At 37.6% G+C, this 144,179-nt stretch overlaps 1 pseudogene; it reads left to right on the top strand.

Moving 5' to 3' along the window:
- The first annotated feature begins 119,830 nt into the window (after positions 1 to 119,830).
- Positions 119,831 to 120,384, top strand: LOC111183307 (low molecular weight phosphotyrosine protein phosphatase pseudogene; annotated as a pseudogene).
- The last annotated feature ends 23,795 nt before the right edge of the window (positions 120,385 to 144,179 follow it).

The raw sequence follows: 144,179 nt of genomic DNA, 5'->3' as shown, positions 1-144,179 counted from the left end.
GTGACCAGACTTCTGACCTACACAACTGTGAGACAATAAATAGATGTTGTTTTAAGCCACTAAATTTGTCATACCCTGTTCTACAGAAATAGAAAATCCTTACAAATCGATAGCTGTGCTTGATGGATCAGTTATGACTAATCTGAGAAAAAGTCTTCTTACACAGTGGATGTAAGTCATCTAAGAGTCTTCCAACTCTGAGATTCTGTTTTTTTAATAACAACCTTCTCTGATAATGTATGATGTTAGCCTCTTGTTTAAAAATAACCCCTTGAATTGAACAGATGTCATACTTCTTTTGTATTTGTGAGATGTTTCTCCATAGAAACTGTTTAAAATAAAATCCAGAAAAGATATTTCAGAATTTTTTTGTTTTAGTAAACAGTTTTTTGTATTATTACACCATAGGGGGTTTGTATTAAATTCTAGCAAATTTACAGCATTTTATGGGAAATATTTTTACTTTGGTAATCCAAACCTATGTGAAAATTGTAAGTAGTTCAAATCACACATGCATTTAATGTCACCTTGAAGTGTTTTACAACATGAGAATTTGATCCAATGTTCATAATTTTAAAGGATATAAATCTGGTAACCATAAAATGGTAAGCCAACAGGTCCAAGTACGGAAGCCACAGGCAGTGAAGCAGGTATGTTTCCATTTGGTCTCTGTATTCTTTATTCTGGAGAAACTCTATTCCTCCCCCAAGCAAACCTTGTTTTACTTAACATCTGTTCCTTTTTCTTTTTTAACTTTCATCTGTTTTAAATAGCTAGTATGTACAGTAAACTACCACATATGGTAACAAAAACCCTGTCATTTAAGAGCACATTTAATACTGATATTACAATATGTTTAATTGAAACAAATGAGTCACAAATGACAAATTAAACAACAGCTCTTCTGGGGGAAGAGTCTCTCTCTCAAATATTTAAAAGAAGCTCTTCATGCAAAACTGTACTAGGCAGGGGAAAAGAGTATTCTATCTTTCTCTATGGAATAAGCCTACATGGTACTCTTTAAAAAAACTTGAACAGTAACAGCTTTTAGTCATAGTTTGCATTGCGGTTTACATCACAATAAGTTCAGCATTTATTATTATTATAATTGACTATCATCACCATCATCATTTTTTAACTGTACTTTCCTATTGGACATCACTTGACTTTGGACATCATTTGACCTTTGTTATCTACCACAGTGGTTCCGGGTGCACTTTCAAATACTAGGAGTTTATGGTAATAGAATTGAAGGGATTAAAAGATTCTGAGTAATTCCAAGACAAATCAGAAATAACCACAGTGCAATTATTGTCTAGAAAAGTATTCAAGGTGTTGTCTATTTACTTGTCACCATTTATTGCCATATTTGCTCAGATCTGTTCATTTCTGATGGATGAGGTCACACTTAGTACACTCCAGTGTGTGTGCAACCTCTCATTGGCAGTTTTTTTTGTTTCTTTGTTTTTTTGCGGTACACGGGCCTCTCACTGTTGTGGCCTCTCCCGTTGCGGAGCACAGGCTCCGGACGCGCAGGCTCAGCGGCCATGGCTCACGGCCCCAGCTGCTCCATGTCATGTAGAGATCTTCCCACACCGGGGCACGAACCCGTGTCCCCTGCATTGGAGGGTGGACTCTCAACCACTGCGCCACCGCGAAAGTCCCTCTCATTGGCAGTTAATCAACGTTATACTAGTCCTCTTCCCTCTTTCTCATAGCCAGCCTGCCCCTCAGTATCACTTTGCATGAGCCTCTTAATTTACCATTTCATCCCACAGACTTCACGGGATGATTACTCAGTGGGAATAGAGATACATTGTTCCCATTTATCATCATTTGATGAACACATGGGAAGGCATCCAGCATGCCACAAGACATTGATTTTAAAATATTGTGTTCAACAAGCTCTTGTGCAGCCAATTTATTGAATGGACTGAGCACTATAAGTAGGAAACATATTTTTTCACATAGCTGTCTTCAAACCTATTCTGTCATATTTTCCTTCCCTACCCTTTGGTCATATCTCAGGCAGATTCCACAGCGTTCTGATTACTTTCAGACATTAGAACAGTCTCTTTTTCCATCTCCTTGTCTCCTTTCCAGTTTAATATAACTCAACACATCCATTTTCACCCAAGTTTTAAACTTCTCCTCTCCTCCTTCACTGAAACCTGATTTGTGATTTCATGGCAGCTGGAAGCAAGGGCATGGCTAGATCTTTCATTATGTCCCCACATTGCTGTTCCATCATCATCCATGATGCACTATGCTGCTTCTGGCTTGGCCAAACTGGAGATGGGAAGGGGGGTGAACATTAAAAGGGAAAGATCTATTTTAAATTAGTAGGTGCCCTGTGTGATTGGCTATGTGGTATCGGTTATTAGAAACCCTCTATCATGGAAGATGCCCAAGTGTTGGCTTCCTCACACAAGGGATGATTTGGGGGGTCTCCCGTTAGAAACCTTCAGCATTACACTGTTTGAAAATGTGGGCAATATTCTTTCTGGATAACTTCACATTCCTGATGGCACCCCCTACACCCTCCACTGTGGTTCACCTCCACTACCCCCCACTAGACATTGTCTCTACAGAGCTCTGTGTTTGCTTCCTTCCACAGTGCTCTCTCTGCCTCGAGAAAACACACTCCTGTCCTCCCACTGGTGGAGTTGGCTGCTCTGACTATAGTTTTCTCCTCACTGGATTTTCAGCAGTAAGCCCATTTTCTAGATGAAAATCAGACACATGCCTGCTGCCTACTGAAACCAGGGTAAACGGATCAACATCACCAAAGAACTTGCTAATCCACTCCATTCTAGTGGCTGACTCATTTCTGAAGGTCAGACGGCAACCAGCCAGGGGTAAGGGGTCAGTTTCCCCTCAACCCAAGTTTCCCCTCAGCCTCAAAGAAGGCACCCACCCCAGTTAGCTTGAGTCAGAGAAAAACACTCCCTCCTGGCTAGAACAACCATCATTTTCAAAGCACCTTCCTCCTCCATGAGATCCCTCTGCTCTACTTTTATCATCTCATGTAACATGGGCTAAGGGTCATACGATCATTTTTAATTTTCCTTTTAGCAAGTCCTATAGGAATGTCAGTACTGGTCTTCAGAACAAGAGACCACTTAAAATCCATTGTTGCCAGCTTTGAAGCCTCTCCTGTAACTCTGTGCCAACAGGAAGGTCATATGAGGCTCCAGAATGAAAGAAGAATAGCCATATAATTTCTGTGGGTTCACTTCCCCTAAAAATTAGTTTAGACTTTATTAAGAATAGACCTATAGCAATCAGATACAGAGCAGTCACTCCCAAAGTCAAGAGAAGATATTTCCCAGGTAATAGGAGAAATAAAGAAACTTCTCAAAATAAAGTTGGATCCTTATTGGCTCTGTTATATTGGATGATTTCTTCAACACCCTCTTCCTGTCTTTTCCATTTGTGTGGTGGTTTTAAAATATGTCCACAAATTCCTTTATACTCCTCTCTTCAAGAGCTGGTGCTTAATTCACCTCTCTCAACATATAGGCTAAATTTAGTGATTAATGTCTAAAGAAATAGAATATGGCAGAACTGATGAACTACAACTAGGTTGTAAAAGTCAATGAGGGTCCTCCTTGTTCTTCCTCTTGGACCAGTCACTCTGAAGGAAGCCAGCTATCATGTTTTAAGGATTCTCAAGGATCCCATGTGGCAAGGAACTAAGGCCTCCTACAAAAAGCCACATGAGTGAGACATCTTAGAAGTGGATCCTCCAGCAACCGTCAAACCTTCAGATGATGCAGCCCCAGCTGACAGCTGGGTTTCAGACTCATGACAAATGCTGCACCTCAGCTAAGCTACTCTCAAACCCCTGACTCACAGAAACTGATTTAATAAGTGTTTGTTGTTCTAAGTCACTAAATTTCAGGGTACTTTTTTATGGAGGAATTGATAGCTAATACAATATGGTATTTAAAAACATTCAAGTAAATAAAAAAACCCATATATTCTTTCCTGATATATACATACCATGTATTTCCAAAAGATACTAATAATCAAAAGCATACCTTAATCATTTCACAATATATGTGTATCAAATTTTCACATTTTTCACCTTAAGTTTACACAATGTTATATATCAATTATATCTCAATAAAGCTAGAAAAAATAATCCTTGACCCCAAGTCAGATGCTGTGATAAGTTCTTCTGATATTAGTCTCCTTAGTCACCTGAGCATGATTACTAATACACAGATGGATCAGCTGACAACTGCCCCTACTCTTAGTAAACTGAATTGTTTCAACAGGAGTTACTTAAAAGGATATACACAAATTAAAATAATGCGAACCTTTTTATTAGAAAATCACATCAATGTCAATAGCCACATGGGCCACTTGTAAGTAATAAAGAGAAGACTCCTCTGTTATTGATAAAATTATTCCTCTGTTATTGATACTTGAAATTTAAATATTACAACTTATTCCTATTTGTTTGAAATTAGCTAACTGTTAAAATTCAATTCACTGCAGTAGGGGTAGTCCTTTGTCTTGTTTGAGGAATACTATTCTTTTTAGTAGGGATGAAAGGTGTGAGATTAGGGTATGGGCCACCAAAGTGGAAAGAGAAGGAAACGATTCAAAAGCTGAGAGCGCTAAGGAAAATTTCACTGTCTTTCCAGACATTCTGAGGGTGGTCCTATACCCTTTCAAGCTCTGTGAATTAGACGGCATTAGTTCCCAAAAAGCAGAGACCAAATTGTCTGTCTGTTATGAATACCACAATAATATCTAGTCAGTGGGAAACAAAATCACAACAAAACATCAGGCACCAAATTAAGTCAGACATCTAATAAGCAGCTGTTAAACTTGGAACTGTCAACAATATCATGCAAAACTTCCTGGACATTTTCATTAGGGTCATCTAGAAACCACATCAACAACAAATAGCAAGAAAAAACATTTATCCAAGGAATAAAACCAGACTCGTGGAGTGTTGCTGGTGCTGAAATAAAGCTTGCAGTCACTCAGCTGAACTGTGTTGTATGTGATCAAGAGATGGTAGCTGAACGCCACAGCTATTTCGGATGGTCAACCAAAGTTAACCATGAACAAGACAACCAGAAGAAACAGGACCACAGTGAAGAGCTGAATCAAAAGGCATCCATTTTCAGAGGACTTTCAAGATGGTGGAGGAACAAGACAAGGAGATCACCTTCCTCCCCACAAATACATCAAAAATACATCTACATGTGGAACAGCTCCTATAGAACAGCTACTGAATGCTGGCAGAAGACCTCAGACTTCCCAAAAGGCAAGAAACTTCCCACGTACCTGGGTAGGGCAAAAGAAAAAAGAAAAACAGAGACAAAAGAATAGGGACGGGACCTGCACCTCTGGGAGGGAGCTGTGAAGGAAGAAAAGTTTCCACACATTAGGGAGCCCCTTTACTGGTGGAGACGGGGAGTGGGTGGGGGGAATCTTTGGAGCCATGGAGGAGAGCACAGCAACAGGGGTGCAGAGGGCAAAGCAGAGAGATTCCCGCACAGAGGATCAGTGCCAACCAGCACTCACCAGCCTTAGAGGTTGTCTGCTCACCTGCCAGGATGGGTGGGAGATGGGAGCTGAGGCTTGGGCTTCAGAGGTCAGATCCCAAGGAAAGGACTGGGGTTGGCTGAGTGAACACAGCCTGAAGGGGGCTAGTGCACCACAGCTAAATGGGAGGGAGTCTGGGAGAAAATCTGGAACTGCCTAAGAGGCAAGGGAACATTGTTTCGTGGTGCACGAGGAGAGGGGACTCCTTCCCTGTGTGGCCACAGAAGGCAGAACACTGCCTAAGTGAGCTCCAGAGATGGGCGCAAACCATGGCTATCAGCACGGACACCAGATATGAGCATGAAACTCTAAGTCTGCTGCTGCAGCCACCAAGAAGCCTGTGTGCAAGCACAGGTCACTGTCCACACCTCCCCTCCCAGGAGCCTGTGCAGCCCGCCACTGCCAGTGTTCCACGATGCAGGAACAACTTCCCCGGAAGAACACACGGCATGCTTCAGGCTGTTGCAATGTCATGCTGGCCTCTGCCACCACAGGCTTGCCCTGCATTCCATACTGCTCCCTCCCCACAGCCTGAGTAAGCCAGAGCCCCCTAATAAACCATGCCTTTAACCCCATCATGTCTGAGGGGAAGAACAGATGCCCTCAGGCAACCTACATGGAGAGTCAGGGCCAAATCCAAAGCTGAACCCCAGGAGCTGTGCAAACAAAGAAGAGAAAGGGAAATTTCTCCATGCAGCCTCAGAAGCAGAGGATTAGATCTCCACAATCAACCTGATGTACCTGCATCTGTGGAATACCTGAATAGACAACGATTCATCCCAGAATTAAGGCAGTAGACTTTGGGAGCAACTGTAGACATGGGGTTTGCTTTCTGCATCTAATTTGTTTCTGGTTTTATGTTTATCTTAGTTTAGTATTTAGAGTTTATTATCATTGGTAGATTTGTTTATTGATTTGGTTGCTCTCTTTTGTTTTATATGTATGTATTTTTTCCTTTTTCTCTTTTTGTGAGTGTGTACGTATACACTTCTTTGTGTGATTTTGTCTGTATAGGTTTACTTTTACCATTTCTCCTAGGGTTCAGTCTGTCTGCTTTTTTTTAGTATAGTTTTTAAAGCTTGTTATCATTGGTGGATTTGTTTATTGGTTTGGTTGCTCTCTTCATTTTTTAAAAATTATTTTTATATCTTTTATTTTAATAATTTTTAAATTTTTTTATTTTAATAACTTAATTTTATTATTTCTTTCTTTCTTTCTTACTTTTCTCCCTTTTCTCCTGAGCCGTGTGGCTGACAGGGTCTTGGTGCTCCAGCAGGGTGCCAGGCCTGATCTTCTGAGGTGGGAGAGCCAAGTTCAGGACATTGGTCCACCAGAGACATCCTGGTCCCATGTAATATCAATCAGCAGGAGCTCTCACAGAGATCTCCATCTCAATGCTAAGACCCAGCTCCACTCAACGACAAGGAACCTCCAGTGCTGGACACCCCAAGCCAAACAACTAGCAAGACAGGAATACAACCACACCCATGAGCAAAGAGGCTGCCTAAAATCATATTAAGTTCACAGACACCCCAAAACACACCACCGGAAGCAGTCCTGCCCACAAGAAAGACAAGATCCAGCCTCATCCACCAGAAAACAGGCACCAGTCCCCTCCACCAGGAAGCCTACACAACCCACTGAACCAAACTTACCGACTGGGGGCAGACACCAAAAACAACAGGAGCCTGTAAAAAGGAGACCCCAAACACAGTAAGTTAAGCAAAATGAGAAGACAGAGAAATATGGAGCAGAAGAACTAGCAAGGTAAAACCCTACCAGACCAAACAAAGGAAGAGGAAATAGGCAGTCTACCTGAGAAAGAATTCAGAATAATGATAGTAAAGATGATCCAAAATCTTGGAAATAGAATAGACAAAAATACAAGAAACATTTAACAAGGACTTAGAAGAACTAAAAAGCAAAGAAACAATGATGAACAACACAATAAATGAAATTAATAATTGTCTAGAAGGAATCAATAGCAGAATAACAGAGGCAGAAAAACGGATAAGTAACATGGAAGAAAAAAGAGTGGAAATAACTACTGCAGAGCAGAATAAAGAAAAAAAAATGAAAAGAATTGAGGACAGTTTCACAGACTTTTGGGATAACATTAAATGCACCAGCATTTGAATTATAGTGGTTCCAGAAAAATAGACATAAAGAAAGGGACTGGGCTTCCCTGGTGGCACAGTGGTTGAGAGTCTGCCTGCCGATGCAGGGGACACGGGTTCATGCCCCGGTCCAGGAAGATCCCACATGCTGCAGAGCGCCTGGGCCCGTGAGCCATGGCCACTGAGCCTGTGCGTCTGGAGCCTGTGCTCCGCAACAGGAGAGGCCACAACAGTGAGAGGCCAGCGTACCGCAAAAAAAAAGAAAAAAAAGAAAGGGACTGAGAAAATATTTGTAGAGATTATAGTTGAAAACTTCCCTAATATGGGAAAAGAAATAGTCAATCCAGTCCAGGAAGTGCCGAGAGTGCCATACAGGATAAGTCCAAGGAGAAACACAGCAAGACACATATTAATCAAATTATCAAAATATAAATACAATGAAAAAATATTAAAAGCAGCAAGGGAAAAGCAACCATTAACATACAAGGGAATTCCCATAAGGTTAACAGCAGAAACTCTGCAAGCCAGAAGGGTGTGGCAGGACATATTTAAAGTGATGAAAGGGAAAAACCCTACACAAAAAATTAATCTACCCAGCAAGGATCTCATTCAGATTCTATGGAGAAATTAAAACCTTTACAGACAAGCAAAAGCTAAGAAAATTCAGCACCACCAAACCACCTTTACAACAAATGCTAAAGGAACTTCTCTACGCAGGAAACACAAGACAAGGAAAAGACCTACAAAGCAAACCCCACAAAATTAAGAAAATGGTACAGGAAAATACATATTGATAATTACCTTAAATGTAAATGGATTAAATGCTCCAACCAAAAGACATAGACTGGCTGAATGGATACAAAAACAAGACTCATATATGTGCTGTCTAAAAGAGAACCACTTCAGACCTATGGAAACATACAGATTGAAAGTGAGGGGATGGAAAAAGATACTACATGCAAATGGAAATCAAAAGAAAGCTGGAGTAGCAATCCTCATATCACAAAAAAATAGACTTTAAAATAAACACTATTACAAGAGACAAAGAAGGACACTAAATAATGATCATGGGATCAATCCAAGAAGAAGATATAACAATTATAAATATTTATGCACCCAACATATGAGCACCTCAGTACATAAGGCAAATGCTAACAGCCATAACAGGGGAAATCGACAGTAACACAATCATAGTAGGGGTCTTTAATACCCCACTTTCACCAATGGACAGATCATCCAAAATGAAAATAAATAAGGAAACACAAGCTTTAAATGACACATTAAACAAGATGGACTTAACTGATATTTATAGTACATTCCATCCAAAAACAAGAGAATACACTTTCTTCTCAAGTGCTTATGGAACATTCTCCAGGATAGATCATATCTTGGGTCACAAATCAAGCATTGGTATATTAAAGAAAATTGAAATTATATCAAGTATCTTTTCCAACCACAAAGCTATGAGACTAGATACCACTTACAGGAAAAAAAATTGTAAAAAATACAAACACATGGAGGCTAAACAACACACTACTAAATAAACAAGAGATCACTGAAGAAATCAAAGAGGAAAACAAAAAATACCTAGAAACAAATGACAATGAAAACACAACGACCCAAAGCCTATGGGATGCAGCAAAAGTAGTTCTAAGAGGGAAGTTTACAGCAATACAATCCTACCTCAAGAAACAAGAAACATCTCAAATAAAAAACCTAACCTTACAACAAAAGCAATTAGAGAAAGATGAACAAAAAACCCCCAAAGTTCACAGAAGGAAAGAGATCATAAAGGTCACATCAGACATAAATGAAAAAGAAATGAAGGAAGCAATAGCAAAGATCAATAAAACTAAAAGCTGGTTCTTTGGGAAGTAAACAAACTGATAAACCATTAGCCAGACTCATCAAGGAAAAAAGGGAGAAGACTCATATCAACAGAATTAGAAATGAAAAAAGAGAAGTAACAACTGACACTACAGAAATACAAAAGATCATGAGAGATTACTACAAGCAGTTATCTGCCAATAAAATGGACAACCTGGAAGAAATGGACCAATTCTTAGAAAAGAACAACATTACAAAACTGAACCAGGATGAAATAGAAAATATAAATAGACCAATCACAAGAACTGAAATTGAAACTGTGATTTAAAAATCTTCCAACAAACAAAAGCCCAAGGCCAGATGGCTTCACAGGTCACTTCTATCAAACACTTAGAGAAGAGCTGACACCTATCCTTCTCCAACTCTTCTAAAATATAGCAGAGGGAGGAACACTCCCAAACTCATTCTATGAGGCCACCATCACCCTGATACCAAAACCTGACAAGATGTCACAATAAAAGAAAACTACAGGCCAGTATCACTGATGAACATAGATGCAAAAATCGTCAACAAAATACTAGCAAACAGAATCCAACAGCACATTATAAGGATCATTCACCATGATCAAGTGGGGTTTATCCCAGGAATGCAAGGATTCTTCAATATACGGAAATTAATCAACGTGATAAACCATATTAACAAACTGAAGGAGAAAAAACTTATGATCATCTCAATAGATGCAGAAAAAGCTTTTGACAAAATTCAACACCTCATTTATGATAAAAAACCTTCCAGAAATAGGCATAGAGGGAACTTACCTCAACATAATAAAGGCCATTTATGACAAACCCACAGTCAGCATCATTCTCAATGATGAAAAACTGAAACCATTTCCACTAAGATCAGGAGCAAGACAAGGTTGCCCACTCTCACCACTCTTATTCAACATAGTTCTGGATGTTTTAGCCACAGCAATCAGAGAAGAAAAAGAAATAAAAGATATCCAAACCAGAACAGAAGAAGTAAAACTGTCACTGTTTGAAGATGACATGATTCTATACACAGAGAATCCTAAAGATGTTACCAGAAAACTACTAGAGCTAATCAAAAAATTTGGTAAATTATTTAGATACAAAATTAATGCACAGAAATCTCTTGCATTCCTATACACTTACAATGAAAAATCTGAAAGAGAAATTAAGGAAACACTCCCATTTACCATTGCAGCAAAAAATTAAATACCTAGGAATAAACCTACCTAAGGAGACAAAAGACCTGTATGCAGAAAACTATAAGACACTGATGAAAGAAATTAAAGATGATACAAAGAGATGGAGAGATATACCGTTTTCTTGGATTAGAAGAATCAACATTGTGAAAATGACTCTACTACCCAAAGCAATCTAAAGATTCAATGCAATCCCTATCAAACTACCAATGGCATTCTTCACAGAACTAGAACAACAATTTTCACAATTTGTATGGAAACACAAAAGACCCCGAATAACCAAAGGAATCTTGAGAAAGAAAAATGGAGCTGGAGGAATCAGGCTCCCTTACTTCAGACTATACTAGAAAGATACAGTAATCAAGATGGTATGGTACTGGCACAGAAACAGAAATATAGATCAATGGAATAGGATACAAAGCCCAGAGATAAACCCACACACATATGGTCACCTTATCTTTGATAAAGGAGGCAAGAATATACAATGGAGAAAAGACAGTCTCTTTAATAAGTGGTGCTGGAAAAACTGGACAGCTACATGTCAAAGAATGAAATTAGAACACCCCCTAACACCACACACAAAAATAAACTCAAAATGGATTAAAGACCTAGATGTAAGGCCAGACACTATAAAACTCTTAGAGGAAAACATGGGCAGAACACTCCATGGCATAAATCATAGCAAGATCCTTTTTGACCCACCTCCTAGAGAAATGCAAATAAAAGCAAAAATAAACAAATGGAACCTAATGAAACTTAAAAGCTTTTGCACAGCAAAGGAAACCATAAACAAGATGATAAGGCAACCCTCAAAATGGGAGAGAATATTTGCAAATGAAGCAACTGACAAAGCATTAATCTCCAAAATGTACAAGCAGCTCATGCAGCTTAATATCAAAAAACCAAACAACCAAATCCAAAAATGGGCAAATGACATAAATAGACATTTCTCCAAAGAAGATATAAAGATTGCCAACAAACACATGAAAGGATGCTCAACATCACTAATCTTAGAGAAATGCAAATCAAAACTACAATGAGGTACCACCACTCACCGGTCAGATGACCATCATTAAAAGTCTACAAACAATAAACGCTGTAGAGGGTGTGGAGAAAAGGGAACCCTCTTGCACTGTTGGTGGGAATGTAAATTAATACAGCCACTATGGAGAACAGTATGGACGTTCCTTAAAAAAGTAACAATAGAGCTATCATACCACTCAGCAATCCCACTCCTGGGCATATACCCTGAGAAAACCATAATTCAAAAAGAGTCATGTACCACAATGTTCATTGCAGCTCTATTTACAACAGCCAGGACATGGAAGCAACCTAAGTGTCCATTGACAGATGAATGGATAAAGAAGATGTGGCACATATATACAATGGAATATTACTCAGCCATAAAAAGAAATGAAATTGAGTTATTTGTAGTGAGATGGATGGACCTAGAGACTGTCATAAAGAGTGAAGTAAGTCAGAAAGAGAAAAACAAATACCATATGCTAACACATATATATGGAATCTAAAAAAAAAAAAAAAGGTTCTGAAGAACCTAGGGGATGACAGGAATAAAGACACAGATGTAGAGAATGGACTTGAGGACATGGGGAGGGGGAAGGGTAAGCTGGGACAAAGTGAGAGTGGCATGGACATATATACACTACCAAACGTAAAATAGACAGCTAGTGGGAAGCAGCCGCATAGCACAGGGAGATCAGCTCGGTGCTTTGTGACCACCTAGAGGGGTGGGATAGGGAGGGTGGGAGGGAGACGCAGGAGGAAAGAGATATGAGGATGTATGTATACATATAGCTTGTTCACTTTGTTATACAGCAGAAATTAACACACCATTGTAAAGGAATTATACTCCAATAAAGATGTTAAAAAAATAAAATTGAAAGCAAAAAAAAAAAAAAAAGGCAGCCATTTTCTATTGCAATCAATAGCGAAAGTAAAGAACAGGGTATGTTAGGGATCAGAAATCACAGATATCTCAGAGTACAGCTTTGGCAGTAAGCAGTAAAGAGACCGGATGCAATCTCCCTCAATTATAGAGAGGTCTACCAAAACATATAGTAAGCATCTTGTTATATACACACACACACATACATAGGGTTGTGCCTTACTCCTATCAACAACCAGCCCAGAATATACACATGGAAGCTACCCTCTGGCCTTTGTAACTTATTAATTCCTTTTCTTAATTATATGAATTCCTGCCCGCAATACCTCTAATGCCCAAAGTCAACCACCCAATATACTCTTTAGCCACATCCATATGTCCATCACCCTCAGTCCACCTCCATGTAGCATCAGTATAAATATATGGTCAGAATAAGCATAGATATTTAAATTCTTCTTGGGCCCCAGGGAAATCAGAATCAGAAAACAGCAAGTCATGGTGAATGACTTATGGCCCAATATGAAAATACTGAGTAAGATATGAGTAAATGAGACAAGTCCAAATGTGATGGACCACTGGTAGGCCTTCAAATTCATTGGGTTTACCTATGATCGTTAGAATATAATGTATTTTTCCCAAGAGGAATCTTATTCTTCTTTCTTTCAAAATCGTCACAGCCAAATTAAAAAGGCTGAATATCTCACAACAACCAAGAAATTGATTTGTTGGACTTCTTCAAGATTATCTGTTTCAAATCCTATCTTTATAGATGAGGAAGCTCAGACTCAAATATTTGCCCAAGTAAACACCTGTTAGAAGTGTAGCTGAGACTGGCACCTGGGTTCCTAAGGCTTTTTACCAGTACACTTTCTTTATAAAAAAATCACTTTTTATTATTAAATATTCCACGCATAAACATATATGTATAACATAATATTAGAAAAAAATAAGCACCCATGCACCTCCACCACCATGCTTGAAATAGAATATTACCAGTATAGATCTGAAGTCTCCTATTCCTAATATGATGGGATCCCTCTCTCTCTATCATTGGTAAACTACTATCCCCAATTTTTATCTTTCTTTTGCTTTTAAAAAATTTTACCGCACATAGACACAGACATACCGATGTTGGCTATTGTTTAGTTTTACCCATTTTGTCATGTATATAAATGGAGTCATTTCATATGCATTCATCAGTCACATTTTTTGCTTAGCATTGCATGATTTTGAGAGTCAGACATGTTGATGTGTGTAGTTACAGTTAATTCATTTTCACTGTTGTAAACCATCCTGTTGTATGTATACACAACAATTTGTTTTTCACCTGTTCGATTGATGGACATTAAATTGTGTCTGGTTTTCACTCTTAGGAGCAATGCTAACCTGAAAGGTCTCATATATGACCTCTGGCAGAAACATACAATAACATCTCCAGGGAACATACTCCAGGAAAGGAATTTCTGGGCCATAGCATATGTACATTTTCAACTTTATAAGGTATTGCCACACCGGCTTCCAAAGGAGCTATACCAATTTGTCTAACTATTCTTTCTTGATAACATTACCAACTATCCAGGGTGCCCAATGTATTTACAAGGATCCTTATTAGAGAAAAGAGGGAGTTAGGAGGAGAGTCACAGTCAGAGAAGATGTGATGATGCATCTCCTTGGCCACAAGCCAAGGAATTATACAGCTGCTAGAAGCTGGAAAAGGCAAGGAAACAATTCTCCCCTAGAGCCTCCAAAAGGAACAGAGCCATGCTGCCCCATTTCAGACTTCTAACCTCCAGAACTATATGATAATAAATTTGTGTTGTTTTAATCCACCAAGTGTGGATTAAATGAATGCAAATGGGTGGAGGTTGTGGGAAATGAGAAGTTGTTCTTTCCACTTCCTAAAAAGATCCCAGTGCAACCACCAAAAATGTCTTGTTACAAAGACAGAAAACTCATGGTGCTTGGGGGAAACCACAGGAAGTTTAATATCCATGCTGAGTACTAGGTGAAAAAAAGAAAAACAAAAAAGAGACCGAAAGACACAGTTATAGAGACTCCTGCATGCTAAATGAGTAGATTTTATTTTATCTTGTGGGTTATGAAAAGCTTTTGATTGATTTCAAGCAACGCATTGACAGGATCTGATTTGCATTTTGTGTAGATGCTCTGATGTCCTAGTGGAGATGTACCTAAGAGAGCATAAACAGATCAGGGAGACAGACTATAGATGGAGGCTGTAAGTATCAGATCAGAGGTGAGGCAGTGGCAAAGAGAGACAAGGAGGAGGCAGATTTGAGAAATGACTAGAGATAGATCAGCAGGATTTGGAAAGGAACGGCATTTGATGGCTGAGAAAGAGTAAGGGTCTAGGATTAGCCTTACCTCCCTGGCTTGGACATTTGGATATTCGGTTGGGTCATAATTGAGATAGGAAATACAGAAGGGAGAGAGTTTCAGTTTCTGAGGAGGGGAATAAATGAGTTCCCTGTGGGACACACTAAGCACCAGGGAGGATGTCCGTTCAGTCTGTTAAAAGATAGAAAAAAAACAGGTTAAGAAGAGGTTTTGAACAGCTTACCTGCATGATTCTCTATATCCTGAAGTTGAGCATCCAGTGACAAATCAGCAACAAGGAAACCTGAGCATTGAAGCGCTATCAAGAAACTATATGTACATAGTTTATAAATAAATGAGTGTTAGGTAAATTGTGGAGTGGAGCAGCTATAAATCTTGCTCTCAGTGCAGAAATTTGTTCCAGAAGTTCGAGCTTCTAGTTGGTGGTGCTTGTGGTTTCTGGCTAAATATACTGCTATTGTCAAGTTGCTTGTCTGAATTCTTTTTGTTTATTAGAGTCCCAAGTGTGGTAAAGAATTGACCATGTAGCAACAAATATTTGAAGAGATAAAGCTTAATATGAACACAGTCCAAACCAAAAAAAAAAAATATGGCTGGGAGAGAATGCAGAAGCAAAAATGTGCTTTAATCTCAGGGACACAAAGCTGTTATATCCAGCACACATTGAGAATTGAGAAATTCTTCAGAAAGCAAACCAAAAGCAGTACAAATAAAATTCAAAATTTTAGAAATTTTAGAAAATCTAAAATTAGCAGTCTAAATAAATCTTTCAAAATACAGGGAAGCCATAATATAGAGCTCTGTTTCATATGTAGGAGATTAAACCACGACATACAAGCTTATAACTTCCTTTTCATGAGCATTAATCATAATTGATCTTTAGCCATTATGTCTTTAATGTATAACATTCTCTTCATAAGTAATTGATAAACTGAGGACTTTCCGAAGCCATAAAAATAAAGCAATACGAGACCTCAAAACTGTTCCAATCTCTATGTTTATTCTCTAAATAAAACTAGGCTAGATAAACCTGCAGTTACTTTCAAATAATTTTAGAGATGAACGTAACCCTGCTTCCATCAGTAGTCATTCCAGTATTTCATCACAGGAACATCTCCTTGGGTCTTCTGCAAAATACCTTTTTTCTAAATTATTTAAATTCCACTGTTTCAAATCAGTAGGACATGTGACCGTCCTGAGATAATTTTTATAATTTAATACTTAGTAAGCAGATGCTATTCCAAAGAGGGTGATATATCTAAACATCCCCTTGGAAGAGCTAGTTGGATCCTTAAATAAAGGATTCTTATGTTATATAGAGTGTAACATTATTAGAAAGACCTTAATTTATTTTTAATGTTTTTACCCTTAAATGTCTTTCAGAAAAAGAATGGATTTCTATGATTATGTAAAAAACTTACCCGCCCCCCCAAATTAAAAACATAAAATAACCTAGGGCCTCAGCAAGAGGACTTAAAAGGCTGGGCTCTGAAATGACATAGAGATTCATTTACTCATGTGTCTGACAGTGGATGTTGGCTGTCAGCTGGGAATTGCTCTGCAGCCACAGCCTGGAACAGCTGCATGTGGTCCCCTCTATGTTGCTGCCTCACAACATGGTAGTGAGGTCCCAAAGGAAACATCCTGAGAAAGAGAGAGCAAGGAAGAAGCCATAGCACATCTTATGCTCTAGTCTCAGAAGTCACACGGCATCATTTCTGCCACCTTCTATTGGTCCAGGCATTTAAAAAATCAACCCATATTCAAAGAAAGGGTGCATCGTCCCAAATTTAGGCTAGAGAGGGGCATGTCACATTGTAAGAAGATCACGGAATGGGCCATCTACATTGGTGTGGCACTCTTTAGAAAGTACAATCTGCCCTGGGCCGGATTCCAGTAAGAATGTGTCACACATCAAAGCACGTCATTGTTAGCAAAGAACACTAATATCCGTAGACTTAGAGTAAATAATGTGGCAAACATATAAAGAAGACAAACATCTTTCTTCTTATTTTAAATATTATTTATACAGCAAAAAAAAAATACACAGTTGTGCAGAATTTTACATAGATAGTGAGTGCATATAAATTTTGAAACACAAATAATTCCAATTTCAGGAGAACGTTCCCATATTCTACTATATACACAAGCAATTAAACAGCTGCTCCTGTACGGCCTTAACAGTAAACAGTGAAATCCCTAAGGGGACGTGGAAAGATAGAAGCTTCTGTTACCAGTTACGAAAGTGAGGGATGCATCTTCAAATGCCAGTGAGGTTTATTACAGTTCCTATGGGAAGGCAGTGCAGAATTTGTCAACATAAAAATTGAACTGCTATATTCAGAAGAACCACTTGGGTAGAAAAGATTCCAGTATTTTCTGTTTTCTGAAATTACCATAATGTATCATGTCATGGAAAGCTGATATCTCCTATTTTGCTCAAGATTATTAAGCCTGGGTACAAAAGATAAGCCACAAAAATTAAAGATAAAAAAAGGATGAGACAACTGCTCTTACCCCTAACTGTATAAAATACATAGCTCCTAGTGGGCAATTTGGCACACAATACAGTTTGCTCCTGTTACCAGGGCAGACTGTAACGGAGAGCTATTGACTTATGTTCCCAGAATGCCCCACTGCCAATGCCTCTGAGAGCTCCCTCCAGCAATCTCTCCATCTATATGGTTTTTCTGGGAACTGTTAAGTTCTTAAAAATTTTCAAAATTGATTGATATAGAAATGGAATCTGACCTAAGCCAAGACAAGGGAACCATTCTTCAGGATTTGTGGACCTGGTGGCCAGAGCTATAAGATTAAAGCTGGGAGCTAGGAGTTCATGTTTTCACCACAAAATCTACTCTGCTGCAAGTAAAGGAAGAAGCCAAAGTAGAAAGAAAAGCGGAAGTGGAGAGTCCTGGCTCCATTTGTGTCCTGGTTGTTCCTGAGAAGTGATTACATTACTGCCCTTGCTTCTCTGAGACACCCCACGTATTAGCCAGAAATCACCCACTCCGCTACAGGGAATAGAAAACTCAACCAGTAGTGGCTTCAATTTTTTTTTCAGACTGCAGGAAGTCCAGAGCTGAAGTAAGGATGACATCAAGTATCCACGTTCTCTGCAGCTTCCCAGCTCCTCCACTCTTGGAGCATTTATCACAATGGTACAAGAGGCTGCGGCACCTCTTAGGTTTGATGAGACTCTGCAAGGTGACGTATCTGAATTTCAGGCAAGATGAAGAGCAGGCACGAGACTTTATTTGAGAAAGAACTCTCCCAGGGACTCCCACCAGAACACAGGGTTACTCCTAGCTATAAAGGAGGTGGAGATTTCTAATTTCCTTAAGAAGTCAAGAGTCATAAATTATCAACATACAGGGAAAATGCTCAAAAATTTTGGTTGGTCACAAATGAAAATTATCTGCTAAACCCTAGTATACTTTGACCAACTTACCTGTCTTTAAACCAACTTGAGTTTCTGAAACCTAGAAGCAAAGGTACCAATGAAGTGGATCTCTTTCATTTATTTCTAAAGTGTATAATAACAACTACACTATATCTTGTTCCTCTCAATTATCTTGATACTTCAATTATCACACACACAAAAAGTAATGGCTCAAATGAACATCTTAAACACAAGAGCAAGTAATATCTTGAAGTAAATATCTTCTGAATCAATGGGGCTTAAATACAGGACCAAAATAGCACAAGATTTCTTGTAAGTCTACGTTTCAAGGTCTTTCTTCTCTATGAGATAGTAGCTTTCCCTATAAGAAGCCACGTATCATCTGATGCCTTTCCTACCACAAGTAAATAAATGCATGTAAGATGCTAAGCACAGCGTGTGGCACAAGGTGAGTCCAGCGCCCATCCCTCTTCCTTCCAAGCTCCAGGTGCGTCCTGCATCACGCTCCCTGGGCCCTGCGGTCCCGCCAACTACAAGGTGCTCATTTTCTCTCCACCAAAGATCACTTTCCGCTTTCCTTATCCGTTTCTGTGTGAAACCACAATAAACACAGCTGCCTAGGCTTGACATCCACTCTTCTCAGTCACTTTTCTCTTCCTCATGCCGTCTCGGTCAGCCATTGTAAGCCTCTGAAATCAAGTGTCGCTTCGTCTTTAGCACCCACCACCTCCTCAGAGGTTCTGCTTCACAGCAACTCTTTGTGTCTGAGGGGGAAAAAAAAGAAAAGAAAGAAAGAGAGAGAGAAAAAGAGAGAGAGAGAAAGAAAAGAAAGAAACAAAGAAAGAGAAAGAAACAAAGAAAGAAAGAGAAAGAAACAAAGAAAGAAAAGAAACAAAGAGAAAGAAAGAAAAGAAAAAAAAAGAAAAGAAAAGCTGCTGGATTATTAAATAAGACAAAATACTCTCAAACCCTCCCAAGTTATCTGTGGGAGGAGGCTCTTGAGTGGAGAGGGTGCTGGACTTTGTAGCGCAGACGCCCTAGTGGTTCCCTGGAGACCTCTCTCTAATTCCCATCCAGACAACTCTGCTCGCCTTTAGATGAACCGGCTCGAGGGGACCTACGACCCTTCCTTTAACACTCTATACATTATAGCCTTGGATAGAATGTTCTAAATAACATTTTGTTAAAGGTTTAGATAACAGGGAAAAATACACAGAAATAAAAGCATATTTTCAGTGACTTAGGCCTAATTTAAAAGCTACAGCTTACTCTTCAGCTTGAAGGCCCTCATTTGATGGACACTATTTGGGATTGTCCTCAAACAGAGCTATATTCCTTCATATTAGAGAGGGGGGGTGGGGGAGAAAGAGAAGGAAGGGAGGGAGAAGAGAAGGGTAAAAGGAGGGAGGGAGGGAAGAGGAGAAGAAAGGAGAAAGAAAGGCCTATAACAGTCATGTATCTATCACCTGTGAAATCCGTAAGAAACACGCATCATACTAACTCAGTTTCCAGGAATGGAGGTTTTTCAAAACTCCCCAGTGATGCTCAAGCTCCCACCTCCTGCCACGAGCCTGGCCAATCAGTCCTGAACATGTCCCTGGTGAGCTGGAGGCAGTGGGGCAAGCCAGTGACCGAGAGCAGAAGTGTCTTTGAAAGTTTCAGGGTTTACCTTAAACATCCGTGTGAATGTTTCTTCCAACTTCATAATTCAGCAGTATTTGTCTCAATGTAAAAATTTCCCTACATCTACACATACAATCAATGCTTCAGGAATGTGCATACGTTTTCCTGGCTTTGAGAATCAGAAGAACCTTTACCCCCTTTGAGAAGCACAGGATTGGAAAGAGAAGTGGCTCCTCCACTCCCTGCAGGAGGCCCATTCTAGGTCCTGCCTTGGATCAGTCTCTCCCACCACGACTAACCTGGAAACTTTCTTCCTGCCTTCCGGGCGTCCCTACCCTAAGGAGTCAACATCGCTGGGGCCTCTCAAGTCTACTACTTTTCTTCTTTGTCCACAGATTACCTGTCCTGGTGCTGGATTACAGGCTCCCCATTCTCCTCTGTCCTGATTTCTAGAATCCGTGCCTTCCTTCCTTCTGCCCACCACTGCCACTTTCTTCACCATTGTTTCATGCACACCTTGTCCTATTACATTACTCTGGCTTTCGACACTAAGCACAATGGTTCCAAACAGACCACCTGCCCCGAGTAACCCCCTGGGCCCAACCCAACTCTTCCTGCATTGCCTGTGCTGTGGGATTCCCAATGTATGACCCTGTGGGTTTTTACACTCTGGTCACCAGTCATGTCCTTTCTTCCTTCCTCGTGCTCCTGTGCATGGCCCCGTCATTAATTTCCATTGTTGAGCAGAAGGGTCAGCTACTTAATCCGTGGGACCCAGTGTAAAATGCAAATGTGGAGCCTCTTGATCAAAAATTATGAATTTCAAGGCAGCCATAGCAGAGCATTACATCAAGCATGAGGCCCCTCTAGACTGGGACCCTGTGTGGGACTCCACAGGACCCAGGTCTGGGAAGCTGGCTCTGGTTGCCACCCTATTCAAAGACTTTTTACTATATATTTTCTCTTACTGAAAGTAATTTCTAGCCGGCTTTTCTGACACCAGCTGTCTAGTTTTCCTGTAAACTGCTTCCATTTTAGTAATCCTATCATACCATACCCTTGCTCATTCAGCAATGATAAACATACCGTAAAACGACTGTGCCCTCCTGCTTTCTTATATGACACCATTTGCATGCATTTATCCTGTTCTCTTGACACAAATGGCTATGTTTGGCCTCTATCTCTACGTTCAGGCTATTCCCTCAAACTGGAATGCCTTTAACCCATTCTACCAATACATTCATTCCATAATCGCAGGCCTAGGTAAAAATTGCCCCAACTATTGGTCACTCCTCTTTGCCCCCAGATGAAATGATTTATCCTTCCTCTGAAGGCCCAGAACTTTTATTGTCTGTGTCAGGCAGATGCCTATTATCACCGTATTGCATGTAATTTTTTTTCTGTACGTAGTGATTTGCATCCCCTATCTTAAAACCAACCCCTGTCTTTATCTCCTGAATACCCTGGGCATGTAGTGTGCTCAGTACATACGCTGTTTGTCTAAGGGTTTTTGAGTCTATTTTGAACATACCATGCAAAGAAGTCCTTTAACCCCAGACATGTAAATGCCTCTCTTCTTCAGTAAAAGTCTGAAAGGGCACTTCTGCTCATTCTTTGCTTCAGGATGAGACCAGGATGTTTATCTATAGGATGGAGAAAGGGAGGGAGAGAAAAATAAAAGAGGGAATGGGAGATATTCCCAGTTCCTCCCAAACTGAGAGATGTCCAGACCTCTTGGTTTATTGGTAGTGTCTCTCCCAGGCTTTAGACGTATGAATCTGCCTGTAAACACAGAATGCATTCCAAAGTCAAATGGGTTGGGGATTTGATTGCATGTTAACGCGTGTACGGCTTATGTCCTCATCATTAGAGAAGATGACTAAAAGTAAACCGTGTAAAGTGAACGTGGGAGTGAGGGAATTAATGAACTCATAAAAGTCCTATTTTTGTGTGTGTTTCTTCTTCGAGATTTGGGTGATTTCTGAAATGTACCCTCAGCAACATTGGGAATTTTATTAGCTTATTGAACTAACTATGTGTTACTTACTGTTGTGCACTGAGGATTTAAAGGCTAATTAAATATGGTCTATGATTCTGAGAAATGCCTTCTAGAAAAGGTGGGTTCTGGTCTCTGAAATGGGAGCTGGGGCAGGAGTGGCAGCAATGGAAAGAAGTAGATGATATGATGATCAAGTAGAAAATAACAAGAGCCAAGGCCATTCAAAGACCCTCCCAGGTGTTGGGATCTGGACTTCCTCTGCCCCAGGAGAAACTCATGATGAGAAATAAGTGGGCAATGGCCAAAAGCTGCTAGGTGGGAGTCCGAGCGCGGAGCCAGAACATGTTTGGGAGTGTCATCTGTTTGGGAGCAGACATTGAAAGCTAGGAACAAGGACAGGCTGGCCAGAAGGATGCTAAATTTACTGCAACTGGGGAATCCAGGTATTAGTAAACAGAACCGCCCCGGGAGTGTTCTCAAATTAGTGTAATACTCTCTCAAGCCCTTCATTCATTTATTTTCTTTTAGAATGAAAAGCCATGTCATGGCCCTGGAAATTGTTATAAAACTAACTGATCCTCACGAAAGATCTCATGATCATACCAAAGAGTAAAAGGTACAAAATGGCTTCTATAGCAGAGCAGCTTTAATAGGAGAGTACTTGACTATAAAATGTCATTATGCCATCTCTTTTTCATTCTGCCTCCCTTCCTTCCTGAAGAAAAAAGATAGTGGACTGCAGGGGAAAGGGGAATCATCTCTGCATTTAGAAAGCAAAGGCAATGCATTGCATGTCCCAAAAAGGTCACTGGCAAAAGTGTCACATTCCCCCAAATCAGGTGAATGTCATCAGCCCCATTAGAATATTATCATGAATCATAAAATACTAGTTGTTTCGCACTTTAGAAAGTGTGGATGGAGAGGAAAAATTAGAGAGGATGATGAAATTCCCAGGAAAAATCAAAGACAACCAGATATCAACCTGGCACCCTGATAAAGTCTTGGTAGGCTAGGATGCACTGTACCAAGAAGAGGGAAGCACCCTTGGGAGGTACTTGAGAGAAGAGGGTGTCTTGCATACGGCAGTAGAAATGAAGCAGGCACCCTGAAACCAACATTGCATTCCCACTCCTTGAAGAAGAGATAATGAAATCATGCACACATAACAACCTTCTGGTGCTGAGCCCAGACTCCCCAGTGGACTTCTGCTTGGAGGGAAGGACATGAGGGGCTCAGGCTTATAGGAAGGTTTCAGGAGTATATTTTAACATGGCTTTCAGAATTGTTTGTGGTAGGGCAGGCGGTTTGTTTATTTTTTTAATTTTGTTTCATTTTACTTTTTGAGAACCACATAGTTTCAGCATCATATCTTAGTCTTTGACTCCGAATGGCTGTTTCAGTGTCTGTGTTAAAGTCGAATGGTCCTTAAAAAGAGTGGAAAGTGTTGCGTGACATTTATTGGGGCTTAAAAGGCTGGAGGGCACTTCTGCAGTACTCTGCAGGCAGCGGACCACAACTTTGCTACAACAATTGTAGAGGTGACAACAGGAAGGTATCTATTCTAAAACAAGGTCAATAATCAGTTTAGGGAGTTTCTAACGGGGGAGCCTAGCTGATCAAATTTCCTGAATTGCAGAGTTATACCACTGTCTGTCCTGACTCTGGAAGACAGAGTTCAGGAGAGGAGAGGAAGGGAAACGGCACGGATGATCTGACTAGTGCAGCTGCCCCATTCCACACCTGGTGTGGTCTCAGAGCTCACAGCAGACCACCCTCATTTCCAGCAAGTAAGTGGCAAAGCCACAGCTAGAAATAAAATCTCCTGATCCTAGAGCACATTGCTCTTGCACTACATCATCATAACTGATTTTGGTCTTGCTAAAATAGAAAACATTTCTAAAAGAGTGAATCAGCCTAAGAAAAGAGAAAAATAGATCAAATTCAGGTCAGTACAACTGGAATTAGTATCATTAATTCTGTCTAGCAAAATCCCAGCCACCATATCCTCAACCTCCAGCACCTGCTGGACAATTTGAATCCCTAAGATGAAAATATATATAAAATTTAGCACTACTTGCGCAACTTCCATTTGCCAAGCAAAAGTGTTACTTGCTTTATGTATTTGATCGTCACAGTCAGGCCGGTTGTAATCCCAGTTTTATAGCTAAGGACACTAAAGTTAAATGACTCCCATAACACCGAGTCTGGCTGTTTGAGTGTAACACACAGTACATCCTCACTGCTTTGTCTGCTCTCGCTCTCGGTAAGGTATTTCTGTCCTGAGTGTATGAATTGGTTATACCTCAGAACAAGCATAGGTCACAGGACAAGCGATATGAAAGGTAGGAACCGTTTAACACAGCATTTGGTTAAAACACATCTATTGTGCCCTAATCGATATAACTATATACATGTGATACAACCTAGACATATCCAACGGTCCATTCTTTTGCACGTCAAACCACCCAGTTGTCAAACTGGTACAATTTGTCCAGGATTAACATTATACAATGACTTTAACGTTTAACCATGACATATCTCAATGTAAAAAATGAGCTAAATAAATCACATGGATTTAGAAATTCAAACATTTCTGACAGCATTAATGGATATATAGTATAAACTTCCAAGGTTATCATCCCTGCCATTGCTGGTTTTAATGTCCTATAAGTTTTCCCAAATAAATGTTAATTTCCCTAAAACTACAAAGTGATTAGCTGACAAATGCTTAAAAGAAATATATTTGGGCACAAGGGAAAAAAGCAATCTAGTAATTTTCCATCAGATAATTTTTTCCAAAGCTTTATTTGCTCTTAGATAATATAGTATGTTTTGGATTTTAAATCTCAGACTTGGAATGCTTGTATCTCAATGAGAAACACATTCTTCTGCAGAAAAAAAAAAGCTTTGTTAGCAGAGTGAATAAAAATTATAACTTTAATGAAAGATTATGCTCTACTTCAGATAGAATCTGTGCCATATTTAGCCATACGCATGATGTAGTTTGATGCATAGCCCCCCCAAATAAAAACTTACAAATTACAGCAGAAAGCTCTTTGTCACTTTCTTGCCTCAGTGCCAAAACTGTCACTGTTCGTTACTGCTCGAGACTGGATAAAAGGCAGTTGTCAAACCATATGTTGCCTTTGAGGAAAACTGTAGCTGCCAATACTAATACCTTAGAGATGGCTATGCTATCATGTTATCTCATGCAGAAGTGAGACATAAAACATATGAATATTGATGGAAGTTTGGAAGCATAGAGAATCAATAAACAGAGTGAGTGAGGGCTATGAGGGATCTGGAGAAGCATTAAAGAAAGCTCCACCAATTAACTGCTAATTTTATTTTTGGTTGCATTTGTTCTTTTATATCTTGTCCTTAATACAACCTACTTTCAGTTATTAACACTTAATTAGATGCTAGAAAAAACCCACTCCTTGGAATAAGAGAAAGTAACAACAAGTAATAAAGAGAAAGAAAAAACTGGTTTCAATATTCAACTTCAAAAAGGTTTAAAATGCTAAAATATTAAAACAAAATGTAAGGTGGTTGGAGATTGGAAAGTTTCAGCAGATACCTTTCAGAAGGTACCTTTCACCAGCTGTTGATAAAACTCTGTAGGAGAAATACTGTAGCAGAAATGTTTGGCCTTTTTTGTTCTTGATAAAATTGTATGAAAGAAATTTAAGACTGTTAGAGAAATTTTTTAAAAGAACTCAAATAGATATCTCTCTCAAATTTTTAGTGAGGCTAATAAAATGTGTATTTGAGGACAAACTTTAAAATTGAAAAATGTAAGAAGTGGATAAATGTTGTTCCTGAACTTCACTTCCCACTATTGTAAATGAAGGGGTGAGGTTATCCACGGGTGAGTAATTCCAGGCACCAGAACCTATATCACTCCCCAAAGTCATAAAACACTTTTTCTCATTTTCCTGTAAGTTATATAGAGAATAGTTCTCTCCTGCAGCAAGTCGTAAAGAATGCAGATACTCAGCCAAACGTGTCACAAAGACGATGAAAAACCAAACTACTGGTTATCAGTATATGCTCTTTTAGTTCAGCTGACATCATGATGACTTTTGTAATGGTCACTTGGAAGTACTTATCCATCAAAGCACGTGAGCTCTATACCAGTGAAAGAACACTGAGTGGTGCCCCGATTCAAGCTGTACCAGATACTGCTACTTCATCACTGGCTTATTAGATTCTGAAAGCTTTTAGACAAATAAACCATTTGGGGGGTTGCTTTGTTTTGTTTTGTTTTCACTAAAACTAGGAAACCAGGAGTTCTGAACTTGCATTCTTAATACAGCCTAAAATCTGTAATGTAAATAGTAAAAACACATAATATAAACAGCACAAGGAAAACTACATTATTGCCTATAATGTTCTCATTTATTAATGAGCTCATTAGGAAAATAAATACTTCACTAGTTTGAGTGTTCACAGCAAGTAATCTGTATAAGATACAAATGACCTATGTACTATTTTCTGTGATGACATATATTTCCACCCACAGCTGTACAAAAGAAGAATGAGAAAAATTGCATTTCGGAGACTATCAAACTTGTCAAGAACTTTGAAATCATCTAATCCAGTTTTTCACAGTCTAAGACCTAGACACTGGTGGTACACTCAGAGAGCTTGAAATAACTTTGAATAACCATCTAAGGAAATGACTCCCTTTTCAGTTTTTTCCCTTCCAATTAAGTCAAGGAAGAGAATCTCAATTACTCATCTTTTTTAACAAAGAGAGAACCGGCCTCATGTAGAGCCTTAACTAGGCCATGGTACCCAGTGTTGTCCTGATACGCTGTGTTCATTTTTAGAGGTGGCTTCTATTCATAGCATTGTTATCCATTTTTCAGTTACAGTGCTGATATGGAGTTTCCTACGTAGATAAATTTACTTTTGTGAAATAAAAGTGTTTTTATACTGTGGATATGACTATTTATTTTAAAATGCATTAGTGTAAACAGCAGGATGTGTACTTTGAACAAGTTGTTTCTAATCTACACTCCAGGAACAGTTCATTATTTAACCAGGACTCAGTACCTAAAGAGAACTATACTTGAAACACACAACATGTCTCTAATCAAACTTATACCAAATGCTTTGTTAATTAGTATAAGGTGTGTTAGAAACCATCTTTGCTGGTTTAAGTGAATGTTATTCAAGAGAAGCAATGAGTTAGGAGGAGTGCTGCACTCTGGTTCCTGAGCTCTACTGATCCTGAATCTTCCTATTGCATGGAGGACCCTGTAGCCTGATCTTATTCCAAGGATGGCTTCAATAAGAATACCGCGATCAGAACGCTGTGGTGTCCCGTTTGGAGCAGACTTTCTTGTTAGAGCTAGTTTACTTAGGACAGAAGTGGGACTTCAAATGTTCTTTACATTTTTCTACAGTTTTCAAGTTTTCTACAATAAGCATATAAACTCAAGTCATTTTAATAAAAGAATTTTTCAACATCTTAAAACACATCAGCAGTTTAAGTAAATTATGGTATATATGCTTTCATGTTTGCTTAAAAATGTGTTTTTTTCTGCATTTAGGATTTTTCCTTGAAAATTCAGAATTATAAGCCCTTGGATATATTTTTCCCTGAATAAATCTAACACCAAAAAAGACTTCCAGCTCTGTTGCCAATTCAGAACTCATGCCAAGTTGCAGAAGCAGAAAAAAATGGTAGAAGAAAAGGCCCAGTTCTTTTTGGCCTCTCAGACAAGGTAAAGCAGTCAGAAAGGTCAGATGAATGATTTCTTTTTAAGTTTGGCTTCCTGAGCAGGTAGCTCAATTCACAGTTTTCATTTCTGTCTTACCACTTTGCACAGTCAGACATGGACTATATAAAGGCGTCATTATTAGGGAAAGTCTCTTTGCAGAATCTCCAAGTACAGTCATTTGGATGGTCAGGCCCTTTTTTCACCAGGCACAGCCTCTTGTGAAGTGGGTGTTGGGTGTCTAATGGCCCTGAAATGTGCCTCAGGGTTGACTAGTGACTGATGTCCCAATTATTCTACAGAACACAGCCTACATACTCTAAGAGATCAGCTCAGGGCCCAGGTAAACTCAAAGAAGAAAAAAACTTCTTAAAATGATGCTTATTTAGCCTGAAGAAACTTTTGGAATGTGAATCATTTACATTTCAACAATAAAAACAACTACAAGGCTTCTTTTTTTTTCTTCCATTTTTGAAGAGAAGAAAACACTGAGTCGTGACCCCATACAAAGAACTTGACATTTTGGTCCCTAACATGTGATTTATTCTTTTTAAATCAAGATTGTTTACTTTATTAACAGATCAGAAAGACTTATCTTGTCTTAAATGTTTCCAGAACGTGCTTCTTTCTGAGGAGCCCACTGCAGTAATATAAACTTGTACATATGTTCACACACAATTATAAGCTTAGAAGAGACCATAATTCCATGATTTCATCACAGTGGCTTGCAAGGCTGGAATAGTAATTACAGCTTGCTCACTGTATTCATTACAGCCTTCACCAAAAAATCCTTTGTATGAAATAATAAGCACCATCAAATTGTTTTTGAAATAAGGTAGTACATAAATAGAATAAACAAATATATTGGAATCTAAGTGATGATTCATTCTACAGTTCAGTATAATATTTTTAACAATGTATAACTTTCTTTAATTTAGCTTTCTTGAAGAAATAGTAACGTGTGTACAGATAGCTAGGTAAAAGCAACTCATGCAGTCAAGCATAGTCATGAAGAAAATCAGTAAAGCTAATTTTAAAATAAATTTTCAGTAAATAGGAAGGTAGACAAGAAAACTCCTCAAACTGCTTAATTATCGGCATTTGTATTATACGTTAGAAACTCCTCCTAAGATTCTGAATGGATTTACAATGTGTGAAAAGTGCTCCAACCTTGAGTACTGTCTCATATGAAAACTGCCAAGGTCAAGAAACAGTATAATTTAACCACCCAAAGATAAATGAAGCTTGCCTTGCAGGCTTCATATCACCCCCAATATCATTCCTTATGATTTAATAAATCATGATTATCATGATAGCTATAGCCGGTAGAAAAGAAAAAAGTTAACATACTAAATTCTAATGTTTAATAAATGAGAAAATGAATAGCATATCAATTAGAGGGGATACAGAAAGGAAAAAATGAGGAATTTTCATATAATGTTATTAACATATTCTCTTAAAAGTACATGTGGTATGCAGCTACTTCTCAAAGCCAAGAAACTATTCTGTTGTTTTATTTTTGTTTTTGTCATTTGACTTTCCTTGGGACTCTGTTCTGAGGAATATGCTTGGAAAATATCAAATTATCCGAAAAATTTATAGGCACCTAGGTACTCTAGTAGTCTGAAACAATATTCATGCAACAAAATTGAAGGCCTATTACATGCTCTTCGACAGTAGGATTAATTTAAAACTATAATACATAGGACTTTTCCTTAAGGAATTTCCCATAAAGTGGTCATTTTAGGTGTTTCAGCTATAAATTTCCAAAGGGGCACATGTAGCAAAATAAATGAGACCAATCACAATTTTCTGTGTTCCTCAGTTAAAATGTTAACATAATCCCTCTTCCATGATTCTTTGCTCTCTTCAGATAAGCAACTGTTACCACCCCAGACAGAGAAAACTGTTCTAGAGAATTCTCCAAGCATAGTGCTCATCAAGTTTAACCTGCTCTGGGCATTGAAATTGTGTATGTAAAAGAGACCTAATGGAAATATTTACCTATAAAGATACCTGGAGGCATTGTTAAACCTAACCTTATGAAGGTAAGAGTAAAATTTCTCAAGAATGACCATTTGCACGTTTTATAATGAGAACCCTATTCAGTTCATGATATGTATTTACATTTAATGGAGAGGGAAGACGACGTGTGTTTCCAAACTAGATATGAGTACTCCATCACCCCAAGGAGAGTAGAATCAGAGCAAAAATAAGACATAATATTCTCAGATTTTTAATTTTGAAAGTAGTCCAGCTGTATGACAGTAATATTTGAAAGAAGACGTGACCAGGCACAGGGGTTTTTATCACTGCCTCCTACCCCAAAACTAGCTGAAGAGCCTTAGACTGGAAGGTAGAGGAGATGGTCCACTTCTCTTCAGGCAGACCTCCAGGGAAGGACACATTCTGAGGGCTCCATTGTCAGGGCACGTGCTGTCTGCTTGTTGGGAACTCTGGGCAGCAGCCTGACTAAAGCTCCTTCTGCTTCCATAGGGCAGTAGGGGATGAGAAGCTGTGGGGCATACCGGACCTTGTGGGCTCACAGCCCAGGGAGTCTTTTGCAGTCCCATCTGCAAGTGGCAAAGCAAAACAGCAAAAAAACATGGAAGTTAGCTGAGAAATGAAATGACCTGGAGGTCTGCAGAGGCCATGTAGCCAGAATGAGCAGAACTCAGAGTGAGGCAAGCCCAGGCATCTCGACAGATGCCGGCATGGGTCGTGCAGTTCTCCCAGAGCCAGCTCGCGATGTGAGCCCCCAGCCCTTAGATGATTTCCTGAAGAGAAGTAAAACACTGCAAGATGTCTGAGCTCATCTGGAATTGACTAGATTAAGTTTCCTACCATCAAGCAGAATGAGGACGGAGAAGATAACATTAACTTGATTTGCAAGAAGTGTTACATTTTTCAACATTCTTCTCTGAAAATAGTACCCACAAAACAACGACCTATATGGTATAATCAGTAAATTCTGATACTAATCTCAAGTTCTTCCTCACTAGAAAACTAGTGATAACTCTGACCCAGAGTGACAAAGACAAAGACTCTGGTCTTATCAGAAATCTCTATGTCCCTCTTGTCCCCTGCTGTCAACACTGCTATGGCTGCTTCTGGGCTTTCATTCCTAAGAAATCATCTTTCCCTTGCACCTTTGCAAATTATAATTTTTAAGTATTGAATCATTATCAGCTGATTTCTATGAAGGCTGTGGCTTCCTTCCAATTTGCTTGACAAAATATCGGCTGTGAGGATGCAATGTTCCACCCTTATTGTCTAGCTCTTTAATCTAATCTGAACTATTTAAAATAATCTGTGTCTGTATTTCTGGGGACTGGGTTTTCTCTGCAACAGCAGAAACTGTAAATATGGCACAAGAGGAAGGACACTGTAAAAGGCTTACAGTGGGAAGAGTCAGTTATTGTTTGTCACAGAAGAACTCAGTAAGTGCTTGTGGGAATTAGGGGGATAAGAAGCCAGTAAATGAATCTGAGCTTCTGTTACATACTCATGTGAACACTATAATTCGTATGGAGCACGATTAAAAATGACTCCAGAGGCAGGAGCTGAGAAACATCTAATATGAAAAGATCACACCAACTTCTGCAAAACATTCACCTCTTTATACTGTACTCACTGATTTCCTTGTCTGCTTTCTAAATCAGATCATCAGCTCCTTGAAAGCAAGGACTATGTTTTGTTCATTGTTGTCATAACTAATCCCTATAACAATGCCTGGAGTATAATAGGTATTCAATAAATACTCATAAAAGGAAAAAATAATCTAATGCAAGAAACTGTTAATTACCACATTCACAGATCTCTCCAGCTGTGTGTAAAATATACATCAATCAGAACAACAAGTTAATTGTTCTTTCTCATATCCTGCTTTATGTTTAAATGGGATCATTCCAGCAAGAACTGGAACTTCCTCCAATCATTAAGAACAAACCACAACATCCATTTCAAGATATACAGGAAATTATGTCTAAAGCTGTTGCTTGGCTAGTGAAATGTTCCCATTGGAATGGAAATTCTCCCATGTATACACAGGTTGAACAATTTGAATTGAAACTTCTGATTCAATTCAGCCAGTGATGTCACTACCTCTTTACATTTTAAGTGTTTTGTATTTGTTTTTTGTGTATTAGCCCTAGGAAGGGGCCATTAAAGTTGAAAGTACCAGTCTGCTCCAGTAGGCTGACAAAGTCTCTGCATGTGCTTACTTATTTCAGTAGTCTTTTCGTTTGTATCTAATTTAATCCTCTCAAAATTCCTACAAACTAGATTCCCTCTTACCATTTAATGAGTAAAGTGAGGCTAACAGGCTTGCTCCAGGTCACATTTTTTAAATGGAAAATCAAGACCAAAGTCCACCTAGGTCTTCTAATTCTATAGCACTCTCCCCCCCACTCTACACCACCTTACTGTCTTTTTTATGGAAAATATGCCATTTTGGAATGTTTTGCCTAGAAACTTTTTTGTTTCATAGAGGTATACTTAACAGTCTTAATTATGATTGTGAGTCAGTAACAATAAAGAAGAAGAAAAACCAAGTGTAATTGCTATGTATCTGTTAAAATGTCTGGGGCATAAATATACATCTTCGGGTAACGTTTTCTCCTGAGAAGAGTTTGTGGATGCATTATCTCATTTCCTGTGGCAAAGTTTTCTCGTCCTGGCTCTGAGTGCAGACTGAGACAGAGAGCCAGCGTGTAACTCCGGATGGAATCCTGGCAGGGGAGTCCTGGCTTCACTACAGCTTGCTGTCACCCAGAAACGCTAAGGGAATATGCAAATGTTCAATGGATTTGCAAAAGTGGATTAAAGTGTGAATACTGGTTTTCTTTTTTTTAAGTCATTCACACTGACTTTTATTCTGTACATAAGCTTGACATCTTACTAAATGTGTGTAAATAATTTGACCATACATTCACAAGGGAAAGGAAGCAGTTATTGTTAGTCATTATTACCATTTAGTCTAATTCCTGGCATATATGTGGTAGGTGCTTCATAAGGACATGAATTTAGTGTAAGTGTATGTGTGAAATATTATTTGTTATTATGAAGAAAACCTCTCACTTCCCTACCTCCTCCACACCTTGCTTCTAAGAGGTAGATTGTGTGATGATCAGTGTGGTGGATGTGAGGATGCAAACACAACAAAGACAGACAAACTTATCTGCTTAAGAAAAAAATGTAAAGATGTAGAAATATCAGAGAAGAATTCCGGGAAGTGGAAAAAGATAAAGTGAGCTAGGGAAACTACAAGATGAGTTTTCATGAAGAAAGGAACCAAAGGTAGAAAAAGAAGTTGGAGAGGAGTAGAACAAGAATTTCTAATGGCTCTTTTAAGGCTTACTTTATGGTCTTTGAGACTACACACTCAATTGCCTACAAAATCTTTAGTGAAATCTGTTACTCTCTAACATGACAGTCGATTTGTTTCAAGGACATGCAAAGAAATTCTATGTACTTCAAGGTGGGAAAAGAGGTTGCTTAGATCTGTGTCTACTAGCTTAGTGTTTATAGTATCTTTTCATCATGTATGCAAATTCATAGACTTTCAGAATGAAAATGATCCTCAGAGAATCATTATCTAATCCTCTATGCATACAGAGAGGAAACCGAGACAGAGAAATTAATTGACTTTTACTGTATTTCGTTAGATCTAAGAGTCATAGTAAGATACACCATTTTTTTAAATACATCACCAAGGAAGAAAACAGACTGCCATTGATTAAATTATAACACAATAGTCTTCATAATTTAGAAGTTTATTTCATGCTTAATGAAAGAGCTATTTTAAAACATGTTAAAAGACATCATGAAGAGATAGTCAGCCAAATCCAAAATGTGAGAAATTCTATTGCAAAAACAAACCTGTTTATTTAACCACAGCAAAAATAGCATAAAGAGTGAACTATTATAGATTAAAAGAAAGTTGAAACATATTAACCAAATACAACGTGTAGCTCTTGTTTGAAACCTAATTCTAACAAACCAAATGTACAGATTAATTTTTCAGGTAAGCAGGAAAAACTGAATATGGACAGGATATTAACTTTTATTAAAGAATTATTATTACTACTAGTGAGTGAAATAATACTATGATGGTTATGTGTTTTTTGAATTCCTTATATGTTAGAGATACACAATGAAGAATTTAAGAATGATGTGATATCTGGCATTTGATTTTGAATACTCTGTTGCCCCCCCCCTAAAAAATAATAGGAGCAGGGAAAGATAAAACAAAATTTACAGGAAATTGGTAACTTTGGAAGCTAGATAGTAGATATACTTGGGTCCATTACATTATTGTCTTTATTGGATATGCTTTAAAGAGTCTATTAAACATGATTTTAGTATATAATGTATATTAAATATACAACATATATAAATAAAATGTGTTAAATTGTTTTTAAAACATCACATTCAAAGTCAAACACTTCTGAATCACTTTTTAGAAATAAACTGTTTTATAATAGTTTTAGACTTACTGAGAAGTTGCAGAGATAGTACAGAGTTTCAATATACCCCATACCCAGTTTCCCCTATTATTAACATCTTGTATTTGCATGATATATGTGTTGCCATGAATGAACTAATATTGATAAATTATTAACTAATTATTTTAACTAATTATTCAAATTTCTTTAGGTTTTGGAGGGGTTTTTTTTTTTTTGTTGTTGTTGTTGTTTGCGGTACACAGGCCTCTCACTGTTGTGGCCTCTCCCGTTGCGGAGCACAGGCTCCAGACGCACAGGCTCAGCGGCCATGGCTCACAGGCCTAGCCACTCCGCGGCATGTGGGACCCTCCCGGACCGGGGCATGAACCCGTGTCCCCTGCATCAGCAGGCGGACTCTCAACCACTGCACCACCAGGGAAGCTCCAAATTTCTTTAGTTTTTACCTAATGTCCTCTTTATGTTCCAGAATATCATCCATTACATAACATTACATTTAGTTGCCATTTCTCCTTAGTCTCCTCTTAAATGTGACGATCCCTCAAATTTTCCTTGTTTTTAATGACATTAACAATTTGGGGAAGTACTGGTCAGGTATTTTGTAGAATGTCCTCTATTAGGATTTGTCTTATGTTTCTCTCATGATTAGACTGGGGTCATGGGTTCTGTAGAAGAATACCATAATATATCAAGGGTACATATGATCAAGATGACATCATCATGGTTGATGTTGACCTTGAACACCTAGCTGAAGTCATGTTTGTTACGTTTTTCCACGGTAAAGTTCCATACTATACGCTTTGGAAGAAAGTTACTGTGACCAGCCCATAATTAATTTATGCTCCACCTCCTTGAGGGTGGGGTATCTATGTAAGTTATTTGAAATTCTTCTGCAGGGAGATTTGTCTCCTCTTCCCCATTTTTTTATTTATCTAATCATTTATTTAATGTCAGTATGTACTAACAGATACTTATTTTATACTTTGGGTTATAATCCAATTCTCTTCTTATTTTGTTTCTCAAATTGTTCCAGTTTAGACCATTGGGAGCTCTTCAGTTGGCTCCAGTGTTTCTTTAATACATCCTTATCATTGTGGCTTATTTTTTTCAGTACTTCTTTATTTACTGTCACTATAAGATTCTCCAGACTCATATATTTCTTAGCCCAGGAGAATCATTTTTAACTGAGTCATCAAAATCCATGTTTTTCCACTTACTTTGTCCTCTGCATTATCAAGAACATTAGTGAAGAAGTGTATCATATAAAAGTGTTCCAATGTTGTGTTACAGTTTACTTCCAAGATGCTGACACCCATTCTGAATAGGGCTTTTGGCAAAATATCAAAACATTAACAGAACTTTTTAAAAAAATCATTTATTTATTTATTTATTTATTTTTGGCTGTGTTGGGTCTTCATTGCTGCACGTGGGCTTCCTCTAGTTGCAGCAAGTGGGGCTACTCTTCATTGCGGTGCACGACCTTCTCATTGCAATGGCTTCTCTTGTTGCGGAGCTGGGCTCTAGGCATGTGGGTTTCAGTAGTTGTGGCTCACAGGCTCTAGAGTGCAGGCTCAATAGTTGTGGTGCACGGGCTTAGTTGTTCTGCGGCATGTGGGATCTTCCCAGAACAGGGCTTGAACCTGCGTCCCCTGCATTGGCAGGTGGATTCCTAACCACTGCACCACGAGGGAAGCCCCAGAACTTTTTGATATAGCTGTGAACACATTTTTTCATGCATTTCAGTTACAAATATTTCACATCTGCCACGTGGCAGATAGCAATTTTCAGACCCTTTAGTAAAGTTTTCCCAGTGACAAATTCTCTCCTTTTTATTTTATATAGAAACTTACTTATTTAGCTTTCACTTTGAAGGCATATTGTTGCTGGATATGGACTTCTAGGTTGGCAGCTATTTTCTTTCCCTCTACTATCTAGATCCATAGTCTAGATACAAGTGGGTGTCTTGGTCTCATGACTGAACTAAAATTATTGCTTGTGGGGAATTCCCTTTCTCCCCACCTGGCTCCAGTCATTCAGCGCTTTAAAGATTTTAAAATCTAGTGATTTCTTCCTTCCATAATTTCAATTAAGAAGTCAGCTGTGTATCTTAAAGTCAGTGTTTTTAATATTTATGTCTTCTTTCCTTTTAATTTTTTTCCCCTTTGGTTTTAATCGTTTTGCTATAATATATCTAGTTGATACCATGTGACAGATTTGGAAAATTCTCAATCACCATGTCATTGAATATTGATTACATCCCATTCTCTCCACTATGTCTGCTATTCAGTTTATGCCTGTGTTAGATATTTAAATCATACCTCACACTGTTCTCTTTGTTTTTCAGTCTTTCTAACCTTGAATCTGAGTATTTCCTTTGGACCCATCTTCCAGGCCATTTATTCTCTTTTCTAATTTGCAGGTAATTCATCCATTGAGGTTTTGTTTTTTTTCTTCTTACTATTCCATTTTCATCAGGTATCTTTTGGTTGTTTCCACTTTTCTGACAAATTCTCAAGCATGTTTTGAATTCTTTGAATATATTAATCATAATTATTTTAAAATCTGTCTCTGATAACACATAATTATTTGAATTCCCTCTGGGTCAGTTTCAACTTGTATTGTTTCTCTTTGGCTTGGGCTATTCTTTGTTTTTTTCATTTGTCTAGTTACTTTTTTATGGAATGTCAGACATTGTATTTGAATTTATTTATTTATTTATTTATTTATTTATTTATTTATTTATTTATTTATTTATTTTTGCGGTACGTGGGACTCTCACTGTTGTGGCCTCTCCCATTGCAGAGCACAGGCTCTGGATGCACAGGCTCAGCGGCCATGACTCATGGGCCTAGCCGCTCCATGGCATGTGGGATCTTCCCGGACCAGGGCATGAACCCATGTCCCCTTCATCAGCAGGCGGACTCTCAACCACTGCACCACCAGGGAAGCCCTGTATTTGAAATTTTATAGAGATAATTTTAGGCTCTGAATTATATCAAATATGTCTGACAGAATTTACTTTTATTTTTGGCAAGAAGCTAGACTAGGAAAAGTAGGAATTTTAGAGTATCTTAATAAAATTATGTACCGAGATAATCTGAAATTAAACTTAAAATCCTTGAGAGATGATATTTTGATGGATTACTCTTACTCCTAAAGGGTAGCTATTGGAACCCAACCAAAAGTTTGCTTAGGTTTTTTTTCCTCATACTGCTTATTATCCTCAGGTTCTGACTCCCAGTTTTGCCCCTTCAGCCTAAGAAATCTGTTGTAAGACTTGTTCATCTTTTTATAATCTCCACCGGCACTTTCAGATTCACAAGATTTCTCTGGATAGAAACAGCCTCCAATTCTGGCCTCATATTTCTATGGTTCTCTCCTTTCCTGGATATTGGCCCTGCAATTCCTTACTGCTTTGGTACTTTTATAATCCCTCAAAAAAAAATTTTTGCCCACCTTATCTCGTTATTTTAAGTGGGAATATTGGTCCAAACTATTTATCTTATGATGGCCAAGAGCAGAATATTTTACTTTTCACTCCTAATATCAAGTCATACTACTTGTATTCTCAGTGACTGATATTATAAATAAATGATAATATCAAAATTAATTAAAATCACTTATTATTATCAATTTATAGAATCAGTCTACAGATAAAACATATTGACTAAATATAAAAAGGGAAAATATAAATGCTCTAAACTTTAATTATAGGAAGTAAGTAAGTAGAAGCTAAGTGATAGGGCTCAATAAACAAGAAAAATCTCAAATAAAAAACCTAACTACCATCTAAATGAATTAGAAAAAAAGAACAGGCAAACCCCAAAGTCAGCAGAAGAAAGGCAATAATAAACATCAGAAAGGAAATAGATAAAATAGAGACCAAAAAAAAACAAAAAACAGAAAACATCAATATAACCAATAGCTAGTTTCTTGAAAAGATAAATAAAATTGATAAGCCATTAGCAAGTCTCATTAAGACAAAAAGAAAGAAGATCCAAACAAACAAAATAAGAAATGAAAGAGGAGAAATAACAAACAAAATCACAGAGATACAAAAAAATCACAAGAGAATACTATGAACAGTTATATGCCAAAAAATTGAACAACCTAGAAGAAATGGACAAATTTTTAGAAACATATAAACTTCCAAGAATGAATCAGGAAGAAATAGACAATCTGAACAAACTGTTCATTCATAGTGAAACTGAATTTGTAGTTTAAAAACTGCCAGCAAACAAAAGACCAGGACTGGATGGCTTCACGGGGGAATTCTATCAAACATATGAAGAAGAGCTAATACCTATCCTTCTAAAATTATTCCCAAAAAAATGAAGAGAACGAAACACTCCCAAATTTATTCTACGAGGCCACAATTACTCTGATATCAAAACCAAAGACACTCCAAAAAAGAAAAAAAGAAAATTACAGGCCAGTATCTCTGATGATTATAGATGCAAAAATCCTCAACAAAATACTAGCAAACTGAATTTAACAACACATAAAAAGGAACATACACCATGATCAAGCAGGGTTTAGTCCAGGGATGGAAGGAAGATTCAATATCCACAAATCAACCAATGCGATACACTGCATTAATATAAGGAAAGGTACAAATCCATGCTCATCTCAATAAATGCAGAAAAAGCATCTGATAAAATTCAACACGAGTTCCTGATAAAAACTCTCACCAAAGTTGGTATAGAGGGAACATATCTCAACACAACAAACATATCTCAACATATCATAACATTTATGATAATCCTGCAGCTAACATCATACTCAACAGTGAAAAGCTGAAATCTTTTCCTTTGAAATCAGGAACTAGACAAGGATACTCAGTTTTACCACTTCAATTTAACATAGTATTGGAAGTTCTACCCACAGCAACAAGAAAAGAAAACAAAAAAAAGTCATCCATATTGGAAGGGAAGAAGTAAAACTTTCACTATTTGCAGATGACATAATACTCTACATATAAAACCCTAAAGTCTCCATGAAAAACAAAATAAAAGCTATGAAAACTAATAAATGAATTCAGTAAAATTACAGGGTTAAAGTTCAATATAAAGAAATCTGTTGCTTTTCTATACACTAATAATAAACTACCAGAAATAGAAAGCAAAAAAAAAAAAAATCCATTTAAAATCACATCAAAAATAATAAAATATCTAGGAATACATTTAATCAAGGAGGTGAAAGACCTATACGCTGAAAGCTATAAAACATTATGAAGAAAATTAAAGATAATACAAACAAATGGAAGGATATCCCATGTTCAATGATTGGAAGAATTAGTATTGCTAAAATATCCATATTATCCAAAGCAATTTACATATTTAACGTAATCGCCACCAAAATACTATGATATTTTTCACAGAACTAGAACAAATAATCCTAAAATTTATATGGAACTACAAAAGACCCCAAATAGCCAAAATAAGCTTCAGAAAAAAGAACAAAGCTCGAAGCATCACACTCCCTGACTTCAGACTATACTACAAAGCTACAGTAATCAAAAGAGTATGGTTCTAGCACAAAAACAGACACATAGATCAATGAAACAGAATACAGAGTCCAGAAATGAACCCACACACCTATGATTAATTAATCTATGACATAGGAGGCAAGAATATACAATAGAGAAAAGACAGTCTCTTCAATAACATAAGTGGTTCAGGGAAAAATGGACGACTACATGTAAAAGAATGAAATTAGAACATTTTCTCACACCGTATACAAAAATAAACTCAAAATAGATTAAAATTCTAAAGGTAAGACCGGAAACCATAAAACTCTTAGAAGAGAACATAGGCAGAAAACTCTTTGACATAAATCATAGCAGTATGTTTTTGGATATGTCTCCTCAGGCAAAGGAAACAAAATCAAAAATAAACAAGTGAGTCCTAATTAAACTTAAAACCTTTCGCACAGCAAAGCAAGCCATTAATAAAACAAAAAGACAACCTACTGAATGGGAGAAAATATTTGCAAATGATATGACCCAATAAGAGGTTAATATCCAAAATATATCAACCGCTCATACAACTCAATATCATAAAAGCAAACAACCAAACTAAAAAATGGGCAGAGGGCTTCCCTGGTGGTGCAGTGGTTGAGAGTCTGCCTGCCGATGCAGGGGACATGGGTTCGTGCCCCAGACTGGGAAGATCCAACATGCCACGGAGCAGCTGGGCCCATGAGCCATGGCCACTGAGCCTGCGTGTCCAGAGCCTGTGCTCCGCAATGGGAGAGGCCACAACAGTGAGAGGCCCACGTATCGCAAAAAAAAAAAAAAAAAAGGCAGAAGACCTGAATAGACATTTTTTCCAAAGAATATATACAGATGCCCAATGGGCACATGAAAAAATTCTCAATATTGCTAATCATCAGAGAAATGCAAATCAAAACCACAATGAGATATAATCTCACACCTGTTAAAATGGCTGTCATCAAAAAGACAAGAAATAACAAGTGTTGGCGAGGATGTGAAGAAAAAGGAACCTTAGCACACTGTTGGTGGGATTGTAAATTGATGTAGCCACTGTGGAAAACAGTATGGAATTTCCCCCAAAACTAAAACTAGAACTACCATATGATCCACCAGTTCCACTGCTGGGTATATACCTGAAGAAAATGAAAACACTAATTTGAAAAGATACATGCATCACAGTGTTCACACTGGCATTATTTATAATGGCCAAGATATGGGAGGAACCTGTGTCCAAACACAAATGAATGGGAGATTCCCAGCTCAAAATAGTGGACTAGAAGGACATGAGCTCACCCCCTTCTTACGAAAACACCAAAATCACAATGAACTGCTAAACAACCATTGACAAAAAAACGCTGGAACCTACCAAAAAAAATACCCTACAACCAAAGACAAAGAATAAGCCACAACGAGATGGTAGAAGGGGTGCAATCATGATAAAATCAAATCCCATACCTGCCAGGTGGGCAAACCACAAACTGGAAGACAATTATACCACAGAAGTTATCCCACAGGAGTGAAAGTTCTGAGCCCCCATCAGGTTTACCAGCCTGGGGGTCTGGCAACAGGATGAGGAGTCCTCAAAGAATTTGGCTTTGAAAGGCAGTGGGGTTTGATCACAGGACTTCCACAGGACCGGGGAAAACAGAAACTCCACTCTTGGAGGGTGCACACAAAGTCTCATGTGCACCAGGACCCAAGGGAAAAAACCAGTGACCCCATAAGAGACTGGGCAAGACCTACCTGCCTAGTATTGGAAGATCTCCTATAAAGGCAGGGCACAGCTGTGGTTCAGTGCAAGGACAAAGACGCTGGTAGCAGCAGTTCTGGGAATACTCATTGGTGTGAGTCCTCCTGGAGGCTGTCATTTCCTCCCCAAGACCTGGCCCCACCCAACAGCCTGTAGGCTCCAGTGCTGGGGCATATCAGGCCAAACAACCAACAGGGTGGGAACACAGTGCCACCCATCAGCAGACAGGCTTCTTAAAGTCTTCCTGAGCATGGGCCTGCCCACCAGAGGGACAAGACCCAGCTCCACCCACCACTGGGCAGGAACCAGCCCCTCCCATCAGGAAGCCTGCATAAGCCTCTTAGACAGCCTCATCCACCAGAAGGCAGACATCAGAAGCAAGAACTACAGTCCTGCAGCCTGCAGAACAGAAAATGCAATCACAGAAATTTAGATAAAATGAGATGGCAGAGGAATGTGTCCCAGATGAAGGAATAAGATGAAACCTCAGAAGAACAACTAAGTGAAGTGGAGATAGCCAACTTACAGGAATAAGAATTCAGAATAATGATAGCGAAGATGATCCAAGATTTCGGGGGAAAAAGGAGACAAGGATCAAGAAGATGCAAGAAATGTTTAGCAAAGACCTAGAAGAACTAAAGAACAAACAAGATGAAAAATACAATAACTGAAATGAAAAATACACTAGAAGGAATCAATAGCAGAATAACTCAGGCAGAAGAATGGATAAGTGACCTGGAAGACAGAATGGTGGAACTTACTGCCATGGAACAGAATAAAGAAAAAAGAATGAAAACGAATTAAGACAGTCTAAGAGACCTCTGGAACAACAGGAACTGCACCAAATTCACATTATAAGGGTCCCAGAAAGAGAAGAGAGAGAGAAAGGAACTGAGAAAATATTTGAAGAGAAAATAGCTGAAAACTTCCTTAACATGGGAAAGAAAACAGTCACCCAAGCCCAGGAATGGCAGAGAGTCCCAGGCAGGATAAACCCAAGGAGGAATATGCCAAGACACATAGTAATCAAATTGAAAAAAATTGAAGACAAAGAAAAAATTTTCAAAGCAACAAGGGAAAAGCATACAAGAAATAACATACAAGAAAACTCCCATAAGGTTATCAGCTGATTTCTCAGCAGAAACTCTGCAGGCCAGAAGGGAGTGGCACAACATATTTAAAGTGATAAAAGGGAAAAACCTACAACCAAGAATACTCTACTCAGGAAGGCTCTCATTCATATTTGACAGAGAAATAAATGATTTACAGAGAAGTAAAAGCTAAAAGAATTCAGCACCACCAGACCAGCTTTGCAACAAATGCTAAAGGAACTTCTCTAAGTGGCCAAGAAAAGACCACAACTAGAAACAAGAAAATTACAAATGGAATATCTCACCTGTAAAGGCAAACGTACAGTAAAGGTAGGAAATCATTCACATACAAATATGATATCAAAACCAGCAATTGTGAGAATAGGAGAGCACAAATGGAGGATATTGGAAATTCATTTGAAATTAAGAGACCAGCAACTTAAAACAATATTGTTGATATATAGACTTCTATATCAAAACCTCATAGTAACTGCACACCAAAAATCTACAATAGATACACACATAAAAAGGAAAAAGGAATCCAAACACAACACTAAAGTTAGTCATCAAATCACAAGAGAAGAACACAAAAGAGGAAGGGAAGAAAACAAAACACCTACAAAAACAAATCCATAAAAAGTAACAAAATGGCAATAAGAATGTACATATTGATAATTACCTTAAACATAAACAAATTAAATGCTCCAGCCAAAAGACATAGAGTGGATGAATGGATACAAAAACAAGACCCATATATATGCTGACTACCAGAAACCCACTTCAGATCTAGGGACACATACAGACTGAAAGTGAGAGGATGGAAAAAGGTATTCCATGCAAATGGAAATCAAAAGAAAGATGGAGTGACAATACTCATACTAGACAAAGACAAACTTTAAATAAAGTTTGTTTAAATAAATAAATAAATAAAGTTTAAAGACAAACTTTAAAATAAAGACTGTTATGAGAGACAAGGAAGGACATTACATAATGATCATGAGATCAATCCAAGAAGAATACATAACAATTGTAAATATATATGCACCCAACATAGGAGCACCTCAATATATAACGCAAATGTTAACAACCATAAAAGGGGAAATCGACAGTAACACAATAATGGTGAGGGTCTTTAACACCCCACTTTCATCAATGGAGAGACAGTGCAGACAGAAAAACCATAAGGAAACACAGGCCTTAAATGACACATTACACCAGATGGACTTAATTGATATTTATAGAGCATTCCATCCAAAAGCAGCAGAATACACATTCTTCTCTTGCACACATGGAACATTGTCCAGGATTGACCACATGCTGGGCCACAAAGTGAGCCTCAGTAAATTAAAGAAAATTGAAATCATATCAAGCACCTTTTCCGACCACAATACTATGAGATTAGAAATAAATTACAAGAAAAAAAAACGTAAAAGCACAAAAAACGTGAAAGCTAAATAATATGCTACTAAACAACCAATGGATCACTGAAGAAATCAAAAAATACCTAGAAACAAATGAAAATGAAAGCACAATGACCCAAAAACCTATGGGATGCAGCAAAAGAAGTTCTAACAGGGAAGTTTTATAACAATACAACCTAACCTCAGGAAACAAGAAAAATATCAAATAAATAACCTAATGTTACACCTAAAGCAACTACAGAAAGAAGAACAAACAAAACCTAAAGTTAGTAGGAGAGAAATCATTAAAATTAGAGCAGAAATAAATGAAATAGAGGTGAAGAAAACAATAGTAAAGATCAATAAAACTAAAAGCTGGTTCTTTCAGAAGATAAAAAAAAAACTGATAAACCTTTAACCAGACTCATCAATAACAAAAAAGGAGAGGACTCAAATCAATAAAATTAGAAATAAAAAAGGAGAAGTTACAAATATCACCACAGAAATACAAAGGATCATAAGACTACTACAAGCAACTGTATGCCAATAAAATGGACAACCTGGAAGAAATGGACAAATTCTTAGAAAGGTACAATCTCCCAAGACTAAACCAGGAAGAAATAGAAAATATGAACAGACCAATCACAGTACTGAAATTGAAACTGTGATTAAAGACTCCCAACAAACAAAAGTCCAGGACCAGATGGCTTCAAAGGTGAATTCTATCAAAAATTTAGAGAAGAGATAATATCTATCCTTCTGAAATTGTTTACAAAAATTACAGAGGAAGGAAAACTCCCAAACTCATTTTATGAGGCCAACATCTCCCTAATACCAAAACCAGACAAAGGTATCACAAAAAAAGAAAATTACAGGCCAATATTATTGATGAACATATATGAAAAAAATCCTTACCAAGTAAACTAGCAACCAGAATCCAACAACACATTAAAAAAGATCATACACCATGATCAAGTGGGATTTATCTCAGGGATGAAATGATTTTTCAATATCCACAAATCAATTAGTGTGATACATCACATCAACAAATTAAATAAAAAAAACCATATGATCACCTCAATAGATGCAGAAAAAGCTTTTGACAAAATTCAACACCCATTTATGATTAAAGAAAAAAACTCTCCAGAAAGTGGGCACAGAGAGAACATACCTCAACATAATAAAGGCCATATACGACAAACCTACAGCTAGCATCATACTCAATGGTGAAAAGCTGAAAGCATTTCCTCTAAGTTCAGGAACAAGACAAGGATGTCCACTCTCACTGCTTTTATTCAACATAGTTTTGGAAGTCCTAGCTACAGCAATCAGAGAAGAAAAAGAAATAAAAGGAATACAAATTGGAAAAGAAGAAGTAAAACGGTCACTGTTTGCAGATGACATGATACTATACATAGAAAATCCTAAAGATGCTATGAGAAAACTACTAGAGCTCATCAAATGAATTTGGTAAAGTTCAAGTTACAAAATTAATACACAGAAATTTGTTGCATTTCTATACACTAACAAGGAAAGATCAGAAAGAGAAATTAAGGAAACAGTCCCATTTATCATCGTATCAAAAAGGATAAAATACCTAGGAATAAACCTACCTAAAGAGGCAAATGACCTGTGCTCCGAAAACTATAAGATGTTGATGAAAGAAATCAAAAATGACACAAACAGATGGAGAGATATACTATGTTCTTGGATAGGAGGAATCAATACTGTGAAAATGGCTATACTACCCAAAACAATCTACAGATTCAATGCAATCCCTATCAAATTACCAATGGCATTTCTCACAGATTTAGAACAAAAAATTGTACAATTTGTATGGAAACACAAAAGACCCTGAATAGTCAGAGCAATCTTGAGGAAAAAAACCCAAAAAACAGAGCTAGAGGAATCAGGCTCCCTGAGTTCAGACTATAATACAAAACTATAGTCATCAAAACAGTATGGTACTGGCTCAAAAACAGAAATATAGATCAATAGAAGTGAATAGAAAGCCCAGAAATAAACCCACACACCTCTGTGCAATTAATCTACAACAAAGGAGGCAAGAATATGCAATGGAAGAAAGACAGTCTCTTCAATAAATGGTCCTGGGAAGACTGGACAGCTACATGTAAAAAAATGAAATTAAAACACTCTTTAACACCATACACAAGAATAAATTCAAAATGGATTAAAGATGTAAATGTATGATCAGACATTATAAAACTCTTAGAGGAAAACATAGGCAGAACACTCTGATATAAATCACAGCAATATCTTTTTCGATTTGTCTCCCAGAGTAATGGAAAGAAAAACAAAAATAAACAAATGAGACCTAATTAAACTCAAAACGTTTTGAACTGCAAAGGAGAACATAAACAAAATGAAAAGACAGCCCACAGAATGGGAGAAAATATTTGCAAACGATGAGACTAACAAGGGATTAGTCTCTAAAATTTACAAACAGCTCATATAGCTTAATATGATAAAAATAAACAACCCAGTCAAACAATGGGCAGAAGACTTAAACAGACATTTCTCCAAAGAAGACATACAGATGGTCAAGAGGTACATGAAAAGATATTCAACATCACTAATTAGTGGAGAAATGCAAATCAAAATTACAATGAGATTTCATCTCACACCTGTCAGAATAGCCATCATCAAAAAATCTACAAACAATAAATGCTGGAGAGGTTGTGGAGAGAAAGGAACTCTCCTACACTGTTGGTGGGAATGTAAATTGGTGCAGCCACTGTGGAGAACAGTTTGGAGGTTCCTTAAAACACTAAAAATAGAGCTATTATATGATCCTGCAATCCCACTCCTGGGCATATGTCCGGAGAAAAACATGGTCCAAAAGGATACATGCACCCCAATGTTCATTGCAGCACTGTTTACAATACCCAAGACATGGAAATAATCTAAATGTTCATCGACAAATGAATGGATAAAGAAGATGTGATACATAAACACAATGGGATATTACTCAGCCATTAAAAAGAATGAAATAATGCCATTTGGAGCAACATGGATGGACCTAGAGTCTGTCATACTGAGTGAAGTAAGTCAGACAGAGAAAGACAAATATCGTATATCACTTATATGAAGAATTTGTTTTAAAAAATTATAAAAATGAACTTATTTATACAACAGAAACAGACTCACAGACTTAGAGAACAAACTTATGGTTACCGGGGGGAAGGGTGGAGGGGAGGGATAGTTAGGAATTTTAGAATTGACATGTACACACTGCTATGTTTAAAATGGCTAACCGGGACTTCCCTGGTGGTCCAGTGGTTGGGACTTCACCTTCCAATGCAGGGGTGCAGGTTCGATCCCTGGTCGGGGAGCTGGGATCCCACATGCCTCATGCCCAAAAAACCAAAAAAACATAAAAGAGAGGCAATGTTGTCACAAATTCAATGAAGACTTTAAAAATAGCCCACATCAAAAAATAAAAAATCTTAAAATGGATAACCGACAAGGACCTACCATGAACTCACACACACTGTGAACTCTGCTCAATATTATGTAACAACCTAAATGGGAAAAGAATTTGAAAAAGAATAGATACATGTATATGTATAAATGAATCACTTTGCTGTACACCTGAAACTAACACAACATTGTTCATCAACTATACTCTAATATAAAATAAAAAGTTTAAAAAAACACGAATGGATAAAGAAAAAGTGATATATATATATATATATATTAATGGAATGTTACTCAGACAAAAAAGAATGAAATTCTGACATATTTGCAACATGGGTGGACCTAGAAGGTATTATGCTAAGTGAAATAAGACAGAAAAAACAAATAGTGTATGTCATCATTTATACATGGAATCTAAAAAATAAAACAAACAAGTACTATAACAAAACAGAAACTGACTTACAGATATAGAAAACAAACTAGTAGTTACTAGTGGGGAGAGGGAAAAGGTGAGGAACACAATAGGGATAGGGGATTAAGAGATACTACTATGTATAAAATAAATAAGCTACAAGTATATATTGTACAGAACAGGGAAATATCACCATTATTTTATAATAACTGTAAGTGGAGTACAATCTATAAAAATATTGATTCACTATGTTGTACACCAAAAACTAATATAATATTGTAAATCAACTCTACTTCAATTTTTAAAAGTGGAGGGTGGGAGGGAAAAGTAAAGTTAATTATAGCACTAAAAACTTCATCTTATTACATTTTTTGGAGTCAGGAAAGTTGAGTGCAGAAATTTGGAGTTTTATGTATATTAGTTAATGTTTAAAAGTAATAATACAACATTTTAAAATAAAGAACTGAAAATAATTACAAATAAAACAGTGATAAAATGCAGCAAGAGTTATCAGTGTAAATGAGCAAAATGTTGCATCTTTTCTAACAGGAATCTATAAATATTGATTAAAATACATAAATTTAGAAACAAATGCATGAATTTTTATTTGAAGTTATGGAGATAACCACCATAAAGCTAAACATAAAAACAACTAAAAGAGTTTATATTTCAATAGTGGCAATTAGTGGTGAGATAGAGTATTTTTTATTTGATACCACTGCTTGATTTTGTTTATTGTTTTACAATAAATTTTTTAATGAAGGGATTATTAATTGATTATATTGTACATAGAGCATCAAACACAGTCCATCATAAAATGGGAGAAAAGTTTAAGATACACATATATTTTAAGAAAACATTTTTGATGAAAAGTACTCTTCTGTAATAGAGTTAATTCATTCACTGAGAAAACAAATTATATACTACCGAACTAAAAAGTCTAACTATAATGAAGTTGACCCTTACAGTGAGTAAACTAACTCTCTAAAGGAAATCAAATAGGTGAAGAAGACAATTAAAATCTGAAATTACTCAATATTAATTAATACAACTCACAAACTGTTTTTTTCCTAACTATGAACCATGTGGTAATTGTTTTTGAGGTTTACTGTTCACATGCTCCAGGAAAAATATAAATGAATACTTATTCAGACTACATGGAAGATTCCCCAGACAAGAAAAGTAGTAAATATGTTTTCAAAAGCAAAAATATTTTTTCTATGACTCCAAACTTTTGATTTCTTGAGCCTCCCTCCCTGGACATATATGTAATTTTCCAGGAGACTTAACTATGTGAACAGAGCAAGTGGAGAACTTCTTATCCTTCTGCAGTATATAGAACATGGCAGGTAAAGGACATTTTATACAACCTCCATGGAACAGAAGCTAATGTGAGACAGTACGTTTATATATTATGACCATGAGTTCATTTTTTAAATTTATTTTTATTATAACTTAGAGATCATTTTAAATAAATATTCTATCTGAATCTTATCTGAAATAGTTTCCAAATTTGTATTTTTCTTATTTGTTTTAAACATTGACTGACAATGATTAATAAAATCAATGACTGAGAAATACTTCTGGCATAGAGCTGTAGAAGGTTAAATAATGTCCATACCTAGCTGTTATTTTCAGCTGAATACTTAGTACAAGCATATGTCATTTATGTGTGTGCTTATACACGTGTGTTCTTTATGTATTTTATTACCCATTACCCTCACATGCTTTTCTTTTAGGAATTACTTTTTAAATGTTGTCAAACTCTTCCAAAAGCATTTGTGTTGTTGATAGGCTGTCAGGCATTATTAATGCTCAGAATAGCTCCAGAGACTTGAAAATATTTTAGCACTCTGTTGTATCTTTCCACTCTCAGAAGTTATGCCAAAAAGACTATGCCTGGCACAGGCATGGTATACCTGCATGGCTATCGCTGGGGGGTTTCACTATAGGCTCTACTGTTCAGAACAAGTTCTATATTTATAAAGATTCTGATTGGTTATAATACTGGGCTGGGGGCAAATGTCCAAACCCAAGAAAGGCAGTTAGTTTTCTGTGATCTATGTCTGTAACTAGCAGTCTCTAACCCTGGCCAACTTGTTGGTCATAAGTGGGGTCTTGGCAAGAGATGTGGCTGAATCGTTGTAAGTTTACTCCCACTGTCAGCAAAATCTCAGACCACATGCCCCACAGATGGTGCACAAGTGCCACTTTGATGTATAAAATGGAACATATTTAAAGTCATTTCTTTTGTTTACAAAGAGGTGGATCTATAGAGCACAGGATTCAGTTTTCATGTCACTCAATCAATTAGTGCCAGCCACCATCCCAGCACAGTAGGTAGCTGAGGGAACAGATTTCATGGATTTCCATAATGTCATTAAAAAATGGCTTGCAGAATTAAGTGAAAACTTTTAATATCTCAATCTTTGCCATATCATCCCCTTCATTTTTCTCTCTAGAAGTTTAATGATAATAAGACTGTTTATTCTAAAAATATTCTATTTTTTAAAGTGTCTAAATACCAAATTTGGGGAGCTGAAAAATTGATGAGCCATTATTACTAGCTTCTCTGGAATTTCCTATCCCTGAAAATACAATAATTTTCTTACTTAAATAATCAGGCCTGTACTTTTATGTATATTTTTCTTATGCTAAACTTAGCAGTTGCAGTGTCCTTTAAAATTAGCTTGAATTAGGATAAAAAGTTTTAGCACTTTAAATATTTAATATCCAAATTAATGGAAATTACTAACAATTCAATGAGTGAATTTTTAATCCCATAAGCTCAGAAAAAATTCTAATTTTCCAGAACTCTGCCACATTTGAACAAAATGTTTTATTTTCTATATGATTTTCAAAACAATTTACAATTTTCCCAATATGAATGTTAGCATATTATATAAAATATATTATAAAATTGTTATGTACAGATCAAAAAATAAGAGAAGAATGTATTTACTGCATATATGATGAACAAAAGTTGTTTATAGTTGGAGAACCTGTTAAAAGTTTCATTATTAAAATAATGAAAAATATATAAATTAAAAATAATGAAGTTTTTATTGAAATTAGACTAAAGGAGAGTATGAAAGAATAAACTAGACATTTATTTGCATAAACTCAGCTTCTAAGCATACATTAAACATACTTGCTGAACTTTGACAAAAGTCACACAGTAACTGATGTTTTTCCTCTTCTATCAATCAACATTAATTCAAACCATTCTATAGTCATTTTGTGGAAGCAGCTGAAGGAATTTAACAGCAAATCAGCACAGCTATATGATGGAATTTTAGAAGAGAAAACATATTAGCTTTCTGCATGAGAAAGTTATGAATAAGTCTATATAAATTTGTGAGAAAAAAAAAGAGTTCCATGACACACTGATAATCCAACACTAGTCTCTGACAAGACTAGTTTTGTTAGCAGTCAGTAGACACATTTTACGCTGGCATTATACTTCTCTAGATGTGTGTGGTTGCTGCTCACACAACACATGAATGTAAATTTAAAGTTCAAGAATTTCTGAGACCATAGTTCTTAGAAATATTACAAATAATAATAAAAGATTGCTTCACAAGCTATTCAGGAATAAGAGCCCAGGTGAATGAGAATTATTGAGGAGAAACTATTCAATAATAGGTGAAGAAATCTAGACTTTGACAGAACTTTGCCATAGGCCAGCTAATACATACCTGTAAAGTGACATTATAACATTATTTGTGTACTAGATGTAAATACCTAAAACAAAGGTAATTCCTTCTTGGAAACCGAAACTCCTTAAATCCATATGCCAAAATCTTAAGATGGTTGAAAATTTTTTTTTTCCTTTTCCTTCACAGAGACTTTTATTTTCCTCACTTGGTTCTTTTTCTTTAAATCATCTTTATTGGCATATAATTGCTTTACAATGGTGTGTTAGTTTCTGCTGTATAACAAAGTGAATCAGCTATACGTATACATATATCCCCATTTCTCCTCTCTCTTGTGTCTTCCTCCCACCCTCCCTATCCCACCCCTCTGGGTGGTCACAAAGCACTGAGCTGAACTCCCTGTGCCATGCAGCTTCTTCTAGCTATCTATTTTATATTTGGTACTGTATATATGGCCATGCCACTCTCTCACTTTGTGCCACCTTACCCTTCCCCCTCCCTGTGTCCTCAAGTCCAGTCACTACATCTGTGTCTTTATTCCTGTCATCCCCTAGGTTCTTCAGAACCATTTTGGGTTTGGTTTTTTTTTTGATTCCATATATATGTGTTAGCATATGGTATTTGTTTTTCTCTTTCTGACTTACTTCATTCTGTATGACAGACTCTAAGTCCATCCACCTCATTACAGATAACTCAATTTCATTTCTTTTTATGGCTGAGTAATATTCCATTGTATATATGTGCCACAATTTCTTTATCCATTCATCTGTTGATGGACACTTAGGTTGTTTCCATGTCTTGGCTATTGTAACTAGTGCTGCAATGAACATTGTGCTCCATGACTCTTTTTGAATTATGGTTTTCTCAGGGTATATGCACAGTAGTGGGATTCCTGGGTCATATGGTAGTTCTATTTTTAGTTTTTTAAGGAACCTCCGTACTGTTCTCTACAGCAGCTGTATCAATCTACATTCCCACCAACAGTGCAAGAGGGTTCCCTTTTCTCCACACCCTCTACAGCATTTATTGTTTGTAGATTTTTTGATGATGGCCATTCTGATTGGTGTGAGGTGATACCTCATGGTTGTTTTGATTTGCATTTCTCTAATGATTACTGATGTTAAGCATTCTTTCATGTGTTTGTTGGCAATTGGTATATCTTTGGAGAAATGCCTGTTTAGACCTGCCCAATTTTGGATTGGGTTGTTTCTTTTTTTGATATTGAGCTGCATGAGCTGCTTGTAAATTTTGGAGATTAGTCCTTTGTCAGTTGCTTTATTTGAAAATATTTTCTCCCATTCTGAAGGTTGTCTTTTCATCTTGTTTATGGTTTCCTTTGCTGTGCAAAAGCTTTTAAGTTTAATTAGGTCCAATTTGTTTATTTTTGTTTTTATCTCCATGTCTCTAGGAGGTGGGTCAAAAAAGATCTTGCTGTGATTTATGTCATAGAGTGTTCTGCCTATGTTTTCCTCTAAGAGTTTTATAGTGTCTGTTCTTACATTTAGGTCTTTAATCCATTTGGAGTTTATTTTTGTGTATGGTGTTCGGGAGTGTTCTAATTTCATTGTTTTACATGTAGCTGTCCAGTTTTCCCAGGACCACTTATTGAAGAGGCTGTCTTTTTTCCATTGTATATTCTTGTCTCCTTTATAAAAGATAAGGTGACTATATGTGCATAGGTTTATCTCTGAGCTTTCTATCCTGTTCCACTGATCTATATTTCTGTTTTTTTTGCACCAGTACCATAGTGTCTTGATTACTGTAGCTTTGTAGTATAGTCTGAAGTCAGGGAGCCTGATTCCTTCAGCTCCACTTTTCTTTCTCAAGATTGCTTTGGCTATTGAGGGTCCTTTGTGTTTCAAAAAAATTGTGAACATTTTTGTTCTAGTTCTGTGAAAAATGCCATTGGTAGTTTGATAGGGACTGCATTGAATCTGTAGATTGCTTTAGGTAGTATAGTCATTTTCACAATGTTGATTCTTCTAATCCAAGAACATGGTATATCTCTCCATCTCTTTGTATCATCTTTAATTTCTTTCATCAGTGTCTTATAGTTTTCTGCATACAGGTCTTTGGTCTCCTTAGGTAGGTTTATTCCTAGGTACTTTATTCTTTTTGTTGCAATGGTAAATGGGAGTGTTTCCTTAATTTCTCTTTCAAGGTTTTCATCATTAGTGTATAGGAATGCAACAGATTTCTGTGCACTAGTTTTGTATCCTGATACTTTACCAAATTCAGTGATTAGCTCTAGTAGTTTTCTGGTGGCATCTTAGGATTCTCTATGTATAGTATCATGTCATCTGCAAACAGTGACACTTTTACTTCTTCTTTTCCGATTTGGATTCCTTTTATTTCTTTTTCTTCTCTGACCTCTGTGGCTAAAACTTCCAAAACTATCTTGAATGATAGTGGTGAGAGTGGGCAACCTTGTCTTGTTCCTGATCTTAGTGGATGGTTTCAGTTTTTCACCATTGAGAATGATGCTGACTGTGGGTTTGTCATATATGGCCTTTATTATGTTGAGGTAAGTTCCCTCTGTGCCTATTTCTGGAAGGTTTTTATCATAAAGGGGTGTTATTGTGTCAAAAGCTTTTTCTGCATCTATTGAGATGATCATAAGTTTTTTCTCCTTCAGTTTGTTAATATGGTTTAACACATTGATTGATTTGCATATATTGAAGAATCCTTGCATTCCTGGGATAAACCCCACTTGATCATGGTGTATGATCCTTTTAATGTGCTGTTGGATTCTGTTTGCTAGTATTTTGTTGACAATTTTTGCATCTATGTTCATCAGTGATATTGGCCTGTAGTTTTCTTTTATTGTGACATCTTGTCAGGTTTTGGTATCAGGGTGATGGTGGCCTCATAGAATGAGTTTGGGAGTGTTCCTCCCTCTGCTATATTTTGGAAGAGCTTGAGAAGGATCGGTGTTAGCTCTTCTCTAAATGTTTGATAGAAGTGACCTGTGAAGCCATCTGGCCTTGGGTTTTTGTTTTTGGAAGATTTTTAATCCCAGTTTCAATTTCAGTACTTGTGATTGGTCTGTTTATATTTTCTATTTCTTCCTGGTTCAGTCTCTAAAGGTGTGCTTTTCTAAGAATTTGTCTGTTGCTTCCAGGTTGTCCATTTTATTGGCATAGAGTTGCTTGTAGTAATCTCTCATGATCCTTTGTATTTCTGCAGTGTCAGTTGTTACTTCTCCTTTTTCATTTCTACTTCTGTTGATTTGAGTCTTCTCCCATTTTTTCCTGATGAGTCTGGATAATGGTTTATCAATTTTTTTTATCTTCTCAAAGAACCAGCTTTTAGTATTATTGATCTTTGCTATCGTTTCATTCATTTCTTTTTCATTTATTTCTGCTCTGATCGATATGATTTCTTTCCTTCTGCAAACTTTGGGAATTTTTGTTCTTCTTTCTGTAATTACTTTAGGTGTAAGGTTAGGTTGCTTATTTGAAATTTTTCTTCTTTCTTGAGGTAGGATTGTATTGCTATAAACTTCCCTCTTAAACTGCTTTGGCTGCATCCCATAGGTGTTGGGTCATCGTGTTTTCATTGTCATTTGTTTCTAGGTATTTTTTGATTTTCTCTTTGATTTATTCAGTGATCTCTTGGTTATTTAGTAGTGTATTGTTTTCCTCCATGTGTTTGTATTTTTAACAGATTTTTCCCTGTAATTGATATCTAGTCTCATAGCGTTGTGGTCACAAAAGATACTTGATATGATTTCAATTTTCTTATATATACCAAGGCTTGATTTGTGACCCAAGATATGATCCTGGAGAATGTTCCATGAGCACCTGAGAAGAAAGTGTATTCTGTTTTTTTGGATGGAATGTCCTATAAATATCAATTATGTCCGTCTTCTTTAATGTATCATTTAAAACTTGTGTTCCTTTATTTATTGTCATTTTGGATGATCTGTCCATTGGTGAAAGTGTTGTTAAGAGTGTTGTTAAAATCCCCTACTATTATTGTGTTACTGTCGATTTCCCCTTTCATGGTTGTTAGCATTTGCCTTATGTATTGAGGTGCTCCTATGTTGGGTGCATAAATATTTACAATTGTTATATCTTCTTCTTGGATTCATCCTGTGATCAGTATGTAGTGTCCTTCTTTGTCTCTTGTAATAGTCTTTATTTTAAAGTCTATTTTTTCTGATATGAGGATTGCTTCTCCAGCTTTCTTTTGACTTCCATTTGCATGGAATATCTTTTTCCATCCCCTCACCTTCAGTCTGTATGTGTCCCTAGGTCTGAAGTGGGTCTCTTGTAGACAACATATTTATGGGTCTTGTTTTTGTATCCATTCAGCCAGTCTATTTCTTTTGGTTGGAGCATTTAATCCATTTACCTTTAAGGTAGTTATCGATATGTATGAACCTATTACCATTTTCTTAATAGTTTCGGGTTTGTTTTTGTAGGTCTTTTCCTTCTCTTGTGTTTCCTGCCTAGAGAAGTTTCTTTAGCATTCATATAGCTGGTTTTGTGGTGCTGAATTCTCTTAGCTGTTGCTTGTCTGTAAAGGTCTTAGTTTCTCCATTAAATCTGAATGAGTTTCTTGATGGGTAATCTTGTTTGTAGGTTTTTCCCTTTTATCACTTTAAATATGTTCTGCCAGTCCCTTCTGGCTTTCAGAGTTTCTGCTGAAAGATCAGCTGTTCACCTTATGAGGATTCCATTGTATGTTATCTGTTGCTTTTCCCTTGCTGCTTTTAATATTTGTTCTTTGTATTTAATTTTTGATAGTTTGATTAATATGTGTCTTGGCATGTTTCTCCTTGGATTTTTCCTGTATGGGACTCTGCTTCCTGGACTTGATTGACTCCTTTCCCATATTAGGGAAGTTTTCAACTATAATCTCTTCAAATATTTTCTCAGTCCCTTTTTTTTCTCTTCTTCTTCTGGGACCCCTATAATTCGAACATTGGTGCATTTAATGTTGTTCCACAGATCTCTGAGTCTGTCCTCAATTCTTTTCATTCATTTTTCTTTATTCTGCTCTGTGGTAGTTATTTCAACTATTTTATCTTTCAGGTCATTTATCCATTCTTCTGCCTCAGTTATTCTGCTATTGATTCCTTCTAGAGAATTTTTAATTTCATTTATTGTGTTGTTCATCATTGTTTGTTTGCTCTTTAGCTCTTCTATGTCCTTGTTCAACATTTCTTGTATTTTCTCCTTTTTATTTCCAAATTTTGGATCATCTTTACTATCATTATTCTGAATTCTTTTTCAGGTAGACTGCCTATTTCCTCTTCATTTGTTTGGTCTGGCGGGTTTTTATCTTGCTTCTTCTTCTGCTGCGTATTTCTCTGTCTTCTCATTTTGCTTAACTTACTGTATTTGGGGTCTCCTTTTTGCAGGCTGCATGTTCGTAGTTCCCATTGTATTTGGTGTCTGCCCTCAGTAGGTAAGCTTGGTTCAGTGTGTTGTGTAGGCTTCCTGGTGGAGGGGACTTGTGCCTGTGTTCTGGTGGATGAGTGTGGATCTCGTATTTCTGGTCAGCAGGACCACGTCCGGTGGTGTGCTTTGGGGTGTCTTTGACCTTATTATGATTTTAGGCAGGCTGTCTGCTAACGGGTGGGGTTGTGTTCCTGTCTTGCTAGTTGTTTGGCATAGGGTGTCCAGCACTGTAGCTTGCTGGTTGTTCAATGGAGCTGGGTCTTAGCTTTGAAATGGAGATCTCTTGGAAAGATTTTGCTGTTTGATATTATGTGGGGCTGGGAGGTCTCTTGTTGACCAATGCCCTGAACTTGACTCTCCCACCTCAGAGGCTCAGGCTGGAGCACCAAGTTCCCATCAGCCACTCTGCTCAGAACAAAAGGGAGAAAAAAAAGAAAGAAAGAAAATAATAAAATTAAAAAGTTATTAAAATAAAAAATAAATTATTAAAAATAAAAAAAGAAAGAATGAAGAGAGAAACCAAACTGAAAAACAAATCCACGAATGATAACAAGCACTTAAAACTATAGTAAACAAAATACAAAAACGGACAGAAAGAACCCTAGGATAAATGGTAAAAGCAGAGCTATACAGACAAAAATCACACAAAGAAGACTACACATACACAGAAAAAGAGAAAAAGGAAAAAAAATATATATATATGAGAGCAACGAAATCAATTAACAAATCTGCCAATGATAATAAACTCTAAATACTAAACTAACATAAACATAAAACCAAAACAAATTAGATGCAGAAAACAAACCCCAAGTGTACAGTTGCTCCCCATGTCCACTGCCTCAGTTTTGGGATGATTCGTTGTCTATTCAGGTATTCCACAGATGCAGTGTACATCAAGTTGATTGTGGAGATTTAATCCACTGCTCCTGAGGCTGCTGGGAGACATTTCCCTTTTTCTTCTTTGTTCGCACAGCTCCTGGGGTTCAGCTTTGGATTTGGCCCCACCTCTGCATGTGGGTCACCTGAGGGCGTCTGTTATTGGCTCAGACAGGACGGGGTTAAAGAAGCAGCTGATTCAGGAACTCTGACTCACTCAGGTCTGTGCGAGGGAGGGGTATGGAATGAGCAGCGAGGTTGCAGCGGCAGAGGCCGGCATGACGTTGCACCCGCCTGAGGCACTGTGTGTTCTTCCGTGGAAGTTGTCCCTAGATCACAGGACCCTAGTAGTGGTGGGCTGCACAGGCTCCCTGGGGGGGGGAGGTGTGGAGAGTGACCTGTGCTTGCACACAGGATTCTTGTTGGCAGCAGCAGCAGCCTTAGTGTCTCATGCCCGTCTCCGGTGTCCGTGCTGATAGCCGCAGCTCACGCCTGTCTCTGGAGTTCATTTAGGCAGCGCTCTGAATCCCCTCTCCTTGTGCGCCCCGAAGTAATGGTCTGTTGCCTCTTCAGCAGTTCCAGACTTTTCACAGACTCCCTCATGGCTAGCTGTGGCACACCAGCCCCCTTCAGGCTGTGTTCATGCAGCCAACCCCAGTCCTCTCCCTGGGGTCTGACCTCCGAAGCCCGAGCCTCAGCTCCCAGCCCCTACCTGCCCCAGCAGGTGAGCAGACAAGCCTCTTGGGCTGGTGAGTGCTGGTCAGCACCCATCCTCTGTGCGGGAATCTCTCCGCTTTGCCCTCTGCACCCTGTGGCTGCGTTCTCCTCCATGGCTCCGAAGCTTCCCCCCACCCACCCCCATCTCCACCAGTGATGGGGCTTCCTAGCATGTGGAAACTTTTCCTCCTTCACACCTACCTCCCAGAGATGCAGGTCCGTCTCTATTCTTTTATGTCTATTTTTTCTTTTTTCTTTTGCCCTACCAGGTATGTGGGGAGTTTCTTGACTTTTGAGAAGTCTGAGATATTCTGCCAGTGTTCAGTAGGTGTTCTATAGGAGCTGTTCCACATGTAGATGTATTTTTGTTGCACTTGTGGGGAGTAAGGTGATCTCCACATCTTACCCCTCCACCATCTTGAAGGTCCCTCGTTGAAATTTTTTAATTACAAAACGTTGGACTAAAACTAAGAAACCAAGAAAGTTTATTCCCAGATTTGATAAATGATAGGAAGTCAAATTTTTGGTGAGTCATTGAAATTAAAAATTGCAAAAGTTTTAAGAGATTTAAAGAGATTGGTATTTTTAGAAAAAATATGGGATTTGTACAATGGGGAAGTGGTGTATAGTGGAATATTATGCAGTCATTAAAACCGTGCTCTCAAAGACCAATGACTGACAAGAAAAGACTCATTATGCAAGGCAAAATAATTTAAAAATCAAAATATGTAACTATATGGTTTGTGTGATCCCAATTTAAATAATGGTGAAAATGTGTTATTCTTTTTGACTATTCATTATCCTTCCAATATTTGGACAATTGTCTGCCTTTCAAATCCTGGTGGGAGGCAAGAATGGCCTCCAAATTCTGGGAGCCAATACTGTTTTGCCCACATTCCTTCACAGTTAAGGCATAGATATGCAAATTGGCTTGTGAAACTGTCACAGACTTTGGCTCAAGAGCTACTGACCCAAGAGATGAGAGACAGAGTATTCTAGTATTCTATCTGATGTGGTAGGAAGAGTTCCTCTAGGAGAACTAGTTCTGGGTTTGGGCCATTTGTACTGGCTGCTTAGTACCTCTGACTCTCCTGGCCTCCCAACAATCCTCTAAGCAACCCAACATTCACTTAATGAGTCCCTTTCCTGCTTAATTAAGCCAGAATCAGCTTCTACTGCTTACAATTAAGAACTCTTACAGTAATACCAAAAAAAGTTTAAGTTATCTGAAAAGTTTATGAGCTGGTTTTACTTTATTCTTTGTACTTCTTTATTACTCATATAAATATATGTCATTTTATAATCAGAGAAAAATATTATTTTCTTCATAAGATCTTTATTTGGTATATAATTGAATGGACTATGGTTTATGGAGCAACTGATGTGGTGAGCTGACTGGTACAAGACCACAGGGTTTCTTGGTTCCCAAATCTACGCTCAGCTATGTCACATTAATAGCTCGTGATCAGCCATGGTGGGAATATTTATATGAAAGGAGTTGGCATGGCTTTCATTTCCCTAGAGAGCTGATTTTTTTAAATCCAGGCCTTTTTTTTCCCCCAAAGAGCCAGTTGTTAAACATTTACCAGCACACTGTTGTATGTAGCCTTAGCTAAATACATTAAACTCTGCATTCTATCATCAAATTCCTTAAAACTTATTCAGTGTTATTCTTTGCCAGAAATTTTTACTGTCATGGCTTAGTGGCTCTCACCATTAGGTAATAGGGAAACCATGAGGCTGTTTCAGCTATATATTATAGTTCCTGATTAAAATGGCTTTCTTTCTTTTTTTAAAAATAAATTTATTTATTTAATTTTTTAGTTATTTTTGGCTGTGTTGGGTCTTTGTTGCTGCGTGTGGCTTTCTCTAGTTCCGGCGAGTGGGGGCTGTTCTTCGTTGTGGTGTGTGGGCTTCTCATTGTGGTGGCTTCTCCTGTTGCAGAGCACACAGGCTTTGGTAGTTGTGGCACATGGGCTCTAGAGCACAGGCTCAGTAGTTGTGGTGCACCGGCTTAGTTGCTCCACGGCATGTGGGATCTTCCCAGGACAGGGCTCAAACCCATGTCCCCTGCATTGGAAGGCATATTCTTAACCATTGCACCACCAAGGAAGTCCTAAAATGGCTTTATTTCTTACTACACAAAGTATGGTCCATAAAACAATAGTATCAGGCTGAACACTTGCTAGAAATGCAGAGTCTCCAGAACAACTGAATCTAAATCATCACCTTAGCAAGATCCTCAAGTGATTCATATTCATGTTAAAGTTTCACAAATAGTAACATAGACAATTATGGATTTTTTACAGCTTTATTGTGATATAACTGACATATAACGTTGTGTATGTTTAAGGTGTACAACATGATGACGATAAATGTGTGTATTGTGAAACGATTACCACAATAGGTTTAGTTAACCCATGTTTATTGTTTATTACACCTAATCACTTAGCAACTTTCAAGTATACAAGACAGTATTGTTAACTAAAGTCACCACACTGTACATTAGATCTTCGGAACTTATTCATGTTATAACTGGAAGTTTGTACTCTTTAACCAGTATCTCCCCATTCCCCCATCCTGTAGCCCCTAGCAACCACTATTCTTCTCTTTGTTTTTATGAGCTCAGCTTTTCTAGATTCCACATATAACTGAGATCATCCAGCATATGTCTTTCTCTGTCTGTGTTATTTCACTTAGTATAATGCCTTCAAGATCCATCTATGTATCACAAATGGCAGGATTTCCTTATTTTTTATGGCTGAATTACATATATATATATATATAATCTTTTATCTATTCATCCACTCTTGGAACTTAGGCTGTTTCCATATCTTGGTTATTGTGAATAATGCTGCAATAAACATGAGAGTACAGATATCTTTTCAAAAGTGATTTCATTCTTTTCAGATATATACCAACAGGTTGTATGACTGGCTTACATCATAGCTTTATTTTTAATTTTTGAGAAATCTACATACTATTTTCTTTAGTGGCTCAACAAATTTACATTCCCACAAGTGTTCTCTTTTCTCCATATCCTCATCAACACTTGTTATCTCCTCTCATAACAACCATTCCAACAGGTATGAAGTGATATCTCACTGTGATTTTTATTAACATTTCTCTAATGAGAAATTAGCCACTTGTATGTCTTCTTTAGAAAAATGTTTATACAGGTCCCCTGACCATCTTTAGTAGGATTATTTGTCTTTTGTATGTGTTCTTTGTATATTTCAGATATTAACCAATTATCAGCTATATGATTTGCCAATATTTTCTCCCATTCCATAGATTAGATTTTCATTATACTGATTGTCTCTTTTGCTGTGCGGAAGCTTTTTAGTTTTATGTACTGCCGTTTGTTTACTTTTGCTTTTGTTGCTTTGTGCTTTTGGTGTCATATCTAAAAAATTGTTGCCAAGACTAATGTCAACTTTTCCCCTATGTTTTCTTCTAGAGGTGTTATGGTTTCAGGTCTTATATTTAAGTTTTTAATCCATTTCAAATTAATTTTTGTGAGTGGTATAATATAGGTGTCCCATTTTATTCTTTTTTGCATATACATATCTAGCTTACCCATCACCATTTGCCAAAGAGACTATCACTTTCCACTGAATATTCTTAGATTCCTTGTAAGGTATTAGTTGATGGCATATACATGGGTTTGCATCTGGGCTTTTGATTCTGTTTTGTTTGTTTATGTATCTGTTTTTATGCCAGTAATATACTGAATAGATTACTACAGTTTTATAATATAGCTTGAAATCAGAAGTGTGATGCCTCCCTCTTTCTTCTCAGGATTGCTTTAGCTATTTAGGGTCTTTTGTGCTTCCATATAAATTTTAGAATTGTCTTTCTACAAATGCTTTCTCTTGCTGTCCTGAGGGTGCATTCAGGGAGCCATCCATGGCATTGGTGGGGTGTGTATGAAGTGTGCATAGCACTGGGGGAACCCATGAACCAGTTGGGGGGATCTGAGGTGAGGCATCCTCAGCGGCTCTGTGGTGGCCTTCTTGATGGAATCTGCAAAGCAGTTAGTAGGATCCATATTATTTAATGTCCTCTGAGAGCCCTGGCTGCTATTTTCCCAGCGGCTGCCCTCCCCCTAGTCTCACAGCACCCCTCAGTGTTCTAGATGGGGCAAGAAAGAAGTGGGTCTCTTTTCCAGAATCCTGCACAGATGGGAAAGCCAGGTGCTCACTCCCACACTCTCACCCTCCCCCATGAGAGAAGTCATGGTCTGAAGGTATCTCTTGTGACTGAGCTGTGCCACCTTGGGAGAGGAATGATGCAAGTAAAGTGAAACTGTTCCGCTTACCTTCTTCAAGATGTCCTATCTTGGATTTTTTTTTGTTGCTGTTCTAACATTGTACTGAATCTTCTCCATTAGACTCTTCATCTTCCACAAAGACACTCTCATCTGTGGGTGATCGCCTAACCTGCTATTCTTTTGGAGGAAGACAGCAGAAAATTCATGCTCTGCCCTGTTGATAATGTCACTCCAAGCAATTCTTAAAGATGATAACACTATTGATTTAATGTCAGGAATGTTAGAACTCTGAATTACCTTGTCTGTGACTCTTTGGTCTTCCCTTCAATATAAAATGGGAACCACAAAAACTCCAAGCATCTCATTATCACATCCAACCCAGATAGGATATCTTCATGTATCTCTATCTTTTTATCACAACCTGCAGCTTTTTGACTCTCAGCTTCTTTTGGCCAGGACTGAATCACATACTCATACCTGATATGCAAGGCTGGTTGGAAATTCAAGTATCTGGTATTATCTCTCTTCATTATGGGAGGTGGTTTCTGCCAGCAAGACAAAAGAAAGACAAGAATGCCTGTTGGATAGATGACTAAAGTATCTACCAAATCAAACAACATTAATTTTTCATTGACTACAACATAGATAGAATGTTACCAATTCCCTTCACATATGAAAGACAGTGTTAATCACTTTACTTCTCTCTATGGAGCCTGGAAGCACCTATCCATAATTAATTTCAACTCAATGACCCAGAATATAAGCTGAGTTAGAGAAAGCAAAAGCAGAATTGTTATAGTCAACTAAGAAATTGTATAATGCTTCTTTCTAGTCATTCAACCAACATATTTTTATTTAGCATATAAAGTGTACCCCTATTCAAAGTACTGGGGGATAGGTCAATCATTTTGCTTATTTAACATGAGAAAAACATGTTAATATTTTTATATCTGTTAGTGCAAGTAAGCTAGTATGTTTATAGAATAGAATTTTCCTGGATATTCTTAATTGTCAAGGCCAAAAGATGATGTGACAATTTACTTTTAAATTGCACAACAAATAACCTGAGGCTAAAATAGAAATAATGCCATAAAATTGAAGAGATATGCTCTAACAATATTTTTTAAATAGTCAACTTAGACTATTTTTCTTATGAGTTTGGGAAAAATATAAGCAGCATGCCAAACTGGGTCCCACTGTAAACGGGTCATAGTAGTAGAGTCAAAGTGTTTTGTTCATCACATCATTTCCTAAAGGAAAATACACTGGATAAGATTAAAGATAGAATAGAAATGGCAAAAGAAAATATTAGTAAACTTGAAAACATGGCAATATATACTAACTAAAATAAAACTAAAAATGAAAACAAAAAAGACTGAAAAATATTGAGCCAAACACTAGTGATCTATAAGAAGACTTCAAGTAGCCTCCTATAATTGTGTCTGAAGTCCTGAAAGAAAATAGAGAGAGAATAGAAAAAAATTTTTTGAGAAAATAATAAATCCATATATCAAAAACATTCAATGAGGCACAAACACAAGAAATATGAAGAAAGCTAGAATAAAATACATATCCCCTGAAGGTAGACTATGCTGAGTTAAAGGTGTATTCTATAAAACATAAAGCAACACCTAAAACTAAAATACATAACAAAGAGTTACAGCTAAGCCAACAAAGGTGATAATAATCAAATTGCTTAAAATAGTGAAGAAAAAATCTAAAAAGCAGCTATAAAAAAATACATAGAGAAAAATAAGGAGTATGCCATATGTCTTGTCAGAAACAATGGAAGCTAGGAAACAGTGGAGAAATATTATTAAAGCTCTATAAAAAAATTAAAAGGTCAACTTGGAATTTTTTATCCAGAAAAAAAAAATCTTTCCAGAAAAAAGAAAGAATCAGTAGGGTAGAATGGTAGTATGTATATACTGCTTGATGGGTACAGAATTATTGTTTGGGCTGATTTTTAAAAGCTCTGAAAATAGACAGTGATTGTGTTTGCACAACATTGTAAATGTACTTAATGTACACCTAAAAAAGGATTAAAATGGTAAGTTTTATGTTACATATATTTTACAACAAAAAAATTTAGAAAAAAATCTAAACTAAAAGGAAGATAAAATAAAGAATTTTTTCAAACAAACAAAAGTAGACGAATAAAAACAAAAGATCTGCTATACAAGAAATGATAAAGGAAGTCCATCAAACAGAAAATTAAAACTAGGTGCAAATCTCTATCTATGAAATGGAATAAATAGCACCAGAAATGGTAACTAGAGAATAAATATAAAAATGTTTTTCTTATTATTTAAATCCATTTAAAAGTTAGTAAATGTTCAAAGCAAAAAGATGGTAATGAAATGTGTAATTTATAACACATGTAGAAGTTAAATGTATGAAAACAACAGTATAATATCCAAGGGGAGGGCTTCCCTGCTGGCACAGTTGTTGAGAGTTCGTCTGCCAATGCGGGGGACGCGGGTTCGTGCCCCGGTCCAGGAGGATCCCACATGCCGCGGAGTGGCTGGACCCATAAGCCATGGCCGCTGAGCCTGTGCATCCGGAGCCTGTGCTCCACAGCGGGAGAGGCCACAACACTGAAAGTCCCGAGCACTGCAAAAAAAAAAAAAAAAAATCCAAGGGGAAAGGAATAGAAGTACACTATAGATAATTTCTTATACTATATGTGAAATGAGGTAATATCCCTTGAAGGTATATTATGCTGAATTAAAGATTCTATAAAACATTGAATTCTATAAAACATAAAGCAACACCTAAGGCTAAAATACACAACAAACAGTTACAGCTAAGCCAGCAAAGGCAATAAAAAAAAATCAGAAAAAATATCCAAAGGAAGACTGACAAAGAGGAAAGGGAAACAGAACAGATGAAATAATTAGGAAATAAACAGCATGATAGTACATTTAAATCCAAATATATAAATAAGCACATTAAATATAAATGGTCCAAACACCCCCAGTTAAAAGGAAGAAATTGTCATACTGGATTCAAAAAGGAAGATCAACTATATGCTGTCAAAAATAAAATAAAAGGGCTTCCCTGATGGCGCAGTGGTTGAGAGTCCATCTGCCTATGCAGGGGACACAGGTTCGTGCCCCAGTCCGAGAAGATTCCACATGCCGTGGAGCGGCTAGGCCTGTGAGCCATGGCCGCTGAGCCTGCATGTCCGGAGGCTGTGCTCCGCAACGGGAGAGGCCACAACAGTGAGAGGCCCTCATATCACAAAAAAAAAAAAAAAAAAAAAAAAACTACGTTAAATAAAAGGACACAAATAAGTTAAAAGTAAAAATATGGAAAGATATATAACACTATATATAATGAGATATATAATGACAGCAGTAGTCAAAAGAAAGCTGGTGTAGCTATATAAATATCAGGAAGAGTATATTTTAATCTGTGTCTCTATTTCTGCCTTGCAAACCAGTTCACCTATACCATTTTACTAGATTCCACATATATGTGTCAATATACAATATTTTTGGGGGGGTTCTGACTTACTTCACTCTGTATGACAGTCTCTAGGTCCATCCACGATTCTACAAAGGACCCATTTTCGTTCCTTTTTATGCCTGAGTAATATTCCATTGTATATATGTACCACACCTTCTTTATCCATTCGTCTGTCAATGGGCATTTAGGTTGCTTCCATGACATGGCTATTGTAAATAGTGCTGCAATGAACATTGGGGTGCATGTGTCTTTTGGAATTATGGTTTTCTCTGGGTATATGCACAGTAGTGGGATTTGCTGGGTCATATGGTAATTCTATTTTTAGTTCTTTAAGGAACCTCCATATTGTTCTCCATAGTGGCTATATCAATTTATATTCCCACCAACAGTGCAAGAGGGTTCCCTTTTCTCCACACTCTCTCCAGCATTTGTTGTTTGTAGATTTTCTGATGATGCCCATTCTAACTGGTGTGAGGTGATACATCATTTTAGTTTTGGTTTGCATTTCTCTAATAATTGTTGAGCACCTTTTCATGTGTCTCTTTGCCACCTGTATATCTTCTTTGGAGAAATGTCTATTTATGTCTTCTGCCCATTTTTTGATTAGGTGGTTGTTTTTTTAATATGGAGCTGCATGAGCTGTTTATATATTTTGGAGATTAATCCTTTGTCCATTGATTTGTTTGGAAATATTTTCTCCCATTCTGAAGGTTGTCTTTTCATCTTGTTTATAGTTTCCTTTGCTGTGCAAAAGTTTTTAAGTTTCATTAGGTCCCATTTGTTTATTTTTGTTTTGATTCCCATTACTCTAGGAGGTGGGTCAAAAAGGATCTTGCTGTGATTTATGTCAAAGATTGTTCTTCCTATGTTTTCCTGTAAGCGTTTTATAGTGTCTGTTCTTACATTTAGGTCTTTAATCCATTTGGAGTTTGTTTTGGTGTATGGTGATAGGGAGTGTTCTGATTTCATTCTTTGACATGTAGCTGTCCAGTTTTCCCAGCACCACTTATTGAAGAGACTGTCTTTTCTCCTTTCTATATCCTTGCCTCCTTTGTCACAGATTAGTTGACCATAGGTGCATGGGTTTTTCTCTGGGCTTTCTATCCTGTTCCACTGATCTATATTTCTGTTTTTGTTCCAGTACCATATTGTCTTATTACTGTAGCTTTGTAGTATAGTCTGAAGTCAAGGAGTCTGATTCCTCCAGCTCCATGTTTTTCCCTCAAGATTGCTTTGGTTATTTGGGGTCTTTTGTGCCTCCATACAAATTTTAAGATTTTTTTGTTCTAGTTCTGCTAAAAATACCATTGGTGATTTGATAGGGAGTGCATTGAATCTGTAGATTGCTTTGGGTAGTATAGTCATTTTCACAATATTGATTCTTCTAATCCAAGAACATGGTATATCTCTCCATCTGTTTGTGCCATCTTTGGTTTCTTTCATCAGTATCTTATAATTTTCTGTGTACAGTTCTTTTACCTCCTTAGGTAGGTTTATTCCTAGATATTTTATTATTTTTGTTGCAGTGGTGAATGGGATGGTTTCCTTAATTTCTCTTTCTGATCTTTCATTGTTAGTGTGTAGGAATGCAAGAGATTTCTGTGTATTCATTTAGTATCCTGCTACTTTACCAAATTCACCAACTAGCTCTAGTAGTTTTCTGATGGCATGTTTAGGAGTATGTATAGTATCATGTCATCTGCAAACAGTGACAGTTTTACTTCTTCTTTTCCAATTTGGATTCCTTATTTCTTTTTCTTCTCTGATTGCCATTGCTAGGACTTCCAAAACTATGTTGAATAACAGTGGCAAGAGTGGACATCCTTGTCTTGTTCCTGATCTTAGAGGAAATGCTTTCAATTTTTCACCATTGAGAATGATGTTTGCTGTGGGTTTGTCGTAAATGGCCTTTATTATGTTGAGGTAGCTTCCCTCTATGCCCAACTTCTCGATAGTTTTTATCATAAATCGGTGTTGAATTTTGTCAAAAGCTTTTTCTGCATCTATTGAGATGATCATATGGTTTTTATTCTTCAATTTGTTAATATGATGTATCACATTGATTGATTTGTGTACATTGAAGAATCCTTGCATTCCTGGGATAAATCCCACTGATCTTGCTGTATGATCCTTTTAATGTGTTGTTGGATTCTGTTTGCTAGTGTTTTGTTGAGGATTTTTTTGCATCTATATTCATCAGTGATATTGGTCTGTAAATTTCTTTCTTTGTAGTATCTTTTCTGGTTTTGGTATCAGTGTGTTAGTGGCCTTGTAGAATGAGTTTGGGAGTGTTCCTCCCTCTGTGATTTTTTGGAAGACTTTGAGAAGGATGGGTGTTAGCTCTTCTCTAAATGTTTGATAAAACTCACCTGTGAAGCCATCTGGTCCTGGACTTTTGTTTGTTGGAAGATTTTTAATCACAGTTTCAATTTCATTACTTGTGATTGGTCTGTTCATATTTTCTATTTCTTTCTGATTCAGTCTTGGAACATTATACCTGTCTAAGAATTTGTACATTTCTTCCACGTTGTCCATTTTATTGGCATAGAGTTGCTTGTAGTAGTCTCTTAGGATGCTTTGTATTTCTGCAGTGTCCTTTGTAACTTCGCTTTTTCATTTCTAATTTTATTGATTTGAGTCCTCTCCCTCTTTTTCTTGATGAGTCTGGCTAAAGGTTTATCAATTTTGTTTATCTTCTCAAAGAACCAGCTTTTAGTTTTATTGATTTTTCCTATTGTCTTCTTTGTTTCTATTTCATTTATTTCTGCTCTGATCTTTATGATTTCTTTCGTTCTACTAACTGGGTTTTGTTTGTTCTTCTTTATCTAGTTCCTTTAGGTATAGGGTTAGATTGTTTATTTGACATTTTTCTTGTTTCTTGAGGTAGGATTGTATTGCTACCAACTTCCCTCTTAGAACTGCTTTTGTTGCTTCGCATAGGTTTTGGATCGGGAAGAGTATATTTTAGATCAAAGAATATTTTCAGGGATAAAGAAGTTTATGACATAATGATGAAAGGGTCAATTAAGCAGGAGGCCATAACAATTCTAAATATTTATGCCACTAACAAGAGAGCTTCAAAATACATAAAGTAGAAACTGTTAGACCTATAAGGAGAAATATACAAATTCACAACTTTAGTCAGATTTTAATATCCTTTTCTCAATAATTGATAGAAAAATAGGCCATAAATTAGTAAAGATATAGATGTGGATATTATCAACCAACTTTGCCTGATTGACACTTATACAACTCTTTAACCAACAACAGCAGAATCAACATTCTTTTAAAATGTGCATAAAATGAAGCAACTGACAGAGGATTAATCTCCAAAATTTACAAGCAGCTCATGCAGCTCAATATCAAAAAAACAAACAACCCAATCCAAAAATGGTCAGAAGACCTAAATAGACATTTCTCCAAAGAACATATACAGATTGCCAATAAACACATGAAAGGATGCTCAACATCACTAATCATTAGAGAAATGCAAATGAAAACTGCAATAAGGTATCACCTCACACCAGTCAGAATGGCCATCATCAAAATATCTACAAACAGTAAATGCTGGAGAGGGTGTGGAGAAAAGGGAACCCTCTTGCACTGTTGGTGGGAATGCAAATTGATATAGTCACAGTGGAGAAGAGTATGGAGGTTCCTTTAAAAAGTAAAAATAGAACTACCATACAATCCAGCAATCCCACTACTGGGCATATACCCTGAGAAAACCATAATTCAAAAAGAGTCATGTACCACAGTGTTCAGTGCAGCACTATTTACAATAGCCAGGACATGGAAGTAACCTAAGTGTCCATCAACAGATGAATGGGTAAAGGAGATATGGCACATATATTCAATGCAATATTACTCAGCCATAAAAAGAAAAGAAATTTAGTTATTTGTAGTGAGGTGGATGGACTTAGAGTCTGTTACACAGAGTGAAATAAGTCAGAAAGAGAAAAATAAATACCGTATGCTAACACATGTATATGGAATCTAAAGAAAAAAAAATGGTTCTGATGAACCTAGGGGAAGGACATTATTAAAGACGTAGATGTAGAGAATGGACTTGAGGACATGGGGACGGGGAAGGGTAAGCTGGGACGAAGTGCATGGGTAGTGTTAACATATATACACTACCAAATGTACAACAGTTAGTGGGAAGCAGCCGCATAGCACAGGGAGATCAGCTCGGTGCTTTGTGACCACCTAGAGAGGTGGGATAGAGAGGGTGGGAGGGAGACACAAGAGGGAGGGTTATGGGGATATATGTATACATATAGTTGATTCACTTTGTTATACAGCAGAAACTAACACAACACTGTAAAGCAATTATACTCCAATAACGTTGTTTAAAAAAGAAAAGAAAATACAACAAACTAGTGAATAAAACAAAACAGAAGCAGACTCATAGATATTGAGAACAAACTAGTGGTTGCCAGTGGGGAGAGGGAAGGGGGTAGGGGCAACATAGGAGTAAGGGAGAAAAAAAGTTTATTATGGGATTATACGAAATCATGTGTGTGAAACTTGTGTAAATTTTAAAGCACTAAAGAATTTAAAGAATCTTTCATTGAATAAAAAATTTTAAAGAAAAGAGAACCCCAACTTACTAAAAGGTTTCTAAAAAGACCTACAACTGATAATCATACTTGATGGTGAAGCCTGAATGATGTCCCCCTAACATCAGTGACCAGACAATGATGCTTGATCTGGTCATTTCTATTCAACATTGCACAGGAGCAATAAAATAAAAGGAAACAAAAGGAATCCAGATTTGGGGGGGGGTACTATTTACAGGTAACATGATCATCTATGTAGAAAATCTTATGAAATATGCACAGCTAGTAAATATAATAAGTTAATATAGTAATTGTGCAGGATAAAGATTAATATACAAAAACCAAATGAATTTCTGCATGTTAGTAACAACTGGAATTTGAAATTTAAAAAATAACATCTAGAATATCAAATTATGAAACAGTTTTTAACATCAAAGTTAAAACCTTTTATTCTTTGTATGACATACTTAAGAAAATGAAAAGACAAGGCATAGACTGGGAGAAAGTGTTTGCAAAACATACGTCTGACAAGGAGCTTGTCTATAGTGAATATATAAAGAACTCTTACAACATTATAAGACAACCCAATTACAAAATAATTAAAAGATTTGACCGGAAAATATACAAATGTAAAATAAGCATATAACAAGATGCTCAACATTATTAGGCATCAGGGAAATGCAAATTAAAATCACAATAACATATCACTGCACATTCGTTAAAATAGATAAAATTTAGAAGACTGGCCATAACAAGTGTTGGTGAGGATGAGGAGGTACTGTAACCCTCCTACTTTGTTAGTAGGAGTGGAAAATGATACTGCCATTTTTTTTTTTTTTTTTTTTGTGGTACGCGGGCCTCTCACTGCTGTGGCCTCTCCCGTTGCGGAGCACAGGCTCCGGACGCGCAGGCTCAGCGACCATGGCTCACGGGCCCAGCCGCTCCGTGGCATGTGGGATCTTCCCAGACCGGGGCACAAACCCGCGTCCCTTGCATCGGCAGGCGGATTCTCAACGACTGCACCACCAGGGAAGCCCCAATACTGCCACTTTTGAAAAATTAGTATGGAATACCTTACAAAGTCTTACATATGCTTATCATAGGACACAGCAATCTTACTACTGAATGTTTATCTAAAATGAAAATATTTGTCCACATGAAGACTTGTAAACAAGTGTTCACTGTAATATTATTCATAATAGCCCAAAACTAGAAATAATCCAAATGCCCATCAACTGGTGAATAAACAGCTTGTGATATATCTATACAATAGAATACTACTTGGCAATAAATGAAACAATACTGTACACAACAACATGGAGGGATCTCAAAACCATATGCTAGATCAAAGAAGTCAAACGATTTATTATATAATTTAATTTATATGAAACTCTGGAAGAGGAAAAATTGAAGTGGCAGAAAGATCAGTGGTTGCCCATGGCCAAGTGTCAAGGGAAGAGGACAACTGCAGAGGTACAGGACTTACATCATTATCATTACAATATTAACAAAATTCAGCCAACTGTACATTTAAAATAGGTAAATTAAGAGGTACAAGCTTCCAGTTACAAAATAAATGAGTCATGGGGCTGAAGCATACAGCATGAGGAATATAGTCAGTAATAATGTAATATCTTTGTATGGTGACAGACAATAACTAGACTTATCATGGTGAACATTTTGTTATGTACAGAAATATCAAATCACTATGTTGTGCACCAGGAATTAATATAATGTTATAGGTCAATTATACTTCAACAAACAAACAAGCTCATAGAAAAAGAGATCAGATTTGTGGCTATCATGGGGGAGGGAGAGAGTGGGATCAGAGAAAGGTAGTCAAAAAGTACAAACTTCCAGTTTATAGATAAGTAAGTACTAGGGAAGTAATGTACAACATGGTTAATATAATTAACACTGCTTTTGTTATGTATTAAAGTTAAGAGTAAATCCTAAGTTCTCATCACAAGAAAAATCTTTTTCTTTTTCTGTTACTTTGTATCTATATAAGATCATGGATGTTCACTAAAATTATTATGGGAATCATTTCATGATGTATGTAAGTCAAATTATTATGCTGCACACCTTAAATGAATACAGTACTATGTCAATTATATCTCAATAAAACTGTATGCAAATTATACCTCAATAATGTTGAGTCAAATAGATAGATGATAGATAGGCAGGGGAAACCGGCAACAATGCCCCTCAAAGTGGTCTCCTAACTTACCCTTAAGGTGGCTCCTTCAAATTCAGATTTGAGGACATCTGGCAGCGCTTCCCTTGTAATTCACAAGGGCACCTAGCTCGTACTTCCAGCTGTTAGGTTGGTGTCCACTCTCTATCACGCAGCCCCAACCTGGCAAAATGCAAAATTTCAAGGGTATCTAATTGAATTCATTTAGGATAAGAGGGATGACTGCAACAATAATCATTTTATTATTCTAGTACCTTTGCTGAAACCATAAAAAATGTAATACTTTCCATAGATGGGCCCCAAATATGCATCTGGTTTCTTTCTTTGTCTTTTTCTTGTTTTGTTTTTTAAGACTTTGATGAAGTTTGGAACGTCTGACTTAACGATCCTTTTGCAAAGGCTGACTTTCTTTTTATTCTCTCCATTTTTGTAAGCCTTAAGAATAGTTTACTTCTTTTATATGCATATTGCCCTTTACTATATTTTAAATGATTTGTCTAATATTTTGACAGCTATTCTTGCAATGTATTTGTTTTAACTTATCTGAGAATCTTCTGAGAGAAGTAAAGAAAATTCAAATTTTCTCTACTTTCTAAATGAACTCTTTGAACACAGGATCAACATAATCATATAAGTAAATACTAAATTGCAATTATTAAGAAAAAAATTTTAAATATATATATATAAGCAGAAAATGAAAAGCAAAATTGTTAGTAGCATATTTCACATAAGAGAATTAATACATGATCCAATAATCAGTAATTATGAGACATACTATCATGATAGAGTTGAAAAGATAAATAAAATGTTGATTTCAATCCTCAGGAAGCTTGCAATCTGAATGATGAGACAAAATATAACCATATAAAACATTTAGTCAACATTTAGTGTAATATTTCATTTTACATTATGTGATTTGAATTTGCATTATATGAATGAGGAAAAATGAATGATGAGGAAAAAAATGTTTCACCTGTACTTTCCCAGAACTTGTATGAAACAAGTTTTTGTTGTTTGTTTGTTTTTTTCACCTAGACCTATCTGAAACTGACATAGAAAAAGACATATATAGAAAGCTTTTCTAAAAGAATTATTCTCCTGTGATATACAAAAAACATTATGTCAAAGCTAATATAAGATGAATAATAATAGTTGTTTCTTTTTTAGTAATTTCTTTTAAATTTAAGTAAAAGAAAATAAATGATATGTTTTAGAATTTCTCAAAATTATTTGAAAATCCTATGTGCGTGTGTGTGAATATAATGAATATTATATTTTTATTGAAATATATTTGACATATAATGTGTAAATTTAAGGTACCCAAGTTAATTTGTTACATTTACATATTGTAATAGGATTGTCATTGCAGTGATAATTAACACCTCTCATGTTACATAATTATCCTTTTTTAGTGGCTGGAATAATTAATTTCTAGTATCTTAGCAATTTTGTTGATTATAATACAATACTGTCTATATTCACCATGCTGTACATTAGCTCTCTAAGGCCTATTTACTACTTGTTATAAATTTGTACCCTTAAACATTTGTCCTATCTTCTCCCCTCTCAATCCCCTCATAATTACCATTTTACTCTTTTTTTATGAGTTTGGTTTTTTTAGATTCCACATACAAGTGATACCACACAGTACTTGTCTCTCTCTGTCAGACTTGTCTCACTTAGCATAATGTGCTCAAGGTCCATTCATGTCATTGCAAATGGCAGGATGTCCTCCTTTCTCGTGACTGAATAACACTCCATTGCGTATATACACCACATCTTCTTTATCCATTCATCCATTCATGGGCACTTAGGTTGTTTCCATATCTTGGCTATTGTAAATATGCTGCAATCAACAGAGGAGTGTATATATTCCTTCAAAATCCTGTTTTCATTTTCTTTGGGTGTATACCAAGAAGTGGAATTGCTGGATCATATGGTAGATCTGTTTTTAATTTTCACACTGGTTTAACCAATTTGTATTCCCACCAAAGTGTACAAAGGTTCCCTTTCTTCACATCCTCACCAGCACTTGTTTTCTCTTGTCTTCTTGATGAGAACCATTCTCACAGGTATGAGAAGATAGCTCATTGTAATTTGCATTTGCATTTTCCTGATGATTGGTGATGCTTATATTTTCTACCTAATATTTGAGGCTTCTAAAAGACATTAAATAACACTGGTTTCCTCTATAAAAAGAACATAAATAAAAACACCTAAGGTCTAATAGTAGCTCTCATAAATCACTAGTATTAAAAAAAAGTCACCAGTATTGGTTTGAAGAGACTGTATAAATGATAACTCTTTGGGGATAGGATATAAAGAGAATGTATAAAGGTCTATAATTGCACAAAATTGGAAGGTTGAAGTTCAATTTGGGGAACACTGGATAAGAGAAAATTAAGTCAAGAAATAGATTGAAAATGAATAACAGGAAGAGAGAAGCTTGCCTAGCACACTGATCATTTTCCATTCATTTTAGTGCCACTAGATTATAAGAACCTTGAAAGCAGATACTGCCTCACTCATTTTGTGTTCTTAGCATTGAGCATGGTACCTGGTACCTAATAGGAATAAATAGCAGGGTTAACGAGCATACTTTCTTTTTCTCTCTCTCTCTCAGACCCAGGTCGGACAACAGAATCCAGATTAGAGCAGGGAAACGTGGCGGGGCTTAGGCAAATAAAATATATTTTGAGTTTTCTTTTGTTATGATATTAGTGTTTGAACATTGTTTCATAATAAACCAAAAGCAGCTTTCTGTTTGAAGACATAAAGTAAAATATTCAGAAACTAGCAATTTCATGGTTTTATAGAAATGTAATTAATGGTTGGCCCAGTATGAAAAGGAGTCACACTGATGTTTTGCTAAATTAGTGTACTAGTGTGTTAGCCCCGCAAGAGCTCTGTGCTCCCAAGTGACTGAGCTCCAGGCAATAGAAGGCATGTGCCCCTCCTGGCCTGGCTCAGAAGAGCCTCCCACATGCATGCGTTCTGCTCTTTGGATCACTTCGCAGGGCTGTTTCCGGCTCTTGGACGCCTGGGACTGAGACGACCACAGAGGTTGCAAGCTGTGCATTGAAGATGGCAGAGCCTCCGTCAGCCAGGGTTACTGATCCATCCCATAGAGAATTTCTGGTCCCACTGACCAAAAATACCACCTCCAACTGCTATGTGAACAAGAAATAGACTTCTATTGTGTTTGAGCCACACACATTTTGAGTCTATTTGAAAGAGGACCTATCATTAGCATGAAGCACCACTCTTTAACTATAACTGGAATATCTGCCTGGAGTCAATCAATTAATTTTCATTCAACAGCACTTTTTTTCAGCTCCTTGCCGCTATAGTTACAAAGGATGGGGAAATCAGTAAAACACAATTTTTGTCACCAAAAACTTCTGAAACTGATTGGAAAAGGAAATAAGCAAACAACACAGGTAACTGCGGGAGACAACCTTGTATGCCATACAAGCACAGAGGAGGAACTATACAAGATTGGGGGTCAGGGAGGTGACAGATCAAGGAAAGCTCCTGGAGCAGGTGGTATCTAAGCTACATTGAAAAGGATGAGTAAGAGTCAGCCAAGTGAAGAGAGAGAGGAAGGGCATTTGCAGCCAAGGTTCCAGTCAGCTTGGCAGCACGGTAGGTTTGGGGAACTGTCAGTCATTCCGAAGGCCCTGGCCCTGGGGTGTGGAGGGGAGACCCTGAAGGGGGAGAAAAGGCAGTTTACAGAGTGGAAGGGGAGACCCACAGCTGTGGCAGCATCTATAGTTGTGTCTGAAATAGCAAAATGCAAGTAGCTGCAGTCCTTCTGGGAGGCTTTTGGCACCAACTATGAATAGGATGCCTTGAGAAAGGAAGGGTCCAATATGTGACCACGTGTTTGGAGGCATCAAGCACATGTGAGTCCCATACACTCTCCTGTCAGGGCAAAACTATAGCAAACAATAAAAAGGTTCTCTACAAAAGCCAGTTTAGTTTTTGTTTAGTTTTCTTTTTCTTTTATCTTTGTTTGTTTTCTCCTTAACTTTTGGATAACATATCAGAGCAAATTATTTTGACCTATACCTTCATTTGCCAAAAAAAATAAAATAAATAACTTTGCTACCAAATTGTCTCCATTGGCAGATATGTGGATGCAGACAAATCAATAAGAATATTTGGATAGGGCTTCCCTGGTGGCGCAGTGGTTGAGAGTCCGCCTGCCGATGCAGGGGACACGGGTTCGTGTCCCGGTCCGGGAAGATCCCACATGCCGCGGAGCGGCTGGGCCCGTGAGCCATGGCCGCTGAGTCTGAGCATCCGGAGCCTGTGCTCCGCAACAGGAGAGGCCACAGCAGTGAGAGGTCCGTGTACCACAAAAAAAAAAAAAAAAAAGAATATTTAGATAGCATGTGCAGTGAATAATGAACACAGCAGCATTTTCAATCAGAGAAATCAGTATGTTTATTCCACCTTAGTTACCTGATGCTCCAGGAGATAACATATGCAGGATGCAAACATACAAAATAACTATAAGAAGCAAAAAAGAGTCATGATTTAGAAGAATAAGATCAACCTCCCCCTAATCTCTCATTGTATATGACAGATTGAGAGTCACGCATATCTTTGGTGATACCATGGTTGTGGAGCATCGAAAATGAGTCTGTAGGAAATGAGCCAGTTGGTTGACTTTTCTCAAGTCAATTGTCCCTAAAAATTCCCAGTGTTGTTGGTATTTTTTAAAGTCTTTTATAAATCTGCTAATGCTGCTGCTGTTTGTCTTTGGTATCAGCCTTTGTTCTGTCTGTTCTGCCTCTATGTCAATACCCAGTGAGTTTACCTCGGAAGCAGAATGACAGACAGCCATCACCAGCAGATCTTCTTGAGAGCAATGCATCACAGAGAGCGGCCTTGTCCAAGAGTTAATTAAGACCACATTTAATAAAGAAAAAAACAGAAATGAAATGAGAGTAAGAAAGAAAAGAAATCTCATTTCCTATTGTAAACTTTAGAAGAGCTTTCAGAATTAGTCTGGATGGAGTTGGTTTCAGAAAAGAATAAAAACAAAGTATAACTGGAGATATCTAGCTTATAACAAAGCAACCTGCCAAGAGAGTCTTCCAAGTTCATTAGATGGAAAGCCATCCTTCATTCTTAGAGATGAAAAACATGGTCTCCTCTAAAGGACAGCTGGAACCCACATGTACTTTGCTAATCACGCATAGCCTTGAAAAGAATCTGAAGCCTTTTCCTTAGTTTTGTCATGGCTTCTTGGCCACCACCTGCTGTGTTCCTGAGGCTCACCCCAGGAATTCCGTGGCCCCATTTCTTTCCTTAATAAAATTTTTTCCCAAGCCCAGAGATTAAAGAGCTCCTTTCCTGAGTGTATGCAGAACAGGTGGTGGGGGTCTCTGCAGCTGCTGCAGGGTGCTGTACTTCATGTCTGAAATGACAACATGAAAGCAGCTGCAGGCCTTTTAGAGGTCTTTTGGCACAGAGTACAAACAGGTCACCCTGGGAAGTGGAAGGTCTCATTAGGTTAAAAGGTTCTGTGTTCCCCATTTGCGGATCACACACATTCCACACACTGCTCTGCTCTGCAGTATGTTTTAAAAACAATGGTTATGTTCACAAGGAGAAGAGCAAAAATTCCTATTAGTAACACTGAGGTTCCAAAAATCCACTATTTTGATCATAGGGAAAATTGAAGCACTTCTTTTTATTTTACCTAGCTGAATGTCTCTATGCGAGGGAGGCATAGTCAATAATTCTAAGTAATATGGAAATCCAAGGATTAGGTTTGACATAAATACATTACCATGTGTCAAACAGATAGCTAGTGGGAACCTGCTGTACAGCACAGGGAGCTCAGCTGGGTGCTCTGTGATGACCTAGATGGGGGTGGAGGGGGGACGGAGGTCCAAGAGGGAGGGGATATATGTGTACATATAGCTGATTCATTTCATTGTACAGCAGAAACTAACACAACATTGTAAAGCAATTATACCCCAATTAAATATATATATATATCTGGGGCTGTTATTACCCTAACAGTGACCTAAACATCACACCATCCATAACCTGAACTTTTATATTAAGAGGAGGTGGGAAATGTACTAAACTAAGAAATCGAAAATGTTCCTTGAGCTGCCATTAACTATTTGTGTGACTTTGAGACTGTCATTTACATTTTTTGTGCTCAAGTCTACAAAATAAAGGAGTGACCATTTTTACTCAAAGAAACGTTTCATACATTTATATCAAGAAAAGAAAACAGAACAAAAGCTGAAATTCAAGGCATTTAAACATAACTAACCTTCACTTTCTCTGAGGCTCTTAACTGAGTATCAGGTTTCATGTATGTAAATATGGTTAAGACCTAGTGATGATATGGAATTCACATACTAGATTCCTATTAATAAATTGCATTTGCAAATAAAGATTATATTTAAAAAATGAAAATTAGTGGAATCCCAAGACCCATTTAAAATGTCAAAGGGTGAGGGAGAGAAATCAGATTTCAAGGTAAGAAAAGCCAAAAGACGGAGAGAGAGGAGGAGAAGAATGAGTAGAAGGAGAGAAGGAAAAAGAAAACGTATACTTGAGGTTAAAGTTAAGTTAACTGCTATGCCATTTGAATACCCTAGAACAGTGGTTTTCAAAGTATATAGTCTCTGGACCAGCAACACCTAAGAACATGTTAGAAATGCACATCTTCAGGCTCCACCCCAGAAACCCTGGTTGGGGGACTCTGTGTTAATACAACCTCCAGGTGATTCTGAGGCACAATGAACTTTAAGGACTATGACTAAGCTTTAAGATCTATTATCTAATACTAAGACTATAGCAAAAACGGGGTGGATTTAATTAATGGATGTGAGGTGACTGAATAAGCTCATTCTCTGAATGGGATAAAGAAATATTCAGGAATGTAAGGAGGATACAATAAAATGATTATTTATTTTGAATTATGCTATTTAAATGTATATCCGTAAGTAACAAAGTGTTTTGAACTTGAGAGAACAAAGGCATGGGGAGGCGGGAATTGGAGAGACACGGACCTCCCAAGAGCTTGAATGCCAGGATCACCTGGGGGCGCTTTATTTAAGCTCGACATGTCTCTTTCCCTCTTACCCACTGAACATTCTTGCCATAGTCAGCCATTGTACTGATTGGAGTATTTTTATGTCCTTCAGATGAATTGAGGTAGAAAAAATGCTGAAAAACACTGGATCATTGGTGGATGTAGGACCCATAATAATAAATTAAAAGAGCTGCAAGTTATTTGATATTGCTTTGCACCAGCACTGCACTGAGACCTTTAAAATTTTTTTGTTTTAATCCTTACAACAACCCATTAAATTAAGCATTATCCCCATTCACAAGTTAGTAAACTATGATGTGGAGAGTTTAAGTAAATTATACAAGGTCCACACTTGGTAGCTAGTATGGTTTGGATTTTAGGATCCCAGTGCAGAGCCCATGTTCTTTTCTCAGAAACAGTGTTTGGGGTTCGGTAGAGCACTTATGGCTGGAGACATAGAATTAATTGGTCACCACTGATGCATAGCAAATAGTTGAAACCTTTGCAAATGACAAAAATTCTTACTAAGTAAAAAAAGATGAGAACTAAGGACAGAAGTCTGGGGAATGACAACATTTACGGGAAAAATTTTGGGTGACCAACTTTCTTGGTTTGCCCAGGACATTGGGGTTTCCTGGGACAGGGGACTCCTGGCAAAATGGGATGATGGGTTACCCTACAAGTGGCAAAATAAGAGACAGCAAAAAAGAGTGGGAAGGAGCAATTGGAAAGCCAAAGTACATAGCATCGTGTCACAAACACTGAGGCAGCTAGAGCATCCAGGAGGAGTAAATTCTCATGAGTCTCATAGGCTTAGGAGGGCACTGCAAGCCTTCAGAGCACATTTCAACCAAGTGGTGGTGGCCAAAGCCAATTTGTAGGCTTGAAAAAGAAATCGTTGATGAAGAGGACCAAGAAGTTGAAAATTACAGAAAGGAAACAAAGATATATTCAAACAGAGGAAGTCTTAGAGGAAGATTGCAGTCTGTGTGTTAAGGCTTGGGGAGACATAAGCGCATTTTTAAACTAGAAGGAATGCAAGTAAAGAGATGAGTTTACCATGTTGTAGATGAAGATCCATGGCTAGGGTGACACACCATGAGAGATAAACACGGAAGCAACCACACACGCTTTGTAAAAAGATGCAATACGTACCAAACAGAATCTGGGATTTTCAAAAATAATTAACAAACACAGGGTGTCTATTATGGGCCAGGCTCTGTGACAAGTACAGTCCCTTGAACAACAGGCATTTGAACAGTGTAGGTCCACTTGCACGCAGATTTTTTTCAATAGTAACACCATAGTACTACATGGTGCACGGTTGGTTGAATCCAAGCATACTGTACACTTACTTATTCTGTCACAATAAACCCCTGTTGAAGAGGTCAAACACTTACTCTCAAGTGAATTTTATTGGTCTCAGCACCTAAAAGTAAATACATGTTTTCTTGAGAACTAAAAATAAATAAATAAACCAAAGAAATTTACTTTACTAGAAATATTATCACGTTTCAATTGGCTTTCTTCACATAAATTAGCAAAATTATTTCTGATTCTTGCCATATTTACATAAATAATCATAAGTCAAGTTCTTAGAAAAACTGGTTTGCCCTTCCTATTCACCTTTCAATGTCTAGAAGACTTAATCCTATTTGTAAATGTTAGTATCCCTTTATTTTTAATCCACTTCAGTTTACAGCTAAACAGAATCAGGAAGTGTGACACCCAAAATTTTATCTTTGGTCATCTAGTTTCACCCACTCCAGGGGACGGGGGACGGGTAACCACCTTATATATTTTAAAAAGTCTTTATCCTTACCTAAAATTATTTGTTCAAGTACTAAAGCCTTTGCCATTTAAGTTCAATTTATGCTTTATAACTAAGTTAAAAATGAAATTATTTTATCTGTATAAAACAGTGGTTATAACCTCAGGACAATGCCTTAGAGCTAGAAAGTATCTACAAAAGTTCACCAAAAAGAACTCAAATAGAAAGAGTCCATAAAGCAAACAACTCAGTGCAATTTCTGGCACAGAGCAGGGACGAAACAAAGGCTGATTTCCCTCAGCTTATAGATGTACAGACCAGTTTATGAAGGTTTTTTTATATGGAATCAATTATTTATTTTCTCTCTGTTCCCAAACTCATCAAAAAGTTAACTCATTTTACAGAAAACAATTCATACCAATTTTTTCTGGAGGTTTCTTTTTCCCATTTATATTTATTTTTACACCAACATACCTCATTCTGCCAAATCAATAGTTTCAAATATTTTAGATTATCTTATTGGTCAATACTATCAGTTTTGGATTAAAGGCCATAAAACCCACAGAGAATAAATATAATATTTGTTTAAAATAGTTTGTGTTAATGCTAGCATGGTTATAAAGCTTGGGAATAGTTAATACATAATCTTGTTATAATGGCAGTGGTAGTAATGTCAACATTAAATAATACTTCAAGTTATAATAATCATACTGCTAAATTAATATGTATTATGTTATTAACATTTTCTTATTAATATAATAGTTCAAAAGAGATGACTGTTCTGTACCCAAAATAACCACAGTATTTTATCCACTGAATTGTGCCAAAAATGAGAGATATAAGACCACACATAACTACAAAGGTCAACTGCAAATGTCAAAGGATCAACTAAATGATTAATTCATCAGTAAAGTCAAAGGACAAGTTTGAAATTTATTTTTACACATTAGGCCAATTTTTTGTCTGCTGAAACTAATTTGACTTATTCTATACCCTAAAGGGAAAGACCCAACAATTTATCATTTAAATCATAATTACCATGACACTGTTCCTGTAAAACTCCACCCGTTTAATTTAATGTGGTATACACAATATAAAACTATAATTACAGTTAAAACATCATTATTTGTAATTAAAATATTAAATCAGAGAAACTCTTTGATCTGGACATTTAACTCTTACTTTTAGTGGTTTGAAGTATTCAAGTTGACATTGCAACTGTACAAATACTAAAAGTATTGGAACTGTGAGTCTATAAATAAAAATAGAATTATAATATCAATGAAACACTATGTGTACTAAATGCCTTAAAAGATTATAATCCAGATGTATAAAATACTTTAAAACTCTCATTTTCTAATAAACTAGTAGAGTCCAGCATATTTTTTATTCTCTATAATCATTCACACTATCATTCTTTCAACAAGAACCTTTGATTGTCAGCCAATAAAGGGACACATGCCACCATCAGGAAGCCTGGATTGACTGGTAACCCAGAAGATAACAACCAAAATATTGTAACAGTTAGAAAAAAAGGCAACCTATCAGAAAAGCCATCTGTATATATAATTAAGTGAAGTCCTCAGCTAGGAAAAATTATGGTCAGGAATTTTGCTAAACAAATCTAAAATAAGTATTATAATAAGAAGCATGTGTGTTAAATTACACCCTGTCCTCCAAAAAAAAGTGTCACAGAACATCAAAGCTGTAAATTTTCATAGGTATTTTTGTTAGGACGCTAAATTATTTTAATATTTTGCTACTCCCATCTGTTATAAATCTTAGAAAATATTCACTGGGTAATCCTTTTTTCATTAATGAAAGAGCTGCCAAAGTAGGACTAATTCTCAAAATGGTACTAACTATTGAAATATCATAAAATTTATTATAAAAAATGCTTACTTCCCCAAATCAGTAGAAAAGCTTAGAAATTAGATAATGCATCACTACAGTGGTGATAAGACTGAAGTGACAGAGGATTTACATTTATCTTTCTTTTATAGAAAGGGGCTGAGTTTTGGAAACACTATATCATGGGTCCTTTCATGGAAGAAAAAAGTTTCCAGCATCTGTTGTGTTTTTTGGAGTTTACTGTTGTTGTTTTTTCTCTTTTCAACTTGCATCTCTTTCTATTTAATTACATCTTCTTGGACAAATCAATTACTCCTTTCTCTCTCTCTGTGACAACTGTACTCTGTCCCCCCTCTTACCATCATATCCTGTCTCCCTAGTGACACCACATGACTTTCCTAAATAAGTAGTCATATAAGATTCAAGAAACTTCGTTTATCAACTGGCTTTGCCACTTACTTTGTTACCTACTCATTTTTCTTCTCCTTCAGGCTTCTTGTATGGAAAGTAGAAAAAGTCCTAAAAAGTCCCTTCTAGTCTATCACTGGGGGTGAGACCATTCATTGTTTGTATTTGAGCACAATACAAGATATAAACATTTTTGCACCCAAGCTTGTCGATTACTTTCAAGCTTTTTTAGAGAAATTTTAAAGGTCTCAGCATTGGTCTGGAATCGTCTCCACACCAGACAAGCTGTCCAGAGTCGATGACATAACTCAGCATCTCAGGCAGACAGGGAGAGCTTGGATTCTAATCAATCCACCACTGTTTTTTCCTGCTGTCCCAGAATGGGGCAATGTTCTAAGCTCGTCCCCTTAGCAAAATAGCCGTTAATAGGTTTAGAATATGCTCAGTGTGAGAATGCTCACTGGCCCATCTTCCATCACAGGTTGCCACAGTTCTCTGAGGGAGGACAATCCATTGCTCTGCTGTCTGGCTCACTCAAGTGAGCTGACCTCACTTGGGTTCTTAGTGTCACAAATTTTAGCTCTCGTGTTATTTTAAAATTTTTCATACGTCGCCATTCCCCTGGCTGCCAGCCATACCACACATGAAATATTTGTCTCCTTTCCTTCCCCATAGTCTTCATCACTGCCAGGATTAGGCAATTTTCCTTCTTTCCTTTTCAAACCTCAATAGCAAAGGGTTGGTTGTACCTTGCCTGACCTCTTAATTGTACCCAACCTCTAAGAACAGCTACACAGATTGTCTTTAGGGCCCTACATCTGCCTGAAAATTCCTCTCTTTTTTTGACTCAGTGGGCTCTGTTGGACCCTGAAGATCCATCCAGCTCCATCCTACTCCAACTTTCCCCAACCTTCTTTGGGTTGACTTTTGACTTATGAAACTTGACTTTTATCAACCGGATTAACCTGAGTCCTTTGCCCTCTAGCTCTCGATTGGTTGGGCAATGGAGAGTATAACAGCTATAAAAATGCACCTCTCAGATCTCCAACAGCAGGGCCAGCTGGTGCATTCTAAAATCCAGCACCGCACTTCCCATGTGCTACACCCAGGCAGTCATTGAACATAACAGAGAACCTAAGGGAGGTTCATGCCTACAAGATCTAGGACTCCTCTGATGGATAGTTTGACTTGAGGACTTCCCAATGGCTTTTTCAAGGCTTTATTAAAACTGTATCACAGTCTGATTTGTCCTACCAAATCTTCCTTCCTACAGGCTTTAGATGGTGGCCTAATGACTCACAGCCTCCTCGGGCACCCTCTCTATTTCTCTCACAGGCATTTCCCTGATAAATCTACTGCACGACCAATTCCATCTTGATGTCTGCTTCTCGAAGGCCCTGAACCGATATAGAGGATGAGGAGAGAAGGCAAGGGCAATTTCCCTGAGTTCTTCCTTGTTGGGCCACAGGTTGGAAGCTCCTATTAGGTTGCACTCCTCTAACAGCTGCAGGCTTTTCTCGGTTCTGGTAACTGCTCAGTCAACTTGTTCTTTCAGACCCGGAGTAGGTAACAGTTTCTTCCTGTTGCCACCCCTGGATGCTTCACCATCCCTTTAATCTTGCCCTGTCTTTGTCCCTTTATTAAACTCTCTTCATTCAACCCTCCCTTTTCTAACATTTTATTTTATTTTCTATAAAGATATATTTAAATATCATTAAAAATCAAAAATAATATAAAGAACCCCTGTATACCTTTCACTCAGATTCCCCAATGTTTAACATCATACACATTAGTTCTCTCTCTCTTTGTATAAAACTTTTATTACTTTTTCTCAATTATCTAAGAGTACGTTAAATGCTTGATATCCTTTCTACCCTAATAATTCAGTGTGTATTTCCTAAAAACAAAGACCAAGGACATCCTCTTACATATCCATAGAATGATTATGAAAATAAGGGGAAAAAATGAACATTAATGCAGTATTATTTTCTAAACTGCAGATCTTATTCAACATTTTTCAAATTTTTCCAAAAAAAAATCCTGGACCAGATTTGAATCCAGAATCACATCTCTTTGCCTGCAGCAAAATCACTCTCTTTGCATACAGCATCTATTCTCTTTCAGGATCATAAAATTTATAGTAATTGTTACCAGGGAAGGCCCTGGTAACAAAACCTCAAACAAAACCTCAAAACTGGATTTTAGGATAGCTTTGCTTACATATTTAGTAGGCATATAGATGACCTTATTTCGTGTGGGGGAGGGAGAGTAATCCATGGCATGAAGTAGCCTCATGTTCACTCGAATTACCAGCGGTGTTGTGGAAGACAGTGCAGGTGGAGACCAAGGCACTGAGAGATCAAGTGACTGCAGTGTTAGTTGCTATGATGATAATGACCATTATAAAAACTGTATCATGTGATAGCTTCTTCTGATAATCCTAGAGAACATCACAGGAGAAAGACAAATTGAAAGCTACAGGGCACAGGTCAAAAATTAGAAAGCCTCTATTGCAGCTATAAAACTGTTCCTTATCTGTATCCACAGCAGATATGGTCAAAGATCAAGTACAAAGCCTGAATGTAAGGGTTTAGGAGTTGCAACGCCACATAAATGTGTAACCTTGACATATCTCGTATCCTCCTGTTGGGGAAGGAGTGGGACCCTGAGACATGGGATGAGGACATTGTGCAGACAAGATAAGGCTGAGAATTTTGAGTCCCCATATCTCCCTGGACTTTTCCTCCCAACAGAAGCAGCCCCATCCCTCCTGGCAGAGAGGAACCAAGCTTCCCCTGCTATCACCAGGGCAGCTGACTCACAAGGAAATGCCCGTTCCCCTGAGGACCTATCCACAACATCCCTCATTGTCTCCAGGTCCATAGTGAAAGCTGAATACCAGTATAGCCTAGTCAGGGAGGACTAAGGCCTGGCCCAGATGGAGAGAGCCTGCTCTCCTAAAGAAATGCAGGATCCTGACAACATAAATCAGCAGGAATCTGGGGAGCATGTATAAAAATGGATAAATTCTAATGTTACATTAGAATGGAGCAAATAAATAGATATAATACAATCACCAGGATTCCGGATTTACCCATAATGTATATGGGTAACAATAATAGTCTGCTATGTTGATGAACCGAGCTTGGACTCAACTGACATTTACAATCAGTGAGATTGAAATACCGGAACTTAAATCCCTGACATTCTGTAGAGGAAGGAGTCCAGAATTCCATAGAGATGAGAATGCTTGCCTGGACCTATTTATGTACAGCCTGTTCAGTCACTCCCTAATCATAACCCCTGGAGGGCTCAGGGGACAACTTTTCACGAAGGCACTAAGAAATGCAGTGGCGAGGGAAAGCTCTGTGATGTCTGTCTCCTGCAGGTCATAGATGACGGGGAGAGATGTTGCAGATGAATGGGTCTCCCTTACTTTAATGGCAATCATAGGATCAGGTGACAGGGGCCAGGTGGGAGGGCCTAACCACCAGAGCCATATCAGTTGTACAGACAAGGCAGTAATCAGTTTTGACCAACAGGAATCTGTGGCAATGGCTACCTAGGAATAAAATCATTGCTGGTGCACCTTAATATTTATAAATGGAAAAATTCAAGATCTCACTCCCATCACTGTAATGAGAATTCTCAGCCTCTTACCTGGTTGCCAAGCACGTACCAGTTCACAGAGCCTCCTGAATGAGAAGAGCAGGTTCTACTGAGAAAGGATCTTACAAATTGGACGTAATTGGACGTAATGAAAATCATCATTCCAGTCAGTAGCTTTCAACACTGGCTGCAAATGAGACTCACCTACAGAACTTTTGAAAAATAGTAATGCTTTGGTTCTACCTCCAGACATTCTGACACATGTGGTCTATGAGGGCTTGATGAAAAGAAAAACTAACCACTAAAGTGGTTAAAGTTTGAAACAGTAGAAATGATACTCAAAAACATCCAGATAAATCAGAAGTAACTAAAACAATACCCATACACTACAACACTCAACTTTTCATTTTCTTTACAGGGAGCAATTAAGATAATCAGCTTGTAGAAGTTTGCAGAAAGAAGAGGGAAGAAAGTGTAAATGAAAGTGTGAGAATATTTAATCCAACAGAAAAGAAGTGAAATAGAAATAGAAATAATTGTATGATTGGTACCTAAAATTTTGTATTTAATAATCATGAATAAAATGATAAAGGAATTTTCAAAAAAATTAATTGTTTAAAAATCTCCAGATACAGAAAGATAAAATATGAAATGTACTAGGAATTAATAATAAATTTTACCTGGTAATTGCTATAAATCAAGTTTGATATTCTAATTAGGAAATTGAAAATAAAATCATAAAAATGCTAAAATTTTAGGAAAATGAAAAATTATTGAAAATATGAACTAGACAAATATGAACTAGACAAAATATGAACTAGACAAACTAACAGAAACTGAAAAAAATCCATATTAAGCTTTGAAAAAAATTTTTTACTGACTTTAAAATATACTTCTCTGAACTTTAAAAACATTCATAGTAGCTAAAACTCTGTGATCTTCGATTCTGGTAGGTTGAATGTTTTCTACTGCTGTTATAAAACAGCTGATTAAAATTTTGCAGGAATCATTGTAACCTGTTAATGTCACTCCATAATTTACAAAAACTTTTAAAATAGTTTAGAAGAAACAAAATTTTAATAAATTGAATAGATTTAGTAAATTTTTTGAATTGAGTTTTTTCAAATTTATTTTAAGCTAACTGATTTTCAGCTTAAGAGTGTAATAAAGAGATTTTATGATCCGTAAATACCTCAATTTTGCCTCAATTCTCTACTGCTTTGGGCTATGTTTACACAGACTCTAAACATCTAGATGTGTCAATGAAACAACTGTTCAATTCTGAAAAACATGTCAAAATAATTTACTGCTAACATTTTTATAAAATGTAGGAATTCCATAGATCTCATCCATATTTTCACCTTAATACACATAAATTCAGTCAAAAGGTATTTCTAAGTTCCATTGGTAACAACTGCTACAAGAAAATATGTCCAAGTGATGCAGAAGAAACGGAAGAGGAGGAGAAAGGGAGGGGATGAGGGAAGGAAGGAGAACAAGGAGAGTGCTACATGTGGGTTTTGAAGCACCCCTGTCACCACATTTGATGTCCCAACAATTCAGTGAGGTGTTTATGGCAGTTATAACTTTAGTTTTCAGACAGGGAAACTAAAACTGGATGAATTTAACTTACCAAAGACTATATAGAAACAGAATAACAGAGTCAGAACTAAAAACCAGGCAGAGTCAGAAGGGTTTTTGTTGTTGTTGTTTGTTTAAGTATCATTTGAACCTTAACCCTCAATCTTAGAGTATAAGTTCCAACCTTACAAACCACATCTTGTGTTTTTTAATCTTCTTACCTTGAATCAGGATTGGGTATTTAAAAAATCCATTTGGGGCTTCCTGTAGGATCTTGGAATTACAGAGCTTGAGAAAATATTGTTAAACATTCAGTGTTCTCTACAATTAAATACCATGCTCTATACTAATCCCACTTTTCATAAAACTTCAATGGAACACCCAGTTACCAAAGATGCGTATAAGGAAGTTTTGACTGGAGGAGCTTGGCCATGGCTAAGAGTTCCAGTCCTGGAGTCAGATGCCTGAGCCAGAACCCACTTCGGCTGCGTAGCCAGGGCAGGTGACTCAGCCTCCCTGAGTCTATTTCCCCGCTGCCAAGTGGGTAAATAACAAGAGTACCAACATCACAGGCTGTGTTGGGAATTTAATGAGTTATCCATACAAAGCACTTACTCTCTGGCACGTAATAAGTACTCAAAAGTTTTAGCTATTAGCTCTGTTTAAAAGGGAAATGTTTTATATTTTTTTCTGGGACAGTGAACAATAAATCTAATACCATGTAATTTCAAAAATATACACTGCTAACAGTGTATGCTGTCTAGCATGCAAAGTACATACTGTTCCAAAAACAAGTAGGTAAATCTTCAATAAAACCCATATCACACTGTGCTCAAACACATGGAGCATATTACATAAGACTAGTTGGATTATAGGTCTTCTGTTGTGTAAGAGTGCCTGCATGTGTGATTATAGACATTCCTTTTCTCTAATCCCATCTGCATTATAGTCTGGACAGTGTCATCAGTGACATAGCTCAAAATTGAGTCCAGATGGAAGGAAAAACATTTACTAGCCTAATGAAGGAAATGCCATAAGACAAGCGTATTTAGTGTGAGAGATGGAGATAGGAGGCTCCTTTGAGACTAAACCAAGTTTAGATATTTTGCAATATAAATTTCACCATTCTTTTCATGTCCTACCTTCACAGTTATTGCAAAATATCTAATTCATAAGCCTAGTAATGACAGTGTTATTAAAAATGAATAAATAACTCTGGGTTATTATCCTTATGTCTTCGTCCATGGGAGATGAAAGACTTCTTAGAATGTTGCCTATAAAAGCTGAGACTGGGGTTTTAATATGAACAGCAATCCATGAGAATTGGACATCAATAAAAAACACAGCTCAGAACTTAAGAAATGTAAAAATATTTAAAGTGCTATTCTATTGGTGTAATTACTCTTCAACTCTTTCTTAAGCAATATGATAAACTGACCATTGTTCACCTCTACTTCACGAGTACATGAGCAAGTACATTTCTCAGCCCCTCAGTAATTAGGAAGAGCCATGTAACTAGTTCCAGCTGGTAGGCTATGGGCTGAAGTGGTATGCTTCAATTCCTGACCAAAAGACCTAACTGCAGGTGCAAAGTTCTCTTCCTCTCCTCACCTTCTCCATGAGTTTAAGAGGGAATCGCTGAAGGATGGTGTAACCTCTATCAGCCAAGGTCCATAGAAAGCAGAGTCTCCTACCAACCCATAAGGGACTGCAGCATCACCAACTTATGTTAAACCACTGAGATTTGAGAATCTTTACTGTAGTATAACTGAAACAATCCTGCCTAATAAAAGCAAGAATCAGTATTTTTCTTCCAGATTCCTGGAATGGCTATTTTGAATCCATCTCATCTTACTATTATTAGTGAGAAATGAAAACATCTACACCCTTCAGTGTACTGTCTTCAATAATATGCCACTACTCTTGGGCTGTGTTCTTCAACATGACTTTATTACTCCAAGCAATTTTGCCCAGGAAGAAAGAGTTGCAAATAAATGACCATCAAACTGCTCAACTTTTCAATTGATGCCATCAAATCACTGTTCACTCTCCAAGACTCTCTTTGAAACCCTTGCCTCAAAACCTTCACTTGGCAAGCCCATTGGTCCTAAACCATCATATCATGAACCTTACCCAAAGAGAATCTATATCAACCCAGTTTCAGAGAGACGCGTTATCAGTTAAATGTTGCACCCACATGTTGAAATGTATTTACTATTCCTGGTCTAGAAGGCTCAGGGATTAGATGATTCTAGTACTTCTGAAAACACAGAGGGTGAGGCCAACAGTCTCAGGGATTAGAGGATTCAGGAACATCTCAAGGCAGAGAAGGTGGGGCTAGTTGAAAGTCTCAGAGATGGAATCAAAGATCTAGATCATCTTCCCTAGCCCAGGAGACAGGATGATTATTCTCTGGAGAGTGTGCAAAACAGGGACTGTGTATTTAAAAATATCAGGAAGAGCTGAAGAAAACATACCTACTAAAGTCAAGGGGATTTAATGAAAGTTAACATTCAGAACAGGGAGATGCCTAGCTTCCTCCTTCACCTCTCATCCTTTGGCTCCCAGAATGCGGAAGCTAGGGTTATACTCTCCAGAAGGAGACTGGTGGATTCAAGAGAAAATGCTACCAAGACTGACATTCAATGATCCCAAGATGAAACAGCAACATTCTTGATCTTATGAGTCCTATGAATTTTAGTTCCTCACTCTCAAATGTAAATGGCAAAGATTGCCAGATATTTGAGGAAAGCCTCCAACGTGAAAGGGTATCCTCCACCCTCAAAAGAAAATACGAAATTAAAATGGACACTATGCAAAGCAGAAGAAAACTTCTTAATCAACCTCTGAAACATAAAATTATTTCATTTGTAAGGGGAAAAAAAGAGAAGACAATAAAGAAGGTACCAGATAAAAACAAAAAACTCTTTAAAATCACAATTATGATAGAAGAAAGAAAAACATCTAAGACAAGGATTGAAAGATAAAATTAAAATTTTTCCAGAAAGCAGAATTAAAGAACAAGAGATTAGTAACAGGTAAGAAACAATAAATGTAGGCAGGTCACTGCAGGAATCTGGCATGACTAATAAGTGTCACAAAAATAGGTAACAGGTAAAACTGAATTATCAAATAAATAATAATAGAAAAACTTCCCAGAGCTGAAAACTGAGTTTCTAGATCAAAATTTCAGCAAGTGCTTGGTACAATGGATGAACAAAGACCCAGACCAAGGCACATCATTGTGAATTTTAAAAACACCATGGATAAGGGTTAGAGCCTAACAGCTTCTAGAGAAAAACTTAAAAGGCCATATACAAAGTACTAATGGTAAGAATGGTGTGAGATTTCATCAAAGCATCACTGGAAATTGGAAGACAACAGAAAACAGCCACAAATTTTGATTATGGAAATATCAAAAGTAGAGAGCATAGTATAAGGCATCTCAATGTACATATCACCCAGCTTCCACAATTATTTACTCGTTGCAAATATTGTTTCTTTTTACCCCCACCTATTTCTCCTTCTCTCTGAAAAGTCTGAATAAAGTCTAGGCAACATATATCATCTGTAAATATATCAGTGCATATCTAAAAAGAAAAAACACCCATTTTAAAACATAATCACAACACTATTATTCTACCCCAAATAATTACACAAAATTCTTTAATAACCAATAAGTCAATGTTCACATTTCCATAATTATCTTCAAAATGTTCTTCTTTTTTATTTTTAACAGTTTGAATCTGGATGTAAGTAAAATTCATACATTGCCATTGTTAATATGTCTCTGATCTCTTTTAATCAATAGGTTTCCTCTCCATCTCTTTTATCCCTTGTAAAATTTTTGTTGAAGAAACTGAGTCATTTTTCCTTCAAAGCTTCCCATTCCTGGATTTTGCTGATTGCCTCTCTGTGGTGTCAGTTATTGTGTTCCTCTCTCCCTTGTCAGTCCTGTAAATTGGTCATGAGATCATGAGGTTTGAACAGATTTAGGTTCAAGTATTTTTTCAGCTTGACTACATCATAGGTTGTGTTCTGTATTTCAATCAAGAGCTACATAAAGATGATGTTAGCAGCCACTGATGAGCATTGCCTGCATCCATTCATTCACTGGTGATTGCAAAACACCACTACTTTTCTAGTTTTTCTTGTTTTTCTTTGTTCTTAACTTGTTATCTGGAATAGTTATATAAAAAGAAAAATAAATGTCCTCTTATCAACTGTTTAGTTACCTGACATGCTTCCTATTGGAAAGGCAAGATAAATTCTTGATTGTTCTCTATTTACCAATTTTCAAAATAATTTTCTTTTCTGGTACCTTCCAATAGTAACCAATGAATTAGGGGGGGTTATATGAACTTATGACTTTAAGTATATTTCATGTGTTCATGTGTCTCAATCCATTGAGGTTATTATGCTTACTGATGCCCAAATCATTGCATCGTTGGCCATGTAACCCTTTTTAAATAAGCCCCAAGTCCTTGTGATATGATCCGATAGTTTTTTCAGCTTCCTTGCTTTCCAGTATAATAAAAAAATTCCAGGCTTATTTTTTATATTTCCTGACCCAGATCTGGAATAAGCCATTTCTCCAAGCTTTCTGATTTCTTTCAGAAGAAATGGCATTTAAAGAACATAATAATCTGGGTGCTAGGTGGATACAAAGACACTGGGTTGCTCATTGTGTCTAGACTTTTTCAGTTGACAGAGTTGGAAAATACGTAATATGTAATTTTTCAGACAAAATACAACATGATATAATACAACAATAATATATCATTGATAATTTCAATTAAAATTCAACATACTGGTTTTTTACTTATTCTTGTTAACTCTTACATATTTCCTTCCCTTCTATAATAACAGCAACAATAACAAAATATCTATTCTAAAGGACACTGACATCATTATATCTGTTTTGTCTCATATGCATACAAAGCTATTCAAGAGTAACAATACTAACACTATCATCATCTTTATGAGAACTGTAACAGTTTAAGATGTTTTTGCACTTCTTTGGTCTTCACAGAGCTAAGAATGTATAGTCAAATCACCGTGTTGCAAAGTCACTTGTAAAAATTCGTCTCTCTGAGGTTGTGCCACCAAACTGCTCCAGCAGCATCAGAATTTCCTGTAACCCTCTTGTACTCGACTTAAGATGGAATCGTTCTCTCTCAGTTTCAGCTGCTCTCTTCAGAATTGCCTGTGAAGCTTTCCAGTGAGTACCTGATTGTGGTAGTGGTATTCTCCAGGTCTCTGGATTATCAAAATCTCATTGTTTTCCCTGCTCTTCCTCTTGAATTGCTTCTGATACCACATGGAGCTATTAGTGGTTTGTTCCCATTTGGTCATATTTTGCTGTTTTGTCAACTAGTTTTGTTAGTTTTCCAATTCTAGTTTTTCTGTGTGTTTCACTGGGAAAATTCAGTGACATTTTAAAACAATGCAGTTTCCTCCCATCTTCCAAAAATTCTTGAGGTTAATTTCATTTCCTAATCTTTCTCTTCAAAACTTTGACTAACAATACTTTTCAATTTAGAATATTGTATCCACATACCCTTTCTCAGGAAACTACTGAAGGATGTGCTTTGACAAAATGAGCAAGAAAACAGAAGGAAGAGCACATAGAATCTAGAAAACAAGAGCTGTCAGATGGGATATTAGCAGAGAAAGTTCAGGAGGAAATTTCCGGGCTGCTACCAAGCCTAGAGAGTAATCAGGCCAATGTGGAGTAAAGGAATTGAAGTCTCCCAGAGGCAAGTCTCAGAAGTAAAGACACTGACAGATTATCTAATGTGTTTAAGTCTGTGAAATAGAGCATTGGAAGGTTCTACAATTTTATTGGAATATTCGGGACATGTGGCAGAACTTCTAAGTGTCCCACAATTTCCTTTCTCATATTTTTACTCACATACCTTCTTGGAATAAGAAGGATGTTTCCCAGCTTTCTTTGCATCTAGGGGCAGTTATAGGACTAAGCTCTGGCTAACAGAATGTAAGTGGAAGTGATGTTTGAAACTCCTGGAAAGTATCCTCAAAGAAAGGAAATATACTTGGGGAGAGCAGCCAAAATGACGGAGTAGAAGGACCCTAAGCTCACCTCCTCTCACGAGCATACGAAAGTCACAACCACCTGCAAAACAAACATTGTTGAAAACGCTACCAGGAAAGATCTTCTACAACTAAGACATGAGGGAAGAAACACAACAAGATGGTGGGAGGTGTGCACTTGCAGTATAATCAAATCCCATATCCCCTGGGGTGGGTGAACCACAAACTGGAGAATAATTATATTACAGAGGCTCTCCTACAGGAGTGAGAGTTCTGAGCTCCACATCAGCCCCCCAGCCCAGGGGTCTGGCACTGGGAAGAGAAGCCCCCAGAACATTTGGTTTTGAAGACCAGCTGGGCTTGATTGCAGGAGCTCCAAGGGATTGGGGGAAATAGAGACTTCACTCTTAAAGGGTGTACAGAAAATCTCACATGCACCTGACCAAGGGCAAAAGCAGTAATTCGATAGGAGCCTGGGCCAAACCTACCTGCTGGTCTTAGAGGGTCTCCTGGGGAGGGAGGGGGCAGCTGTGGCTCACCCTGGGGACATAGACACTGGTGATGGCTCTATCAGGAGTATTTATCTGCATGAACTCTCCCAGAGACTGACATCTTGCTTGGATCATTAGCACCAAGACCTGGCCCCACCCAATAGCCTGTAGGTTCCAGTGTCGGGATGCCTCGGGCCAAACAACTAAATGGGTGTGGACACATCCCCACCCATCAGCAGACAGGCTGCCTACAAACTTTCTGAGCCCTCAGCCACCTTTAGACATGCCCCTAGACACAGCCCTGTCCATAAGAGTGCCCAGGACTCATCTCCACCCTCCAATGGGCAGGCACTGGCCTCTCCCACCAGGAAGCCTGCACAAGCCTCTAGACTAGCCTCACCCACCACAAGGCAGACGCAAGAAAACTACAGTCCTGAAGCCTGCAGACCGAGTCCGCAAATGCAGGCCAGACACTACCCTGGGACCAGCTGGCCCTTGGATGACAAGCGGGGGGTGCACGGCTGGGATGCATAAGATGTATCCTACAGAGGGACACTACTCCAAGGTTGAGAGACATACTAACCTACCACATACATAAAAATACAATAACAATTTAGACAAAAAACAATTTAGACAAAATGATGTGACAGAGAAAATGTTTCAGATGAAGGAAAAAGATAAAAACCCAGAAGAAGAACTAAGTGATGAGGAGATAGGCAATCTACCCAAGAAAGAGTTCAGAGTAATAAGCATAAAGATGATCAAAGAACTTGGGAGAAGAATGTATGCACAAAGCAAAAAATTAGAAGTTTTTAACAAAAAGATAGAAAATATAAAGAACAACCAGAGTTGAAGAATAGAATAACTGAAATGAAAAATACACTAGATGGAATCAATAGTAGACTAAATGAGGCAGCAGAATGGATCAGTGAGCTGAAAGAGAGAGTAGGGGAAATCACTACCACAGAGCAGAAAAAGGAATGAAAAGAAATGAGGACAGTTTAAGAGACATCTGGGACAACATCAAGTGTGCTAATATTCACATTATAGGGGTCCCAGGAGAAGAGAGAGAGAAAGGGCCTGAGAAAATATTTGAAGAGATAATAGCTGAAAACTTCCCTAATCTGGCAAAGGAAACAGTCACTCAAGTCCAGGAAGCACAGAGAGTCCCATACGGGATTAACCCACAGAAGAATACACCATAGCACATTGTAATCAAAATGACAAAAATTAAAGATAAAGAGAGAATATTAAAAACAACAAGGGAAAAGCAACAAATATTTAACATACAGGGGAACTCCCATAAGGCTATCTATCAGCTGACTTTCTGGCAGAAATTCTGCAGGCCAGAAGAGTGGCACAATTTACTTAAAGTGATGAAAGAGAAAAACCTACAACCAAGAATACTCCACCCAGTAAGGCTCTCATTTAGATTTGAAGGAGAAATCAAAAGCTTTACAGGCAAGCAAAAGCTGATAGAATTCAACACCCCCAGACAAGTTTTACAACAAATGCTAAAGGAACGAAAAGAAAAGGCTACAACTAGAAACAAGAAAATTACAAAATGGAAAATCTCACTAGCAAAGGCAAACATACAATAAAGGTAAGAAATCGAGAAGCCACTGCAGTGAGAAGCCCATGCACTGCAACAAAGAGTAGCCCCCGCTCACCACACTAGGGAAAGCCCATGCGCAGCAACAAAGACCCAACACAGCCAAAACTACAATAAATTAATTTTTTTTAAATCCCCTTAAAAAAAGCTAGTAGGGAGGTTAAAAGACAAAAATAGTAAAATCATTTGTATCCATGATAAGTTAAGGGATACACAAAACAATTAGATGTAAATATGACATCAAATACAGTAATCATGAAGTGAGGAGAGTACAGATGCAGGGTATCTAAAATGCATTTGAAATTAAGAGATCAGCAACTTAAGCACATATATATGTATATATATATAGAGAGAGAGAGACTGCTATACAAAAACCTCGAGGTAATTACAGACCAAAAATCTATAATAGATAAGTGCAGAAAAAAGAATCAAAACAACACTAAAGATAGTTATCAAATCACAAGAGACAAGAACAAAATAAGAAATGGGAAAGGAGCTATGCTCTTATTTTTTTCTTTCTCTCTGCTTCTGAATGTAAGGTGGGCAACTAGATACAACTTGAGTAGCTATCTTGAATCATAAGGTACAAGCCACATGTTGAAATGGAAGAGCAGTAAGAAAAGGAGTAGACTTAAACACTGATGACCACAGCGCTGCCACGACAGCTCTCAACTGCTCACCTACAGATTCTGTTTTCCAAGGATAAATAAACTTCTACTTATTTAAGCCACTGCTATTTTTTTCTGTCACTCTAACTGAATCTGATCTTAAATATCTAGGAAGAAACAGATACATAGATAACTAAGCAACATATGAAATATGAAGCAATTAATAACTCCAGGGAAAACAAAATTGTATAAAAAAGCAAATGTCTTTAGAACACACCACTTTACTTAGCAGTAATATGCTGTTATAATGTCATAAGAATGTAAACACTGGATATTGATTTAAACAGTAGTTGTGATATAACTATTTGGAAGGTGAAACAAGGCGGTGTTACTAAAAGAGTAAGCCCCATTTCTTTAATTAGTCAACATAATACTTAAAATTGAAAGATGAATAATAACAATATGAGTATATTATTTTAGAATATGTAGAAAAATACCAGAATAAACTACTTTTAGAGGTAAAAGTATTCACCAGCGGTTGCCTCTAGCAGAGAAACTAGATGATGGATGGGGTCTGGTAAGAGGCTGCTGTTTTTTCTTATAAACTTTGAAGAATCATTTGTTTTTTAAACTCTGTGCATTTATCTCTTTGATAAAAATGTAAGTAATTTTTAGTTGCTAGATTGGGTTAGGTGGTCTGCCTGTCTTAGATGCAGCAACAAGCACTCTAATTCATAGTAAGATGTCATTCTGGCTGGTGAAGGTAGAGACAAATATTAACTCATCACTTGATCTCTGCAATGGCCCAGTGGACTTCATTGAATATTTGTGTTTGACTACCAGGAAAATTCTTCCTCTTTCATCACTTCAGAAAATATTATCTATACCATCCTTTAAGACTCCACAGAGGAACTGCATAAACTTCTATTGACTCACTCACTGTCTTCCACGCTGCCTGGTTAGCAACAGGAGGGCTGGCGTTTGGTTTTCCAGTCATATCTTGAGCTCAGGGTGTGGCACATGGCAATTACTCAGCAGGTATTTGATCTTTAAATGACACCATTTCAGGACCTAAAGTCTAGTTAACTTACACTTGTCTTCCAATGATCCACGTATAATTTGTACTTTCTCATTGGAGCATTTCCTTTCTTATTGATGCTCTAAAAGAAATCATGGGTAGGATCCAGGAAAGAGGAGAAGGTATTCCAGAGGGAGGAATCAGTGATATCCAAAACAGAGGAATGGAAACGTGCATAGCATTTGACAAGGGTAAGGGGAGGGGGGGAAGACAAGAGATTGATGTTAGTCCAGCCCCATATACTTTCAGCAACTCAGAATGGGAACCTAAGCTCAGAGACATTCATTAACTTGTCCAGGGCACATATTCAACTTGTGGTAAAAGGAAGATTAATTCACCAGCTTGTGTCCACAGCAATGCACTAGTAATTTTTCATCGTGTACAGATACAGATTAAAATAAATGTATTTACACACATATGTAATTCCACAAAAATGAAACCACATAACTGATCTTTAGAGGACTGTGGTGAACTAATGACATAAAATTTACATCATTTTATATCATGCTTGTTCGAAGAGTGGTTTTTAAGAACAATCTCTTTCTGAAGCTTATTCAAGTGTCTAGAACTTTGGACAAAAGTCACCATATATAAACTCAGAAATAAATGGATCTACCCAAAAGCATGCTAGCAATGCACCCCACCTGGGCCACAAGCATTCATGTTACAGTTAGGGGTCTTGTATCTACCCTCACCAATAACACTGGTAGGAGGGCTGATAAAATGAAACAGCATGTGCTTACACAAGCCTTTCTTTAGCAAAAATGTGACTTAGTGTTTTGTATTTGAAAAATAACTTTCTGGCTCTCAACATTTTAAAAAATATAAATCAGTTCCCATAACACATAGCAAGAAATGTAATGATTCTCAAGCTTGAGAAATGGGGGTTGAAATTATTAAAAAGGGGGGACTTTTTCTGCACTTCAATGTTTATTTAATCGGCTTGAAATTAAGCTTAGCATATCTATAACATACAGCATGAAACATGTGAACTATTTTGAGTTTAATATTGTGCATCATACATTTATAAGTACTGTACATTTTTAGCATTTATTTTTAGATCAAAGTTTAAAAGTTTTTTTATTGAATGGAAGATTCTTTAAATTCTATAGTGCTTTACAATTTTTAAAAGTTTCACACACATGATTTCATATAATCCTTTAAAAACCCTTTTTTTCCCAAGCTCTATGTTGCCCCTCCTCCCTTCCCTCTCTCCACTAGTAACCACTAGTTTGTTCTCTATATCTGTGAATCTGCTTCTTTTTTATTTCACTTACTAGTTTGCTGTATTTTTTACATTCCACATATAAGTAATATCATACAGTATTTGTCTTTCTCTGTCTTATTTCACTTAGCATAATGCCCTCCAAGTCCATCCATTTTGCTGCAAGTGGCAAAATTTTATTCTTTTTTTTATAGCTGAGTATTCCATTGTATATATATACATTGTATATATATATATATATATATATATATATACTACATCTTCTTTATCCATTAATCTATTGATGGACACTTAGGTTGCTTCCATACCTTTGCCATTGTAAATAGTGCTGCTATGAACATTGGGGTGCATGTATCTTTTCAAATTACTGTTTTTGTTTTTTATGGATATATGCCCAGGAGTGGGATTGGATCATATGGCAACTCTATTTTGAGTTTTTTGAGGCACCTCCATACTGTTTTCCACAGTGGCTGCACCAATTTACATTCCCACCAACAGTGTAGCAGGGTTCAAAAAGGGGGATTCTTAAATCTAGAAACTGTAAGAGTTTCTAACTCAATAGAAAACTGTAAGAGTTCTTTAATATTGAGATTCTCTATTTATCAGTTTTAAAGGTGATGCTAATTTACCTTTGAAATGGGGTTTTCTGATAGTATTGGCTGTTGATTTGAGTGATATCGCTTAAAATGATTTCAACAAATCTAAATTTGTTCCTCAAGTTTTACATGATGTAACTATTGATTATGTAATCTTGAAAAAAATAAAAGAAAATGTACATGGAAATTTTAAGTAGAGAGAGCTGGAGGAGCTTGGAGATCACAGGGTAAGCCAACTCTTTGCAGGCCTCTCACTGCTGTGGCCTCTCCCATTGCGGAGCACAGGCTCCGGACGCGCAGGCCGAGCGGCCATGGCTCACGGGCCCTGCCGCTCCGCAGCATGTGGGATCTTCCCGGACCAGGGCACGAACCCGTGTCCCCTGCATCGGCAGGTGGACTCTCAACCACTGTGCCACCAGGGAAGCCCAAGGCAACTCTTTAGTTCTCTCTTCAGTCTGCTTTTTGAGAAAGTAGAAAGACACTGGCCATGAAGTCGGACCTAGACTAAATCCTCCCACCAACTAGCTTTGTCACTCAGGCTCTTTGCTCTCTCTGAATCTCAGCTCCTCGTCTATAAGTATGGGAAGAAAAATATCTACCTTGTAGAACTGAAGTGATTATTAAAGAAAACGTTATATAAAATGTATAAGCTGAGCATCAGATCAGGTAACCAACGAGCCATTGTCACCATCTTAATTCCAGCTCTGAATCATATTAAAATAATTCTTTGCATGGTCTTATCTTCAATTTCTCATGCTCCTTTTCCCTGCTCAATCTTCATTTTCTACAATCTTCATCCTGCTATGCTATGCTTTTACTTGAGGTGTTCTTATTTCAAAAAAAAAGATTTCATTATTTTCAATGGTACATAAAAGAAAATTAAGTGCGACAGACTATAATAAATCTCTCCTGAGATTATTATCCCCCTTAGATTTAATTACAATACAAATACTGTCTTTCTTTTTATGCAAAGATGGTGCTGCTGGCAGTAGTATCCCTGTGTGGGTATATAGCTACAAAGACCAACGTGTGACCTGAAATCTTTTTCTCAATTATAGCTTATGGAGATCAGCCTGTTTTTAAACTTCAGTAGAATCCATTTACGCCATTTACTACAAGACTAAAACCATGTTCTGAATCACTAGGGTAAGATTCAAATATGTAAGTCTGTGGTTGTTGTTTTTTTTTTAAATTATTTGCCTGTTTTAATGCCCATCTCTTATATTATGCTTTTTTACCCAAAACAAAATAAGATTCAGATTTACAGAAAGGATGCTTCTTTTTTTTTAATGTGTTTGGGACCATGAGAAAAGAGATAAGAAGCTCCAGTGGTCCCTCGGTAGACAATTCTCTACTGTCAATAGCTCAGAACTGCTGGGAAAGAAATGAGGAGAGAGAAGCTGTCAACAGAGTGACCTGCACATCCCAAGAGCTACTCTTAGCAGCTGGCCCAGAAAAGCCGGATCCTAGAAAAGTCCATTTGCTGTGAGTTCTAGAGTCAAATGAGAAGCAAGAGAATTTCTCAATATCAAGCAACTAGAAAAATGGAGACATTGCCTTCCATTTTTAGTTGAATATTTGCTACCACTACCAAGATGTGTATGCGTGGGAGCACTACCCACCCTTTGGGAAATAATTAATCACGTGAGGTCCCTGAGGAGGAATGAGAAGAAGGGGTTCACCCCAGAGGCCCCAGGAAGGAAGCTTTAATCTGAAAGTCTACTTCTAGCGAGACAGGGAGTGTACTAAGGACACATATGAATGCAAGGAAGTGTATGGGAATGGCAGGAGGGGGTGGCACAGAAAGAGACCGCTGAACAGCCTCTACTACGGGAATGCCATATATGTTTGCACATATATAAAACAACACATGTACAAAAGCAGTTGAACTGAGTAGTGATTGTCATCGTATTTATTCTAGGGCACTGACAATGCATGCTTTGGCCACATTCTCAGAGCTCTCACTCTCTGGGCCAGTGAGAGCGGCACATTGCAGCAATGCCCGTGACAGTGTGCCCTGTACCATGCCACCCTGGGCAAGGGAGTTCTGCAATGGACCATGTTTTCTGCACTTGGACCTCTCTTCCTACCATTTATGTTGTTGATCTGTAATAACTAATGAAAAGATATGGACATGATAATTCTGGACCAAAGGAAAGATGAGCATCAAGAATATTAGAAATCCAATTTCATGGCACCTCGGTCACCTTTAAGAATCTGGTAGAGGTAAAGGTCAAAGAATATCTAGTGACTGGTGGGAATTCTTTGGCATTATAAAGAGCAACATCAAATGGCACTGGGTCATGGACTGAAAACTGCATGAAGGTCTGCGGTAAGAAACTGACCAGAGGCTCGTCCTGCCACCAGGGCATGTGTGAGGCCCAAAGACCATGTGTACCATGCTAAGAAAGTGGCCCCTACACCACGTTATAACATCACCTAGAGCCCTGGCTCAGCCTGGCTCCATTTCTCACCAACCCTACCCTCCCTGTCACTATTCCGTCCACACACAGACAGCGAAATTAGGAAGCTTACCTCTGTCATCTGGTCCCACACAATGACAGACACCAACTTGTGTTCACTGCCATGCACAAATGTGTCACCTCTATCAAATAGCCAGAGAGCCAGTGCACAGCTACACAACAGGGACAGGAGCCTCTGAGGCATTAAATGAGGGCTGAAGAGGAGAGGAAAGGAGCACACACGTATCTCTGCATCTCTGCCCAACTCAGGTCTCATTCAATTAAAAAGAAGGAGAGGGTAGGAAGGGAGGGCAGGACGGGACTGGGGAAGAGGCAGAGAGATAGAGTCAGACAGGAAATAAAAAGCAAGTAGCAGACATTCTCAACAGATAGAGAATTTTGGCCATTTTTCATCAAAAAATTTCTATGTTTTATATTCTTAAGCTATTATATGTCTATTATTTTCATATATGGAAAATATCCATTGAATACTGAATGTTTTCAAACATCTAATGCAATTTTAATAAAATAACTTTCTATTGTGTATTATACTTGACCAGTTTTATTGTAACCATAGATTTGGGTATTCATAACTTCCTTCACTACCATTATCCTGGTTAATCAAGAATTAACCTTGCCTTATGTTAAAGAAAATATTTAAATTATTTCCTTAAATCAGAGAATGAAGCATTTCTTAAATCTGGATTTCTTAAGTCAGAGAACAAAGCATTTCTGAAGATTCTCTTACTTGCTTTTTTTCTGTGGCACCTGTAGTGTCTTCTCTTACTATCTGTACAGTGAAAGCAAGAGTTGAGGGTTGGTGCCCATCTCATAAAGTACAGCATCCTTGGAAATGAAACCCAGCTCTAGGTATTTACATTTCTAACTTCTTTTGATTTTTCCATGAACTTCTTAACTATGGGGTCTTAGAGCAGGATCCACTCAGGATCTGCTCAACAAGAATGAAAACAGGAAGATTTCAATCTATTTCTGGCTTCAGTTTATCAAATAGATGAACCAAGCCTATAGAAAGCTATGTATGTACTGAACACTAAATCTGATGTAAAGTTAAATGAAGTTCAAGTGCCTCTGTAATTATTTTATGTAATGAATTTTGTATTTTGTATTATTTTGTGTGCAATTTGTATTAATTATAATTATTTTAAAACTAAATGAGAAAATGTATACACACATCCTGGTTTGCCTTTTTAAAGTCCAGGTTTATGCATGTCACTTGGCATAATTATTAACAGTGTCCCCTTGTTCCTCTCAAACATTCCAAATAATCTTAAAACTTCAGTGGCATAAAACAATACATATACCAGACTTTTCAAAAGTATATCCTTGGTGTCAAAAGGGAAATGCACCTTGAACCTCATTGTGCTTCTGTCCAAATATCTTTAATCTCTCCACCTAAAATATTGTAGAGACTAAGAACCAATCTGTTGAGGGCAGATTTCGTGAGCATACCTTGGAGGGCACATGAATTTATTTAATATATACTCAGTTATTTTGCCTCTCAAGTGACCTGCACTATCTTTTTTCCACTCCAGATATCACACAGAACATCACAAGCTCCTATGGGGCTGATCCCAGCCACCTTTGTGACGGAATTCTATCTAGCTTGCTCTGAAGTTCAGAAAAGGTGTTTCAAAATTCTAAAGTCTGAGGGCAGAAGCAGCATTGTGCTGCTGCAAAATAATTATTGGTTGATACCAAAAAAACTTCTGAAGTTAGCTTTTCTTCCAAGAGCAATCAGTTTAATGTGATATACTGTGACATGATAGGATAAATAAGAGAAATGGAATTATGTTTAATTATGTCATATCACATTAAGTCATATGATAACTTTGAGAAGGGGTTTTTTGGGGAAAACTTTTTAATGATATGAGCTTTGACTTCAGTAGAAAACATTTTTTTTCCTCATTTCTGGCAAATCAAAGCAGAAATCTCAGCTGTTACAAATAATTTAACTACTTCCAACAATATTTCAGACAAACAGATTACATCTGAAGCATACATATAAGGCTAAAATTAAAAAATACTCAGTTCTAATTTTTACACTAAATATGCAGACTAACAAGTTATCAAAAGACTTGCTCTTACTTACATTAACTTTTCCCAATAAAATAAGGACATAGATGTAGCCACTCTTTTTTTAGGATACCATTTTTTATATTCTGTTGAGCAAAAACTACTAAACCAGAGAATAAAAAAGGAAAATACGTATGGTAGATCTACACAATTCAGAGAAAAATAGTAATATTAGAAAATGATATAGAGTTGTCCCTCAGTGTTCGCCGGGCATTGGTTCTAGGACCCCCGTGGGTACCAAAATCTGCACACGGTCCATTTCCTTACAGTCAGCAACGTCTATTCATAGGTGCACCCCATGGATGTGAAGGGCTGACTGTATAAGAATTGGCCTTATCTAAAATATTGACATCCTTGAATTTTGTGATTTATTTGAGAAGTACCAGAGTTACTGAAATAATCTTATCAGAGTGTATAACAAGCATGATGACCTATTTTCACAATAAAAAGTGAAAGAGTAGTTCTTTGGGGTAGTCCCTGGCCAGGACTGAAATTGATGTTCAGTATCTCCCAGGCCTTGCATGACAAGGGACAACTGTTGGGCATCACCACACAGCAGTCAACATTTCAGAGGTGAAATACACCAAATGACAATATCTATTATTATACAATCTGTTAACAATGTAACGGGATAACACTGACTGTGTAGGAAAAAATTATGCAGATGGCCTTCTCACTGTGTCCCCATAGGACAGAGAAAGAGAAAGCACTGGTCTCTCTTCCTCTTCTTAGAAAAACACTAATCCCATCACAGAGGACCCATCCTCACATCCTCATCTAAAGCTAATTATCTCCCAGAGGCCCCACCTCCAAATACCATCACATTGGGGATTAGGGCTTCAATATATGAATTTGGGGGGGACATAAGTCTTTAATCTATGATATTCTGCCCCTTGGTCCCCCAAATTTAAACCTTTCTACACGCAAAATACATTCATTCCATCCCAACCTCCCCAAGTCTTAACTCATTCCAGTGTTTAAAGTCCAAAATCTCATCTAAATATCATCTAAATCAGATATGCATGAGACTTGAGGTACAACTTAACCTGAGGCAAAACTCATCTCCAGCTGTGAACCTGAAGAACCACATAAGTTGTGTGTGTTTCCAAAATACAATGGTGGAACAGACATAAGACAGACATTCCCATTCCAAAAGGGAGAATCAGAAGGAAGAATGGGGTGACGGGTTTCAAGAAAGGCCAAAACCTAACAAGGCAAGTTCCATAAGATCTTAAGGCTTGGAAATAATCCTCTTTGGTTTGATGCTCTGTCTTTTGGATTCACTGAGGCAGCAGACCCACCTCCACAGCCCTGCTGGGCAAGGGTCACACTGCCAAGGCTCTGCCAGATGGGGTCATGTGCCCAAGGCTCTGCTAGGTGAGGTCATGTCCCCAAGACTTTGCCAGGCAGGGGGCCCACCCGTAAGGCTCCATTCTTCCCCTGTTTTGAAGAACAGTATGTGTTCACAGCCAAATAACTCTACAGTCTGGTCCTGTAAGATCTAAGAAGTCCAATAGCCTTTCTTCCTTTCATTCCATTTCTGACTCCTTCAGTTAAAACCGGAAGGGGCAATATAGGGGTAGGGGATTAAGAGGTATAAACTATTAGGTATAAAATAAGCTACAAGGATATATTGTACAGCACGGGGAATATATCAAATATTTTAAATAACTATAAATGGAGTATATCCTTTAAAAAAACTGGTAATTTTTCTGCTCATATAATCCCATAATCTCTTTATCAAGCGATACTCCAGTCAAACTTTTGGCATTCTCTACTAATGTTTCCTCATTTTTTGCATTGTGGACAGGCTGAGAATCTTCCAAATCTTTCCTTTTTGCTTAACAATTCCTTCTTCAATTCATTTCTCTCTTCTCACATTTTACTATAAGCAGTCAAGAGGAACCAAGCACATTTTGCTTAGATATAACCTCAGTTAAATACCCTTTTTCACCACTCACAAGTGCTATCTTCCACAAAACACTAGAACATGAACACAATTCAGCTAAATTCTTTGCCACTTTTTAACAAGGATCATCTTTCCTTCAGTTTCCAATAATGTGTTCCTTATTTCTGTCTGAGACCTCATCAGAATGGCCTTTAATATCTATATTACTACCAACATTCTATTCATGATTATTTATGTATTCTCAAAGATGGAAGCATTTTCTCCAGTCCTCTTTTCTTTCTGAGCTCTCACCAGAATCACCCTTAATGTCCATATTCCTAGCATTCACCTCAAAACCCCTCCAGCCTCTACCCACAGTCAGTTCCAAAGCTGCTTGTGCATTGTGGTATTTGTTACAGCTGAGCCCCACTTCTTAGTACAGAAATCTGTATTAGTCCAAATTCTCCATAGGAAAAAAAACATGTATATATACATGTATATATATGATTTACTAAATAAATTGATTTACTAAAAGAAATTGGCTCATGTAATTGTGGAGACTGAGCAGTCCAAGACCTGTGGTTGGCAAGCTGGAGACCCAGGAGAGCCAATGCGTTAAGTTCCAGTCTGAGTCTGAAAGCAGTAGAAAACCAATGTCCTGCCTTGAAGACAGTCAGACAGGGAGGGAGACTTCTTTCTTACTCAGCTTTGTATTATATACAGGCCTTCAGCAGATTGGACGAGGTACCCACATCAAGGAGGGCAATCTTCGTTTCTAGTCTACTGATTCAAATGTTTGTCTTATCCAAAGACACCCTGACAGACACACCCAGAAATAATGTTTAATTAGATATCTGGGTACTCCATGGCCCAATCAAACTGACACATAAAATTAACCATCCTGCTTATAATCATCTCAAGGGTTACAAGTTATCATACAGAGCGGAAAAGAGAGATCTACAGGCTTTACATTGATAATTAAATGGGCCAGCCCAGAAGCGACACAGGTCACTTTTGCTCTGAACCCATTGGCCAGAATTTGTCATATGACTTCATCCAGTTGAAATGGGTCAATTTCATGGTTGTGTAGTGCTATGTTATTTTGTTTAGTTTGCATTTCCATGATGATTATGAGTATTAAACACATTTTCAAATGTGCTGGGCTTCCCTGGTGGCACAGTGGTTAAGTGCCTGCCAGTGCAGGAGACATGGGTTGGAGCCCTTGTCCGGGAAGATCCCGCATGCCGTGGAGCAACTAAGCCCATGAGCCACAACTACTGAGCCCACGTGCCACAACTATTGAACCCCACGCACCTAGATCCCACGCTCTGCAACAAGAGAAGCTACCATAATAAGAAGCCCATGCACTGCAACAAAGAGTAGTCCCCACTCACCACAACTAGAGAAAGCCCATGCACAGCAACAAAGACCCAACGCAGCCAAAAATAAAATAAAATAAAAAACAAAAAACAAATGTGCTATATATAGCACAGGGAGATCAGCTTGGTGCTTTGTGTCCACCTGGAGGGGTGGGATAGCAAGGGTGGGAGGGAGACGCAAGAGGGAGGAGATATGGGGAAATATGTACATGTATAGCTGATTCACTTTGTCATACAGCAGAAACTAACACACCATTGTAAAGCAATTATACTCCAACAAAGATATTAAAAAGAAAAAGTGCTTATTGGCCATTTGATAAATCTTCATTGATGAATTGTTTGTTCAAAATTTTACCCATTTTTTAATTGATTGGTTGTATTTATTATTTTATTATATGTGTTATATTATTTTGTTAAATATTCTAGATACAAGTTCTTTGTCAGAGAGATGTTTTGTACATACTTTCTCCCAGTCTATCTTGCTTTTTAATTACTTAATAGAGTATTTTGATGAGAAGAAGCTTTTAATTTTGAAGAAACCTAATTAATCACTTTTAAATTTTACTTTTATTATTCTGTATTTGCTTTCTAAGAAATATTTGCCAACCTCAGGCTATATTTTCTTCTCTAAATGTCAGGGATTTAGCTTTTACATTTAAGTGTATCATCCATTCCCTCAAAGAATTGCTTTAGAACCTTTGTTAAACATCAATTGATTGTATATGTGTGGTCTATTTTCAGACTTGCTATTTGGTTTCATTGATCTCTTTGTCTATTATTATGCCAATACCCCACTCTCTTGAATAACAATTCTTTATTGTAACCCGTGAAATGAGGAAGTTTAAATCCTCCAACTTCATTCATTTAAAAAATTATTTTGAATATTCCAGGACCTTTGTATTTTTATATAAATTTTATAATGAACTGAATAATTTGTACAAAATTTTCTGTTGATATTATGATCAGGATTTCACTGAATTGACAAATTAAGTTGGAAAAATTAACAATTAATGAAATTCAGTCTTCCAATTCATTAATATGGCATATTTTGGCACTCCATTTCTTTCAGCATTGTTTTGTGGATTTCAGTACAGAGGACATTCACATATTTTATTAGATTTATTCCAGAGTATTTTGTTTTTATATTTTAAATGTAATGTTGTTTTAACCTGTTTCCTATTTGTACACAGTATATAGATATACCTTTGATTTTTGTAAATTGATCTTTTACCTATGAAATCTCTAAATTCATTCATTATTTCTTGTAGTTGCTTTGAGATTCCTTAGGAATGTCTACATAGATAATTACGTCCTCTGTGAATAGAGATTATTTTACATCTTCCATTACAATCTTTATGCTTTTTATTTCTTTCTCTTGCCTTATTGTACTGACTGGAACCTCTAGGACACTGTTAAAGTGGTGAGCATTAGCATTCTTGCTTTGCTACTCATGCTAGGGGAAAATTATAGAATTTTGCATCATTTAGTATAGTTAGATGTAGTTTATGATTTATAGGTGTTCTTTGTTGGACTGAGGAAGTTACCTTCTTGTAATTGCTCAACATTTTTATAATGAATGGGTGTTGAATTTTGCAATTTTTTTTTTTTTTCAGACGACAGAATAAAGAACATTTATTCTCAAGCAGAAAAGCAAAGTCAGATAAAACTGCAGGGGGTTCCTAAGAACCTGTTATCTATGTTCAGGATCAAGAGAAACCTGAAGAGGGCCTCTGAAATTTACAATAGCTTAGGGGTGTTGGTGAAGAACAGCCTGTCCCTTCTTGCAAAGGTGACAGGCCTGACATCATTCATGAGTCATTCATTCATGACTCAACACTGATGTCATTTTTTCTTTTCAAACCTTCCCTTTGGATTTCTCCTCAGAATTATTTGTGTACAGTGTGTCTAAATTTTAAGAGCCACAGATTCTTTTCGGAATAACAACAGTAAGCAGGTATAAAAGTCTACGATTCCTCCTCTGCAACACCCCTCCAGTCCATTTCTTCTTCTTCTTTTTATTTTTTTCTTTTTTTGGCCATACCGCCTGGTATGTGGGATCTTAGTTCCCTGACCAGGGATCGAACCTGTGCCCGCTGCAGTGGGAGCATCGAGTCTTAACCACTGGAATGCCAGGGAATTCCCCATTTCTTCTTTTGTGGTCTCAGTACAACCAGTGACATCCTGGCACTTGCTGTGTGATGGGACTGATGCAATAATCTTCTAACTGGTTCCTCAGGTGCTAGTCTTTTCCAGCTCCAATATATCCTGTATATCTCTGCTAGACCACTTTTCCCACAAATTTTTTTAATTCAGACAATTATATGGTGCTTCTCCTTCATTCTGTTAGCATGATTAATTAGACTGTTGGGTTTTCAAATGTCTAACCTGGCATTCCATGTACAAGCCTCACTTGGTCATGATGTATTAGCCTTTTTATATGTTATTGAATTTAGTTTGCTAATAGTATATCAATGATTTTGCATCTATGTTCTTTAGGAATGTTGGATAGCAATTTTCTGGGTTTTTTGTTTTGTTTGTTTTGTTTTGTTTCATATTTTGGTTTTAGGGTTGTGCTGATCCCATAAAACAAGTAGGGAAGTGATTCTTCCTCCTCTGTTTTTCTGAAAAAGGTTGTATAAGATTGGGATTATTTCTTTTTCAGTTGATAGAATTCACCAATGAATCCATCTAGGTTTGAAGTTTTCTTAATGGGAAGATTTGTAATAACATATTCCATTTCTTTAGTATATACAGAGCTATTCCGATTTCTTATACTCTCCTGTGCCAATTTTGATATTTTATGTTTTTTCAAGGAATTTGTCAGTTTTATCTATGCTGTTAAACTTCCTGGTAAAACACTGTTTGTAGTACTCTCTTTTTATCTGTTTGAAGTCTATAGAATCTGTAGGGATATCCCCTCTTTCATTCTTGATATTAGTACCTTAGTTATCTCTCTCTCTCCTCTCTTTCCCTTTCTTATTATTTAATTATTTGTTTATTTATTTATTTAGCCCAGTCTTGCTAGGGGTTGATCAAGTTTTATTAAACTTTTCAAAGGGCCAACATTTTTCTTTGTTGATTTCTTTATTTTTATCTGTTTTCTATTGCCCTGATTTTTTTACCTTTCATTTTAAACTCTTCTATCTTTTGATATAAGTATTCAAAGTCATAAATTTTCTTCAAAACACTGCTTTAGATGCATCCCAACAAATTTTTATATATTGTCTTTTCATTTTCATTTAGTTTAAAAATTGTCTAAAACCCCCTGTGATTTCTTCTTTGACCCATGGGTTATTAGAAGTATGTTGCTTAGTTTTAAAACATTTTGGAATTTTCTAAACCTCTCATTGTTACTGATTTCTAATGCAATTTCATGGTCATCAGAGAATATACCCTGTAAGACTTTCATCTTCTAAAATATATTGAGACTTGTTTGGTAGTTAAGGATAATCTGTTCTAATGAGCAATTTTTATCAATATATATGCACTTGAAAAAGAATGTGTATTCTTCAGTTGTTGGAGTTAATGCTCTATAAATAATAATAGACTCAAATGGTTGGCAGTGTTGCTCAAGTCTTCTACATTCTGCCTGATTTTTGGCCTATTTGTTCTACATATCACTGAGAGATTGGTGTTTAAAAAAAACTCTAACCATGATTGTGAATTTTCCTAGCATCTTCTTTCTTCTCTGAGTTTTTGATTCATATATTTTGAAGCTCTTACACACATACACAATTACAAATATTAAATCTTCTTGTTGAATGGACCCTTTTATCATTATGACTTGTTCCTCTCTATCTCCGATAATACTCCTTGACTTGAAGTCACTTTGGCCTAATATGATCTTTATGGTTAATGTTTTAATGGTATATCTTCATCTATCCAAACGGGAAGAGGAAATAAAAGTGAGAAAAGTAAAAATGTTCAGCCTATCTAGTATTTATATCTAAAGTATCTCTCAGACAGCATATAATTGAGTCTTGCCTTTTTATCTAGCCTTACAACCTCTTTTCATTGGAATGTTAATCCACTTATATGTAATGCAATTATTGAAACAGTTGCACTTAGATCTAGTACTCGATATTTTTTATTTGCACTGTTTTTTATTCCTTTGCTATTTTTCTGCCTTCATTTAACTGATTTGAATATTTTTAGTATTCCATTTAAAATGTTTTATTGTCTAAGAAGCTATATCTCTTTGCATTATTTTTGGTGAATCTGTAGGGATTAAAATGTGCACCCTTAAATTTTCACAGTCTACATAGAGTTAATTTTGTATTACTTCATGTCAAATGTAAAAATATTATACTTCTATTTATACTCCCCACCTCAAACTTTGTGTTATTGTTGTCATATATGTTATACATACATACATTATAAACTTCACCATTCAGTGTTATAATTTTTGCCTTAAATAGTCATATGTCTTTTAAAGAAATTAAAAGAAGAAAAATTTTTAATATTTACCCACATATTTACTCTTTCTTGTGCCATTTGATTCCTTCTGTAGATCTGAGTTTCTAGATAGTCATTTCTCTTCAGACTGAAGAACTTGCTTATCATTTCTTGTAATGCAGGACTGCTGTGACTAATTCAGTTTTATTTTAAGCCTGAAAATTTCTTAATTTTGCCTTCATTTTTAAAAAACATTTTCACTGGTCATAACACTGGATTGACAGAACATTTTCTCCTTAGTTTTCAGAACTTAAATATGCTGCTTCATTGTCTGTTGGCCACCATTGTTTCTGATAAGGAACAGTTATATATATATCACTGTCAGCAGTTACATGCATCATTGTTCTCTATATGTAATGAGTCAGTTTTTTCAAGTGACTTTCAAGATTTTCTCTGTATCTTTGGATTCCACCAGTTTGACTATGATATTCCTAGGTGTCGCATTATTTGCATTAACGCTTCTTGGGTTTTGCTAAAATTCTTGGATTTTAAGTTTATGTTTTTCACCAGTTTTGGAAAATTTTAGGCATGATGTCTTCACATACTTTTTGTGTTCTCTCACTATTTTTTTTCATTCTAGTCTTACAGTTACATGCATTTTAGACTATAAGCATACTTTGCTTTATTGTGTTTTGCTTTATAATGCTTCACAGATATTGTATTTTTTATAAGTTGAAGGTTTGTGGCAACCCTGCATCTAGCAAGTCTATTGGTGCAAATTTTCCAACAGCATTTGCTTACTTCAGGTCTCTGCATTACATTTTTGTAATTCTCACAATATTTCAAATTTTTCATTATTATTATATATGTTATGGTGACCTTTGATGTTACTACTGTAGTTATTTTGGGACACCACGAATTGCACCCACATACAATGGCAAATTTAACTGATAATTGTGTGTGTTCTGACTTCTCCACTGACTGGCCATTTCTCCATCTCTCTCCCTCTCCTTCAGCCTCCCTAATGTCAACAATATTGAAATTAGGCCGATTAATAACCCTACAATGGCCTCTAAGTGTTCAAGTGAAAAGAAGAGTTGCATGTCTCTTACTTCAAATCAAAAGCTAGAAATGATCAAGCTTAGTAAGGAAGGCATATTGAAAGTCAAGACAGGCTGAAAGCTAGGCTTCTTATACCAAAAAGTTAGCCAAGTTGTGGATGCAAAGGAAAAGTTCTTAAAGGAAATTAAAAGTGCTACTTCAGTGAACTCATGAATGATAAGAAAGTGAAACAGCCTTCTTGTTGATATGAAGAAAGTTTTAGCAGTCTGGATAGAAGATCAAACCCCCTTAAGACACAACAACCCCCTTAAGACAAAGTTGAATCCAGAGCAAGGCCCTAACTCTCTTCAAGTCTATGAAGGCTGAGAGAGGTGAGGAAGTTTGAAGCTAGCAGAGGTTGGTTCATGAGGTTTAAGCTATCTCTATAACATAAAAGTGCAAAGTGAAGAAGCTGATGTAGAATCTGTAGCAGGTTGTCCAGAAGATATAGCTAAGATAATTCATGAAGGTAGCTATATTAGACAACAGATTCTCAATGTAAACACAACAGCCTTCTATTGGAAGAACATGCCATCTGGGACTTTTATAGCTAGAGAGGAGAAGTCAATGCCTGGCTTCAAAGTTTCAAAGGACAGACTGACTCTCTTGTTAGAGGCTAATGCAGCTGGTGAATTTAAGTTGAAGCCAATTTACCATTCTGAAAATTCTAAGGCCCTTAACAATTGTGCTAACTTAACTCTGTTTGTGCTCTATAAATGGAACAATAAAGCCTGGATGACAGCACGTCTGTTTACTACATGGTTTGCTGAATATTTTAAGCCTACTACTGAAAACTACTGCTTAGAAAAAAAAATTCTCTTCAAAATATTACTGCTCATTGACAATGCACCAGGTCACCTGAGGGATCTGATGGAGATATACAATGAGATTAATGTTTTCATGCCTGCTAACACAACATCTATTCCTCAGCCCATGGATCAAAGAGTAATTTCAACTTTCAATTCTTATCATTTAAGCAATACATTTTGTAAGACCTGAGCTGTTTTTTTTTTCTCTTAGTTTTTCCCCTGTTCTATTGACTTCTCTTCACATTCACTAATTTCCAATCTCATATTAAGCCCATTCAGTTCAAATTTTTCATTTCAAATACTGTATATTCAGTTTTATAGTTTCCATTTGGTCTTATTTTATAATTTCCATTTCTCTGCTGAGATTCTCCATCTGTTCATTCATTATGAAATATTTTTGTTCCAACCCATGAAAATATTTACAACAGCCTTAAAAAAAAACTTCTCCATTAATTCGAACATCTGAGTCATCTTGTGGTTGGTTTCTCTTTACTTTTTCTATCTTGTCTGTGGGTCACATTTTCCTGTTTCTTTACATTTCAATTCATACTGATCATTATGAATGATGCATTTTAATATCCTGGATTCTGTCAGTTTTTCCTACAGTGTTGATTTTTGTTCTAGTAGTCAGTTAACTTGATAGGATTCAAATTCCAAACTCTGGCTCTTCTGTAAGCAGCTGAAATTTCTACTCAGTTTTGCTTTCTGGCAAGTCTGCTGCATTCCACCATGTATGCATAGTTCAGGGACCAATCAAAGTGGGGTTTATCTGCTGGTTTGGGGGTCTCCACCTCAATTAGCTCCCTTTCCAGAAAGCCTTTCCCTCACTTATCTTCTACCTTGGCAATATCAAACTCCATTCTTTGATTCCTCAAGCCATTAAGACTGCAAATTTCTGCTTGAATTCCAGCCATTCCATGGCACTCTCAAAGAGAATGACCTCAGGCAGAAAATTCATAAATGTAAAACTCACCCAGAGCAGTTTCCCTTTTCAAGTGTCTATACTCCTGTTTCTGCCTGCTTTTGGTCACTCTCCAGTGCCTTCAACTAGATGTTTTTTACTTCACCAAGAATTTATTATTCTTCTCTGCATAATGGTTTGTCTAATACAAACTACTCTACCATTAACTGAAGTAACACCTCCTATTTATAGTTTTTTAAGATAAAATAATACCTAACTCCAGCTTATTTGAATAGAAAACATAAAAAAAAAAAAAAAAAACAGTTCCCGGGGACTTCCCAGGTGGTCCAGGGGTTAAGACTCCACGCTTCCAATGCAGGGGGCGTGGGTTCCATCCCTGGTCAGGGAACTAAGATCCCACATGCCACGGGGCAACTAAGCCTGTGCACTGCAACTACTGAGCCCGCATGCTCTGGAGTCCATACGCCACAACTAGAGAAGCCCACGTGCCACAATGAAGAGCCCATGCAGCCAAAATAAATAAACAGTTCCCTACTTTCTAGTGAACAAATGTTTGAAATATATGCATTTAACTCCCACAAATTCAAAGACAAAAAAAAAAAAAAAGGTAGTTCTTCTATTACATTTTAAAATTACCCTCTTCCCTTTAAAAATTCACAGAAATTCTACTGCAATAACTTCTACTCTTACTTCACAGGCTTATTCTAACTTCCTAGTAGAGCCCTTCTTCTTGTTATACCTCAATAGCTAGAGAATATAAGAGGTTATCAATGATATCACTCTCTAGTTGCTGAAAATTACAGTTAGCTTCCTTATCATATATCAGTTATTACTTTTCAAGTGGGGGGTTGGTTACAGTAGACCTTATGGACAAGCTAACCCAACTTGATATTCACCCTCCTGCTCCATTCCATCTCCATCACAGAAGTTGAAAAAACTAAATACTCAGCTATAGTTCCCTTTGCTGCTAGAAGTGGGCATGTGACAAGTTTTGGCCAATGATAAATAAATGGAATTTTGCTAGATGACATCTACGAAAGCATTTGTTTCCCTGATAGAAAGAAAAGATGTCATTAGCACAGCCCCTGCCCCTGTCTACCTATCTTTAAAGCAGTCACAGTGCCAATGCCTGGAATTTGCAAGCATGAAAGAATGACCATAAGGATGGTTCTATCATTCAGTCCCATTGAACCAAAGCCAGAAGCCTCCCAACTCCAGAAATCCTCAGTAAGAGAAAGCTATTCATTTCCTTACACACAGCCAAAATTACTTCTAACTGCTATAGAAATCCATTTCCTTCATAGCACATTTATGCTAATTTATATCCCCAAAGCCTGTTACAGTGCCTGGAACACAGAATTTACTGTCTTTGTTAAATTAATTAATATATGTCTATAATTTATAGTAATATTAAGATTTAAAACCAATTCAAATTTAAAATATAATCTTGGAAGTCAAAAAGTTTTTCAAATTTGCATTTCTCCCAATACCTTCTAATGAGCTCATTGTTGATGACAATCACATGTTCACATTACTATACCATCCTTCACAGAATGTTGACTTTGCGGTTGGTTTGGAATATTCTTTAAAAATTCTCCCAAAATGTATAAAACATACCTGCAAGTGTTAGATTCGAGGGCAAGCATTCCTGTATGAACCTTTCTTATGATTTTAATGTCCTTACTTAAATTTCTAACAATTTTTCATCTAATTTGTGAAGATTTAGTTCATCTCTATTAACCTCACCTTAGATACATTTTTTTAAGATTTTCAAAGACATTTCTTACCATAGAACATTGTAATAATTATAAATTGCCAAAGCAAAACGTTGCAATATCTAAAACTCTGAGATTTAGATTCTGTGATTTCGATTCTATTTTTCACTAGTTATGAAGAACTGCATTTAAAAATATTATATTGCTTAGAGAGATCTAAATCATTAAACTTTTGGAAAACATTAACTCCATGGAGAATAATCTGTTTATTTTCATTCATATGTTTCCATGCAGTTTATATGTTTAAAATAAAACTTTTCTAGTAGCATAATTTCTCATCCTGAATGTAAATATTCTCAAAGTAGAAGTAAGTGGTTGTTAACTTGCAGTATTACTCAGTAAATATTTTTGTTAAAACCCTCAGTATTTTAAATCACAGAAAGTAGTTATGGATGAACCATGTTTTGGTTGTTTAAAGAATCAAAGGGAACATAATGGAAAGTTCCTCTTGTTGCTGTGCTACTCAGAACAAACTGTTCTCACCCTGGTGAGGTTTTGTGGTGTGATTGACACCAAGGCTTCTGTGTAAGGTATGAAGACAATGCATCAACTCTGCCCGGAACACAAACATGTGGTTTATAAATCATGAGAATGGCTTCAAAAGAAAACATGGAGACAACTGAGTCCAAGGGCTTCTGAAATGAAGGCACCCATGTATCAGAGAGCAACAAAATAGTTTCAAGAGTAAGTGAACACTTTCTTGGGATAGTGGAGTTCCCTAACTCCTTCCTAGGCTCTGAAGAAGTCTGGGAATTCTAAGGTTGAAGAAGTTCAATAACTTGGTTTTTAATCCTCAGCCCATAGTAATAGACAACAGAGATATAGATAGATATAGTGTGAATATAGATATATAGATGTCTGTGGTTAAGATATATTAATCAAAGAATAGTGTTTAGCCAAAAATCTCTAATTCCAACCTACGGCTATTCAATTTTATGCGAAGGGCCAGAGTTATTTCTTATTTAATAATTAAATATTCTAATGTATGTCCTTCTATCAGATGGACAACTTAGACACTAAGTAGAAAGTATTCCTTACTTCCATAAATGATTTTTTTTACTTATTTTTATTTTGTCTTATGAGTTTAATCTCACATGTCTGAAATAACAAGACTGGAGGTGGGCAGAGCTCAGAAGTCTGAGGTGAAGCATGGGTTTCTTTGAACAATAATTAATCTCTATTCCAAGTAATTTGCATCATTCTATTCTCCAAATTTCTAGGAAATATTTACCCACCAATTGCAAGCCACAAAACAATGCAAAAGCACAAAAGAACAAAGAAACAAAAAAGATATAAAACCTACCCTGAGGGCTTCCCTGGTGGCGCAGTGGTTGAGAGTTCACCTGCCGATGCAGGGGTCACGGGTTCGTGCCCTGGTCCCGGAAGATCCCACATGCCGCGGAGCGGCTGGGCCCGTGAGCCATGGCCGCTGAGCCTGCACGTCTGGAGCCTGTGCTCTGCAACAGGAGAGGCCACAACAGTAAAAGGCCCGCGTACAGAAAAAAAAATAAATAAAAAAACAACCTACCCTGACAATAGGAGACACTAGGAAATAGTCATACAATTTCTTGTCTTAAGAAAATCTAAGAAATTTAAAGAAGAAAAGGTCGAGCAAAGTGAAAAGTATCCCATTTCAAGGAGAATCCAAAGAACGCATTCATTACATGTAAACACTTTTATATTCTGATTTTTTAAAAAAAAAAAAAGTAAAAGATTCTAGAGAAATTATTTGGTAATGATTGTGGATCAAATTTCTGATTTGAAAGAGCTCCATTTTCTATATCTTAGCTAAACTTACAGATTTGGCCATTTGATGAATGAGGCCCTCAAATTATAAGATTTTCATGAACTGCAGAACTGTGTCTTTAACAAAAATACTACGTAAGAAAAAAGAAGCTGAACTTAGGCACAACTCTCCTATTCTGAGATTTTGCTAACCTCTGATATACATAATAACTAAATTGGCTGGGAACTAAAGACTTGCTGTCCTTAATTTCACTTTTATGCAAAGGCGAGAATGTCATTCATTCAGTCATCAATCTTAATTAAGACTTCTTGGTGCGGGGGGGGGGGGGGGGGGGGGGGAAGATGGCCGAGCAGGTGACCAAGTCGGGGGTGTTTGTGTGTCTGGGTAACATCTGTCTATTACCAACTGCAGAAGCAGTCTTCAGGAAACTTGTAACTGATCAAAGCGTTTCAGATACTTGGAGGATGGACAGTGCAGTGACGTCCACGTATGAACTAGGAAACCCTCCTGATTATCAGTGGGCAGGCTTGCATGAAGAAGCATGGCACTCCCATGAGTCACGTTGCCCGGCAGGTTACCAAAGAAGACTTTGCCGCTGCTTTTGACTGTATACTATGTATGGATGAAAGCAACCGTAGAGATTTGAATAGAAAAAGTAACCAAGTTAAAAACTGCAGAGGGAAAATTGAACTACTTGGGAGCTACAAGCCACAAAAACAACTCTTTTTTGAAGATCGCTATGACAGCAGTGATGTTCACTTTGAGACCATCTACCAGCAGTGCGTGCGGTGCTGCAGAGCTGCCCTGGAGAAGGTCCGCTGACCCGGGTCCAGTCCTGCGCGGCCCAAGCTCACCCCCACAGCCCGGGGGCTCAGTCGAGTGTCACAGTGTCACCCTTCCCTAGCTCAAGGCCACAGGCCCTTCTTCAGTTGACTCACGTTTCTTACCTTAAAAAATAATTATAGATGGAAATCAGTTGTGTTTGGTGGAAGAATAAATAAAAATTTTTGATTCAGAAAGTTTATGAGGTGAAGAAGAATCAGAAAGCAGTGCTTCCACTGTCCATTTTGGATGATGTGTGATGTTTGCCCGTCTGCTCAGGGTCAGGCAGTAGTCCGGGCAGAGTAAGTGCATAAGTAAGCAAGTTGCTTCCACTTGAGTCATCTGTTCATGGAAGAAGCTGGAGGCCCTGCAGCCACAGTGGCCTTGCCCCGCTACCTCCATCTTCAGCAAAGTGTGGGTTCTCCTCCTTGGGGCTGCAGCCCCAAGACACGTCCCCGTGTGGAGGACTAGATGAGCAATAGCTCTCCTGCACTCACTGTTTATAGTTGGCGACCCGAAATCCTGGGAGCACACAGGCACAGATCAGACTGAGTGACGGTCGCTTAGAAGCAGGGAGAGTTCAGAGGAACGACTTCCAGTCCTCGGTATCGGGAGGGTCCCCGGTGGGAGACGTTGAGTCTTGAACCCACTTGGGCCTGAGGGATGAGCAAAGCAGCTTTCTCACCAGGCCACCAGCGGTGGCAGAGGCAGAAACACGGGGAGGTCTTGGCAAGAAAACTGAGCAGGGCTTCCCTGGTGGAGCAGTGGTTGGGAGTCCGCCTGCCGATGCAGGGGACGTGGGTTCGTGCCCCGGTCCGGGAAGATCCCACATGCCGCGGAGCGGCTGGGCCCGTGAGCCATGGCCGCTGAGCCTGCGCGTCCGGAGCCTGTGCTCTGCAACGGGAGAGGCCACGACAGTGAGAGGCCCGCGTACCGCAAAAAAAAAAAAAAGAAAAAAGAAAAGAAAACTGAGCAAACTTGTGTCTGGCTTCCTGTGGAATTGCTCCATGAGATTCTTATCCTGAAAACTTGAGAGGTTAAGTGCATTGAGAATTTGATAATGGTATCCCTAAAAAGTAAAGAATTGAGAAAAAATGTTTAACTGCAACTAGAACATAGGAAAGTAAGGCACTTCAAAAGTTATACCCTAGTGCCCTAATCATTCAGTAATTGCTTAATAATCTCAAAGTAAAGAAATTTCTTACTCTTTTCTGTTCCTTCATGTTCATAAATAAATCTTGACAGTTTGCTTTCTTTAATGTTTATATATATATATATAACTTAAATACGGATTCTCAGACAAATCCTAGGATTCTTAAGTTGACTTTATCCTTACAGCTGTATCCAGACTAGGAGTCATATGAACAGAGAAACTCATTGCTGAATTCACTTGTCTTTTAAAAATTAGATCCAATCAGATTGGTTCAAAATATATCTACCTGTACAAATCTGGAGCTTCTTGGAAGTCTTAAGGTCACTCTTAGTTTAGTGTTTCCATTACAAAGTCATACAGGAAATACAGATGCAACCCTTATTTGAAATATTCACTAACAAATCAGGTTCTATCTTAAGACATACGTCAAAATATATAGCGCCACTCTCTTTAAAAAATGCTGATTTCATTGTCCCTTACAAGAATTCATAGCCTTCCCATTTTATTTATGTATGCCTTTTATATTCTGTGACATTCTGCCAGTATTTCAATCTCTTCATAGATTTGTAACTCACGAATTCCCAATGATGAACTTTTTCGGAAGTAAAGAGTCACTTTGAAGATTTCATTATAACAACCACAACAAAAAAGACTTCTCACTTTTCTTAAGAGGCCCTTATTCTACTTTTGGACTGGTTGTTTATTATAAACAGCTGCCCTTACTAAGTATCCTAGCTATACCAGATAATATCCGGTGGACACATCTGTGAAATTTCAGCTGCCAGTGCTTATTAAAAACCATTTTGGAAAAAATATTTAGAGTCGTTAGAAGCAAACATTACCATTGTAGTTCTCATGTCATATCTTAATCTCTAATACCATTCTCCACTTGGACAAATAGCTGATTCCAAGACTGGGGCAGGGATGGTACAGGTGAGTCTGAGATGTGTTGCGACAGGAAGCAAGAAGCTTTCAAAGGTTAGTGGGTTGGTCATAGGATATGAGAGCTAATACGAAGGGGCTCCCACTGGCTAAAGTTGTGAACTTTCGAACAACACAAAGAATAATGATTCTAGTAAATTAACACACATGGATCCCCTGGAAATCCAGAACATTATGCTCAGGAAAAGACGCCAGAAAATTCAGCTGTCATTCTCTAAGGCGTCTTCTGAGCCACCTTCATAGTTCAAAAATTGGTAATTAAAGTGAAAGAGTTAAGTAGGTATCCTGATTTTCCTGTAGAAACTGTACTTCAAGGTAACTAAATAGACTAATTGGACCCATTCTTCTATGGCCTGGAGAAATGCCAGTAAATAAATATCAAATGATAGAAAAAATATTCATTCATTTAAGGATTACCAATTTTCATTAAAACATTAGATAAATTGTTGATGGAGAACTGTACACTTATGTAGTGACAAAGCAACACTCTACTGATTACTTACACAATTCAATGAGAGAACATGTCTGTACAAAGAGGGGATCAGGCTTTCATCACCCTAATCCACAGGTCAGTCTCAGCACTGCTAAGTGTGGGACAACCAGATATAATGTATTTCCTGATTTGATGCACCATGAAGGACACAGCATTACCCATGGTGTATTCTAGCCAAAATTGTTTAATTGGAATTCATTCCAGTTCATTAGGAAATATAGGAGGTTTTCTATAAGAGAACAGCCACATAAATCCAGAAGATAAAATATAATATAGGACAACTAGCACAGTTTCTTCAGCAAGTCAGTGTCATGATAAAAAGCACTGTTCTAGATTAACAAACTTTAAATGACATAAAAACAAGATTCAGTTCATGGACCTGGACTGGATTCTGGTTTCAACAAACCATTTATATAAAGGACATTTGGGGGGAAGTTGGGAAATGGAATATGGACTGGTTTTTAGAAGACAAAACTTTTTGACATGAAAAATTAAATATTTTAACTAACAATGTAACTGGAAAAAGCAATTTACAAAACATTATGTATTATATGACTTTTTTTTTTACATCTTTATTGGAGTATAATTGCTTTAAATGGTGTTGGTTTCTGCTTTATAACAAAGTGAATCTGCTATACATATACATATGTCCCCATATCTCCTCCCTCTTGCGTCTCCCTCCCTCCCACCCTCCCTATCCCACCCCTCTAGGTGGTCACAAAGCACCGAGCTGATCTCCCTGTGCTGTGCGGCTGCTTCCCACTAGCTATCTATTTTACGGTTTTTGCAAGACACACTATGATCATTTTTTCTGGATAGGGGTAAAATGTCTTCTTTCTTATTCTTATGTATCTGTATCATTTGATTTTCTACGATATACATATACTGCTGTGTAATAACAAAAGATGATTTTTAATTAGAAAATACTTATGGCCCTAAGAATATGTAGTCCCTTCACGTATGCTGTAACTAATTGGTCTAATTTTTCCCTTGAAACACACCATATCATCTCAGAGCTAAATATATGGGCCAAATTATTTAGTGCCCACTCCCAACTATGGCAACAGAAACGCTTTCACTCAATGATATGGCTGATTCATGTACTCACCTTCCTCCAAAGGATATATTCAAACAGCACAATATGTAACTGCCTCAGTATGATGTCATTAGGGATTTTAGGCTGTTTGTGAGTACTTCTGGGGGAAAACTCAAGTCTCCATATCAGAAATATCGATGCTTCTCATTACCCATTAGTTGGCTTCTCTATAATGGACGCTGACATTTATAATTATCTTTCACTTTTTCTTTGCCCTCTAGGAAACTTAGAGCCACATTCTTGGTCATTCTCCAGGCACTCTTCAGGATGATGTGTTATGGGCATCAGTCTTGCTGCTGTCTTTATTAACTCCTTACCCAGCTTTTCTCCTTACCCAGATCTGTTCAATTGTTTGATTTTTTTTTTAGCTGCATATGTTAATTTGGTTAAGATCTTTTACAGAAAGACATGGGGTGTTGATTAATTAAGACTGACAGGCAACAAAATCTAAGAAGTATTCTAGCCAAATCACTCTGGCTCACTGACCTCAGTCCTATTTCTGATCCAGTCTAGTCATAGGAAAGTTACTTCCCTGGCCTTCATCATGTCAGCTCCCTGTGGGAATATCTTCCACACTACAATGTAAAAATGATGCCCTAAACGTTCATTGAAAGCCAACATTGTGGAAACAGCCCTATGAAGACATTTTCTGCATGACTGGTAAAGCTGCTGTGGAAGGCACTGCTTATTATATTCCTCAATAACAAAGTCAGAGAATTCAACATTTTCTTTTCATTGCTCCCTCTGGAGTTTCTGTAAGAGTCTACTTCAGAGAAAGATTTCCATCCACGAGAAACTGCTTTTTCCTTGCCAGGAGTCATAATACATACATCACCAAAATTGGATCTAAAGATAAGTGCTTCAGTCCAGTTTCACAAGTCTCAATCTAAACATTCCCGATTTATCATCAGTTTTCAGCGTTGCCACACAGCCATTTTGGCAGCCCGAGGACATGATCTGGGAATTGAGCTAAATTTGTAAAAGAACTAATACGTGGAAAGTCTTACCTTTGCAATAAATGCAGACTTCAAAATGGTCATCACACAATGAAACCATAGTACTAAGATAGATGGTGAATACAACAAAAAGTGATCTATGAACACTTAGCTGGAACTTACAAGTTGAATCTTACTGTTGGGTAAACAATGAAGAATGAGGTAATGAAGTTTTCTGTCCAATGTGTAAAAAGAATTAATAAAGCTGCTCATGTGAAAATCTCAAAAAAATTAAGAACTCATCAACTGGAAAAAAGACAAAATTTAAATAGAAAGAATAGGCCAGTTAATAAACTGTTAGGGCACACGACTGAATAAACTATTTCTTTGTAATCACTATGTAAAGTTTTAAATTAAGCTAATAATAAAGAACACTGGCTTTGGAGGTAGGAGGATATGAGCCTGGATGCTGGCTGTGTCCGTTACTAGCTTTGTGACCTTAATGAAAGCAAATTAATTAGCATCTTTTAACCCACTTTCTCCATCTGGTATTGTAGTTAATAATACTCCTACTTGGTAGAATTAATGTGATGCTTCTACAACACACTGCATAAAAATTGTTTAGTCCAGTGGCTGGAACGTAATATGTGCTTGGTAATTAATATTGCACAGTGTCTGCAATGATCACTAAAAGACTGCTGGATTTATAAGACCATGAAAGTCCAAGGTATTTATTTTCTTTGTGAATCCAAAATTTCTTTCCTTTGATAATGTACCATAAAGAATTTTGTATCTATATCTGGAGTCATTATGAAAGCAATCAAAGAAGAGTTGTAAAAACATGGGCCAGCAAAACTGAATATTGCAGAAAATAAATAACCACTTAAGAGAAAATGTTATAAATATACTTGGAAAACATACTAGAAATGGAACAAGTGTTAAATGTAATCATGAAGAAGTGACAGACATTTATAGGTTATTTTGATAGCATATGGTTGTTTCATACATGTTTCAAAGATTTGTGTGATTCTGTGTGTACTATGTGTTTTAGCTGCCCAGGTAAATAAAAATATTCCTGTAGAATGGAAGTCATGAGACCAGATCTTCTATTTCTAGGATGCATGTCACTTTCCTCCTAACTTCTAGCAAGCAAACACACCAATGCCTACACACACACACACACACACACACACACATACACACACACACACACACACACACTCAGCGGATTTTTGTATCATGAAAGTTCAACAAGGCACTTTGGGTTGATGGTAGATTTATCTAATCCAAGAAACACTACAATGGTTTTAATTTTTTCTACCTATAGTTCAATTTCCTAATTTCAGATTATGTATTATTCATAAATAATTTTTGCTGAATAGATGAAGATAACGCCATTTAGTGAGAGAGTTAACACAGAGGAACAGGTTTGGTGGTTAATGAAGAATTCTGAAGTTTGTTTGGAACATGTTAATTTGGGGATCCAACTAGTTTTTACCTCTCTTTTGAACATGTTAATCTGGAGATCCTACTAGCCATCCATGTATAGTTCTTAAATAGGCAGGTGCATATGAATCTAAACTTTAGAAGGTCTAGACAAGAGATATAAATCTGAGAGTTTTAAGCATATAATAATATCTAACATTTATTGAGAACTTAGTACAAGTCACACACTGTTAATATAATCCTCACAATAATCACATAACTAAAGCACTATTATCCTAATTATATGGATGAAGAAACTGAAATACAGAAAAGTCAAGTAATCTGCCCAAGGTCACATAGCTAGAAAATAGCGGAGCCGGGATGTGTATGCAGATATGTGGCTCCTCAGCCATGCCCCAGGTTGGATGGAAAAGAATAGAATACTTTGAGTAAAACCAAGGATCCATGGGGTCATTTATGGCCAAATATGAAAATTCTTCAAGAAGGGGAAAATGTTTCAACTGGGCTGAATGCTACTGTGAGGTTGATAAACGTGAGGACCAAGCAAGGCCACCGAAGTTGGCTCCATGGAGATACTGACCTCCTCAGAAGTGCACTTGGTCTCTGCAGAGGTATGGGTTCAGGTACCAGACTGGAAAGGGCTGAAAGTGGTTGGAGATCAGGAAGTGGGGACAGTAACTGCGGAATACTACTTTAGAAGTCTTACCATGGATGGGAACAGAAAGAGAGTGTGCGTGAGAGTTGTTGTTGTTTTTTTTTTTTTTTCCAGTTGGTGGTAATGGGAGAGTGGGTAACAGGAAGAGAAGGATCTTAAGAGAGGATGGGAGGGCTTCCCTGGTGGCGCAGTGGTTGAGAGTCCGCCTGCCAATGCAGGGGACGCAGGTTCGTGCCCCGGTCCGGGAAGATCCCACGTGCCGCGGAGCAACTAAGCCCGTGAGCCATGGCCGCTGAGCCTGCGCAGACGGGGCCTGTGCTCCGCAACGGGAGACGCCACAACAGTGAGAGGCCCGCGTGCTGCAAAAAAAAAAAAAAAAAAAAAAAAGAGAGAGAATGGGAAAAGGGGTGCTAAGAACAAGTAGAAGGATTGGCTGTGATCAAAGAAGGGCTACTTCCCTTATGAAAATAGGGACGAAGAAAGAGGAGTGGGTGCAGATGCATTAAAGAGAAATGATTTGGTGGAAGAAAGATGAGAGAGATTCCAAATTAATCTGTATTGTCTGCATTATAATTAAGTGTGAACTGAGATCATCAGCTGAGAATTAGGGTGAAAAGGTGTGAGACAGGAAAAAAAGAAGAGAATGTAATGTCATCTCCCTGAATGGGAAAGTAAGCTTTACAAAGAACAATATTGATGGCTGGGCAGGGTTGAGAGCCAGTTTCAGGGGTGAAATCATGAATTCAAAGAGAAACCAATAAAACAGTTGTGTGATTTTTTGCAGCAATATTTACTTGTTCTGGTGCAAGCAGGGAAACGAGGAAGATGACGATGATAATATTCACTGAGAACTTACTTTGTGCCATTTTTCTAAATGATTTACATATGATGAACTTTAAACAACCCTGGGTGGAAACATTACAAACAAAATATAAAAGAGGGAGGAAAGGGTTGAACGGTTCATGCAACCAAGTGACTTTAACTGTAGACCCGCAGTGAGAAGATGGGGCACGGTATCAGCAGCTGTAATTACTCCAGGTGAACTAGGAGAAATGATTTGGAAACAGCCGTGGGACACTGGAAAACAATGCCCCACTTCCTGGCCCTGAGATACATCGCTCCAAGGGAAATCGGTATCCTCGAGGACAGCCAGATTTTTAATTTAGTGAGGAGGTAGAAAGAGCATTCAGAGGAGATGCTGAAGATGAAGTGGGATTGCTAAACAGAGGTAGAGAGTTCCAGAAGATACAGGCACAGGTTTAAGAGAAAGAGAAGGAAAGGAGATTGGATTCAATCTGATGGTGGCTAGAGTAGGGTGGGAAGGAAAGGCTGGGTGTGAGGAATAATGGAGCTGGTTCTGAAAGTATCTCAGAGGACTGGTAGAACTAAGTTTTAGCATCTGATATGGAATGCTCAGCCCAATGGCCATATGATAAGTCAGAGTCTGATCAAGAAAACAAGAATTATTTCAGGTATTTTGAGCAGGAAGGGATTTAATTCTGGGAATTAGAGATGTCAAAAACTGTTGGAAGGCTAGGACTGTGCAGGCGTCTCAGGGAGACAGCACTGATGGTCTCAGTGGCCTGCAGCAATGGAGGGGGTCACTCTCAGGACACCAGACTTTACATTGAAATAGTGCCTTGGCTTCTCCCTGACTCCCAAGTCGAATATAAATGCCTCCCATCAACAAAATTTAAATAGGAACCTTGCTGACAGGAAGTCTGGAAAATGTACTTTCCAGGATTCAAGTCCCTGAACACAGAAGAGAGAAGTGAAGGGGAAATAGCACCAAGTTACCAACATAAAATCCTTCAAATGACCTGACGCGACTGACATGGCCTCTCCCGCTCTCCTGCCCGACCTCTCCTGGAATTACAGGGCGTAAATGCTGGCCTGGCCATACCCATCCCCTTATACCGCCCCAGCCCATCTAAGCAACCACAGAGTTCGATCAGTGCTGCGTCTTCTCTTTGTCACCACACTCTGTTTGCACTGAGCTGTATCGCCCCTCCATGCCTTCACCCTTCCTGTTCCCTCTGGATTCCTCCTCCAAAGCCAGCACCCCCTTCTTGGGCTCCTTCCTACTCTTTCTTCAGATATCATCTTGGTGTCACTCCCAAAAGCCTCCCCTCATATCCACCCGAGAGGTTTAGATGCCCCTCTCATGTGTTTTCATAATGTTTCTCCCATGAGAACTCATAGTACATTTTTAACTAGGTTGCTTGTTAAGTTATCTCTCTCTTCCACACAGAGAGACTGGGGCTCTGTTAGGACAGAGACTATAGCTTCCTCATTCTTATTGTGACCTCAGTGCCTTTCATAACATAGGTCCTTAACACATATTTGTGGAAGAAAGGAAGATAGGTTTATGGACTGAATTTTGTTCACCCCAAATTCATATGTTGAAGCACTAACCCCTAATATGACTGTATTTAGAGATAGAGCCTTTAAAGAGGAAATTAAGGTTAAAGGTGTCAAAAGGATGGGGCCCTAATCCAATAGAAATGGTGTCCTTATAAGAAGAGGAAGAGACATCAGAGATGTGCTTGCCACATTAGAAAAGGCCATGTGAGGACACAGCAAGAAGGTGGCCATCTGCAAAGCAAGGTGAGCAGTCTCAGGAGAAACCAAACCTGAGAACAGCAGAATCTTGGAGTTCTAGCTTTCAGAACCATAAGAAAATAAATGTCTGTTGTTTAAGCCCTCCCGTCTGTGGCATTTTTTTTATGGCAGCCCTGGCAGACTAGTACAGATAGGGAAGAAAAAGAAGGGAAAAAAGGAAGGGAAGAGAGAAGGAAATTGATAGGACTTAGCTTTTATTTCTTGATTAGATTCATTGATGTAATATAGTCTGTTTTCAAAATCCACGCATCTAGAGCACATCATTTACTTCGTTTGTAAGGAATTCCTGATATATTTTTTATACCGTTCATTTATATTCCCACTGATGTGAAACTAAGCTCTAAGAAAATACACTGCCCATATCAAGAAAAATTGGCAACTATTTTCTTTTTTTTAAAGTAATTTCACAGAATAGCGGATCCTTGAAGGGTAAGATTTCCAACTGGGAGAAAAGGTAAAAGTGTTTCCCTATTCTGGGCCTCTCCTATATGATCCAACTCCAAAATAAATGCAAATCAAATTATCAAATACACCAAACCTCCTGTGTTCCAGGCCCAAGTTTAAGTTTCCCAAGAAGAAGTTTTTAATGAGTTATTAAAAATGTGATGAGTCCAACTTATTATTTTTCTAGGTACTCTGCTTTTTAACAGTGGAATCTGTATTTTCCCTGCCCAATATGATAGCTACTAACTGCATGCAGCTATTTAAATTTAAGCTTAATTAAAATTAAGTGGGCTTCCCTGGTGGCACAGTGGTTGAGAGTCCACCTGCCGATGCAGGGGACACAGGTTCGTGCCCCGGTCCAGGAAGATCCCACATGCCGCACAGCAGCTGGACTCGTGAGCCATGGCCGCTGAGCCTGCGCATCCGGAGCCTGTGCTCCGCAGCAGGAGAGGCCACAACAGTGAGAGGCCCGCGTACTGCAAAAAAAAAAAAAAAATTAAGTGAAATTTAAGATTCACTTCATCAATTCACTTCCTCAACATTTCCCTAATGTCTACCATATTGGGCAGCCCAAATGTAGAATATTTCCATCATAACAGAGAGTTCTATTAGATGGTTCTGCACTAGATCAATAGTTTAACACAAAGGAATATCTCTGAGGGTAGGAATTTCAGACAGGTAGATTATGAGTATTGGCCTCCTTCCTCCCTTCCTTTCTGATCCCCTTTAACAGTAAGGTAGGTTTTTATTACACATATTAGAAAACTCATTTCAAATTGACATAAACAATATAGGATTTTATTTACTCACATAACTTGAAAATTCACAGGGAATTCAGGCATGGTTTAATCAGGGTGCTGGCTCCATTTTTCTCTAATTCTTTCACAGTCTTCTATTAACACTCAAACCTTAGCCTAAGTTCTCTCCATTTTTACAAATGGTCACAGCAGTTCCAGGCTGTGCATCTGTATCCACACCACTGAGATCAAGAGATTTTCTCTTCATCCTACCTTAGAATAGATGCCATTTATTTCACCTATTCCCTCTGCTTGGCCCAATAAATCTTAAGCAACACAGTATCCAAGTAAGTAATACTGATAAGTCAAAGGACTGGTTACTGAGCCAATCATCATGGCAACTGTGTCATATGAGGCAGATTTGCTTAGGTCTGTGAGGACTCACTCTGGGAACTGGGATAGAGTCAATACCCCAACACACACTCCAAAAATACTGTGTAGCTGCTATGCAATACGGGTGGGTAGTTCTCCAAAAGAAAATGCCGTTGCAAAGGGAAGGAATGGATGCTGGGCAGGCACCCAACACATGCGCCCCTGTGCCATCATATAAAATATTAGGTTTCTAGAGGTTTAAAACTAACTCACCTTTCATTTTGAGAGATACGTTGAGTCCAAAACTGCAAAAGCTCAGAGATTTTAGCCTACCTATAAGCTTACAAGTTAGCCTGCCATGGTGACATATACGTGTGTGCGTGTGTGTGTGTGTGTGTGTGTTTGTACTCACAGAAACGTCAGCTCTATGGGTCAGAGAACAGACCATTTATCACTTACAGCAAGAAAAGCAGCCAGAGTGGCATTTTGCATTTTTTCCCCACAGGGTGACACGGTGGAGACAAGATGTTCCCTTGCACAGGCGGCAGGCTTTGCACCACAGGAAAGGATCCTTGAAGTTAGGAAACACATAGCTTATATCAGGTGGCTGCACCTGCCCCGCTCAGCAGAGCAGAGAGAGAGAGAGAGAATGCTTTACAACCCTGGAAGGTAAGCAAATGTCTCTCTGGGAAAGGTAAGTTTCTTCATCTCTCTGGAGAAATTCACAGCCTCTAGCTTCCAAGACTTTTGCTATTCAAACAAGCCCCTTGCTCAGAAAACCCAGACCGTGCAGAAATGTGAGAATATCCATGGAGAACTGGCTTCCATAAAGGACATTAGCAAATTCACCTTCAGTTTGCCATCCTCACTGCTAAGTCTGAGACTGTTTCTTCAGACATTTACTATAACAATGTTATCAATTTTCTCTTAGTTTGCCATTCTTACGAGGTAAAATTTTATCTCAAAATTTGACTAAAACAAAAATTTGTGTTTTTGCCTTAATTTATATTTCTTATTAATTAAAATCTACACGTATTTTTTTCTTTTTGTTAAACTTCCAGCTTATTCCTTTGCCCATATTTCTAGTGTGCTTTGTCATTTAGCATGAATTTATAGAATTTTAAATAATCTTTCCCTGGGGTCCTCCGAAAGCATAGTCTGGGAAAATGGTTAATGTAGGCTTGATTTATTTAGGAATATGATCTCAGAAAACAAGGATGAGGGACAGGAGAGTATATGTGGAAGAAGAGAGAGCCAATACAAAGGGCAATTTTCAAGTTGTGGTGGGCAGAAACCCACAGATTTCCTAAGGAGCGTTATAGGATGGATGTGTATCAGGAAGGAAAGAGGAAGGACTTATCTCTAGGCTCCTGTCCGCCCCCCCCCGGTCAAGTCTTGCCTTGCTGAGTGCAAATGCTTTCACACTTCCTGGCACTGGTGTATGTCTGAGTTCCGGATGGTTTCCGTTGGTCCCCAAGCCTCAGTGTCAGTGAAGCCTCAGGGCAAGAAGGGAGAGACATACAACACGGGGCTGGGATGAGCTGATTTCTGGTTATATCTGCTCAAAAGCAGTCCAGAACTAGTCACCACAGCCATGTATAGACTGTGAAATGAGGCTGAAGGGATGTAAAATTGTGCACAAGAAGTATCCGGTAGCACTTGGGTGTACCACTTGTAGCCCTTGGGTTCCCCCCAGATCCGGTTTATCACTGAGTCCCCAGAAGACAGAACTCTTTTCCAGTTTCCCTATCAATGAAATGTCTGTTCTCTGTATTCTTCTCTCCTTGCTCCAGGTTTAAATTAGGGTAGGAAAATCCTGCAATATCTTCTCTGGAATTCCACTCCTGAAGTTCTATTTCAGCATCACAGACAGATAACGATGTCCAGTTAGTATCACTCTGAATTTCTGGCAAATATTTCAATGGTTCCTGTGAAACATTTCCAGAGGGCATCTTTTTATTCTAAATTTTTCTCTGTTTTCTGTATCTAGACAATAAATTGTACTTATTAGAGTCCATCTGTACAAATAACAAATAATTTTTAGAGGTCCTAAATGTGCTCTCAGGCAGCCCATAAAGTCCCATAAGTAAGTTTGACAAAAGGCCAAACATACTGCTTTTACTGTTTGTTTACAAATTGGTTTCAATTTCAAGATTCAAAGGGATGGAACCTACAAATGCAATTGTCATTACTACAAATTATGGATACCCCTCGGAATGAAGCTCTACTCAAAGCCACTTCCTACAATAACTCAGTCAATGATTGAGGTCCAACCAAATACCTCACTACCAGAGTAAAGATCATCTAGTCCCTGAACTAAACTGAGAATCCAGCTGGAGAAGCAGAACGAAGTCAAACCTGGAGTTGTCCAGTCCATCCTTCTTTCATACAGACCTTGGGAAATCTTTAAACATGAAATGCAAGGATTTGCCTCAGGGTAAGGCAGTTTGTCTTGGCCTGAATTCAAGAGGTAAGGCTCTGTAGAACCTTTACACCAACATGATATTTTCTTTGTAGAACCAAATTTAACAGGGGTTGGTGAAGATCTGTCAGGACTGCACTAGCTCTGGGCTTCCCCGTCAGATTCCTTCCCATTTTACAACAGTCCAAGAAAATATGGTTGCCTTTGACTGATTTGTCTGGGCTCTCCCTTCTTAACTGGGCATTAGGAATGTAGTTTATGGGTCTAATTGAGCACCCTGAACCTTTGCTGGAAGTCAAGTATCTACCCACAGACCAGGCAGAGGTCCCCTGAGGCTCGCTCAAAGCCAGCACACATGTCCAGGAACAGACTCAACTAAAGCCCCAGGCAGGACCCCAGAAACAGAGGAGAAAAACTCCAACTTTTTTCAACTGGTCATAAATATGCAGCCTAATTTTCCTGCAGCTCACTTTTTAGGTTTTCAGGAAGAGGGCTAATTCAGCCTCCACAATTACATCAGAGGAAGGAAGTTCTGGAGGAGACCTGAGCTTCTACCCCTAACTCAACAGCAGTACCATGATATTCAAAGTTACCCTACCCTGACACACACACACACACACAAAGCCTTCCACCTTCCCTTCCATTCCAAACGGTCTTGGAAAATAATAAAATAAAATAAAAATCCAGTGACAGAAGGAAGGAAACACATGGGAGTGGGGTGTTCTTCACTGCCCTTGCGATCCATACCCAGGCATTGATTTTTTACCTGCTCACTTATATGGTGCTGGGAAGAGTTGGGTGTATACATAGGCAGAACCTAGACATTGCATGCAACCTATTTTTTTAATTAACACTCATATTTAAACCATTTTACTATGGGAAACCTGTTATATCTTGTAACATTGGGGTCTTAGGAGGCTTTGTTGTTGTTTTAAAGCTGTCTTGACCGACCTTTGAGGCCCTGGCCAGGCAGCTCTCCTTATCTTGAGCAGTCAGTTAAGTCCACACCCCCACGCCCTTCTATCAGGTTCTCACACTCAGGCCCACTATGTACTAGCACTCATCACCTGAGAGCCAGATACCCAAAACTCAAGACAGTTCCTGTGCCCCTAAGGCAGCTGGAATCCACAGGGACCCGTGGGAACCTCGCAAACCCACCCAGCTTGCCATACGAGCTCCCTGACAGTTCCAGCTTGCTGGAAACTTCCCCAGCTGTGGTCCCCTGTATGACACTCCCCAGGGATAGCCTTCTCTCCCAAAAGTTCTGCCTTTTATCTATCTGAGTAGCAGTGTTGTTTTCTGCCCCCAAAAGAATCTTCAATTTCTATAGTCACACCACCAATCAGAAACAAACTACAGGCCTTTTCCCATCACATCCTTGAAGAACTAAAGAAGCCTGATTTTTAAAGGAAAAGCCACAGCCTATTTCCATTTTCTATGAAATATCAAGTAGGGTGCTGGAACCAAACAATTTGAACCATCACGGCTAAAAAAGCTACCTCATCCACACCTCAACTCCCAGCTTCCCCTTTATAAATAAATATTTTTAAAAGGAATCTCATTAGGTCACCCTCTTAATCTTCAGACTAAGAAGGTGACATAATAATACATTTTATTCATGTGACTTTTAAGTCATAAATTTTGAATTCTAAAAATAAAAACAGAGAATACACAGCCACAGAGCCTTCTCCGTTATCCCTTCCAGAAGCAAGGTCTCATCGTTTGAAGCCCGTGGCAAATGTTCCCAGGATTAGGCAGTGCTGGTATCTGATTCTGCAGGTGTTGATACTCTCCACTTCTCCCGAAACTTTCCACTTTCCCACACACTGCTCTTGTCTCAACAAAGAACCATGAGGAATAAACACTTTTCAAGAGCAACATTCTACAATAAAATGTATTAGCTCATTTCTGCCTTTGGACACCATCCATGCATCCAACATGCGATGACACTGTGGAAAACCCCCAGGTGGGCTGCCAGCCTGCGTGGCTCCCCATGGGAAGATGAAACCACATCGTCAGGACCCCGGAGACTAAATAAACACAGAGCCAGAACAGAAAAAGGGCAGGAGGGCGCATTCTCCTCAAAAGCTGAGTGAAGAGTTCTCCCTTCATTTTCCCTTCTGGACACCCTACAAAGGAAGCACAGCTGATCCATCCTGTCGCCTTTCTCTTTCATCAAGTCCCCACAATCCCACTGCAGATTTCTTTATTATAAAGATGTAAATATCAGGGGGCACAGCTTCTCTGTCCATCCATCATTGTTTATATTTTTTAAACTCTTAAATACTGAGTTTGGGGAAAAAAAAGTATTTCAGCTAGGGTTAATGGCATGAAAATAGTGAAAGGTAAATTTCAAAGTGAAAATCCTAAAGACTAAAGATTTAAACTTTTAAACTTTTCTTCCTCCATTAGAAGGAAACTAGGGGCAATTTTAAATGGTTTCCCTAAAGTGTCTTCTCATCACTCTGCTTTTCTTTTTTTTTTTTTGGCTGTGTTGGGTCTTCGTTTCTGTGCGAGGGCTTTCTCTGGTTGCGGCGAGCGGGGGCCACTCTTCATCGCGGTGCGCGGGCCTCTCACTGTTGTGGCCTCTCTTGTTGCGGAGCACAGGCTCCCGACGCGCAGGCTCAGTAGCTGTGGCTCACGGGCCTAGCTGCTCCGCGGCATGTGGGATCTTCCCAGACCAAGGCTCGAACCCGTGTCCCCTGCATTGGCAGGCAGATTCTCAACCACTGCACCACCAGGGAAGCCCACTCTGCTTTTCTTAAGGAAAGCAGTCAATTAAGGATTGTAGCCATCCTTGCATAAACAAGAGTAGATATAAAGTGTTGAGCATAGCAGTTTTATTATTATTATTATTTCCCCACAGAGCTTTTTCTACCCACATAAACTTCTGTAAAGGCTTTCTTAGGCCCAAGTATACTAATCATATCAGACTAGCCCTGGCCTGAAAGTCCTTGAGTTTCAGGTCATTATCTGTAAGCAATTAATAGAGAATTTATTTACCATGGCATCGTTTTCTATAATTCTGTAATGAAAGATAATTGTTCTGGACCAAAAACTGTGTTATGAAGAAAAGCAAGTAAAAATCTTTCTTTCTGTTCTAGTACCTATACATCACGTTTTTCTTTTACAATTCAAAGAAAAAGTTTATGAAAAAAGTCTTCTGCACCTCTAACTGCACTTGTCAGCATCTCTAAAACTGGCAATCAATAACGCAGATGGCCCCAAGGATATACAAATAATGAAATGTGTGTTGTACGCCCCTCTGTGTGCAAATACAGCATGTTCTGCTATTAACAGAAAGCCAGCTGTCGACAGGCAGAGCCATTAAAACATAAGTGATCTTTCATTCCAGCTTTCCTTGAAATTATTCTGCCAAATATAAATGGAACTGCAGTATCCTCAAAGGTTAAGGACGATGTAAAGGAGAAAACATAAAGAGAAAGAGAAAAGTCCTTTGAATTGTTACAGACCTGTCTCTTGTATCTAGCTATTTTCTTTTCTTTTATAAACAGAGATTTTATTTTTTCACAGACAGCATCGTACACAGTGTTTTCTGAGATAAATATTATGATGTTAACCATATCAGACACACCTTTTGTACACATGCTTTTTCCTCAGAAACCAAGCACATTTAAGATTTTGAACTTTACCCAGAATATTTTCACAGATAGTGTTTTTCAAAATTGTCACACTTTAGCTAGATTGGAGACACTTACCTTACAGAAGAATGAATATTTAGGGATGCTCCTTATTCTGTTATTATAAAGATCAAGAACCTTAACCCCGGGAGGTAAACATCCAGCTATTTTCTTGGAGCACAAGTGTACAAGCACCCAGAATTGATTTGTTATAAATTCTAATTTACGTTAGACTTATTAAAGAATATCTATTTATAGATTGTAATTCAGAATTACAAAACTAGAAAAGTATCTTCCTTACTAAATTCTAAAAGGCAGTAACATAGTATATCACGGTTATACTAGAACGGACTGCACCGGGAATGTACCAAACCAAAGACTAATTATTCTAATGAACCCAGGGAACCATATTAGCTTTCAAATTCAGCTCAGGGCAATCTTCCAGTATTTTAAGCACTTTGTATTCTTTGGTTTAGACCACTGATGTGAGATTTTTCTGAAATTTGGCAACATAAATCTAAGGTTGTTTTACTATAAAACTAATAAATGTCAAGAACTCAGAAATAAGCTAAGGACTCGCCAAAGGTCAGAGTAACTGAGATGGGATATAATACCTTTCACCTGAGTAGTACCACGAAAACTGTAAAGAAATGGAAATCAGTGCCTAAAGAAAAAAAAAAGAAAACAGGTTTTCCTCAAAGTGTTTTCAAGAATCTGAGTCTGTAAGAGAAACATGGCAAATTGCTGGAAGGAAAAGACGTTGCAGAGACTGCTAGCTGTGCACCAGGAAAGAGAATAAAGTTCTTCCTTTCTTCCGTGTAAAAGCTGCAGTTGTGAAAACAGCTGCCAGGCTGGGATGGAGCTACCAGCAGTCCCCATTCCCTTTGTGTAGTTATATGATTAGACCCACAGCTTCACCAGCAGACTAGAGCAAAGATTATTTGTCTGATTCTATATCACTTGCTTAGGTGGAATCCTCTGGCCCCAGACTCTTGCTCTTCCCCCCTTCTTGCTAGGAGATTTTGAAAGTCACCCGTTGACCATTGCAACACCGCCACTCTTCACCTGGTTCCAGAAACCCCTGCACGGAGCAGAGCTGGCTGCCAGCCTTGAGCACTCACCCCAGATAAAGTGGGAAAGAAGGAAACCGTAGTCTCTCAGCCATTGAATTTTGGAATTTCTTTGTACACGTAGCTTATGTGAGCCTAACTTAACACCGAACAAAGTAAGAAGTGAGAAGTAACAAGAAGAGCAACAGGAAAGAACTGGAGATGATTATCTAAAATCTTGGCATTACTTAAGCTCACTAACAAATATGAGATATAACTCTCCAATCATTTGAACTCGTCTATTTGACAACAAATAATTATTGACTATCTAGCCTTTGCCAGGAACTCTGGGGAGACAAGTGAAAAAGACTAAGTCCTGCTCTTTGGAAATGTACGATCTTATGGTACCTGACAGAGCATCCCACAACAGGCTTCCTTCTGTTACCCTTCTCTCTGCCTCTCTTCCTCATGAAAACAGAATTGCTGATATATTTGATTTGGAGGGAAGAGAGGGAAAGCACAGGTTGCTTAGACATAATGGTGCCAGGTTTTTATTTCCTATCTTGATGATTTTCTAAAAGTATATGCTCTAATGTAAATGAGGCTATAACTTGTGCTTTACAATATAACAAACTTTGTGAATTTTTAAAGGTTGGATTATAATATTTCTACTTTTTAGAGAGATACTCTCTTCTGAGAAGTTGTTGACAGTGTGTTTACATCCTTTGTAAACTGTAAATTTCTTTTATAAATAACAACTTCCAAGGAGGATGTTCAGACCCACGGTACTATTTCTCTAAGATTCTCTACCACTTTGAAAGTGGAAGTCAAGTCTTATTTACTTCATATTCATCTTGTGCCATGCCTGGCAGCAAGCAGCAATTCGAAGAGGTTATTAGAATTACAAGTAGGTAAGGCACCTTTAGCTTCATGCTACCAATGCATCAGTGAGATCTAGGAGCCCAAGCCCACAAAGACAGTGGCAGGGCTGAGAAGACAAACCAAAGTCTTACCTCTTAGTGCAGTGTTCTTACAATATTTGCTGACTGATAAGCATGGTGCTTCATGCATCAAACTGCTCAGTATTAGCTGTCATTCTTATGGTTAAAAAACGGACACTTTTCTTCTCTGATGTTTGCCTAATTATTAGCATTGGCTCTTTCTAGCTCACTAGTTATATTCAAAAAAACTCAAACGAATCTAAATTTTTACTTGTGAAAATATGATTAATCATCATGAAATTGAGCCTCAAAATAAATCCAGTTGTTGAGCCGTCTAAAGAGTAACATAATATGGTGATTAGTGATTCTTGGCAGGGTGGAGAGGAGACATATGCCCTGGGGGGAGCAAATCATAATTCTGAGAAAATGTTTTCAAACTCTTCAAACTGAGAATGTCTTCATGTCTCCCCTGGATTACAGTGTGGTCCCTTAGGGGTTGCTGAGCATAACTACTCTGCCCAGCCTCACCTCCACATCCACCCAACCGCGGCCTTTGATATCTGTCGGGGAAGAAAAATGCTGAGCTCTATGTAGGAGGTGATTGAAAATGAAAGAATTAAGGCAATCAAGGTCTAAAAATATATTATCAGAGAGATATACTCGTATTCATCATTTCATTCCTGAAGAGCCTGTGGAATTTACAACAGCTACCAATATTACCAGACATACCCAAGAGCCTTAGAAGACTCAGTCTTTACCTATACTTAGAAAAGAAGGAAAATAAAACATATATGAATAAGAGACAATAAGTATGAAACATATGTTATATATACATATATATCATATTTTATGTGTGTGGATGCTTGCGTGTATATAGGTACATATATACATACCTGAGTATACTCAGAGTAAAGGTGGGCAGGTTAATAAGGAAATATACTGGTTGAAATGAAAGAATTTTCCAAACAGGAAAAAATAGCATTACAGAGGCTAAAAGGAATAAACTGTATAGAAAATAATTGAGGGATGTCTTTGGCCATGTTGAGAAACACCAAGAGATGGAGCTAAAAATGGTCAGATGGTGATACATGAAAGTAGGGATTAGAGAATCTTGGCGATCAAGCTCAAAACTTTATATATGTGATAAATGATAACAGAAAACCACCGTTAAGTTCTTGACCAAGGAAGGCAATGTCATAAAAACAGTTCTTGTGGGATATTTTCTTGCAATTGTGAATAAGGGTCTGCAAGGCCTGAGTTGGAGACGTTGGGACATAGTATAGAGGTTCAATAGGGAGCTTATAGTGCCTGCAGAAGAGTGGTGAGTGAATATGGAAAGAAAGGAGTGGCTCCTAAGTTATTCCAGAGGAACACCTGGAAGGATTTGGCATATAACAGGTATGCACCAACGAAGGAGAGTGTTTTGCATTGCTGTAGTATCATAAGCAAACAGAAATTTATTTTTATCTTGGTCCCTTTATAGAAAATTGAAACATTCATGGTCACAGATCATATTTTTTTATCGTAATTTTCTTCTGCTTTTCACGTAGAATGAAATATATCCAGATCTTTTTATTTTGGTCACCTCACCTCGCGTTACTATGCGCACACACACACACACACACACACACACACTTCCTCAAAGAACATTTTTGAGAAGTGACACATACAGTTTTTATGTACAAACATGCAGCACAACCTATGTGCAAAGTTCATTTATCTATCATCATTTCCTATTCCTCAACACCCGCAAGCGCAATAAATGACCTGCCCCTTTCCAAATGACCTGCCCCTCCCTGAACACTTGTTCATGTCCCTGTGTTTAGCACATGATTCTAGAAGATGGTCCTATCAAATGCTCATCCTTCTCTTATTCACCTGGAAAGTGCCAACTTATTTTTCAAAACCCACATCATTGATTCCGCCTCTGTGATTCTTTCCTCAAAGCCCTCTCCATTCCTCAGCAAGCATTTTTGGTACCACTGAACTGAATAAAAGACACTTAGGTACAGAAAGACAAAATGTCATTGTCTCTCAGGGAGCTCACAATCTAATGAAGTGACAAACATACACAGAAACAGTTATAATATAATATGAGGTGTTTTATAATACAGGCAGAACTTGTACAAGGTAAAGTAGAAAACATAAGTAAGAAATATCTAAGTCTCTTTGTAGAAGGCAAGAAAAGATTCCCTTATAGGTTGCACATTCTCCTAATTATAATAGTTACCACATTTTTTTTCTTGCCTGGAACAGTTATTACAGCTTGCCTACTAGTAATTTTTATTTCCATCATTTCTTCTACATTTATTCATTGGAATCCTATTGTAAGGAATAGTGGTCCTTTCTAACCCACATAATTATTCATTCCATTATTTATATCAATTTGGACTCAGACATTTTATTCTACGGGGTATAATCCATTACTATCACTATTTTATTGTGCAATTTGTCCAAATTTTACCATGTAGAGCTCTTTCAAGTTGGTTTCTGTATCCTCTCAACATGTCCCCATCAGTTTCTGATTACTTCCTTACTTTCTGGCCCTACATGTTATCCCACACCATCTTATACTTTCCCTGGCTTAATCTTGGAGTCCACTAATTCTACAAGGAACACTGGCTCCTTTTTTCTTTTTTAACATCTTTATTGGAGTATAATTGCTTTACAGTGTTGTGTTAGTTTCTGCTGTATAACAAAATGAATCAGCTATATGTATACATATATCCCCTCCCTCTTGCATCTTCCTCCCACCCTCCCTATCCCACCCCTCTAGGTGGTCACAAAGCACGGAGCTGATCTCCCTGTGCTATGTGGCTGCTTCCCACTAGCTGTCTATTTTACATTTGGTAGTGTATATATGTCCGTGCCACTCTCTCACTTTGTCCCAGCTTACCCTTCCCCCTCCCCGTGTCCTCAAGTCCATTCCCTACGTCTGCATCTTTATTCCTGTCCTAGGTTCTCCAGACCCTTTTTTTTTTTTTTTTAGATTCCGTATATATGTGTTAGCATATGGTATTTGTCTTTCTCTTCCTGACTTACTTCACTCTGTATGACAGACTCTAGGTCCATCCACCTCACTACAAATAACTCCATTTCGTTTCTTTTTCTGGCTGAGTAATATTCCGTTGTATATATGTGCCACAACTTCTTTATCCATTCATCTGTCGATGGACACTTTTTTTATAATTATTTTGTGTATCTGTGTGTTATCAGTTCAGGTCCTCTTACGATCAGACGCCAAGATAAAGTACAAGAAACGTACTGGAGGTAAAGTTTACGAAACACAAGGAAAAGAGCAGGAGTTGGCAGGGGAAGATTTTACACTGTGATGCACATCTGCCACCTGTGCATGGAAAAGGAGATGGTAGCAGGATTGGGTAAGAAGAGCTTCAGACTGCAGAGCAATGCAAAGAAAGTCTTGGCCAGGCCAGTGGGGAAATGCAGCAAAAAAGATTACCTGTGGAGGAGTCTTGCTTTAGACAAAAGTAGTCAGGCCCAGTACCTCCCCATTCTCAACCATGGTTGGGGGAGCTTCACGGGGAGAGTTTCACCTCAGCTCAAATACTGCTGTAGATCCCACTGGCACAGGAGATGCCTGGTAACTGCACGGAATGGTAAGTTCTCTCTTGAAGGGAGAGCTGAGAAGTGCACCTGCACAGCTGCTCTTGTCTGATTGCTCAAATGCTGAACCCTTTCAAGTCCCAGATCAAGTTGTAGTCTATTCCTGTGTCCAGCATTTATTATAGTGCCTGAAACTCAGTCAGTGCATGAAAAATGCTTAATAAAATAATATTTTTTTAAAAAAATTTGTCAGTATAATTTATTTTTTATTGAAATATAGTTGCTGGACAATATTAGATAAGTTACAGGTATACTATATAGTGATTCACAATTTTGAAAGGTTATGCTCCATTTATAGTTATTATAAAATATAAGCAATATTCCCCATGTTGTACAATATATCCTTGAGGTTTATTTTATACCTAATAGCTTGTACCTCTTAATCTCCTACTCCTATACTTCCTCTCCTCCCTTTCCTCTCCCCACTGGTAACCACTAGTTTTTTGTCTATATCTGTGAGTCTGTTTCTGTTTTATTATATTCATCCATTTGTTTTATTTTTTAGACTCCACATATAAGTGACATCTTACAGTATTTGTCTTTCTCTGTCTGACTTATGAAATGACATTTTTAAATGCAGTACAGTACGTTAGGCATCATGGATACAAAATGTATAAAAATGTATTATTTATTTGATCATATAAATCTTATGAAAATATAAATGACACTGTTAGGTAGCAAAATCTGTTAGGATGACAAAGGAAAAGATAGAAACAGGAATTGCTACAGAACTATAAATCTTACACAGAATGGACCTCGTGACAGTTCTAAAAGCTTGTCAAATTCCAGCTTCCCAAAGACGCCTGGATTATAGACTTTTGCTACAGTTCCACAGAAATTAACTTAGGAGTGTGTCTGGCCCAAGCTAAGACAGCTCAGGAGGTTGGGAATGATGGATAAGACGTTCAGGGCTAAAGGTATGGAGCGTACACTGTACTTTTGCAATCTATTGTACATTGTGCAACTCTGAACCTTATGAGATCTGATGTTACCCTTGCTCACTCAGACTTAACATGTGCAACTCTCTGCCCACTGGTAAGTTCCAGGTGAGGATTCCATAAGCTTACACCTCCATGTGTCATTAAATAATGTTGTGATTTCTCTATTAAGTACTCTAATTGAGCTGACTTCCTTTGGCTTATTTTAGATGATTAAATCTTTTTGATTTACCCAAGTGGCACCTGTGTATGGCTCCTTTCAGCATTCTGAGCCTACTATTAACATTTTCAACAAAATGATTATGCAAATTGGTGACAACAGTGAGATGGATGCAAAAATTGTTGAGACCAATCATGG

This window comes from Delphinapterus leucas, chromosome 12, assembly GCF_059928025.1.
Source record: "Delphinapterus leucas isolate spDelLeu-1000000601 "Yukka" chromosome 12, BTC_Dleu_Yukka2, whole genome shotgun sequence".
In the NCBI taxonomy this organism is placed as follows: Eukaryota; Metazoa; Chordata; class Mammalia; order Artiodactyla; family Monodontidae; genus Delphinapterus; species Delphinapterus leucas.
The sequence above is the reverse complement of the archived record's forward strand: the minus strand, read 5'-3'. Positions and strand labels throughout refer to the sequence as shown.